Raw genomic sequence first — 143,084 nt, 5'->3', positions numbered from 1 at the left:
CCACATCAGCACACCTGAATTCAATGAGCACCAGATCCCCAGCACTATGAAAGGAGTGAAGGACAAACATCTAGCGGTGGATTCTTGATCAGCTCCTTATTGCATTTTCTGGCAGTCTCATAGCAACTCTCCTTCCATGTTTACTCACCTGCGTCCAAATTCCTATTCACAGTGTGATTGTGTTCCAAACCTGTCTTCATCAGTTCTCTGTGCTCTTGTCCCTGTCCAGTGTCTCAGCTATTGTCTAAGTCACATTTCTGTGATCTAGTTTAGTCTCCCTTACTAGAACACTTTGCATCTCTTTGCTCCATGCTCCTTGTATAACAGTGCACTTCATTTCTCACTTTGCATGGTACACTTATATGTATACTTTCCCTCTGCACATGAGAAAATCACCCCTTTTGTCTGCATTTGGATGGACAGTAACATGTGTCTGTTTCTGTGTTACCACTGGATGTGACAGAAGATTCCGGCTAGAAATGATGAGCACGGCAGAGTTAAAAGAACTCCAGCAGGTGGTGGCTTGCAACGGAGAGGGCCTAGGCACTATCATGAATAATTTGAATATCTCACCGAATATATGCCAATTATCAGCTGACTTCTTTGAGGTGAAACTCCATCCGTTACCCTCAGTCCACCTGGACACGAATTGGCGTCAGATGCAACCACCTGGGATGGAAGTGGGGAAGCTGAAAGCAACCCGGTACCCCGTATTTCATGATATGAAAGTGAGACAGTGTGGAATAATGAAGGACAGCTGACCCCGAGGGAGAGACAATGCTGCTTCCAGGAGGGATTGGGTTTTACTGTGGCTTTCTCCAACACTTATTCACTTATTCACCAACTGTGCCTCCCAATTCGTTTTGCCCATAAACCTCTCATGGTTAGGACATTCAAAGGAAATCAAAGCCTTAGTGGACCCTGGAGCTGCAGGAAATTTCATAAATATTGCCACTGGCAGGGCCTAGAGGGTTCCCTTTATAACCATGGAACAAAGTTTATGCATTAGTTAGCTGGATGGCACACCTATTGGTTCTGGTCCATCTTTCTCTTCAGGTAGAAGCATTCCATGCAGAAAGCATCAGATTCTATCTGATTTGGTCAATTTACAACATCATAATTTTAGGCAACCCCTGGTTGCCCATGATCCTGTGCTGTCCTGGAGCCCAGGTGAGTTGATCTCTTGTGGAAGACAGTGCTCTCTGAGATGCCAAATTCTTCCTTGCACAGCCAGTGCAGGAAAGTCTGAAGCTGAAGAACTGGGGATAATTTTGCTATCCACTTCCCATGCATCTGCTGGGGGTCTAAGGCCTTTAATTGATTATTAGGACTTAAATACAATTACCATTAAGTAGCCACATTCCCTTCCGCTGATTGCTGGGGCCATTGAACAGGTAATGGAGCAAAGATATTTACAAACCTAGACCTTAGGAGTGCCTCTAACCTGATCTGAATTACCGAGGGGGATGAGTGCAAGATCGCTTTTATCATCACTCTGGGGCATTATGAATATCTTGTTACACCTTTTGGTCTATTTAATGCACCCTCTGTAGTTCAGGCTTTTGTGAACAAGTTACTTAGGGATATAGGCGCATATTAGTATACCTAGATGACTTTCTTGTATTCTCTAGTTCCTTATGGAAAATGTTGCTCATCTAAGAGAAAAAATAAAAATAGTTAAAATAGTTAATAGACAATTTGTTGGTATTCAAAGATGAGAAGTGTCAATTTCATCAGGACAGAATGGACTTCCTAGATTTTCTGCTGAGCCCCAAGGGGGCTGAGATGGACCCAAAAAAGATGTCGGCTGTGGTTTTTAGCCTCAGTCAAAACCAGTACAAGAAATTCAGAGGTTTTTGGGTTTTGACAAGTTATATACATGTTTCATCAGAGGTTTTAGCAGCTTTGCAGCACAATTATCCACATTGATTCATGGTCCCCAAACGTCTTACGTGGAACCCGAAAGCTTTGCAAGCCTTTCAGGACCTGAACAAGTGCTTCCACACAGCCAAATATCTAGTTGCTGGTTATATCTAGTTGTTTTGTCTAAGGAAAAAGTAGAACAGAAGGATGTTAAGAGCTCCTTGTAAACTGCTAAGTCTGTGAGACTTTTTGATTTCAGCCATTATCATTCAGCTGCACAGAGTGTGGTCCTGTTGGCACAAAGTATATCTGATAACTATGGGCTGAAATGGGCCATGGTGGTCTAGATGTTAGAGTACAGAGATAGTCTCAAGATGAAGACAGGCTTCAGAGGAAGACACTGGTGTTTTCTGTGGACAGCGCTGAGAACTATGCAGGGGAGGATAAAAGAGGTCAGTCTGACAGAGGAGAGGAAAGAGCAGACTTTCAGTGAGGGTGCAGAGGCAGTTTGTAGTACTAATGCAAGGCTTCAAGGAGATAAAGAAAGAGTCAGAAACATGAAGCAGAGCGACAGAGAGGACAGGATAGTTACAGTTTTGTCAAGAAGGCGAGGTCAAGGTGATTACCAACCTTGACAGTTGCCGAGGATTGCAATATAGGGAGGTCAAAGAATGGATGACAGAAGGATGCTTGCACAAATTCCCTTGACATGTAGGGTGAAATTACCCAGGAGAATCAATGGAGTATTCTTCTTTGGCAGGGAACTCAACAAGATATAAATGATCCAGAAATGTTCCAGGAAGGCCAGGAGGGTGATGGGTGGAGAATCATCACTAAGAAAGTGGTCAGGGCAGTGAAAGAGACACCACTGAATTCAATGGAGGACAGATCAGGAAGGTGGAGAGGAAGACCTGAATATTGCTTCTGGGGAAAGATTAGCAGACCTGTGCTTCCACCTCTGCCAATGGGGTGAGGGCAGTGAGAGAAGAAGTAGATGATGGAGAGAGCTGCAGGGGATGCTGTATTTTCTGGGACGATCATAGCTGCTTTCAAGGTCAGGAGATCAAGTGAGAGGTGAGCAGTATATTCCAGGATGAAGCCAGCCTTCTGCATAGCAGATTGGCATTTCCAGAGGCCCGTGGAGAAATTGGAACAGAATTGAGGAGTCCTAGTGGAAGCATTTTTGTCTATGATGACGGTTATAGGCCAGAGTTTGGTTACTGCAGACAACTTCAATGTCAAATTTTAATCCCAAAATGTCATTTTTGGTGCATGACATGTTGCAGAACCCCATATGGACAACAGAACTCATGTAGTAACAGTGGCCTCCCTTGGGGAACTCCAGCAGGCAGACTCTCTTGTCTTTGCAGTCTACAGCCAGAACAATATCAGATTCCAGAGTAAAATGGCAATTAAGGGTAAGTATCTTGGTCAAGAGTACTACAGCAGGAGGTGGGATCCAAAACCTGGTGTCTCCAACTGCACTTTATGATCTGCAATACATCAACTGCAGGTAGAATATTTTTATCCTTCTTGTAAGGGATGAATTTTAGGAAGGACAGAGATGACCCTCCCTGGATCTTAATCATCCCATGATCCAGATGTCTATGATTGTGAATATGTAAAAAGAAATTACTCTGGGTGGGTCTGGGGTTCAAGTCCTGCATGGGGTGCCTTGCGACAGATTGCCGCCCTGTCTGGGGTGTGTCCCCTCTCCCTCCAGCCTTGTGCCCTGTGTTGCCGGGTTACGCTCCGGTTCACCGCGACCCCGCTCGGGATAAGCGGTTTGGGACAATGTGCGTATGTGTGACATTTCTCTGAGTAGGCCCAGAGAAATTGACTGAGTCACTCTGTTTGGGAAAGATTTTCATAAGAAGATTCATTATGGTAATATGATTTTTGCCCCTATTTATGTTTGGAGGGAGTTAATGGAGGAATCAGCCTGAAGTGGAAAAACCTCACATAACAGAAGCCCCTGTGAGCAGGATTAGGGCTGTGCATTGGATTGACCCATTTTTTAGTTCTTTCAAAATTTACCAATCACTCCCTGCTGTGGATATTTTACCTTGTTTAGGCCTCACCTGAGCAAACCCTTGCATCACGATGGCATCACAGTATATTTATTTCGGCTGTGCCCTTACTGAAATATATTCAAGTTTAATATTAGATTTATTGCTTAATTTTACATGTAACAACAATCATCACACAACAGCATGTAGAGAGTATGGAAACTCTGCACAGACTGTGTTGCAATCAAAGCTGCTTTCTGTCATAACGTTCAGGTGCTGTGAGACAGTACTGCTGTCTGCTGTGCTAACATTTTCATCTGGTTATTTTTTGTTAATGTTTTTTTACTATTGTTTTATTATCTTAATATGGTTGCAAACTTGTTCTTAGAGCTGGAAATGGTTTCTTTGTATGGTTACAAACTCGTATTTTTGGGCTTGGGAACCAATTGATAGTATTTAATGCATTAATTGTCTCACAATATGCTATTTCAAAATGCACCGGTGGCTGAATTGAATCATTATGGTAATGTGAAGGTTCCCTGTACCTGAATTTTAATCTGCAAACATCATCACATATTCAGCTTATAGGCAAAAGCATGTGGTTTGATTGCCAAGCATAGGCAGGGTACCTTGACGTTGTGCAATTGAATTTTTTCCAGTTGTTTAGGATAACTGCATTGCAATATTCTGACAGTGTTCTTTGAATGCAGCCTTCCTCAGTTCAGCCTGCTTTAAACTCGGAAAGCTATTAAATGTGCAGCACAACCCTAGGGATAAAAAGCACAGTAAAAGTTCAGGCTGTTTACTGGCAGGGCAGGGTGGGAGAAGTGCGGAGGAGGGTCAGACACAGAGAATACAGGCAAACTCACGCATTGCCAGTGCCCTTCAGCCGAGCCACAGGTGGCTTGAAAAAAAGACTAATCTCTCTGTCATGGGTGGCTGCTGGTTTTGGCTATTGAAAAAAATAGCAACAGCATGCTGATTATTCTTTTATATATTGAATTAACATCTCCCTTTTTCAGACTCAAGAGGTGGACTCTTGGGCATGGTGTCATTTTTTTGACTACGGTATTTGATTATTACTGCTTGTGCTTTTGCCTGTCAATAGACTGAAGGGGCAGATTCCAGAATGTGTCTCATAGCTTTTTGACATTAATGCATGGCTCTTCCAGAGCAATACATAAATATCACAGCCACTTCCAGCTGAGAATCATTTTTAGTGAAGTAAAAGCAAAGAGTGGGAGGCTTGTGCTTCCGCATACTTGCGGATGATGGTTTTGTTGCATGTGCTTTGCTGTGCTTTTACCCACAATTACAGGGAGAGCCCAGCTGTGTCTCTAAGCGAGGTTGGCATCTGTCTTTAAGGTTCAACACGTCAAACAGGTGTGACCTCAAAAAGCAGTGGCCTCTCATGCAAGCAGATGAGGCAGAGTAGTCAGTCTTGGTCCACTAAGAAGTGCAAAAAGTAGAACATGCCCCCCAATCTGAAAACAAGAGCAGACATTATCCGCAGTTGCCAAGGAGTCTCTCAGACATTCTATACACAGGACTGTCAGCGTTGCCAACCTACTGCTACTCAATCTGGAGATCAGGAAAGTGGTGTCTGGGAATGTAACGGACATCCTGATATGCTAGAGCAATGCTGGCTCCAAAATATAGCTACCTTCAGTATCATGGACAAGTCATCTGCTGTGGGAAAGCTTGTATACGTTGCAATTTAGACCGGAGTGAATTGAATAATAGAAACCTCCATTTCTCTGGAACACTTTCTCTCTGGCACAAGCTGATTACCGTGAGCACAAAATCTTAATTGGCCTCTAGTCTTAAGCAAGGGCTTAACTCCTGCAGCCATTTCTCACCAGCATGTATGTCTTGAGGGCAGCGGGAAACAATGAAAAAGAGCAAACACTGATTCTGCCAGAGTCTGGAATATATCCCTGCTTATGACATTAAACAGCTAAGTAATATACTTACAAGATTTTTTTTTTTTTTTTTTTTTTTTCCTGAAACAAATATCACCCTAAATATTTAAAGCATTTATGATTCACTTTCAGCCAAGAAACTAGTTGGCAGTTGAGGCAGGTCACTTAACTGTTTATATTACTGTTTTTGTTTTATTATGTAGTTATGTATAATTTACAATGAAAGTTACCAGTGTTACAAACTAGGTACAAAAATCAGGTTTTTTGCATTCAACACTGTCTGAATGAAACACCGCTTTCAGCACTTACCTACAAACTAACACAACTGCAACTTTAATATTCTGTCTTCCTGCTACTCCCATCTATATGCTTGTCTTCTTTATATACTGTATGCTCATAGACATAGGGCCAAGTATTCATACTGTACTGATTGTTCTGACTATACTATTGATGCATGGCATCTTCTTCAGAATGTAAGGTACAGTACTTTGTCGGTATTAATGCTCTTACGCATGTTTTGATGTTGTTCTGTATGTCAAAAGTGTTTGAAGAAGCATCCGCCTCATCAGATTCCTTGTATACACAAAACACACTTGGCCAATAAAGTTAGTTTGTGTTAATAGTGCATTTTCATACTAGACTTACTGTTACATGAAGCAATCAGAGCCAATATTTAATTTTATATGCAGATCCTAAACAAACCACTGTAACTCTCTATAGAGGAAAATTACATGCTGCCCCAAGGCACGATACATGCATAACCATTTACAGTCCTCTGCCTCCAGCTCTCTCTCTCATAAGGGAAAAGAGGTTCAGGCCAACACCGGAAAAGTTCTGGAGTGCCTCCGGATATCAAATATTCCTGAGAAACGAACCCCCTGGTACCTCTAATAATAGCCGTGCTGGATGGACTGCCATTGCCAAGCTAAGGCAAATAACTGCGGCGGTGAGCCATGAGCAAGGGGCAGAAGAAGTGTACAGTAACAGTGAGGCATGTGGGGAATGTGGAAAAACACAGTGATCAGTAGCCAGCCCTGTGACTGACAGTCTGAGGCACTTTGTAGTGAGAGAGGGATGGATCACAAATGCTCAGCAGTTTTTTCACAGTTGTCCACTATCCACCAAAAAAAGACATAGTGAAAATTCCCGAGAGTGCCATGTCAGGAGGCAGGGGATTGGATAAACTATGGGATATGAGGTGCGGCAAGGTCAGGGCAGAGGAGTGGGGAGCACAGTAGTGCAGCATCCAGGCAGATGTTTGGGTGGCGAAGGAAACGTACAGCAAGAGACAGAATCCACCCTTCATTGTCCTTTCCACTCCTCTGCCTCTGCCTCCACCCTTCAAGATCACCATGGAGCACACTGTGTTTGGGAAAATGTGGTGCTCGGGAAAAGTGTGCGGTGAGAGGGCAGGGATCATTTCTGTGGGCGGCACGGTGGCACAGCGAGTAGCGCCGCTGTCTCACAGTGCCCGGGTGGTGCGAGAGAACGTGGGTTTGATCCTTGCTCAGCCTGTGTGGAGTTTGCATGGTCTCTCGGTGTCTGCGTGGGTTTCCTCTGGGTGCTCTGGTTTCCTCCCACAGTCCAAAGACATGCTGTTCAGGTTCCCCCATAGTGTGTGAGTGTGTTTCACTGATGCATGGATGAGTAACCCCTTGTAAGTAGTGTATCTAGCAATGTAGTCACCTTGGTGAATAGGTGTGAGGGGTAGTAACACTACATAGTATCTGTTGTAAGCTGCTTTGGACAAAAGCGTCTGCTAAGTGAATAAATGTAAATGTGCACACCATAAATATAGGCCTCTTTGTGTTGTGAGGATGTGTGTGGTGGTAAAGGGTATGGGGAACGGTGTAACGGGAAGATTCTGTCCTCTGAACTGTTCTGCAAAGCATACACTAACTCTTTAAAATGTCCATGAACTTAGCCACTGTGAGACTTACAGGAATGAACTGCCATGGAGAGACTGTCACTGCTCTAGTGTAAAGCACCGCAGTATTCCTCACACATACCACCATGACTGCTGCTTAAAATAGCTTTCAGAACAGAAAGTACACTCCAGATCACCCCACACACAAAACGTACCAGTGCCGGTTGATTTGGATTAATATTAATAAAGAGGAAATGGGGATGGTCCTCGACATCAATAGAGCTTTAGCTTGACCTGGAGATGACAAACTGCAACAAAACTGACTGCATTTGGCCAAAAAAGAATCCTTAAATCATATATGTGACACTTTCATCTGCAGCCAGTAATAATGTCATTAATTTATTTGGCAGAATACTTTTACCGGAGACATGCAGTTAAAGTAGTTTTTCAAGAGTACAACAGAAGAGGCTCTCTTGGGACTTAAACTGGGTCCACGTCACAAACCATTTCACTAACACTGGGAATGAAGCCCATCCGAGGAAGAATCCAAATGGACTCGGGGAAGTTTGCTTGCTTGTGAAGAGCAGGGAGCAATTCTGAACTAGCACCAACAGCAAGGCGGAGCAGGAAAGTGGACCTCCAACCTTTTCCCTGACGATGTTTGTGTAGAGCTTCAAGGGACAGGTGCAGCTATTGCGGTGACATTAAGAAGCTCTGTGACTGCTACAAAAACGTAGAAAGCCACCTGCAGTTTTAATATGCACCTGTGTTAATGCTAATCTGTCCTAATCGAATAACATCCTATGAGTATTTTGGATTAGGGGCAGGCTTCTCCTGCTGTGTGTCGCAGGCTGGAGCGATGACTCATATCCAACCTCACCTACCACAGTTCACATGCGATATTGAAAACATTGTGATTGTGACATGTGGTCATCACTCAATATTGTTACAGTGCAAAAAGGGGGTGTTGTCTTGTGTGGAAGGGCCTAAGTGATGATACTGAGTGCATATGAGCAGAAGAGAAAGGAGAAGAGAGATGGTAGAAGGTAGCAGATATGACCAACGTCTCTCAATGTGCCTGGACTCTGATAATAAAGTGCTGGCTCACACAAGTTCAACAGTCTCACTCGTAGTCTCTTTTCTACCATATGCAAGCATACAACAAGGAGGTGAGCCCGAGCCCTGACCACCATGCAACCCATGAGTATGCTGTGACATGTGATTTTTCCAGAAAGTAGTGTAGACATCCTTGTGGTCCCTCCAAAATTAGCCACACGTTCTCAGGACTTTTAAAGACAAGGAAAAAAGAGGACGCTCGCTTGTCATGGTCTAAGTACATCAAGAAACATCACGAAGCATGAAACCACGATGACTCATCCAGGCAAATCCCAAGGAACACAGTTCTGTCTAATTCCATTGCGGCTAATCTGGTTGATCCAAGATGAATGGAGGACACATATCACCTGAGAGAATCCTTCCCGCAAATATATCTATTGATGACTAACTTGGTCTAGTTGACGAAAGGCATATTGTTTGAAGCAAGGCACTTGGTTCTGGGCAGTTTCACAACGAAGATCTATAAATAAAAGCAGACATAGTGGGCACAATTTTTAAAAGTGTGACTTCCTTTGAACGAGCTGGCTCTCAGCCTCATATGGGAAGTCACATATAGTGCTGTTAATGTGGGACAAACAAGAGCTGTGGGAACAATCAATAGAGTCATCAGCACTTAATAATTCAGCCCATAAAATTTCTATGCATGCTTCCTGCCAGAGAAATAAAAAGCATACCTGATAAAGCATTAATATACTGCAATCAAAGGTAGTTTGTTATTTTGTATATGCTCTTATCCTAAGTGACTCTGAGTTTTGCTCATTACTCATCATTATAGTTATATGTTTCGTCTACATGAAGGCATCACTGAGGAGCTTGTTTTGGGATTTAAACCTGTGACTCTTATAATATGCTCATATCCTGCAACACTGAACAGCCAGTGTACCACTGGACTACTAGGAATTATAGAGGAAAAATAAATGTGGCATTCTGCCTAATTTACTCCACTGTGAGAAGGGTCCGTGTACGTTGCGTTCATTCATTTTTTTATTTGAAATTGAAAAACAAAAAGCGAATTACGATGCCTTCATTCGTTTTTTGTTTTGAAAATGAAAAACAAATTATGAATTAACTATATTTAAAAACCATTTTTTGCTCAAAATGTAAAATATTTCAAATATGCTTCATTTAAAGTTTCTTGCTGTCTTTTTTTTTTTTTTCGTTTGAGTTATTTCGTTTTGTGGTATTCTTGAAGAAGCCGGATGTAAACTAATTGAAACCGCGCATAATCCATCAGTGGCTTCATCGAACATGCTGGCTTTGCTCCGAGTTATTCATAAGTTAATATGGATCACTAGCTGTGCAATAGCAAACTACTGCTTGTTAGACTGGAAATATTGTGCACTTTAGGGCATTCATCGTATTTGGTGTTGTGAGATTTTGATTTCTACACTGTGTGACTAAACGAAAAGGGTAAATTAATAAACAAGTCTTCTTCAAATGTTCACAGTTCCCTCATGTCAGTTCACCCCACCCAAACAGTTGTGTGTCTTTTTCTTAGAGTTTCAGGGATCCTCTAAATATTCAGTGTTTCACGTAATCTTACGCTGAATATATTCATGGGACCATGACTTACAGCAGAAGGTCGGAAGATAAGAGTGCTTCTTGTATGGTCTCTTCAAATTCCAAGAGTTTGGTGAAGGATGCATTTTAACTGATAATCGAAAGTTAAACAAAAAAAAAATGTTTTCATATTTCTTATTTTAAAAATATTGCCTCATTATTAGAAATGTTTTTTGGAGAAAACATTACACTTATATACAAAGTAGCAAATGAGATTCCAACTCTCCACAGTACTTTGCAGGACAAACATGGAGCAAAATAAAGTGTTAAAATATCAAAATAACATACTGCAGGATGTCCATTTTTGGGAAATTATATTAAATATATGAATGAATTTAATGGCTGTACCTTGCTAAAAGGCAGCCTTAAATTAACTGGAACTCTGCTATAGGAATTTCAGTTGAGTAACTGGTGAATGTGGGATTGTGGCCCTTGCTGTGCCATACAGTTTGGCAACGTTGAGTCTGTACTATTTTGGCAAGTAAAAAAATGATAATATTTAAAGTTTGCTGTTGGTCAAAGAACACTTTGTTATACTTAAATGTTCTTTGAATTCCTAAAAATACAAAGCATATAAAAATATTATGAAATTTCCCCTCTTCCATCTATCACTTAAATACAAGAGATTCAGTCAGTAGTTTAATGACTGAACATGTCAGTATATATTCTGTTGTATACATGTTAAAAGTTTAGGTTTTGTTTTTTATTTGAGAACTATATATTATCTTTTTCCATGAGTGACTGGAAAACAAACTGCTATTTTTTTACATTTAATCATTTTGATTATATTTTGACCCATATTATAAAGCACTTTGAGCTGTGAAAGGTGCAATATAAAAGTTACACATTATATAAAGTAATATAAATATAAAGTTATACATTAAATTTGAAATTGAACCCATTGCTTTAAAAATTTTCTTAAAATTTAATTATATTTAACTAAAGAAATTATTTATAACATTAAATCAGTCTTTCAATTGCAAAAAAAAACTAGTCTAAATAGCCTTAGTATCTGACCCTTAAAGGAATTTTACTGAGCCATATTAATTCTCATAAATAGCCTGAGATGCATGATACTTCCAGTACTTCCAGTGCGCTATAAATCCCTAGAAATTAGTTCTGAAGACCAAGCAATCCGTTCAAAATCTGTGGGAACTTGTCGCAAGCGGTAATCGTACCACTAGGCAAGCCTCCAGTGAGTCCTGTCTCCTGCATTAGAGTGCATTTTAGGGCAGGATTTTCAATCACCACCTTCATGTGACAATGAAGCAATCAGAAGATTTGTGAGCCTTTCACACCAGAGAATGTAATTACCAACAATTACCAAAAATTGTGCGGTTCTAATTCAGAACATCAGGATGTTTTAAAAGACAATGCAGCAAAACAGCTTACGTGTCTCTGTGCTCATGGATGCCAACTGGATCAGCAAAAGTCCCAGACACACCAGTCATAGGCAAGCAGTCAGGTGATTCACAGCTTTCTCACCCCTCTGATTTTTTCAGGATAATTATGAATGGGCAGGAAGCCATTCATTACCCAAGTAAATCCATTTATTATCAGCAACCGCTTATCCAGTACAGGGTCCCAGTAGTCTGGATCCTATTCCAGAAGTACAGGGAATGAGGCGGAGCACATCCTGGACAGGAAACCAGTACATTGCAGGACAATCACACACATTCATTCACCTACACCTATACACACGACAGGTAATTGTCACGCCCACACCGCCGAGTCAACGCGGAACACCTGGGGCACGGCACAGACGGCTGCGTAAAAGGCAGCGTCGGACAAGGAGATGACCCAGAACCTTGTTCAGCCTTGTGACTGCCATCTCCTTGCGACCATTCATCCCTTTCCTGTTCCCTTAGACCTCTCCCTGTCCCGTTACCCTCCTCCTTGAACCTCTGTCTCCTTATGATCATCGAGCTCTCGCCTGAATACCGACCTTGCTTTTGGATTGCCCCTTTAAAGACGTCTGCGCCTCGAAGACCTTTCCGCCTGTCCTGCGACGACTTCTCTTGGATCTCCCATAATAAAGGCCTCGTTCCACTCTGCACCTGGGTCCGCCACTTCCTTCCGGGACCGAACCATGACAGTAATACAATTCAGAGTTACCAGTTCACTTGAAATCTGTGTCTTCGGTCTGTGGGAGAAAAAGAGAGCACCTGGAGGAAACCCTCACAAACACAGGGACTGCATGAAAACTCCGCAAAGAGTGAATCAGATCTGGACCCACATCCAAACCCACAGGCCATGAGCTTTGAGCCACCAGTGCTGCCTGCTAAGTTATGATGTTGCTCTGAAGCAAAACCATTTTTTACCCCGTTCTCGCCACTTCAATATAAAGGCTGACTTAATTTGGAGATAGCTAGCAAAAAATCTTATTTTAGAGTCTTTCCGTTATGAAACATGGCCAGAAGCATCATCGCACGCTCTTAGGGACATGTCAACGTAGCGGCGAGAGAAGGGCTTGTTCACCAAGGTGCTTCCACAACATTTGATGCTGGAAAAGTATAGGTCAAAATAACAGCTGGGTGGATACAGCTCTGCCTGAATTACTAGCATTAGGAAGGAGCACTGGCATCACACTAGTTACTGTTGCTGTCTCGGACCAGCATGATTCATGAAGACAGGCTGAAGTCACACGGGCTGCTGAAGGGAAGGAAGTTAATTTGTTGGTTTGCCAAGCAAGAGTAGTTTTGGAAGAGATGTCTTTTTGGCAACGTAAAGTGGAGCAACTGTTGTCACATTTACACCCGCCTCATTCTTTCTGGATGTCCTTTTTGGCTTTGGTCATGTCTGATCTTAGGCACAGGAAGGAAGGGTATGTCAGATGATGGAAGAGGGGGAGACATGGGGCATTCTCTACATGCCACCCCACATGACTCACCATCGGCCACATTGCTCTCCCAGAGAAGCAAACAAGAGCCTCTGGGAACATGGGGCATATGGGCATCCACAGACTCCCTAGCAGCCAACGAGGGCCAGAGAGGGACCAGGAGACTACTCTCATGATCCATAGGCAACAGGAATGTGTATATCCCCTGCCAAGAATAGAATTATATTACTTTCTAACAGGTGGGCCCCCTGATAGAGGCTGCCGTTTGACCTTTAGGCATTTGGTTTCTGTGGGCATCACCGGTGGCTCCTAAGCTTCCCTTCGCATTTAACAGGAACTGGTTTCATTTCTCTGCATTTTCCCTACTCGTTAATCCACCATATAACCCCGGTCCAATGGCACCTCAGCTGACTTAAAGATTTTAACATTTCGGTTCCTGTACAAGGTTTAACTGCTCTGAAAACCAGTATCATGTTACAGGATATGTGTGCAGCAAATATACTAAACAACACTTGTGCTAAGTAAGGTCCTAAAACACCACCATGACATGGTTAAGAGTGTTATGAAAAAATGCAATCAGGGCATAATGCGTGCGGGGAAAAAATATTTTTTCGTACAGTTCCCAGTATAGCGCACGTTCAGCGCAGGAATTCTGACTGACTAATTCTAATGATCATATGTCCAGACTTGGAAGCAGAGGTGCAGTACAGCTCCTAGCAAATGTAAAAATACCACATCCCTATGCAGGAGAATAATTAATTGCGCAACACTGAGTACCTTGACAGATTCTGAGAATATGCTGGGAAGCTGTCTGAACGAGAGCGTACATAGTGTACCGAAAGAAATTTCGCTGTGACACTGAAGGTAAACTGTAGCTTCACCAGCCTCAATTTTTTTATGATTGTTTAGCTGACACACCTTTATTATGAAACAGAAAAGACATCAAGAGAGAAAAAAATCTTGATTTAGTTTTTTACAGCCCATGTAAGATGGGAAAACCTGTGGTTTATTTTCTTTCACTGCTCCTTTCAACAGGGGTTTAATCTTGGTAAATTCCAGTCAGCTGATGCTTGGCGGTTTATCTAGCAGGTAGATAACTTAGGATACGTAAATATTTAGCACGAGGTCACGAGGTGCATGAAATAGGATAGATGTCAGTCGAGGCACTTACTCGCACGTATCACCACATCAGCATCACTCATGGCTGCAGTTATCTACAGCTGACAGTTATTTCTCCGAATGACAGTTATGCCATGAGAACAACGCCTTTAGCAGTCCTTCAGAAAAAATGTGGTGCTCAGACAGCACAATCCCGAATCCCCCCCCCCCCCCCCCACGCTCCCTCCATGGCTAAATACAATCCGACACACATCCGTCAGGACACAATGCACCCCCTCGCAGGTTGTCAGCTTAGCAAGAGCAAAACGCTGAACTCTGATGCCCGTGGGTTTATTTTACAACGCTTCCACACATTTCCATCTAATTGAGGCCTTTGCAGATGGATCTTTGGATTCCCCTTGCTGCCGGTTTCTCTCCACATTTGGCCCTCGAGCCAAGGAAGCCCAATAGCAAGGTCCACAGTGGGTCCTCGCGAGCGTCCACCTTCGCTGAAATCGAACGGAATTAGCCGTGCTTTTGTGTCGTACAGATGTATTAAGGGGTTTGAAAAGCCATTTCTTAGAGTTGTCAGGCTGAGCGGAGCGGAGGAGGAAAGACCAGGGAGAAAGCATCGCGCTCAGCTTGCCTTTGCTGTGTCCTCGATACCTGTAATAGGGACTATTTATAGCCACCATGTCAACTTACTGTCAGGTTATTTTTAACCGTGCTTAAAGAATAGGGCACCCTTTAAACACATCGGGGAGGGGGGCATCTGTGCACCGCTCATACACACTTTTCACAGTTGTCAGCAGCGCTGTGATTCTCTGCTTCGGACCTCAGAAATGCAGCGTGTGTCCGAGAGGCAGGAAGCGGTGATACCGAAGTGTCCTCTCGACAGCTGCCTCTCAGATAAATCTGTGTCACGGTCTGGCTGGCAGCTGCATCTAAATACCTAAATGAAAAAACAGTCGCCATCGAAATACGCGAGACAACGAAAGTGAGCCTCAAATTGTTTGTTCGCGTTGCTTGGCGTTCTGCACAAAGGAAAGCGACACCGGAAAAAGAGTCTGGGTGCATCCCGTTAAAGGCACTGAATAAGTGATAAACTCCGAGTGCTCCTGTGTCAGAGCTCGCATGCAAATGGCAGGGTGCCCGACTGAATGACAATGAGGGGATTAGTGCGGTGCGAAGGGAGGGTGTGCTTCCGTTTCGGCGCCAGCTCCTCTGTCAGTGACGAGCGCCCAGGAGCACAGCATCTGTCCTGGCCGCTGCGCAATCCGTATGTATTGAACCGTACCCCCCAGGAGGGTGGCGGAGGGCACGTCCACCGGCACCTGCGCATCCATCAGCCTGCCCCAGCGGTGCTGCTGCTTCAGTAAGGAAACCCTTGGCAATGGGCCTTCGTATAAAAGCGGGCGCAGGCCTCCCCAGGGTTTCTATCTTTAGAGACATGCGTCACCACGGCCCACCGCAGCTCTTTAAACCCGCCATCCACACCTCCGGGCTATCCGATATCCTGCCGTCCGCACCACAGGAAGGGATCCCAGTCATTTCCTCCAGTGACACAACTGCTGGCACCTTTCTAGGCCAGGCGGTGCAAGCGGGAGCATGTGACATCGATCACACATGCAGCAGCCTGCAAGTCGGCAGACAAGGTGCGAGCATCAGTGCCCGCGCTGGGAGGAGGCGGCGAAGAAGACACCATTTCTGACCTGCTCTCCTAAAGTCAACGGCAGACAGAAGTCGTGGCACTGAAAAATGAAAAGAGATTTATTTCTTATTTCATTGCTTTAAGTGTGTTAGATTCAGAGCGCAGTTTTGTGCGATATCATAAAGGATTTGGGGCGGAAGACATCATTGTTTTTTACTGGCCTTATGAGATTATGTGGAATTAAAGGAGCAAAAGCGGTTAAAAGCCAAAATCTCAGTTGCACACTTGTCCCATGTAACACTCGTATAACTGGAAAGCAAGCTTTTACAGGTTCAAACTGAAACAAAATGAATGCGATTGACTTTTTTGTCTCGGTGTAATTAAAAGCAAATATAATCCAATCCAAGACTGTGTGTTTCCGTTGCATTGAGTGTTTATTGTGTGTTTGGGAGAGTGGTGCATGACAATACTCTCACAGCGCTTCAAGCCCCAGCGATAAACGTTGAGATGTCCACCATGAGGCTGAGCGAAGGGGACGATCCTGGGGCTCTGTGTGAATGGACATGTGATGTGTGCACCTTGATCGTACGTACGACTGCAGACACACACATACATGTCCTCACACACTCTTAGCAGCAAGGGGCTTCGGAACTGACGTGCAGGACAGCAGTTACAAGGGATAGTGATCGATGTGTTCAGCACCACCGCTGACCCAGCAAGAGGAACAACTAGGCGATCACCCCGCCACTGTCACCTTCTTATGGGAGCACTGCATGCTGGGAGTGTCTGTGCCACAGGGGAAGTGAGTTTGACGAGGGGCCTATAAATAGGCAACAGTGCGGTTGGGATGTGAGGTCACTAAAGCCCATGTGGACACGTGCCCTCCTGCTCGTCTGCAGGGCAACGCTCAGCGCTGGCACGCTTGGTCAAGCGCTTGGCAAAGAATGGCCTAAATACACCAGACGGCGGACATACAAGCATGGATTTGCATATCACAATGTACCTCATAGCTCGATGCTGCATTTATTTATTAGATTTTATTGAAAATCTTTGTACACATGTAAGTGGATTACCAAAATGTATAAGCTGTACTTTTTTTGTGATTAAAGGGATGACAAAATGAGTCAATTCTACTCAGATGTACAATCTTGCCTTTGTTGTTTCGAAGGGCTCATGTTTCTGAAGAAAGTTATCTTAGACCGAATGTAGCATCTGGCCCTGGACTATTTAACTATACTGTCAGAATAATCATTTACTCGCGTTTTTACCCGTTTATTTTATACATTCATTGTAATACATTTTTTGAATGAGAGCCACACGCATTGGGCAGCGACTCTGGTCTACAGCGACCCCTTGTGGCGATTTACGAAATAGCGCACTTGTGTAGTCTAACTTCATCACAGTCATTCATTTAGCTGATGCTTCTCTGCAAAGCAACTGACATTTATTTACCCATTTATACAGCTGGGTAATTTTTACTAGAGCAATTCAGGATAAACACATTACTCTATTTTCACACAGGACAGCCAGTACAGTTGAGATTGCCCCCACTTAACAACGCACCACTAGATGCCGTTTCACTGTAGGACACTCTTTTTTTTGCAAACCTTTCTCTAGGGAGATCTGCGGAGGCACAGACCTGTATCGTCAGGATAGACAGTCGCCTACAATCTCAGCCGCTACTGTATGGGATGCAGCCAAGGCCACACTGCGGGGTCTAATCATTTCCTGTCAGAAAAAAAAAAACTGCAAGAGACGTAACATTAACAAATAGAATTAGAAGTGAAGCACCCAAAGCAAGAACACAAAAAAAATCACCAGTCCAGGAGAACTGGAATTGAATAACTAAGGCAAAGGCTAAATACCACCTGGTTTACACAAATCATATTTAAAAACTTGTGCTCTTTATGAAACAGTGTTACTATGAACTTAGGAATAAACATAATCATCTTTTTGGCCTATCAGCTAAAATCACAACAGAATGAGAGAAGAGAATTTCTCCCCGATGACAAATTGGCATTTGATTTGCATGGCAATTTTATTGAATTCTGCAATATGCAATATTCATGCAATAACCTTCCCGTCATAAAGTGCTACATGATCATAATTGTGATATATTGTTAGCTTTTGATCCTGAGCCCTCGCTTTATGTTCGTGGACATATTTGAATTTTCTTGGTGCACTGTCTTTCTGTACATTGTTATGACCCTGTGCTGTTAAACGAATAAAAAACACACTTTTTGCCCTAATAATAATAATAATAATAATAATAATAATAATAATAATAAATCATGAGAACATACACCATACTTACAACATATTCAGCAGGTGTGCATGACAGAGAGCACTATTATTATAATTTTAAAAGAGAGAGAATTGTTGCTTCTGTCTGCCATGCACCAGAGGTACCCTGCCTGATGACACAAGAAACATAATGGAATAGAGCTTCAGAAGGAACCATTACGCACATGAACATGCACTGTTGCTTTCATGTCACTCAGCCTGATGAAATCTTTGTATAAATTTAATGTTGGTTATTTAGTTATTGCAGTTGGTTATTTTCATGCTTTTCGAACACTGTGTATATGTTTTTACATTTATTCCTTTAGCAGACACTTCTCCAAAGTGACTTCCAGTGAACTCTATGTAGTGTCATCAGCCCACACACCTTATTCACCGTGGTGACTTACACTGCTAAATACACAATTTACACTGGGTCACTCATCCATACATCAGTGGAACACACACACTCTCTCTGTGACACTCACACACTATGGGGGAACCTGAGCAGCATGTCTTTGGACTGTGGGAGAAAACCCACGTAGATACGGGGAGAACATTCGATTTCCACACAGACCGAGTGGGGATCGAACCCATGTCCTCTCGCACCACCCAGTGTGGATTGTACTGAATATTATAAAATAAAAACTGAATGTATTATATTTATTTGTACGAAACGCTATAGCGCTCTCTTACTACTACGCATTGTTACGCTGCATCTATGTTTGAGCATTATATGAGCCTGTGTTGATGTTACCATTTAACATGTCGACATGCCAGTTCCGTACACAAAGCAAACGAACTGCGGCAACGAGCGCCGAGTGTGGAGCAGCGCTACTCCCTTTGCGTCTTCTGCTGCTAAGCAACGAATCCGAACCGTGAAGCCGTCGAAAGCGACTTTGATAGAAAGAGGCCGCTGATTGGGCGGCGTCGTTGCGAAACCCAATCGCTGAAAAGGGTATTGAAACCGGAAACTTGTGTTTTTTTTTTTTTTGTATCATTTGAAAAGATGTCGACTAACAGGGGACTGGGCAGTGCAGAGGTAAATCGTTTTAGCTCACTGTTTCTGTGCAAGTTACATATGCCTAGCTGTGTATACGCAAGTTCTTGGAATATTTCGAGTTATTTGTTGATTTGTTTGACGGAAGTGCCTTGCTTCCGCTGGATATATCTGAAGTAAACTGTTCTGTTACTAGACCAGCTGCTGGTGGTGGAACTAATTTTAATACGATTTAGCCGCTACCTGTCTTAAGAAACATGGAAATATAACGCTTTTTTCGAAATGACGAGGGATATTAGCTGTGAGTGACATAAACTCAGTAAATAACGGAAGAACATGCAGATAAGCATACATTTCCATGATAAAACGTGGAGAAAACGGCTGACTACTAGAGTTGTGCATAATTGCCAATTCATAATTCAATTGAAATAATTTGAATTTGGGTGTGTCAGAAATACAGTATGTGTTCACCAAGGCCAAGGGCTGTGCTAATTTAACAGAGCATAAACTCGGAGGGAAATAAATTAAAATTGTGCCTTTGAATTCCATTACAGTATTTGAAAAAGAGAATTCCCCAGAATCCCAAGTATCAGCATGTAAAGTCAAGGCTGGACACAGGTAATACCCACACAAGCCAATCACTAGTTCTTTACATGGTTAAGGAACCTTTACCCTACTACACTACCCTTGTGGCTTTTACAGTGTTATAAGGCCACACAATAACTGCCTTTGTGTCCGGAGATAAGGAGCTTGTTTAAAGGCTTTCAACAAGTACTCACTTGTTGTATATTCTCACAGAGTGACACTTGAGTGTTCAGGTCTCTTTGATGATACTCTGTTACAAGGAAGGAAACAATTTAACACATTTGCTTTTAAATGACTTGTTTTAAATAGGTTGCAGCAGGACAAAGTACTTGGAACGACTGGAGGAAATAAAGAGGAGTAAGTCTTATTTTCCTTGGGGGGGTGATGTGGGAAGCCTTAATGTGATCACACCGCTGCTTTGAATGCAACCGTTCATGATACGCTGCAAGTCGTCACCTTTTTATTTTAGTGTTCCAGGGCTGATGAATTGCATGCAAGTTTCAGGTTGGAAGCGCTGTGAGGGTCTTTGTTTCTCTAAATGCACTTCTGGAGCAAATCGGAGACGCTCGCAGCTACTGATATTTTAGCCCAGGTAGCTGGCTGTCGGAGAAGAAAGTGCAGACTTTGTCTGTGCGAGAACTTATGTTACAAGTCGCGCCGATCTCTCAGGGATAAGAGGCGCAGAGAAGAGGGATCGCTTTGTTGCTCACATTAATTTTTCTGTCAGCGTTGAAACAGGAGGTATTAAACTAGTGCCAGTGGGAGTTATTGAGACTTGGCAATATAGCAGGAAGGGGGGACCTGACAGTACTTTAGTGTGGATGTTACAAGAGTGCAAGCAGTTGCTTCAGAGAGCAGTCTCGCACTGGTACATACTCCACCACGTGCAATATGGACAGTGACACTGAAATGAGCCTTAGAAATATGTGCGATGAGATGGAAGATGCTGAGAACATTGTATCCCACAGCCCAGGTGAGCCTAAGGGGTTGTTCTTGTTATCTTGTCAGTTGGAGCAGAATATAATTCAAATTAAAGTAAGACACAGTGTTTTGCTTTTCAGATTATAGATATAAGAAAGGTGAACTCTTCCGAAGGCTTAAAGTATCAACATTTGCCCAGTTGGTAAGTATGGACAACATATAAATAAAATTTCTCAAAACATATCAGGGAGCCTTTGATCTGCTTGATCAGTTTTTAAGATGCTGTACCAAGTTTGGACATGTTGTTTTTTTTTTTTTTTTTTTTTTTTTTCTTCTTCAGGTAATCCAGGTTGCTTCAGTTTCAGATCTTAACGGTAGCTTGAGTAATGGAGAAACACAGACTATAAATGGTAATAATTCATGAAGGCAATTCAGATCTTTTTAGATTTTAGATCTGTTTTCTGAGCCTTGTTTTAGTTCATCATACAGTACTGGTCAGAGGTGTGAGGGCACTTTCTGAAAACTAGGTGTTTTCACAAGATTTTCAGTTTGATGCATCTTTCCAGTTCTTCTCCAGTATCTCCTAGGGATGTAGGACACCTGTGTGTGGCTGTACTTTCACTCCTGTGTTGAGTTTGTCCAATACAGCTATGGCCCAGGGTACCAAGTGTACTCACACTTTTGACTGGTACTGTAACTATATGGAATGCACAAAGTTTTTATATATTATACAGATAAATATTGTCTACCTTCACACTGAACAGCACATATTTTGTAAGTAGATTGGTGTTAAAGAATATCATGTGATAGAATGTTCAATTGAATAATATTTTCCTGTAGACGATGCTGCATTGTCACCTGAGCTGGCCAGTGACACTGTGAAAGAGGGAAGTGATGGCTCCTCCCAAATGCCAGTGCAGCTCGTCAGTAACAACAATTCTGGGGCCATCAACTCTACTCCAAGGTCCACCCTTCAAAGGTACCATTCACAGACAGACCCTGACCGCTCCTTCCATGAAATGAGATGTGATCTTTCTGTGTCATTGTCGCCACTCTACCATCTGCATGTCTGGCCAAGGTTTTTCTCAGGACTCCATCTTTTGTGGTAGCACAATGACTTTGCATTTGATAAAATGTATCTCATGGCATTGAGCTCTTGTTGCCTTTTTTCAACAAAGGCAGAAATTCTACACCTCTCAGCAGGTCAGAATGATTATGCAGCATTATTCTGGTAATCACCTATGACAGGGAGAAAATGAGGATGGCGGCTTATAAACCCTGGTGAAAGAGATGTTGTTTTTGGTTAAACAGTGTTATTAGCGGTGTTGGGGAGCTGGACCTGGATAAGAACGAAGAGAACAGCACAAGTGTGACGCCATTGCCCAGTCCCAGGAGCGGTGACCAACCATACTCGGACTGTCCCTATCTGCTACTGGATGTGCGAGACAGGGACAAATATGACCAGTGCCATATTATCAGTGGTGAGGGGCAGCCATGGCCAAATTTCTGACTGTTTAACACAGCCTGTGGTGGGAAGTTATACTTAACACTTTGTTTTTACAGCATACAGTTACCCGATTGCAACTCTTTCTCGAACAATGAACCCATACACCAAGGAAGTGTTGGACTATGTATCCTTGGACATCTTTTTTCTTGGCAGGTTAACTCTAAGAAAGTGTAGGTTTTATTACATGTTACACGCACATCTTTTTGTAGTTTTGCTTTGATAAAGATGGGTAGTGTAAATGAAATCCCCCTCAAATCTGAATATTATTGTTTAGTTTTTTTGTATTAATTGGTGTGTAAATTTTTTTTTTTTTTTTTTTTTGCACACTTGTTATAGTTTGTTACATATACAGACACCCCTCTGCTTACGTAAATTTGACTTACTTAAATTCAGATTTACGTAAAAATTTCCCAACATACACATTATTTACGAATAGCGCTTACGCAAAACATCTGAAATACGTTAAGCGCAAATCGGAGAAGGCAGACAAGGCAGGAGGCTGCATCTTCCCAGTTCCGGTGTGTTTTGAGCCGTAACGCATCTCCTGTTGTTAGTGTAGTGCTTTTTTTTTGCATATTTTTTACCCATTTCATTATTCACAATGCCTGGTTTTAAACGTGCACTTGAAGGAAAACAAGAACCGTTTCGCAAGTATACAGCAACCGATTTTAAAATTGAAAATAAGGAAGGTGGACAAAGATTTTCGCCTATAGCACAGGAACTACGTTTAGCTGTATCGACTGTGATTACGATAGTGAAGGATGCTGCACATATAAAGGAGCACATGAAAGGAACAGCTAGCATGAAAATAGCAATATAACAAACGTCAAGGTGCAATAACTGAGATGGAAAATTATTAATGTTATTATGTTGAATGGTGGGGGAGGAGGGGGAATTTGACACGTGTAACTTTTGGCTTACGTCAGGTGTTGAATAACGGTATATTTGCGTAAGTCGAGGGGCATCTGTATACAAATATACTGTACTTTCACGCTGTTACGTTATTTTATAGACATTTACCTATTCACTTCTGTAGAATTACGTTATAGTTAAAAATGTCATCCTTGACTTAACAATACAGAAAAATGCTCCAGGCAAGATTATTATTGTGTATGATGAAGATGAGAGAATCGCCAGCCAGGCAGCGACAACTATGTGTGAAAGAGGATTTGAGAACCTGTTCATGCTATCAGGAGGTGGGCTCTATTTGAAGGAAGAATGACATCACCCTAGCATGAAACGTGCATGTGTTTGCAACAGTTAGCAGATTACTGATGAACAGTTGTGAACGTTAATTCCATTTTTATTTATTATTGAATGTGTGGATGTAAAGTATGCCAGTGTTTATCTAACTCGCAGGATTGAAGGTTGTTGCTCAAAAGTTTCCGGAAGGCATGACAACAGGCTCCATCCCAGCACAATGCCTTCCTTCACCACCAGGCAGTGGGGGGCGCAAGCGCCCCACTGTTCCTCGGGTGTCCCACCCTGCAGAAAAAAAGTGGCGCTTCACTTCTGAGGACTTGGGCAAGATCCAGTTCCACCTAGAGGAGATGGTCATGTCCACAACTTCCAGTAGTGAGCATGCTTTATTTTTGGGTTCTTCAAATGTGCAAAGCCATACTGTGCAAACCAACATTATTTAAGTTTCTGGATAACTTTTGCAAACAATTCAGGATTCTCAAGTAAGAAAAGTATTATTATTATTGTTACTCCTTGTCAGTCCTGTCTCTAACGGAACTAAATTTATCAGATTTGAGTGATATCACTTGTGAAATACCACCCAGAAAATTAACAAAAAAAGAAGGTGTTCTTGATGCTATCATGTTCCCATGATACACGTGTTGAGCGCTATCAGCTACTCGCAACAAAAAAAGAATCACAGGCCCCATCACCCGTTTATTAGCCAAATTTACTACCTGTCGTCCTATGAGTTCATGGCACAGTCTACGAGTGTCCTGAGTTTAATCCTCAGTTAAGGTGCAAAAGTACATATGGGGCGAAAGTTTGAGTTGCAAATATACAAACATTTTCCGGTTTATTCGTTTATTTTTAGTTGTATTTTCTAAAAATTCTGTCTGGTGCAGAGTGACAACTGACCTGTATTTCCATGGCCAGCCAATAGTTACCAGTAAATCAATCAGATGTAATCAGAGTGCAAGACAGTCAAAGTCACGTCTCTCCCACAATGTTTACAGCTTCTATCTGGTGTTCATACGGGCTGGCGAGCAGTAACAAGTTTACAAATGCTGCACGTGTTCATCGGATGAATTGGTCAGCAGTTGGCATTAAATAGCTTTTCTTGAGAAGGGATTTTAAACTAGTTTTAATGAAACTAATGAAATGATTAAATCAGCATTACAAATTATTAAATATTGCTGTGTCCCAGATGTTTACATAAAAATTTTCTTAAATCAATCAAGGCACATCTGTATTAAATTTTTATTGATTGTGTAGACAAAGTTGAAAGTAGTCAGAAGCTGACACACTGGACATGCATGCATGCATGCATCACTCAGCAGTTGGGACTGAGCTTTCATAAAAGAATTAGATGTATGATTAAGCAAATAATTGTTTTTCTCTAAATTGGGGGGAAAAAAATCCCAGTTCCACATAAAAGCAACAGCAGTGCAGTTTTGCTTCTATAACTGTAATATTTGCCAAACTAATAAAAATGCTTAAAGCCCTGGTACAATTTGGAGATCACTCAGCTACAAGAATTGCAATTAATGATTCACTCTTGTTATGAACGGATGCATAATATCACAATCTTTCAGTATTTTGAAATTCATTCACTCTGATGTTGTATCAAAATACTATGCTCTTTGTAAATGTGAAAAAGAAATGGACATTTACCTGATGATGTCTGTGGTTGTGTGTTCTAGGCCAGGGAAGCAGAACTCAGTCCATTGCATCAAGTGCAAGGAGCTGGCAGACCCCGTCAGTGGCAGGGTCAGACAGTACCATGTCACAGAGCAGCAGACCATGGAAATAGCTATTCCACAAGGCCCTCCTATCCTAGCGTCTCAGTTGTTCTGTGCAGGTTTAGCTGATGGGATACATTCTCACCATCATGTTTTACAGTAGCAGTTCTGATTTGTGCTTTGTAGTGATTTAACTTTTTTTTTTTTCTTTTTTTTTTTTAAATAAACTATCAGTGGTTTGGAAATGTACACCCGTAGTTGCACCTGTATTGTATGAATGAAGTGTTTCAGTTTTATGAACCTAATTTTCGTTTGCACAAAGTGTCTGAGACTGTCAGCAAATGAAGTTGAAAGTGTGGATAGTTAAGCTGACAGCTTTATCTCTTCAAATTTACATTTACGTTTATTCATTTAGCAAACGCTTTTCTCCAAAGCAACGTACATCTCATAGAGAAGAAATTGTCTGAGGAACTGCGTAAGTCCTTGATTTTAATAATTACTTTGGATATCCCATTATTAGAGGTTGTGAAGCTTATTAAAACAGGAGTTATGTGTTAAATGGGTGTTGATAGTTTGTAATGGTGATTCATTACAGAATAATCTGCATCCAAAGACAGTCAGCACCAGTTGACGGTTACAGATGTTAAAGCATTTCCTGCATTTTACTAGCATTTATTCAAGATTTTAAAAAACTAGTAATGATGCAATCCCACTATTTGCAGGTGGAATAATTTTCAAAGTAGACCATAAACACATTGCTGTGTGGACAAACCTTTGGTTTATTCTTTTCATTATAGCCTCTAGCCAAAGACATAAAAACAGCTTTTCAAAAGATGTACCTGAAATATTTATGTGAAAATTCTAATACCATGTGCCGATTTGTAAGCCTTGAATAGCACTTTTTTTATTGAAAAGCTTGGTTCTCTTGTAATGTTTAAAAATATCAGTGGATCTTTGCATTTAGATTTATAATATGTTACAGTTTAAAAGTTTTAACATTGCGTTTTAGGAAATTTCTCTCTGCCTTAAACCCTAGGAAACATTTGGTTTATATACAGCACCCCACACAAAAAACCTTTTTACATGAACTATCCTTACATGAACAAAGTGATAATTTTGTGAAGTATTTATTTGCCTGAATATGAGTAATAAATCACTTGCAACTAAGTGAAATGCTGTAACTATTGACAGATATCTGTGGTACATGAGAAGATCTCTTCCCAGTTGTTAAAGCTATTGGTTGCTTTTCACAGGTCCTTTGGTCAAGGCTTGGGTAAAGGTGATGAAGTCCATTTATTGCTGACACTGTGTATTGCTCAGATATTATTGGTCTTAAGTGGTTCACTTCTGTTTCATGTCTCATCGCTGAGCACAATTGTACAGGCTAACTTTAGTTTTCATGTTTCATAATTTGCCTTTCATTGCTGCATATTTTTGTATATTTCACACTTAATAAAGCAAGGATTTTAAATTTGCTAGAAATTGGTCTTTTGAAAATGTTTGTATCTTTAAAAGATTTTGAATTTTCTGACATGTGGAATACAACCAGATTGTATGTAGGTACCTTTAAGCTGTGATACCTTGATATCAAAGCTGATAAATTCAGTCTGATAAACAATTGGAATCTGTGAGATTAAAGTTTTTATTAGTGGTTATTAATAGGTGGATTTCTTAACTGGAAAATGTTTGAGGTACTGATGCACACTGTAGCGTATTTACAACTGCTGAAACCACTATAGTGCATTTTAGTAGAGGTTGTCCTTAGTGTGCTGCATGATAGTCATGAGGCCCAGCCAGGTCTCTTGAGCTGTGGGGATGATCTGATTGGCTGGTAGCAAGAAGCCATAGCGTCCGGTGTCTCTTAACTCGAAGGTGTAGGAGTATTTGATGCCCTGATCGTAGGTCCAGTCTATAGTGCCACCACTAGCTTGGTCTGGGGAAACATTGTGGAAAGATGCATTAAAGAAGTGGCCCCCACCAGTATAGCCTGAACACTTAGCTAAGAATGGATGAGTTACTTACAGATGGTGGTGATAATGCTGCCATATGTGTATTTGGTTCCATATAGAGAAGCTAGGTTGGCAATGGCCCTCCTAGCAAGATCATGCTGAGGGAAAATGACAATTTTTTGTGTAAATTCATTGATTACTACAAATTAATTATTGCAAAATAAAAAAGTAAAAAATTCATTGATTACTACAAATTAATTATTGTAAAATAAAAAAAGTAACAACAGCTATACTCAGTACACACCTAATATTCTTCATTCTGCATTTTGCATTAACCATTAAAAACAGTCAATTTCTTTGCTGGAACCCATTATAGGACATAGTTTACTGACCAGCTCTGGCTGATTGGGAACCGGAGTCTTAGTATATCCGTAGGGATACATCAGCATTTGCGAGTAACTGTGGATGGATATGAAGCCCTTTATGTTTCCATGGGACTTCACGTAATCTACGATGGACTTCACCTCAGATTCTGAGTGAGCGCTCGGCCCACGGTATGTCTCCATGCAAGGGTTGGAGCTAGCTCCAGGACCTGCAGGTTGAAACATGAGGAACATCTCCATAGATAGCCTCCAGAGAGTTTGGCTTCTTCAAAATGAGTGGTTTTACTCAAACCCCATCCCATTCATAAATTAGTCTCAAATTCATGGAGGACTGTATATAACCTGCAACACAAAAGTAACTTAAATGCAGGTGAAAATCAACCCCCCCTAGGACAATATCAGCTCTTCCCCCTGCCTCAGAAGACCTGCAGGAGAATAGGGGAATCTGTCAAGTTTTTTATACATCTGTTTTTTCAACTCACCCGATACTGATGTTGAAACAGATTGTGTTTTCTTTACATCCAGTAAACAGCAATGAACATAGCACCAACAACAGTGCATTTCCAGTTCACTTGCACAATGCATAGCTTTTAAACATTTTTGGACAGGTTTTGGATAAATTTCTTTACACTAATTTTTCGTTCTATAAATCTAAAATTCAGTATCAAAAGCCAAGCATCATCATAACAAAATGTTGGATAAAGAGAGAGAGAGATGCTTGTATTTTGTATGTGATTCTTTTAAATGGACAAAATATCACCATACCTCCAAAGCCAGCATCCCAGTTTCTGTTTGGGTCAACTCCAACACAGGAACTTCCAGGGTTGGGTTTCCTAGTTTTGCGCCACATGCGGTTCTGTGAGGGATACACAAATGTGCCCTGTGAATCACTGAAAAACAGGGCAGTGGCAGACATGGCCAGGTGTGCCTTTGTTTAAGACCTACTGTAGTGTGGGTGTAGTGGTATCCATCAGGGTTGGTTACAATCTCAAGGAGAATGTCCATCTTGTTGAGGATTGCAGTGAAAGCCTGGTTACGTCCATAGTCAATTACAATCTGTTCATTGAAAGGCAGAATTTAGTACAAGAAACCTATCGGCTGTGGTAGGTCTGTAATTCATATTTTGTTGCTTAGTATTGCTTTCTAAAACGGAATTTTCCCAGATTCCACTGACAATATGTATTCTAAGAGCAGTATTTTGCAGAATTTGCTTCCTGGTTAAGGAATTTATCATTCCCATTAATTTTAATAGTTGTATAATGTAAAGTTATTTTTGTGCACTTTTTAAAAAAATTTAAACAGTTTTGGGTCTGATGGGCTTGAGGGAGAGCTTTACTGAACCGTTGAAAGAAGCCAACTGCACCTTCTTGGCAAACCAGATGCCAGCGGCTTGTGTGACCCATTCTCTGGAGTGGATACCAGTGTCAATCCAGAAACCAGGGCGGTTTGGACCAGAACTGAACTGTGGATGAGAGAAAACTGATGTCAATGTGGATAGAAAGAGGGGGACTTAGGCCTGAAGCTGTTGCTTGAGCAGATGGGATTCCAGGAAAGTACATGGTTTTTTTGATAAGCTTTTAAAAACAAATATAACATTAAGATTTTTTTTCCCCAGTTTTGTCTCAGGCTTGGAATGTTTTCAAGCATTGCTGTGCACTGACTTATGTTATGAATGTTGGACAACACTGGATATTACAGTTTTGGACACCAAAAACATCTTTCACATTATTTTAAATGTGAAAATAATAGTGCAATTCTAGCCCATCCAAAAACTCCAAACCAATTTTCCCAAAATATCACTAGAGCACTGTAAAAACACCTGTATATCTATCAGCCCATGACTTCAGCACTCTGCAGCATGAGCAATAAACTAAGAAGGGGTGCACTGAGCACATCATGTTTATTGTCAACAACTTTGTTAAACTGGGAACTGCTGTTAAAATGTCTATATAGAACTAAAAAAAAGGTGCAAAAGTTTTCTTGCAAATTGCTCTGCTAATTTCTTTGCTGTCTCCCAAATCGTTCAATTGATTAACACACCCAATAAGGCCGACGTACAATTCTGTGGAATTTCATTTAGTGCCCCATTCTCTTAAAGCAACACCTTCACATTCCTAATACACCAAGAGACAGAGGGAGATCTGGATGCAGATATTCCAGCTACAGTAAATTATTGTACTTCCATTCACTTTAGCCAACTTTCAAAAAAAATGTTGGGTATGCTTCAGATAAATTTCGTTATACTGATTTTATTTTCTGTGAATTGAAAATTGGGTTTACAAAACACACTTTTGGCCCCAGTTATATTTATAAGTTCAGGAGCCGTTGTGTTTATATACTTCAGCATTCCCAGCCAGTCTCATACCTTCAGTACATACAGAGGTCGCTGCTCATAGCTGCTGCCGATCCGGAGCTTCGTAACGAGGTTGGGGTTTTCAGCTACCAGCATGTCCATAAAAGCATTAATCTGAAACAGGGGCACAAACATTTGGTTGAACTCAATCTCTATCTTTCTCTGTAGAGCTATACCATGGTTACACACCTCTGTTTTGATTCTGGGTATACTGACCTCGTCCAGGGTATGGTACTGGGCATAGTCAAAGTTATCTGTGTTCCTGGGTTCGATGAAACGGGTACTTTGCATCTCATGCCGTTCCTCATCGATAAGAGCCTTGACAGCACAAGGAAGGGATAAATAAAATAATTAGCCAGTTACCCTTACATACATTATCAAGTAGTACACATTTGTCTGTGTATTTTTCTTGTCTTCAAGCACTGTCTTTACAGTCTGGTTCTCTGTTGTCTTTACAAACTGGTTTTACTGGTTTAATAGCACATCAACCATTTCCTACCTGTAGGTCATTAATCATGATGTAGTGCTCAATCTCGTTGGCTTCCAGGAAGGCCTTGACTGACTGAAGGCTTTCAAAGGGAACATGGATATCCACAGGGAGGGTGGGGTGGGTAGGTTCCTTCCAGATGTCCAGCTAAAATGAAACTCTCCTTATTCATAATCTTTCTTTCTCCTAATGTAATCCACAAATTGTATTTTCTATGAGACATAAATTGCTTTAGAGAAAAGCATCTGCTAAAGGAATAAATGTAAATGTAATTCATGTTCATGAACATAGTTATGAATCATATCCTCGTTATTTAATGTTCTTTACCATTTAAAATTCTGTAGTCATTAAATTGTTGATGAGGCAAATCTGAAATAAATCTGCGACTATCATTTATTGAGATTTACATTTTTAAATGATAATAATTTTTCCTGAAGTGGATCCACACCTGCAGCTGGTCCATCTCAGTCAGGTCCTGAAGCAGAGAGATCTGGTCCTCATTTTTGGCTAAAATCCTCAGCACCTTATCACTGTGGAAATGTCACCTCAGTATACAAAAGTCCAACATCATCTCCACTAGTTTGTGAGACAGAGGATTCAAAAAGCCAAAAATGGTCTGACTACTTACCCTTCAAAAGCCTTCAGGCCGAAGACAGCCACAAACACTGTGGACAGCACCAGGAGTCCCCTCATCGTGTCACATAGAGTTTGAGAATTTGCCAAACCTCCCGGCCTTTATAGGGGCTGTGCTCATGCAATCATGACCCGACCTTGTCTTCGCAATCTCAAGCTCAAAACAGCTCTTTTCCTTCTGTTCAAGTTCCCACACTCAGGCCTTGCTTCAAGGTAATGAGTTAGATATTTTTAGAAAATGTGCTATTTCAGGCTCATTTTATAGCCAACCTGAACAAATCATATATTTTTTTCTAACTTTCATAACTAAAATACTACGACGGAAAGATTAAAAATCTAAAATTCCATAAAGATTAAGTTTATGCAGTCTCAATCATATTTTCTCCCCACATAACTTTAACCTTGAAATACATCTCAAATGAAAAAAAATTTTATCCTTGTACTAACAAGTATGGGTGGTGCCATCAAGCCTATTACCACATAAAAACCTTGAAAATATTACTATTCCTCCTCCCTGCACCTTTTTCTACTTTCAGATGCACTGTATATTCAGTTTTGTGCATTGCAAGTGTCTCCAATTTATTACATTTTTAAAAAAATAATAGCTTGCCTTTTTATGAAATGTAATAAAATCCATCAACATGTAACTCATGACCTAAGATTACGTTAAGCATAGGCAATAAGCTACTGTGAAGTAGGCGAGGCTGAATGTTGTAGGAGTAATTTTGTGTGTGACGATCAGTGAGACACAGGCAAGCAAGGAGGAGAAAACAAAAAAGAAAGGAGGGAGAACAAACTAAACTATCCGTGCTGTGAATTATCCATACGGTCTTTGTGGATGAACTCCTTACAGCATTTTAATAGTACAGCTGAGGAAATCGTTTCACTGTGGATAGGAAAAGCCACACTTCTGACCATGGAAACCTTTCAAAAGCCATGACATCACCTAGGAGCAATGTTAGGTATGGATCAATCACACTATTAGGTCATACTTTTTTTTAAGGCCCCATGATAATGACCTCATTCCGTTGGATTTGAAGGAAAATGACCCAAAGCACAGAAAAGGCATGAGGCACCAGAGTAACATTTTTAATTTAAGTCAGGCAAGGAAGTCAATGTTTGTTTCCCTTTCATCTAAACATATGTGTTTTGTTTAAGACTTATACACACATACACCACTTATTCCAAGTGGGGTTGCAGCAAGCTGGAGCCTAACCTGGCAACACAGGGTGCAAGGGTGGAGGGGAAGGGGACACACCCAGGACAGGACACCAGTTCACCACAAGGCACTCTAAGCAGGACTTGAACCCCAGACCCACCAGAGAGCAAGCACAGGCCAAACCCACTGTGCCACCACACCACCATGCTCCCACAAAAGAATTCTAATTTAATATAATTATAATTTGTTGAACTGAATGAAAAGGTTGTGATTTTGAATAGGTCATACATTTTTGAGAAAAGTATTAAGAGATGGATTATTTGTGTTGCGTTTTGAAAAGCACGCTAGTTTCCCTAACTAAGCCAAAGAAACTGAACAATAACAAAAAAAAAAATTATTCTCACACATTTACTAAGGAATGTGCTGCATAATTCAGAGACTGAAAATTGCCTTTGAAAGAAAGTGTTCTTTATGCTCTTCGTCAGCTGGAAAATGTTCTGGTCCCTGAAGGTACTCGGTTAATTAAAGGTCTATCTGCTGAACTTCAAAACCTACTCAAATTTTTCAATACATTTTCAAATATAAACTTAATTTAATGTTTATCTACCTTGTGCTTTGTCATAAGACCTGCACAGCAGAAAAGTGGCCTTCAAGGTCAAGGTCTCTACAAGTCACCAGCCAAGCAAAGGAGGGACCTTGAAAGAGCAAAGCCATAGCAAAGGAGACCACAGCAACAGAAAGGACTGAAATGTACACATACTTTACAAGACATTATCAAGAATAAACCAGTCATAGAGGAAGTTATGAACAGGCTGAAATAACTGTCTATGCAGTCTCAACTTTGCTGAAGCACATGAAAACAGCTAAAGAGGGAACTAAAGACCTGCTGCAGTCCAGCGATGGGGTCAGCTATGTTGATGAGACAGATTGAAGGGGAAGTGTGCTGTTATTAAACCGTTATTAAATAAGGAAGTAAAGTTCCACTGCTGTCTAGCGATGTAGTCAACCGTGATACTGAGGCCGACTGGAGGAGAATTGCGCAGTTATTCAGTTAGGAACTGAATACCATTGCTGTCCCCATAAACCTGATGTACATGTGCTTACAAGGCAGAGTGGATATGATATATCAGTAGCTCATAATGTTAAGTGTGAGTTATAAGGGAATGATGAGCTCTACTGCTGTAAGTTTTGAATATACACACCTTATCTGAAACTGCTTGTCCCATACAGGATTGCAGGGAGCTGGAGCCTAGCCTGGCAGCACAAGGCAAGGGAGACATACCCAGGACAGGATGCCAGCCCACCACATGGCACCCCAAGCAGGACTTGAACCCCATACCCACTGCAGAGCAGGACCTGGTCCAACCCATTGCACCACTGCACCCCCCCAGGTTTTGAATAAATTACATTCAACATTTGCCTGGTCTATATTGTCTGTCTAAAACACCTTGAAGAACTAGCTTTTTTGGGAAAACCCTAAGATAGAGGAATCTGATCTGTAACAGGGACTGAACTAAAGATATAGCAGGGAGTACCCTAGTAAGGTTCATTAAGCTATAATTTGAACAGTGCCAAAACTAGCTATTGTGTGAGATGCAGGGCTTGCCTCTCTGATGTTTCCCTGTTAGGTATTTTCCAGAACTAAAAGTTAGCCAGAGAAACAACATTTTGCTCCACTATATACAAGCTATATAGAGGAATGACAATAAAAACAACTTGAACTTGAACAAAGGGCTCACGAGGGCTTCGAACTGAGTCTACAACAGGATAAGTGAGTGGACTGGAGACAGTTTGCGTAACATTGTGATTGGATAATCATTGCATCGCCTTCTGCAACTGGTCTTGTTGTGGTTTCATGGATAATTGCACCAGTCTTGTCAACCGTAGAGGATACTGGGAGACAGCCTGGTGCAGCCTTGGTTATTAAGTACTAATCAGATAGAAACATCTGTTCCTTGAGCATGATTTGTTTCAGCATGTAGTATGAAATGTGTTTGTAAATCTATTTTCTGTATCTCCAGTCTGAAAACTGCTCTCTACATGAGACACTCAAACAGTGGAGATAAGCCAGGGCCTTATGAGAGTGATGAGCTGTGTGTAGTATGTAGTTTTTGTACATTGCGGTATTCACCATAACATTTTGAATTTAATTCTGGCCTTTATTTCTGAAATCAGAAATACATATAGGGTTAAGGTTCACACAGGTTGTTAGTATGGGTTGTCTCGCACATGCTCCATGATAGTCAGTAGAGCGTGCCAGGTCTCCTGGGCCGTGGGAAGGATTTGCTCTGCTGGCAGCAGGAAGCCATGGAGGCCAGTGTCCCGCAGCTCAAAGGTGTAAGAGTACTTCAGTCCACTGGCATAGCCCCAATCTGCTGTGGTTCCACTGGCTGGGTCTGGAATAACACCTGGCTTTAGTCTCATTAATTTAAAAATGTTCATCAGTTCATCAGCATCATATTGGTATTAATATAGGTCATATTGCTCTGATGGTTCAATGAATGAGAAGCTGGACTAATGACAAAAAAAGTGTCCTTTCTTTTCCAAGTAAGGAAGATACTTGGGCTGATTTACAAAAGCAAATATCTGGTTGTCCAATGTAAATGCAGAAGTAAGACATTACATTTATTAATTTAACAGATGCTTTTCCTCCAAAATGACGAACAATATTCAGCTACCTACAATTATTTACCCATTTGTCCAGCAGGGTATTTTGGGACTGCAGCAATTCAGGGTAAGTATCTTGCTCAAGGGTACTACAGCAAGAAGTGGGATTCAAGCCTGTGATCTCCAAGTCTAAACCAACAGCTCTGACTACTATGCTATGTTTTGCCCCCATACTGATAGGTGTACAGGTGGCATGTGTTAAAAGTGTCTAAATATCAAATCATGAATGTGATGTTCTATTTACTTTTAAACTAAAACTGTGGTTGAAAAAACATCTTCATCAGTGCCACTGCTATAATAATCTCCATGATCATGGTACTTAACATGAATGGATACAGTAAGAATACTCTGCTGTATAATTATGTTCAGTACTCAATAATTTTAGGTAAACAAATTTGCAAAGCAGCAAAACAATGACAAATTAAACTGAATTTCAAGAAAAAAAAAATCTTAATTTCAGATGAAAAAAGACAGTCTGTCTGTGTGTAGAAGTACCGATGGGAACATACAAATAGTGGAGATCATGCTTCCGTATGTGTACTTGGTCCCGTGAAGGCTCTCGAGGGCATCCACCGCACGCTTGGCTACATCATGCTGCAATGGAAAAAAAAAAAAAAAAAAAAACAGTTATACTAATAGCAATATTAGCTACTGGTTGAAGAGGAATAATGGTCGAGTTGTTGCTGAGAGATTGAAATAATATATAATAGTAACTTTGAAATACCAGCATCCCTCAATCTACAAAATTAATCCTACCCTGAAAACAGTGCAGAAGATATTGACATTTTGGTTATCAAAAGCCAATTTTCTGACTTAAATGGGAGAAATAATATTTTTTTTCCCAGTCTGTTCAAAAACCTCAAACAAATTTTCCCAATTCTCAGTAGAATACTGTAAAACATCTGTATAACAATCAACGTATGATTTCAGCACAGCAAAAATGGACACACCTACTGCACGGCGTAATTCCTACTTTTTAACTGATTGATGAGTTCTCCGCAGGATGAGCAATAAACCAAGCAGGAATCCACTGGGCACGACATGTTTACTGTGGAAAAAGTTCCAAAAACTCTGCACTACTGCTGAGATGGACATATATATATATCTGAGAAACCCCAAGCTTAACTTTTCCTACTAATTGCAGTGCTGCCTCCACAATCATTAAATTAAATAACACATCCAATATGGCTGAGGGACACTCCCGTGGAATTTCATACAATTCCCATAATCCTTCACTGTCTTAAAGCAACACTCTCACATTCCTAATACACCAGCAGAGGTAGACATCTGAATGCAAACACACCAACTTCAGTACATTACTGCACTTCCACTTCACTTGTGCAATTTCAGTTTTGGGGGGACACACTCCATACAAATTTCATTATACTGTTTTTTTTTTTTTTGTTCAGTAATTAAAAATTAGGTATTAAAAGCCAAAAGCCATAATTACAAAATTTTGGATGAAGAGAGTTTGCAAATTGAGGGATGTTTGTATGTCTGTTTTTCATTATCTATATAACAGTGCTTCAGATGTTCCTCTCACCAGTTCATTAGCATTAGGAGGAAGTGTGTCGGTATACCCATAGGGATACATCAGCATTTGTGAGTAGCTGTGAATGGTGATTAAGGCTTTGAAGTTGCCGTGGTCAAGGATAAAATCCACAATGGCTTTGACCTCCGACTCAGAGTGCACGAAGGGCCCTCTGTACGTTGTAGAGCAGGGGTCACTGCTGGAGCCGGGACCTGGATCCCAATGAAGTGAGCAAGCCAAGATGAAAAACACAAAACATCTGTTTTCATCTGACTGAATTATGATATACAGAGGGATAAACTAACTGAACAAAATCATTCTGAGCCTGAGCCATACCTCCAAAATGTGCACCAAAGTTTCTGTTTGCGTCAACTCCGATACAGTCTGAACCTATGTTGATCGACCTGGTTTTGCGCCACATACGGTCCTGAACTTACAATGCAGAGATTTAGTGCAAGAATCATGATGCACATCATGGAAGTTTAGACATTATCATTTACCTGTGCTATAAAGCTGTGACAACTTCATTCAATTAGAGAAGACAGGAGAAGACAAAACCCTATGTGTAACAAGTCTGCATTTCGCGGTGGTCCTATTTTCTCTTTCACAATTCCGTTGTACACAGAAATAGATATGCGGTGCAATGAGACTTGGTGCTTACTGAGGTGTGGGTGAAGACATAACCATCAGGGTTCACAACAATCTCAAAAAAGATGTCCATCTTATCTAACAGTGCAGTCACTGAGGGGTCCTGACCGTAATCTTCCACAATCTGAGGAAGTGGATGATAGAATGCATTAATGATTTTTCAAATATGAATTCCCCATGTACAGCATGACGGTGCCTGTACATTGTTTTGACCCATCTAGGTGAGAGCTGCATGCCTTCTTTGCAGTCCAGATCCCAGTGTTTCATATGACTGTCCAATGGTGATTTTGGAGACCAGCTTTGGGTTCTCAGCCACCAAGTTGTCCATCCAGGCATTAATCTGTCAGGTGGTTCAAAAAAACAATTTTATATTTTAATTCCTGGCACTGATGGCAAGTGGTACTATTTCAGTTTATTCCAAATCTTTTAAATACTAGATTAATCCAACAAAACTGTCACACTTGCACTGTGCTGCGTGAAGTTTGCAGAAGCCGTTGTGGTCTTTCTAATAATAAAAAAATCTGTAGGTTCACCTCCTCCAGTGTATGATAGGAACCATAGTCAAAGCTGCCCATTTCCCTTTCCCTTCGACGAGAGCGAGCCATTGCCTCCTTCTCTTTATCCACGAGAGCCTTTCAGGGAAGAGTTTCCACATAAATTACGGGTTTCTACTCAATAAAAGAAATAGATGAGATGAGATCAATACAATTCATTGACAACTGGTACAGCTAACAAAGAACATACATATGAAAAAATAGTAAAAAAGGTCAAACTAATAATTTTATTCAAATGTTACAAAATATACAAAATTCTAGATTAATTAAATTTTCTAATGAATACTTTTTAGTGATAGAAAAGAGAACGAAGAAAAAGTTAAGTAAGTTGCATGCCTTTCATTCAAGAACCATCGTGTTTTGACATGTTTGGGCTCTTTGTACCTGCACGTTGTCGATCATGACCTCATACCGGAGTGAGTGGGCCTGGAGGAAGGCTTTCACACGCCGAAGGCTCTCAAAGGGAACACGGACATCCATCACAGGGGACCCTCTGACTGGCTCACGCCACAGGTCCAGCTGCACCAATGACCAGAACCCAGGAAAAACTCAAAGGGCCTGAATGTCAACACCAACCCAGCTGTAGTATGCTTATTCATACCGATTAGGATACCCTCAAAAGCATTTTTTCTTTTCTTCAAGGTGTCTTATAAGAGAACAACTTTGGAGTTATAGTTATTGAATTTACAATGCTGCTCTGTACAGAAAACAGAAACTTTTCACTGTCATACCAGCATAACTATGACTAAGGTGATGTCATATAGGTCTGATTTAATGAGAAGTGTATTTGGCATGTGTGTACCTGCAAGTCTCCTTTCACCAGATTGTACTGTTCCTCCAAAAAACCAAGCTGTTCCTCACTGTCAGCAGTGATACGCAACACCTGGTCACTAAACACAAACAACACCCCAGAACCATCACATGTGATTCATGAAAGAGAGCAATGGAACAACAATAAAAATTTCATCAACCAATAAATAAGCCCTAGACACTGAATTAAATAAAGGTTGTAATGTAGGGTAAATTGAGTACACGTCTGGTTCAATATGTAGAATTCTTGAAATCATGGAAAAATGTTTTGGCTATTGCTTTTTTAAATTTTTTATTTAAAGGTAGCAAAGTCATGCTTTGGCCAATATAGAAATCTTTAACTTTATATTGGCATTTTAATACCGTTTGACTGAAATCCACAGCATGTAACTTACCCATTGAAAAGCTTCTGGCTGAGTACAGAGCTCAGAAGACAGCAAAAAACCACAAAAGCCCTCATCCTTTTTATGATGTTTACACCACTGTGTCTGGCCACACTATTATAACATGCTTTATCTCTTGCTCAAGGTTGTCAGACTGTTTATTAAGCTGACAATTCCCACATTTGACTAATTATTGACCAGTGGCCGAGAACACATTACAACTATGTGACAACTCAACCTTCTGCAACTTGGGTTACAGCAGAAACTTCCAAAAGCAAGTACAGTTATTAAAATTTTATTCTGAAATATATTAGGAAATGTACTATAGTAATATTAAAATATCATCATTATCAGCTGAACTTCTGCTCTGTTCATTCTATAATGCGTATATACACACACACACACATTTTCAGAACCGCTTGTCCCTTACGGGGTCACGGGGAACCGGAGCCTACCCGGCAACACAGGGCGTAAGGCCGGAGGGGGAGGGGACACACCCAGGACGGGACGCCAGTCCGCCGCAAGGCACCCCAAGCGGGACTCCAACCCCAGACCCACTGGAGAGTAGGACCTGGCCCAACCCACTGCGCCACCGCGCCCCCTCTAATGCGTATATATTCAAACTTTATTATAACAATACTCATTTTACTTAAAACAATGTAAAAAACAAACTGTTTTACAAAAGACATTTAGATTAAGCACCTTGCTCAAGGATACTATGGCAATGCTTTTTCCTTGGAATCAAATTAGCAGTGTTCAGGTTAGAAGCCAGTTTCCACAGAGCACAAACTGCCTATCACTGCCTTGCTTGCTTTATGTCCTTTTTCACAGTCAGGCATGTGTCTCTTGTGAAAATTAAATTAATTAATAGTATTTATTTCATATTAAAATACTACTGGATACCAATAATGCATTCTCTACAAGGATAATACCTCATAGTTAACAAGAGGGAGACACTTTGGAACACAGCTTTAAAAACTGCTCATGATCAGTGGAGTATATTGTATTTTTGCTGTATTTTGACTGTTTATTATAAGTAACAATTTATTTAGCTCACGTCTGTCGAAGATGACAATTTAATATTTTTTTATATTACACATTCTGTGATGCACCATGACACATCATCAGTGACATAAGCTGGTGGGGTCACTGTTTATTTCAGCTTCACACCCCCTCACCCAGGCAACCTGACCAGGGTTGATCAAGCCCCAGCCTGTGTTCAGGTAATGCTACCTTGAACCCATGGCTCATGTCTCCTCATCCACACCCATTTTGGTCACCTTTCCACAACCCAGGTAACAACTCTCACAGCCTTTCTTCTCTGCCCACCTGTGATACTCAACATACTACAGGTAATGTATAAAGCGCACCCAGCACACCCCCTACAGCTTATTTCAGACACACACCCTGCCCTCCAACCTTTTAAGTGGCACTGCTCCACCAGTTCCTCGTACCACACCATCTTTCCTCCCTTAGCCTTTTTCATCTGTTCTTCCCAAGGAGCTGTAAGCACCAACAAGATGACCTGCCTTGATTTAATATAATCTACTTTACAGTGAGTGTGCAATGGTGGTGTTTGGTACCATTTGGTACATTTGAATCTGTCTGTATAGAGTTGACATATTCTTTCCGTGTCTGCATAGTTTCCTCCATGTGCTCTGGTTTCCACCCACAGTCCAAAGACATGCAGTTCAGGTGGATTGGTGATGTTAAAGTTGTCCATGGTGTATGTGTGTGGGGGGGCTGGAGTGTTGTCCAGGGTGATTACAGGATAAGCCCCATACCACCTCGACCCTGATAAGGACAAGACATTGGTGAAAATGAATTAATACTTAAGTTATAGTGATTTAACAATTTATAGAACAGGCTATTATTGCTGCATAGATTCGAGGTAAGTATCTCATTCAAAGTAGTGGAATTTGCATACAGGACATTTGTTGTTGTTGTTGTTGTTGTATTCTGTGCTTAGTGCTCCGCTGTTGGTGTTGAGAGCAGAGCAGAGCAGAGCGGAAGTTCCCCTTCAGAACAATAGAAGAAAATTACTAGGAGTTGGAGCCGGGGTTGCCAGATGTGGCTGCTTCATTTTCACATTCACTTGTGTCTGCATGAGACAAAAAAATATATATATATTTCAGGTGAATTTTTCATTGTATATATTTTAACACAATTTTTTTTTACCTTATTTTCCTGTAGTCTATTAATATTATGGGAAAGATATAAAATTAACAAAAAAAAAAAATCATACCCCCCCCCCCCCCCCCCAAAATTAGTTTGGCAAAACTAGTCAGCTTTTCCTTTTTTTAAAAAAAAAAAATCTACATGATCATGGGAAAAGACTTTGAGACTTTGAAGAAAAAAAAAAACAAATTTCTTTATCTGAGTCCCGCACATACAGTGAGTATACAGTGAGTATGTGCGCCGTGGCTTGACGCAGTCTGGCAACCCCGCGGTGAACGCAGCTGGGTCCGCGTGGAGTTAGTTCGCTCGTTCGCTCGATCGCGCTGCGGAGAGTTCGCTCTCGGGCTGCTTTCTCCTAACGATCTGAGTTCGGCAAGTGGACATCCGCGCCGCTTCAGTCCACCACGGTGAAAGTGTCGCCGCAGCAGGGAGCCAAGGATGGAGTTGGAGAAGGAAATGAAGAAGGTAGGCGTCGATGCGATGATGGCCCAGGCTGAGGCTGCTGTGCGTCGCGTTCGGCGACAACGCCCGGGGGGCCGAAGAAGTGAAGCCGGTGCGCGTTCACTCACTGCCGGGACGCCCAAGTATTACTTGAACTTGAAGTAAAAGGAGTGGAGGTGTAGTACTGACTCGAGTAGTATGGATAAATAAATATATAATCATGTCGGCCAGCCTTGAAGAAACTTGGACGCGACGCTTTTAACACTCGACTTTTAGCTGTCTTTCGCGTTGTCTCACAACCGTGTTGAATAAATATAATATATTGCGATGCCGCGGACTGTCTGATCTGTGTAATCCTGGTTTTTGGTAACAAGTTTCTGTAACTTCAGTGGGAAGCGGCTGAGGCTGTGTGTCAGGGCTCGGAACGGGCAGCGCTGAACACTTCTTCGCTCCCTTCCCACTTTACAGTTACAATCAATCACAGTTACTTACAGTGAAAATCACAGTGAGAGTCACAGTACAGCCAGAGTCACAGCTACACGGTCACACAGTGAGTGAGTCACAGTAAGAGTTAGTCACAATTACAATGTCAGTCACACAGTGTTACAGTTACAGTCACAGTGAGTGAGTTATATCACAGATATAATGAGAGTCACAGTGAGGGTCACAGTTACAGTCAGTCACAGTCAGTGTTAGAGTTACAATCAGTCAGTTACAATCACACATAACGAGAGTCACAGTTACAGTCATGTTTGAACCTGCTGGGAACGTGTAGGCTGCTGAGTTCTGCTGAGCTGTGGAAACAACATAATCTGCTTTCTTGTGTTTCTTATACCACTGTAGCCCATTACCCATATTTTTAACTAGCAATTCACCCTACTTCTCTTATTGTTCGCATTATTCTTATCGTTATTATAACTTGCAGCCTGTTGCCATGAGGTCAAGTGACGGGAACAGTTCTGCAATGGAGGTTTTGCCCACAGAGGTCAAGCGGATTACTTAGTCCAGCAAATATTCCCAGTGATCCGCATCTCCAGGGGTGATGCACTGTTGTGTGTAAACACCATCAGTTCCAGGCGTCCCGAGCTTCATCTCATCACTTCTACCAGGACTTCTCAGCAGTGCTGACTCCATATGTCAGTGTGAATCTGTGTCACCCTTGTGAGTCAGCTGCAGAAAAAAATTAAAATATTGTGGATCAGTACAACTTTTTAGTAAAGCCTGTTTAACGGTTATTATACCGAATGGAGATGAGGCAAGATCCTTTGGGCTATTAATGTCCCTCTGAAGCAGCTGGAACTTACATGCACATTTTGTGGAAGTGTCCTGTTATAAACTCATTGTGGTCTTTTGCGCTGCCTCATTTCATAGAAAGAAATATTCATGTAGAACTTCTTGTTTTCCTGCTATCTGCTCATAGGAGGCGAGCAGTGTTTGAAGCACTTAGAGCAGCAAGAGGTTTTTCCTTTGGTTTTTGGTTTTCGTTCTGCGGTTACGGATGGCCGCTTCTTTATCTTCCAGTTCAGTTCAGCCGACTAAAGTTCTTCTGGAATTTTCAACAAGGACTGCCAAGGCCGAAGTAGGGATCATTAAATCCTGGACATTATTTTCCAAAACCTTGGTGTCGTTCATGAGATCATTAACCTGATCAATTTGATCAAGTTAAGATCTTAACTAAGGATCAGTTTAACTATGGGTCAGTTTGCCATAACGCATCCGAATAGCCTTGTGAATGACATGGAAAGAATTAATTTGTAAGAGAACAATCCCAGTCTTTCATGATGGGTTCCTGGGACAGTGAGGAATTTAAATAAATGATCTTTTTATACTAATGAAGCTTAAGGTTCTTCTCTAAAGGAGGTTTGTTTTTTTTTTTTTTTTTTCTTTAAAAGGTTGTTGAGTCTTGTGCTCTTCCTCAGTGAGTGGTTCTCAGTCCTCTCTCGTCTCATAGCCTGGCCAAGTGCTCTCTCGATGGTGCTGCTGAGTGCCTCGTGTCTCTGGCCCTGTCAAACACTCACCCATATATGGCAGCCAGCGGAGTTCGCAGTGGGCGAGCCAAGCAGAAGAGACCAGGACGGCCGCTCAGCATCCCAGCTGTGTCCTTGGAGTATCGAATGGCTCTCCTCTTGGTTAAAACATGCTGTGGTCACAGGAAACATGCATGATCATAAAAAACTCATGATACTGAATGAAGATTTTGTTCTGGTTTCTTTGCTGGAAAAATGAATACAAACTGTAAACTGTTATATTTCAACTGTGTGTCCATGTCAGTGTGTTTATATACTTTTTGATTACATACTCTAAACATTTACGTGATGAATTTGCATTGCTGTGTAAATGTTTTTTGTGTGTGTGTTGACAGATGACCCTGGGCCATGAGATTGGTGCTGGAGCGATGTGTTTGAAGTGCAAAGACAAATGCGAAGGGTTTGAGCTGCACTTCTGGAGGTGCGTATTCCTCCAAACACACTTGCCTACGACTCGTCGAGTTCCTCCGGTCTCATTCTCCCTGCAGCAAGAAAAGAAGCAGAGCCGCATTTAGTTTGGGGTTTAACACTCGCCCACCCATCAATAGCCTAACCAGCTGGAAAATACACCTTTTTCTTCTTTTATGAGTGAAATCCTTGCCTGACCACATTCCTTTCATCACAAGTCCAAGATCTGCAAGCTCTATTTAGTGCTGTCTAACTAGGAGAGGAAGCTGAGATTTTACAAAGCAAAAAACAAACCAGACCTTGTCTGATGCTATTAAGAGCACATCAATGGTGACCCTGTCCATCCTCCATCCACCCCTCACCTCCCCACAGGAAGATCTGCCGAAACTGCAAATGCGGCCTTGAGGACCACGATGTGCAGACGGACTTGGTGGAGGACAAGAAAGTGGGAAAGCTGTTTGAGGACACCAAGTACACCGGCGTGATCCACAAGCTGAAGGCTGAGGGGGTGCCCACCCCCAGGGGAGATGTGGCCACGACCACAGCAACGGCCGCTCCCGTTGCTCCTGCCAAAAAGAGTACGGCTGTCACCTACGAGTGGACTCCACCTGTCGTCAATCCAATCCTGGTGAGGTTCATTGTACTTTCCAGATGAAGGCGACGGTTAGAGTACATTTTCCTGAACATGTATTAATTTAGTAGATGCATTTCTCCAAGGTCACTTGCAATGCTGGATACACTGCACTGGACTCCCTGCAATTATTCACTTATTTGTACAGCAGAGGAATGCAATGCAATCACTGCCCTACTCACACCCACACTATGGGCAGTTTAGAATTACTATTTCGCTCGAAACGCATGTCTTTGGAATGTGGGAGGAAACCAGAGCACCTGGAGGAAACCCACGCAAACAACTCTGCACAGACCGAACGGGGAAGTGCGTTATTGTGCTGCCTAGTAAAGACATTTCAACCGAGAAGACCCCAGATTTCAGTAGTAGTGATCGTCTCTTTTCATATTTTTATGCAAGTGTAAAAAGCAGTTTAGGCTGCTCTCAAAGGGCTGGGAGAAGGTGGAGATCCTTTAGGATCCTAATATTTAGGTTCAGTCAAACACGAAGTTCCCTCGAGGGGGCAGCATTGTGCTGTATTTTCTAGATGTTTTGCACTCATACTACTTATGGTCTTTATCCCTTCATGTAGTCTTAACTCTGAACCACTGGGGGACGGAGCCCTAAGTAGGAAAATTTGGCCTTTCTAAGTGTGCCTGCTCTAGCAATGGCAGCAGTAAGAGGGGGAATGTTTTTAAGGAGCTGTCTGTACTCACAGTGTTATGCGTTTTGAGTGCTTGAGTCGTTTGCACCACGCTTACTATTGTCCGGTGTAAGGAAAAGGCTTTTTGTGGGACCGAGTTGAGTCGCAAGCTTGGAGTCCCATTGCAAGGCCACCTGACAAGCGCTTATTCCCCTCTCGCAGGCAGTGCGCTACATTGAATTGCTGCCCCAGGAGAAGCGCCCTGTTGCGGGCACTGAGGGTGCTGCCTACCGCAAGAAGCAGCTGGCCAAGCAGCTGCCCGAGCATGACCAAGACCCCACAAAATGCCACGAGCTGTCACCTGGGGAGGTCAAACAGATGCAGCAGTATGTTAAGAAGTACAAGGAGGAGGCCCTCGGTGTGGGTGATCTCGCGCTGCCCGAGGAGATGAAGGCACCGCCGTCAAATTCCACCCAGCCTCCAGCAGCAGGTGCCGGAGGTGCCGGTGATGGAGGCAGGGGAACTGCCGCCGCTGTGGGTGCGCTGGGAGCTCCGCTTGTGCCGAGTCCTCAGGCTGGTCTGGCGAAAGGGCAAGCTTATGTAAGTGTTCACTCGCCCAGTAAACACGTGAAGTACGTCTCCTGTGACGCACATGTCATGAGCCTGAAAGCGCTTAGATGACAGAGGAAGAGCTGAGGAATAAGGAGTTCTGTGACGATCTGGAATGTGCCTGCGTCCGAAAACGTCCTCCTGTCACTCTTAGTAGCGTTCGTATTCGTATACCTTCGCGGTGTGATGAAGAAAATAAGTATAATTAAAGATTAAATCCTGAGTAACCAGACTTAGTGACGCTGTAGTACGAATGCACATTTAAAGTGTGGCGTATCGTGAGGTTTAGGCAGGTGTGCATGTCAGCATTCTGGAGTCGGTCACATTGCAGTGCGTGAAAGCAGGCTGCAAGATGCAAATCCAGCTGTTTACGAGCGTACGAGGACCTCCTCGCTTTCTGCTTTCCGATTTGTTTATGAAAAGTGAGGCGCGTTTAAAAATATCCATAAGTGCGGTGATGCAGCAAGACATTTGTAGCGGTGGAAATTTATTTCTGTATGTATGTGTTTCTGTATATGTCAACCCAAAGATGAAACCAGACTTCCACGGTCAATTAATCTTAGGAAAAAGCAGAAAAATTTGCTGGAAGGGGTCAATTCAGCGACATTTTGGCATTTCGGAAGTCAAGGTCTCCTTTTCCAGAGACGAGATTTTTGCAGCATAAGCTGCCGCTGACCACCTCGCCACATTAGAAATTATCCAGCGATTGATAAACATGTAGAAACTTCATTGATCCTGAAGGAAAGCCTCAGCTGTAACTATAACTGCATGCATACAACGAACTAGTGAGAGAAAAGCCTGTAATAGCTCGTGAAGAAATGTCACATTCAGAATAAACATCTCATTAAATGGTCCCACCCGAGTGTTTCTCCCTCTCCCTCAGTCCTGCCACCGCTGTCAGCTGGCCATGAAGCCGGGTGATCCGGCTGTGTATGCAGAGCGTGCCGGATATGACAAACTGTGGCACCCGGCCTGCTTCGTGTGCTGCACCTGTACCGAGCTGCTCGTCGACATGATCTACTTCTGGAAGAAGGGCCAGCTGTACTGCGGCCGACACTATGGCGACAGCGAGAAGCCCCGCTGCGGAGGCTGCGATGAGGTAAGGCGCTCCCCCACGTACCGGCAATTTACTGTCCGGCGAGTGGCTAAACAGACCGTCGGAGGATTTATGAGAGTGCCTCTCGATTCAGTCAGAGGTTTAAAGAACACTTGGATGGCATTGATAAACATGGCATCACCCTTGCGGCGTGCTGCCAGAAGTCCTCCGCTGCGATGCGAGACCCTGGTGAGCAGCTACATGTAGCATTTGGTTGGAGTCATAACAGCTGAAGGTGGTAAAACCAATTATTGACTGTGAAGGGCAACTACTTTTTCATGCCTATGACTACACACATGCAAAGTGACAAAAACAGAAGTGGTTTCACTCTCCTTTGGGATCTGGTCAAATGTGACAAAAGCTGCGAAAGGAAAAAAAATTCCAAGGGGGCAAATAATTGTTCCACAGCACTGTACTAGTATTTCACGCTAATTGTAATAAATGGGGGGTGCGGTGGCGCAGTGGGTTGGACCACAGTCCTGCTCTCCGGTGGGTCTGGGGTTCGAGTCCCGCTTGGGGTGCCTTGCGACCCTGGGTGTGTCCCCTCCCCCTCCGGCCTTACGCCCTGTGTTACCGGGTAGGCTCCGGTTCCCCGTGACCCCGTATGGGACAAGCGGTTATGAAAATGTGTGTGTGTGTGTGTGTGTGTGTGTGTGTGTGTGTGTGTGTGTGTGTGTGTGTGTGTGTGTGTGTGTGTAATAAATGGGTTCGAGTCCCACTTGGGGTGCCTTGCGACGGACCGGCGTCCCGTCCTGGGTGTGTCCCCTCCCCCTCCAGCCTTGTGCCGTGTTGCTGGGTTAGGGTCCCGCTCGCCGCGACCCCGCTTGGGACAAGTGGTTTCAGCCAATGTGTGTGTGTGTAATAAATGGATTTGGAGAAGCACTGTTTGCAGAGTGCATCACCTCACACATCTGCACACAAAATCAGACACAAGATCACAAGGCAGCCATAATTTTCATACACTGACTGTATCAACGGGGCACTAATAAGTCACCCTTTGCCTCACTGATCCACACAGGAATGGAACGGAGGTCCGCTATTGACTTACATGTGTGTCCATCACAGCAGAGCGGAATGAAGGTCTTCCCTCCAGTATCATAGCTCGCATTTCTGTCGCGCTGTTGATTGTTAGGTGATCGGCCTGGTTGCAGTGCTCTGACAGAGGTGCTAATCTCCGTGCCTGGGAAACGCTGCTCACGTTGCTCCTTCCCCCTGCCACCCACAGCTCATCTTCAGCAATGAATACACGCAGGCAGAGGGCCAGAACTGGCACCTGAAGCACTTCTGCTGCTTTGACTGTGATTGCGTGCTTGCTGGGGAGACCTACGTCATGGAGAAGGACAAGCCTGTCTGCAAGCCCTGCTACATGAAGAGCCATGCTGTGGTAATGACCCCTTCCGGTCCTGTTCTTATGTCCTTCCAACCCCACGCGGTAATGGGCAGCAGGAAGCAAAGACGTTGAAAAGCTATAGTCCAAGGCTGGTGTACTTGGTCCTCAACTTATGAACACAGTCTGCTCATAGCTTCATTTGTCTGCAACTCCAAAGTCTTTTTGTGTCGCCAAATTGCAAGAAGTAATACATACCTCCAAAAACTGCTTGGCCAGTTTAGGGTTGCTGTGGTCTGTAGATGTCCGCTGTATCCCAGAAACAGGGTGTGAGGCAGGATAACATCCCCTGATGTGATGCCACCACATCAAAGCGTAAACTTTTTTTTATTATTTACACAATAAATAGAAAATCAATAAAACAGATACCTTAATTTATTTACAGGTAGCGTTAAGCAAAAATCTTGCATTTGGCTAACAAAAAAAAACTATTCTTCGCTTAACAGGTTTAAAAATCACATATTATTAGGGAGTCCCTTTATTTCTAATGAGACAAAATAAAGTCAACTGCAACATGGAAAAATGTCACCTAAAACTAAAAGTTTACCAAATTACATGATATTCACTGACTCTTTTTCATGAACATCTTGTCCAGGTCTGAGTCACAGCTCTCTAAAGGCTGTCTTGGAAGCACAGGTCACATGGCCAATCAGGATACACCCAAGGTGGTGTGGTGCTATTGCAATTGAATTCAATCATTTCTTGTCCAAATTATAGGGGACATGGTAGCACAGTGGATAAAGCCAGTGCCTTACTGCTCCTGTGCTTCTCAGCGAGTATGGGGTTTGACATCAACATAGGGTGTGTAGACTGTATGTTTCTCCCTATGTTTGCACCCCCAGACTTGCACAGGAGAAGGTACTAGCAAACCATTTGTACAACTCCGCTGCCACAGAAACCACTCGTGAGGTCGCTGTGAGTCGGTCTCAGCTTTATAGCACTTCCATCCTTCGAATTACTAAAACCGTTACTATGAATTATGCAACAGAGTGAATAATTTGAACGGTCAGCATCACCTTCGGACTCCAACTCATAAACCTTAAGAGAAACACAATTTTATTTTAGTGTAACATTACACTCATGTTCCTTCATGTTACAAAAGCTGTTTATATGACTTATATAATTGAGTTATATCTGCATGTTTGGTACGGATTATTTCTAGGCGTATCTTCTAATTTAGCCATGAGTTAGATTGACTATAGCAAGTAGGGAGCAGGAAGTACATACACTAGTTAGTTTTGTACTGGCAGAAGCATAGCATCCATGTGTTTTTCACACTGGACAGTAGAATATCCTACGTGGATGTAAAATTAGCACATTACCAAAGAAAAAAAACTTTTGTAGTGAATAATAATCATCAGAGATGAGCTGTAAACACTGGGATGACCCTTTGTGTTTCTACTCTGTGTGTTTTGCTGCCATGCAGGAATCCAGTTCATTTTCATTCAGCGAGATCAGTCAATTTGAATACAGAAAATGGGGCAAGCAAGATTTAAATAATGTGGAAAATGTTTGTTTGCATCGTTCAAAAATGGTAGCTGAGATGTTAATACGAGGAACCGGTATACCGTTCATGAGAGTACCTGAACCCAAATTGCCCTCATGAATTGTTCAACTGTATGACTGCAAAATAACTTGCTTTGAACAAAATTCTCAACCAATGGAAAGTCATAAGTGTGATTCCGATGATACTCCTGTCACCAGAGTGTTTATGAAATCATTCTCTGGCAAAGACACGATATGGAACAAATGTGGAATGTTGCCTTTGGCATCTCTGCTCTTTGGACACTCCCACAGCCGCTGTGTGTGCACCGCTACCTAGGTGTGTGTGAATTTTGAAGTCCCTCAGCTAGGAAGCGCCCCAGTCCAGCAGTATTTTATTGTTGGAATCTTTGTCTCGGATCACTGCTGATATATTTTTGATGCCTTGGATTCCTCAGAGAAAAACCTCCAATTAGGGATGACCGATACAGCAAATGGGGACACGGTTTCCAGAACTGTTTACTGGTTTTGTACGAAGCACGTGGTTTAAACCCAAGATCAGTTATTGAGAAATGGTGGCCTGCGGGTAAAGAAGCGAGCGAGTGAGTGCGAACGAGTTGTACAGAGCCTCGGCATTTCACAATATGGCTTGTGCTGTTTCGGGTGTATTATTTTTTAACCCCACGACGGCTGTGTCATGCTGTAACCGCCGTGCCTGTTGCAGCATTGCAGTACCTGCGGCGCTGCGGTGGAGCCTGAGGCCCAGCGTGTCACCTACGGGGAGTACAGCTGGCACGCCGAGCCAACCTGCTTCCTGTGCTCTGGCTGTTCCAAGTGCTTGATCGGCCAGCGTTTCATGGCTGTGCGGGCAAAGCTCTTCTGCTCCGTGGAGTGTCGGAAGAAGACTAGCGCCTAGGGCGCGGCAGACCCCGGAGCCCACCGGTGATGTTTTAGATGAGCTTTTGATCAACGACCATTGTTCCCAGCCTTGACTGCATCCCTCACATAGACTTTCAGTGCTAGAAACAACTGCTGTGGCTACAAGTGAGTTATTATTGCCTTACTAAGAGCTGCTGTGATAAGGGACTTCATTACATCCAGTGCGGGTTAGAACGCATGTCCACTTTGTCATACTGTGGATTTGTGAATGGTGCTCAGTTTGGTCAGTCGCTCTTGCTTAAAGAATTTTGACTAGATACATACTCTGCTGCATTTCTAGTTACTCCCCAGACATGACCAATTTTCTTTTGTATGGGTTCCGTTTTATACTGCTGCACTAAGTGAAACTGGGCCTTGAATGTCTTTGTCTCCCTTAAGAGCTACACAGTTCTGTGAGTTACACATCCAGATCAACGTAAGACCTGAACAAAGTGTCAAGCCACTGTTTTTCTCCCCCCACCACCACCACATGCAGAATCTTCTCTTCTGTGTTGAAAAAGTCATATTACATGGGCTATATCAGTTTCTTTCCCACAAGTGTCACAGAAGGACCAGGCAGATGTAATGTTGTATGGGTGTGCTATGCAATGTGTTTATCATTTGATTATCATGTGCCTTTCCTGTTCTTCGATGTTTTGCACTTTATTTCATAATCCGTATGCTAAATTCACTCAATAAAGTTTTGCGATAAATGAAACATTAGCATGTGGAGGCATTTTTTTTTTAAGCGGTAGTTTGAGTGCTTTTCTAACAGATCTGTTTGTGGAGTTAGTTCACCTTCACTTTGGTTACTAAGAACGAAATGTATCAAATACTTCAGCCTGATAAGAACTAGTTTCACCCACCAAAGAATGCGCACCAAGAGCTGGGTTTCACTCCGCTACACAATTCCAGGAAAAGTCCACTTTACCAAATTCTATTGTCTTAACAGCCTTTTCCAACAATGCCAACGGTACTTAAATTACTTTTGCATATAATATCTTAAGAGAAATGCTTCTACAGACAAGTACGTCAGTGCAATATGCAAGGAGCATGGTGAAAATTGGGGCGTAGCATTTGGGTTGTGACTAAAGAGGTCATGGCTGTGGACTTGGGTCTCGAAAGCAGTTGGTTCAAGCCCACTGTGCATCTCCCCTGTAGTAATTTCAACAAGGAATTTACCCTAAATTGCCCCAGTAAAGATGTCCTGCTGTATGAATGACTACAACTTCACAGCAGCTTTGGATGAAGGTGACAGCTAAACCGAATAAAAATAAGCGAGGAACAGACCAGAAGAATAGGCTACGCTGAGGGACACCAAGTCCCAGACTGCTGGGCCACGGATGAGGGTGCGAGGTTAATTACGCTATTTTGCATGGTATTTCTCAACTAATGTTTTCCTTTAAACTGTCACCAGGGAAACCAAATAAGAATGCCATAGAAAAGCCACTGTGACAGTGTAATCTGAGCCATGAGCTATCTGCTGTCTTGTGATGGGCCACCCTGCATCCAAAGGGAACTTGTTTAAAGCTGCCAACCCTTTCATGTGAGCATTAGAGGGATTCAGGTCTTAGGGGCAGAACAGGAACCAAGTGCCTGTGGTCTCTAATGAACACACAGTGACTCCATACACTCCTGTCTCCATCTAGCTTGTTAAAGGACAAGGCCTCCCGGCAATGCACCCGTTTTGCATTTTAAATTCTTGTGTTTTTAATCAGCATTTGGATGGCACGATGTGGTGTTTTCAAAATATCGGCTCGCATAGGCAGTGAGCAAAAAAATCACGAGGTTTAAGTAGCAGGGAGAACGAAATATGTCCTCGATTGTGCTCAAGGCATTCATTAGTATAATCTGATCTATGGCTGGCAGAGAGGTGGGACAAGGACAAACTGCAAGGTTGTTACAAGCAAATAACACATAGCTACATTTACATTTGCACACACATTTATTGATTTAGCAGACACTTTTCTCCAAAGTGATGTACATTTCTGATAAAACTGTACATTACACTAACAGTCAGAGATTTGGATGGAGACACATGATTCTTGAATAAAGTCAATTTGTCTCATACCACTGTAGAAACCAGTATACATTACATGAGTAGCTACATATAGTGTTTTTTTTTTTTTTTTAGATAAAGATTACATAACACATGTTTACTGAGCACATATGGGGTCAGGGGAGAAGTCAGTCTAAAAGAGATTTGTTTTCAGGCTCTTCTTGACTGCCGAGAGGGATTCAGCAGTTCTGAGTGAGGGAAGGAGGTGGTTTCCGCCCATTGGAGCCAGAACCAAAAACCTTTGACCTTTAGATTTTGGACCTGTTGCGTGTGGACAGCAGTAGTGAAATCCAGTATAGCCTGGTGGAAGCGCTCGCCTTGCTCCTCCAAATACGTTCTCCTTGAAGTTATCAAGATGAGCATCGAGGATATGGACTTTGAGGGACATCTTGCAGCCCATTTCGCCATAGTTCTTCACCGGAATCTCAACCAGCTCCACATAGTTTTCAGCCTTGTGACTGTCCAAGAAGCCCGGAACCACTGCAAAGAAGCTGTCCCAAGCTGCTTTCTCCTTGTTAGTTCTTGGGGAATTCCTTGCACTCCAGGATCTTCTTTATCTGTGGTCCAACAAAGACACCAGCTTTGACCTTTGCCTCAGACATCTTAGGGAAGAGGTTTTGAAGCTACTTGAAGGCTGCAGACTCCTTATCTAGAGCTGTGACAAATTGTTTCATAAGGCCCAGTTTTATGTGCAGTGGTGGCATCAACACCTTCCGAGGGTCCACCAGTTGCTCCCACTTGACATTGTTCCTGCCTACAGAGAACTCTGTCTGCTATTTATTTTGTTCTTTGCAGGATGGTACAGAGGGGAAAAGAGAGCCATGAAGTTCCCTATCCCAAGAATTTCGCTGATTTTTGAAAGTGATTTACAGTATAATCGAAAAACTACTAACGCCGCTACCAAGGAGCATATAATGAGAACATGATGGGAGACTATATTTGGGAACTGATTTGTGAAAGTGATTTACAGTATAATTGTAAATCTCGAAAAACTACTTACTTATAAATCTTTTTTGTTTTTTTTTGTGTAACTTTAGTATAAATACATGTTAATTTTGATTCCTTTCTTATTTTTTCTGACTTCATGTGAATGAAAATGTGCAAATTTGCCCGTTTTCCCATTGGAAATAGGTATATTTCAAAATATCAATTCCTGGTCACAAAAGCAAAGTTTGAAGGAAATAATAGCCAATTTCTATACTTTTTAAGCATAAACAATTAGGAAATAACACTTACTACCCAGGAACAAAATTTGTGTTACACAGTGTGATTATCAAGGCGATCATTCTGGGAAAAGAATACAGAAAGCTGTTTAAAGGTTGCCCGTTCCAGCATTTTTGATAGGAAAGGGAGAAGAGCGAGTGGCATGTAGTTCTGGACTGAGTCTGGATCCAGAGTGGGTTTCTTCAACAGCGGTGAGATGGGAAGCAACCAAGGGAGAGTGAGGAGTCAATAGTCATGGAGATAAAAGAAATACACTGAGGTAAATGGTCCATAAAAGAGGTGAAGAGAGAGGATCGAGGGAGCAGGTGGTAGCAGGAAGTCAGAGATTTCACCTTCTTACAGGGGTTGACCTGGCTGGCATTACCAGAATGGGTGGATTCCAATAACTTGTTCATGATGGAGTTGGCTTTGTCTCTGAAGAACAAAGCTAAATCACCAACAGTGAGATAGGAGTAAGCAGAAGTAGGGCAGAGTAGGGAAGAAAGGTGGTGACGAGTGTGTGGATTGTTGACTGCAAATTATAGCATGTGAAAGAAGATGGTTTTAGCCCAGGAAACAGCAGAGTGGGAGGATGCTGGGAGCTCCTGTCTCTGAGAGTCCTTGATTCAAGTAGTATGATTTCAAACGGTTCCTGTTGTAATGCTGCAGACTAAGGTTTTGCCTGTGTTGTACTGAGCTCACGGGGGATGGGGTGGTGCAGCAGGATTGGCCGGGTCCTACTCTGTGGCTGGTCTGGGGTTCGAGTCCCAGTTGGGGTGCCTTGCGATGGACTGGTGTCCCATCCTGGTTGTGTCCCCTCCCCCTTCAGCCTTACACCCTGTGTTGCCAGGTTAGGCTCCGGCTCACTGTGAACCTCACTGCCCGGGATGATCAGTTTCAGCCTGTGTGTGTGTGTACTCTCTACCAATTAGACATACAGTGAGTGAAAGATTCCCTGTGAACTTTGATAGAGTAACAGTAGTTCATAAGTTATACCTGATCTATGTACAGGTTTTTTATTAAGGTGAAGTATAATGTCTTTTATGTATTACTCGAATGGTCATAAACTATGAGAAGTGGAAAAGGCGCTTTTGTTTTCTTTGTTTTGTGTGTCCTTGGTGCCTTCAGTGAGGGTACCGTTCCCAATTGTCATTGAGCTGGTTCACATATCACATATGTTGTTGCACACATTGTAGCTAATATTTTATGAGAAGTAGCAGTATTTTGCTGTAACAGTCACAAAAAAAGATCATTTCACAAGTAAAAATATGGCATAAGTCCCTTTTACTTGTTAAAAGAGATATGTGAGCTTTTCTGTAATACTGACACAAGAGGTGCATTGAGTAATAATCTTTGGCTGATGGGAGGAAGCATTCTATCTACACATCTCATGAATCTGTCAGATGCACATAGCTGAGGGTTTTGAGAAATTCTTCAGCCCAATTATAGAACATTGCAGAGAGGAGGGAGAAGTGTGAGTTGAACTTTAATATGTCTTGCACACTACAAAATGTGTTATCTTCTAGGTTTTGTGCCTAAGTCTCCAGCTTTAACTATTATTTCAGCTTTTTTGACAATATCACGTCAAAGTTAGAGACAAACTCAAGTTTTGTATTCTGTGCTGAGCTCACGTATGAAAGTAAGACTTTCTTTTTTTTTTTTTTTTTTTACTTTTGGCAGTGCACTGTGTTTAAAAGAAATATTTGGTTAAACCATACTCTACTCCCTTGGAAAGACTTGGAAACCTCAGCCCACCCATGTCTGTCATCATCGTAAGCTGTTCCAAAAGGTATAACCGAGGTAAAACCCCAGGCGATACTAAATTTCACCTGTTACATTTTACAGGACAAGGAGCTGCTGAAAGGTTAGTGCCTCTCATTCCATGGATGTTTATGAAAGTGCCAGAGCCTGGAGACTTCCTTGACTGCTGTAGTGTTCATCTATTGTATCATACAGTTCCAGTCTCATCTCACAGGATTTATTGTATAAGATAAGGCTTCACGGAGCGAGTCTCCTTAACCATAACAATGTGAGGGCTTTTTTCTGCCCTTGAGCCCTCAGCCTGTGCCAGTTAATATTTGCTGCAAGGAAAATGACAATGACTCATGGAGTGATCGATGATCAAGTTACATATGGAAAAGCTTCATGCTGAAACCTGGCTCTACAACACAAATAGCCTTAAAAGGGAGCCAGATCTCTACCTCTGACATTGAATCAGTTCAGCTCCATACCCACTGCATTCCTTATTGATTAGTCAGTGTTTTTTGTATGAAAATCTGATTACCCATTCAAATTATAATATTGACTGATCATCTAGGACAAAATTTCCTTCAGCTAAAACAGCCATTCATAACCATCGTGAAAGGGAATGCATGCAATTAAAGTATTAGATTTTCTTTTTCGCATGAAATCCTGTATGATTTTTGTACATTGGAACCTTAAACAAACCACCCATCAGTAACTTCCCTTTAACCACAAAGTAAAGCAGTTACATGAGACAGTTAGTATTGCAAACCTCGTAAAAATATTTACAGTTTTAGAGAACAGCTGCTGAAAGTCAGAAACTGAGCCTTGATCGTACTCTTGTCCATGTGGGAGAGACATGCAGTCGTAAAGCTGTGATCGCAAGTGCTTCTGCTTGCAGAGGACTGAGAAGGGCCAAAGTAATATTCGGAAGCTGAAGCCGGAAAGTGGAAATTGTTTTGTCTTCCTGACATTGTGTACATCGGCCTTATCTGCAGAACAATTCTTCTGCTGCCCTTACAGTCAGTTTCAGGATTTTTGCTCTAATGTGAATACAACACTTCTGCCGTGCACTTTTAACATTTACAGCTGATTTAAAATATCACAAGCTAGGCTACTCTATGGTCAGTTTAATGAGGAATTCCAAGAAAGTTCCAATAACCATTTTGTACGTAAATGTTTGTGTACCTTTATTACAAAAAAAAAAAAAAAAATTGTAGGAAGGTGATCAGGAATCATCAACTGAGTTGTATGCATCTACTTGTGTGATGAACATCGGTGCATATGGTGGAAAGAAACATCCTGTCCAATGTTGTTGTTGTTGACTAGGCAGGTCTTTCTGTCCCCAAGTGTTGAATGGACAGTTTTCTCTCCCCAGCTGTCTGAATGGACACCAAGAAGCATGTCCAAAACAGCACTGGTTAACACCAAAAAGTGTACCTACTCTATCCCTCCCTTTACACTGAATGGTATTGGCATAAATTACTGTTGCATATAAACAAAATGATTCTCATTAATGCCTGGCTTATTTTTTCGACAGTTCAGTCTGCCTGGCGCAACAGAGTAATTGTGATTATTTGAGACAGATGTTAAAATAACAGGGGTTGAAATGAACCCACTATAAAGGCATGTGGCAGAAAGCATCAGGGGGGCAGGTGCTCCTTAGGCATAGCATGTATTTCAGTTTAGAGCGATCCCCTGCTATCAGAGCACAGGCCTGCTTGCTGAGATCCTGCAGGATTTAAAAGTGGCTTTCTTCCATGACAATCCTCATGTTCTTATGAGAACGTATGGATTGTCTGTGGTTTGTTCACTGCGTGCCATTTTGTTCAGTTTTTTTTTTTTTTCTTTTTCTTTTTGTTCTTAGCGTGCGATGCTTTGGACCTGTTCTCATATACCCTGTGCTGGACTACACGGCAAGAATTCCACAAGCTCCAGAGCTTGGCAGAGCAGTGGAAAAACTCAAGATCCAATAAATGTCTTACACAGGAATGTGGGGCTTCCTTGTATGGTCATAAATGGAGCGATGATTCTTTTCTCAGAACCAAGGGTTCAGTTTGTCTGTCCAAGAGGGCAGAGTTGCAGGCAGGATTGCTGTGCCCCGGCATCTTCACCAATTAATCGTACACATCTGTAAGGTGCGCTTATGAATTCACTGTATGCTACTTGCAAAAATATCAAGATAGAGAGTGAAATGTTTACAGAAGGGGTGTGGTTTGGATCTCTGACAGCCTTCTCTTTTGGCAGAGAGGTGCCATTAAGATGGAGCCATACAGTGTACACATCACCTGGGCTGGAAAACTATTTGTAACCTGACCCTCCTGTATGGTCCTCCCTTGACCCTGATTAACTTCTCATTGAGTAGATGGAAGAGGTGATGAATTATCTATGAAAATCTTCTGAAGCAGGGAAATGGCTGCTTTGACACCTGGCTTGCATGTTTTCTGTTCAGCAGGACCCCGAGTGATGCTTTTGCTTGCTTTTGTCTCAGGTTTCCAGCTAGAGAAAATGAGTTATATGATTCATATTGCTTTGTTAAATTCTAGGCAAAAATCTGAATTTTCAAGCCCTACCATACTAATCTTTAATTCTATTGGCAAACTTTCACATAGCCACGAGTGCATCATGTGTCTGAGCTGGAGAGGCAAGGATTCATTTTTAAGTTCAGGTACAACATAGACCCTCTTGGTCTTTATATGAATACTAGAAAGTGCCTTGCTTGATTTGAGGAAAAGTCATGTTGCCAAGGAAGAGTTACTTTCGTATGTTAACTTAATGGCATGTTAACTTAATAGGTTTGTACAAAATCCTTTAAAAGCTTGGAATGATATGCTCTTTTCACTCTGCTGTGCTTCTTATAAATTTGCTTTGAACCCATCCGTTATTGTGGTTAACACTAATTGTTTTGCACTAAACAGACTTTACAGGTGTTGTATTTTAATTTGTGATTATATCATGGATTTGGACATCTTGCCCTTCTAGCTAGTAAATAAACATTATGTGCTGTAACTTGACCAGCAACTGATGACCACCTTACTGGATGCCATATCTCAGGGGTGTCCAGCCTTTTTGGCCATGAGTCATAATTATTACATTGACATTAACATTTATTAATTTATCAGACACTTTTGTCCAAAGAGATGTACATCTCAGCAAAAGTACAATTTATGCATTACATTAAGAGAAAGAGGCATGGCTGCAGACATGAAAGTCTCAGGCAAACCTAGTTTGTTCCCTACCACTTGCTGCACCGAGGTTTATCGTTCGAGTAGGTGCATAAGACACAGGATAGACAAATCCTGATACCCTCCTACCAATTTTTCTTTTAAATATTATAAGATACACAAGCAAGCGAATACAATGCCGGAGCAGTGTCTGATAAAAGACTCAATCTGGTGATGCTCATGAAGTTACAGTGCATCAACATTTACACCATACATGAGCTGGAGAAATCTTGGGCAAAATGGGTCCAGAAAAGGTGAGTTTTCAGACCCTTCTTGAATGTAGACAGAGCTTCTGCAGTTCTGAGTGAGAGGGGAAGGTCATTCCGCCACAACGGAGCCAGAACCGAAAACCTCCGTGCATTACCTTTCGTGCACGGGACCACCAATCGAACAGTAGTAGACAAGCAAAGGGGCCTGGCTGGAGTGTAGAAGTTGATCAAGTCTTGTAAATAGCTGGGAGCAATTCTATTGACACATCTGTAGGCAATAACCAGGGTCTTGAATTTGATTTGGGCAGCTATAGGAAGCCAGTGCAGAGAAGTGAGTAGAGGAGATACATGGGAGCGTTTTGGCAAATCAAGCACAATTCGTGCAGTAGCATTCTGTAGAAGCTGCAGAGGTTTGATGGCAGTAGCAGGAAGGCCACACAGGAGAGAGTTACAGTAGTCTGGACGGGAAGTCACCATGGCCTGGACAAGTAGTTGGGCAGAGTCAGTTGTGAGGTAAGGATGGATCCTACGAATTTTATGCAGGATGCCTCTGCAGGACCGGGTTGTGGCTTCGATGTGCCGAGAGAAAGACAGACTCGTGTCAATAGTTACTTCCAGACTCTTAGCCAAGGAGGTAGACGAAATGAGTGAGTTGTCCAGTTTGAGCAATAGATTGTGACAAGAGGACAGGCCAGCTGGGAGGTGAAGAATCTCTGTTATAGAGAGGTTAAGTTGGAGGTGGTGATGCGTGCGGAGATATCATTATTCTGAATTGGTTGGAGGGTCACACTTGCAGAAATCATAGTAAGTGACAAACTGAATGTTTAATTTCTAAATTGAAAAATTATCCATTTTTTGAAGTATTTTATTTAGATGAATTGTGAGTTTGAGTGCACTTGTCTAAGTTTAACTGTATTATCATGTGATTTCACACACACACTGGCTGAAACTGCTTGTCCCAGGCAGGGATGTGGCAAGCTGGAGCCTAACCCAGCGACATAGGCTGCAAGGCTGGAGGGGGAGGGGACACACCCAGGACGGGACGCCAGTCTATCACAAGGCACCCCAAGCGGGACTCGAACCCTAGACCCACCAGAGAGTGGGACCCAGCCAAACCCGCTGTCCCCTATCATATGAGTTCATAAAATTTATTGTATTTATGGTAGATTTAGTACATATTAATAATTATACAAATGTTATTGTGAGCTTTGTGCCACACATTGGACACCCCAGCTCATCATCTCATCACAAATGTTTATGTATTTGTATGTATATGCTGATGTGTTTATGTATGATATATCACTATATTTTGTACAAGCATCCTGAAAAACAAACGCATGGTCGCTCCTCCACAATGGATAAAAAATCAAGCTTTTTAATTTTACTTCTCAGTACAAAGCCTTCTCCAAAAAAGCAGGCAGTTTGGAAATACGCTGTAGCTTGCAGGTATCTACAGGGCAGTTGGAAAATTCCTCCCATCATTTAAAGATTTTTTTTTAAAGGTATTCCCTCAAAAATTTCCACCGCCCCACCCGCTTCCTTGCTCTTTCTACCTCTTCTCATCTGGAGAGGGCCTGGTGGAGTGGGTAGGGCCAGTGAGGAATGCAACCTGCCCCTTTTAGCACCAGTGTGTACTAGATTCCTGAGGCCTGACTCGGTGATATCCCTGGCGGTGTGACTCACAGAGTGTTTGGGGAGGTGGTGCGTTGGGATCACACTCATTGCAGGGAGTAGGGGAGGTAGGGAAAGGTCCTGGGATTCAAACACCTCTCTTTCTGACTGAGATGAAGTTCAGTGTCTCAAACACTCTGCTTAATCTCTCAGTGTAGTGATCACTGGACACATGGACCTGTTGATCCAGCATCGATATCTTCTTCAAGACTAAATTAAATACACTAAAGACCATGTCATGGATTTCTTCTCCAAAATTCTCTCGAAATCAGTGATCATGTACAAGAATAAACAAACTGAGCACAGAATAAAAGGGAACCCCAGATACAGAACATTTCTCTCAGGTCAGCTGCAGAGTTCTGCTGCTTTGGCAAGTTCCCGAAATGAACAAACAGTTGTGTATGTAAGCGTTTACTCCTGTCTCTGGGTGGTTGCATTCTTCCACGCCCAGTGTGAGCACACTAGCGGACCTTGCACCAAGCACACATGAAGAAACTAGGCTTGGACTGGGCAGGAAAACAAGGCCTGGTTGATTTCTTGTGCATGTAAGAGGGCCAGATCATGGATGAGATGTTCTAAATTATTCTGTATTGCAAAAAAAATTTATTTCTCCAGCCACTGGAATGGAATAGTGGGCTAGACTGGGCCTGGGCCTGCAACCAACATGCATCTTGCTCCAGTCAGGGGAATTTATGTTGTTCCCCTGAACAGAGCATACAGCCTCAAAATGTTTATCTAAACAGATCTCTGAATATCATACTAAATTCCAGTGTAGCATCTGACATAATTTTGTCTTTTAATTACTGGGGGAAGCAGGGGGTGAAAGAGAAGTGGTCTTCAGATGATTTCCGGCACTATAAATCTCCAAGAACTATGTACGTTGACAGCAATCACATCTAAATTACTCATGTTAGTAGCTCTACTGTGACTCCCTAAAATAAAATGTGAGAATTAAATTACTGGATGCTTTCTGACATTAGGCACAAGTTGTGAACATTGCAGAAGTGAGTTTGACTGAGTTTTACTGACATCTATCAGTTCAACAGGTAAACACAGGTTGAGTTCATGGTAAACAGAAATTTTAGAAAATAAAAATGTAAAGATTGAAAAAACATTAAATGATTGATTCTGTTCTATAGGCAGTAACTCTTGTAAGGTGTTCTGGGAAAAACAGTCATTTGAAGCAAACTGAGCTCCAACAATCGCATGTCTGAATCTAAAGTCCTTCGCCTGTCTTGAAATGCACTTTATTTACTCCGAGTTGTGCATCACCTTGAAGAAAAACATCTGCTAAATGAATAAATGCAAATTTAAACTGAGTGGCTCACCCATTTTATTTCACCAGGTCATAAACCAAAATGGTGTGAAGCCAATAACTGGATGCTCCGATGCTGTATCAGATAGAAGTATGCGAAATATGTGGGCTGCAACAGATGCTAATTTCCAGTGTGATTTCCAGCAACCTGTTTTAGGAATCTGAAAATATTGCACATTCATTTAGCTGAACATGACATGTGTTACAATGTTAAGCAACCTACAGTTACTATTTACACAGCTAAGAAATTCTATTTTACTGTAGCAACATACAGTAAGTACTTTTCTTAAGGGTACTACTTCAGTAGGCAAGATTTGAAAACATTACACTACAATACAGTAGTAGGCGGGGGTGTGGTGGCGTGGTCCTACTGTCTGGTGGGTCTGGGGTTCGAGTCCCGCTTCGGGTGTCTTGTGACAGACTGGCATCCCATCCTGGGTGTGTCCCCTCCCCCTCCAGCCTTATGCCCTGTGTTGCCAGGTTAGGCTCCGGTTTGCCACGACCCCACTCGGGACAAGCGGCTTCAGCCAGTGTGTGTGTGTGCGTGTGTGTATGTGTACAGCAGTAGGCAGAACCTGCAACCTTCAGATCACAAACAGCAACACTATCCATTACACGGTTAGCTCCCCCATTTTCCTGACAGCATGTAACAGACCCTATTTGAGCCTCAGCAAACATGGCATGTCTAACAAAACCAGACTGATGAGTTTCGAATGTTAAATGTTTAAATCAAATAGTCTGGAATTTTAGAGCCGACACAAAAGGTTCCCAGCATTTTAAGGAGAGAAGAGCCTGTGGCCCGAGTGGATGTGTGGGTAGGCCACAGATTTTATATCAGATGTCCCAGAACACTTGGCACCAGCTGCCTGGGACAAGCTTAAGCATAGGGTAAGATCTTGTACCATGTCTTGGAAAGCTTTCCTAATTCTCCTTATTCTCCACATGGAAAAAAACACATGTATTGACCCTTTGGTCTGTCTCATAACCAATCACAGGAGAGGCTTCAAAATCATCACTCATAACACAAGGAATGTCACTTGGTTTTGTGTTTTCCTGTTTTATGGTGTTCAGTGAAATTAATCCTCGCTGTGTGCTATTGTCAGGGGCACTGGGAGTGTCTTGTTCAGAGCGATCTCAGCTGTTACTATGCACGCGATCTCTTTAGCCTGCACTTTTTGAATCCTTGCCCTGTCATCACCAACTATTTCAATACATCACCGGTTGCTCCTCTCATTTCGGGTCTTCCCTGCACTCTTTGCCACCAGTTGGCTTATTTCACAATCAGTCTTCGACGTGCCTCATTTCTGCCAAGCCCTCTGTCCGTCTTGTAGCTTTTATCCACATATCATTTTTCCCTCTCTGGAACTCCTGCCAAATAAGCAACACACCCACCGAAACCCCAGTCATGTCCGCAGTAAAAACAGCACAGTCCCTTGAGTCCCATTTTCACATGCATTGTAGAAAAAGGAGTCATTTCCTCCAGCTACCAAGAACACAATACCTTCCTGCAAGGGAAAAGGACTCGAGCCAGGCGACAAGGCGTGCACCTCCCTTACTCGGAGGAGACATTTATACCGCTACTGTGTGTTTCAACTTTTGACAAGGAACTGAGGAAGTCCCAGAACAGAGTTATAGTCGAAAAGAACCCGAGATACCACCCCCCAGCTGGCTCTCGTAGCCCTGGGGATGTCCTTGTGTAATTTTAGGCTCTGACGTCATTTTCGATCCCAACTCCTTCTATGTTCTTTTTTAGTATTTAATTAAACCCTGTTGTCTCATGCGGTCCTTTAGGAAACTTGCAGACCAGATGTTTGGGCGGGAAGCTGCACACAGACAGATTTAGCCTCCACTTTTGAGGTTCCTCAGCATTTGGTGTTCAGCTCAACTCAGTGCAACGTGCTCTCGCTCACATTTTTAGTGGCAATGTGTTTTTTTTTTTTGGACCTTACATGGTTCTGTCGTAAGGGGATGTAGTTTTGGTGCCATGGTTCTGAAGCAGCATGATCTGAAAGTGAATAAGAAAATTTAAAAGATAAAGTGGCGATAGTTACAGTTACTGGGTATGTCTCTTTACAACCTTAAAAGAAAACCAGTTGAACAGGCAAATACATACGGTATATAATATATTTTTACCTGGCTCATAAGAGAGCCAAGGGAAATCTTCAAAAATACAGGTTATTCAGCTAATACTGATACATATGTAGTAAGTACTATGTTCAGAGAACAGATTAATAGATAACATATAGTTATGTTACAGGAACGGCTGACAAAGGGTCGGCGCGCTCCTTTCATCACTACAGCGAGGGAATTTGAGCTGAACCGATGGGTTATTATGATGGTACATGGTAAAACAACTGTTTGCTTTGACCTGCCCTCGATACACACATCCACCACGTTTTGATATGGTATCCTTGGTGCAATGTGTTTTAAAGGCCACTTTGTCTACAGCAGGCTCTGTGGTCCAGACTTTGCAGTATTCCCAGGGACAAGCAAACAGCAGTCTCTCATGTCAGACAAATCGCGAGTCTTTATTACACCGCGCAAAATGTAACGCATTACGTAATGCGTTTCTAAGTGTTGTTGGTCCATTAAAAATGCACTTTAGAATGAATAATAATGTTGGTTGGCAAAGAGCTTTTTACAGCCTCATAGATAAATCCATAAATGGGATAATTAAGGATATGCTCTGTGGAACGGTTTTTATTATGTGAACGCTTACTTCCATTTCAGATGGAATGCAGTGAATGAGTCATGTCACTTCCATTAACTGGAGTTCTCTGTAGTAATTCAGTGGGCATGTCCTTGATTGTATGGCTAAACGGGCAGCCAGTTCGCTTCATCCAGGTCCTTGCAGCACTGCATCATGGTGGCCACACAAGTTTCTGAAGGTGTGGGAATGAGGCAGGGTCTTTTCTATTGACAGCAGTTTATCCTCTCGGGTTTTTCCACCAAGGTGACCAACCAGGGAGTGCCAGTTAAGGGACTCGAGCCCAGCACCATGCAAAGCTAGAGACTGGTTAGTCAAACCACAACAGCTAAGCTGGATGTCTAGAAAACGTATTCACAACAGGCTTTGCTGTCTTTAGCACAGTCTTAGTCGATGCCAGCCTTGAAGAAATTGCATGTATTCTCACTGTTGCTGTAAATTTAACAAAATGAGACAGTAAGCTGCATTTCCTTGCACATATATGCACAAAACTACTCTTGGGGCAGAACTGACTGGAATTCCTTTGCTGGAACCAGTGCTGAGACCACCTAACCAAGTACATGGAAGGGACTGTTTTTCAAGGCAAGAGTGACTCATTCTCACAAAAAAAAAACCCTAGCTTCCCCTTGATGTGTATGAATGTGAGCTTGGAGAGTAAGAGCAAGGAAGGTTTTGACCTCCACCACTGCCCTCACTGCTGCAGGAGACAGATTGCAGCTCCCCATTTGTAACAGCTAGCTGTAGGCATGAGGGTTTGATAAGGAAAGCCTCCGCTGCAATAAAGGAAGGTTCTGTTGCCTCCTCCCCCTCATCTGAATCATAGAGCCCTGTATTTGTGTGTGTTTTATTGTATCCAGGCAAAGCACTCTAAGTTTCCATCCTCCTGCTTGGAGCAGCACTTTCCTGAACAGCAGCCAGGAAAAACTGTGCTGGTTTGGCGGGGCGCTGAGGGTGTGTTTTGGGGGGAATGGCTGTGGGAAGCCCATAGCGGGAGCTGCCTGAGCTCTGAGGAAGACAGCTTTATATAGAGACGTCTCCCTGAAGCACCTTCCCTTCTTTGAGCCACTCACAGGGATCAAGGACTGGAACCAAGCCTCCACTGGACCGTGATTAGCAGAGAGAGGTTCCTGGCAGGAAGTGACTTCATTCCCTTTGCACATGAAAAGACAATTAGCCCCATCAGCTTCTTGTTTGGGAGTGGGACGTCAGCACTGTGATTAAGTGTGTAATTTGGTTCCTTCCATCAACGTGGGCTCCCGGCACAGGCCACGCCTAGTGGGTCAAGATAAGACTCCTATTACATGTCCAGTAAAGAAACATAAAACAGCGGACATCCTGGCCTTGGTTAATTAGCAGCCTGTGCCAGCTGGCAGCTGGCTGATGGAGGAGGAGACAGACCTCCAGATGTCCATGTTCTCCAAATGCTACCTCCTGACCAACACCCAACAGCCACATATTATTAAGGGGGAACATTCAAAATAAGTGAAAAAAGAAAATCATTCAAATGTAGAATTGTTTGTGCCAGAGTTCATCAGACTGCTCTTTCAAGTGTTACAGTTAAGACCTTTCGACCTCAGAAAGACCTTTTTTGGTATCACCGCCATCAAATCTCTAGATCATTGCTTCAAACAGGACTTCTCTACACCAAAATTTTTAGACGTAAAAATTCTTTCGCGAACATGCGTACCAGCCCTCTCTATTTTGTGTTTTCTGTTTGTTGGATGGATGCCTCATGACTGACGCTTACAAGGAACAAGGAAAACACAAAGTAGCACATTACTGCAACACACAACGTTTGATTAGAATCAACATTTAAATGTGTTCCGATTCAGCTCATAATATTAGGCATTTCATCTTTCTCTGTCTTTGCACGAAATTTGCTTTAACTGAAAGTATCTACTTATAGTGGTCATTAGGGGGTTCTTAGTGTATCTTAACTTTACTGTGATATCCTTCCTGAGATAAGAAAAAATCAAATTCCACACAATGTAATGTTGGACGTGAGGGATTAGATGTTCCCTCAGATGGTTACATTCCTGTGCTGTATCCAAACTCAAGAGATGTATCAAAGTTAAACACACTGGAACTTGAGTGACCCCCTTGTCAAAGAGCTGCTATGGGCTTGTTTGACAATCCTGCCTTTCTGCCAAATTACGAGGCCTTGATGCTCTAAAGAGCTCCAAATTTGGGTGTCATTTAGTAAAGAGAAGATAATGCAGTTTTCAGTTTCTGGTGTGCTAAGAGTGCTGAGATAAGTCTTTGTTCAAGCATGTCCAGCTCAAGGTGAGTTCAGAAAGAACATGCAGAATTGTGTCAATACCAAAAATGTCCTGTTGAGAAGTGGAAATTAGTAATGTAGTAAAGACAAAGTATGGCACAATACCACTAGTTTTCTACCACTGTTTACTAGATATTCTTTCTCAGGGCACTGAAGTAGTCAAGGGCAGGACAGCACACCATTCACTTCTAATGATGCAATTTATTTGTCACTGCTGTAGTTTCATAATATTTGTATCACTGGTAATATTTAAGGGCAGACTAGCAATTTTTGCATAGTCTCTCAGAACTGGCATCTCAGTTGCATTATGTTTTCACTGAAATCTTTATGTAACTCTCAGGTAAATGTAGCCTGAAGCCACTTGAAAGGTTTAGAAAACTACTGTATGAATGTGCTGAATACAGGATGGAATTCCAGGTGGACTACCCACTCTTTGTCCTTTCATGTTTAATGAAAACAATAATTTCCTGAGTGGCTCAAGCTTTTCTAACATTCCTGTAGTCCCAGAACAGAAAACATTTGTCTTGAGCGTTGTGATTGAATACGTATTATATCGTGTCACCTCTCATGTGCTCCATTATGTTATGCACCCTGTCTGCAGGGTGTGTGGTCTGCTTTAAGCTGTCTGGATCTTCTACAGTAATTCCTCAAGCAGCCTTTCTCCTCATGCTTCTATCTGCTTGGCTCCCGATTCCAACACTGACACAGTGAAAAGGATGGATTTGAGCAATACTCTTGGTGGTATATTTATAGATGGAGGGAGCATCTGCCTTCTGAACTTGTGAACCAATTCTCCACTGAGTGTACCGCCCCATCTGAACTCATCAGTCTCAGAATTCCCCAGGAAATCAACTTCCCAGATGTATCTCTGTCTCAGATCATCCCACTGTGGTAAACTGTTGTACGGGATGCCCCTCATCTCCTCTGGCAGGTTTATCTCCACACTGATGGTGCTACGGATGAAGTCTGGTCCCCACACAGTCTGTGTGGAGTTTGCATGTTCTCCCTGTGTCCGCGTGGGTTTCTGCCAGGTGCTCCAGTTTCCTCTCACAGTCCAAGACACGCTGTTCAGGTGGACTGGTGACTCTAAGTCATCCATAGTGTGTGAGTGATAGAGAGAGTGTGTTTCGCTGATGTATGGATGAGTGACTCATTCTAAGTAGTGCATCTCGCAGTGTAAGTCACCTTGGGTGAATAAGGTGTGGGCTGATAACACTACATAGTGTTCATTGGAAGTAAATTTGGAGGAAAGAATCTGCTAAATGAAGTAAAGTAAACATAGGTGCATTTACATCCCAAAATTGGCCTTTAAAACTATCTGCTTATATGCTGCTGTTGGAAAAAACACAAACTGGCTTTTAATAAGTGTCAAAGGGTTAGCTGAGTATTTATGGAAGAGCGAAAGCAAGAGGGCTGACCCTTACCTCCCTGTCCTGGGCTGCAGAGTTGAACCAACCCAGGGGCATCAAAGAACAGACCTCTGTGTCTAAGCATGGGCCTGAAGGGCTCACACACAGCACAGCCTCGTTCTGTACACCGCTGGCTCCGGGAGAGGGAAACTGCTCTGCTTTGTGATTAAAGACTGACATTGAGACTCTTAGACTCAGAGAGGGAATTCCACATGGAGGATTCCACTGACTCACAGAGGAGATATTTTCTCACTGCCGAAGTTTGTAAGTAACATGACTCCTCAACTGCAGCCATAGATCTTCAGAGAGAACAGAGAAGCATGTAATTTTCTCAGATGACACATTTTCCCCTTATCCTGAGAATGACCCAGTTGTGCTAGACATTTTTTTCCTTAGGAAATCCCACAGCCTTAAACAGATGTTCCTGGTCTCTTTTTTGTTCATGAAACTGCAGGCTTCACGGAGTACTCAGTACACGATGGAGAGCACGATTCAAATTCTACATTTACCTCTGAAGGCAGACAATTATGTGCAATACCATGAGCAACGAGGATGACTGAACCCAGCAATCTCACCCAACCCAAAGGGACACCACCTGTATTGTTTTCCACAAGGTTCACCGATGCTAACTTGTGAAAGGTTGTTAATTTCACAAATTTCCTTTTGGAAATAAACTTATAGAAGATTGGATCATGGCAGACAAATATTAAGGCATCTGAACATTGTAAAAACCTGTCAAACTACCCCCTTTTCACCCTTTTACTAACTTAATAGGTAGCATGGTAATTGGGAGGGACATGGAATCTGAAGGTTAGAAAGTTCAAGTCCAAGAAGTAATACCTGGCCTAATTCTTTAAATAAAGATTCAATTCTGCATTCATCAATTATCAGATTTCTAAGTTTTTCAAATAAATGTAATGTGACAAAATGTTACAGCAGCTGAATGCTGAAGAGGCCACTCTTTTTCTCTTTAGTAAAAAAAAAAAAAAAAAAAAAAAAAATCTATGTTTCTCGTGCAGAAAGAAAAACAAAGATGAAGATGTCTATAACTGGACCTGTGAAAAATTACTTGTTGAAAAATTAAAACAAAATTACTGAATGAGTTAATGTGTGGTGCAGTGGCGCAGTGGGTTGGACTGGGTCCTGCTCTCCACGGGGTCAGGGGTTTGAGTCCCGCTTGGGGTGCCTTGCAATGGACTGGCATCCTGTCCTGGGTGTGTCCCCTCCCCCTCTGGCCTTATGCCCTGTGTTGCTTTGTAGGCTCTGGTTCCCTGTGACCCCATATGGTACAAGTGGTTCTGAAAATGTGCATGTGGCAAATTCAACAGCTGCTTTTGTCAAAAGCGATATAAAGATTAACAGCTATACTAAGTCATTAGGGACCTCATGGCACGGAGGTTGAGGCTCATGCCTCTAACAGTTATTCATGTTTTTTTCCAAAGTGACTTAGAGCTTTAAGTTACTTTCCCATTTATACAGCTACATGATTTCAGTGGAGAAATTTGAGGTAAGTACCTTGTTTAATGGTACTATAGCAGGAGGTGAGACTCAAACTAGCTTTGGGTCTAAAGGCAACAGCCCTAACCACTACACTACACTACACAACGCTCCTGCTCCTCTTGAACTGCTCTGTGGGTATGGGTTCAAGTCCAGCTTGACTTGTGGAAAGTTTGCAAGTTATCCCACGTTTGCACCTCACAGACATTCATGGAAGGAATCAATAGTACGCCATTTGTGCTCCCTGCCTTGTCTATACAACTGTCTGTGTGGTCACTATAGGTGGGATTCCTGTCAATGGCACTTCTATGAATCCATAATAAGACATCAACAAACAATAATCACCAGTACAATCAAAACATTTGTATGGAGCAGTACACCATCCATTTGTATGCAAAATGTGCCACTGACAAAAAAATTATATGCAAGCAATATTAAAGTGCCTGGGCTGATACGAACTACAGGTATACAGCGTACAAAGTGAACAGAAGATGAGATAAGAGGCAAGTTAAAAAATTTTGCTGTGATATGTAACCTGAAGAGAAAAGCTATAATTTGTCTATAAATAGTGGAGGAAAATAAACACTGTTGCCTGGCAACTTTGCCAAGATTGCCACATAACACAGAGCATTGTGTTACTCATTGTGTGTGTGTGGGGGGGGCAGGGGTGGGGTTAGTGCCCTAACTGAGATGCTGTGTGAATATTCCTTGTTTATTTCTTCCCTGAGACAGACCACTCACATCACAGTTGTGTTGCCAGGCAGCAGAATCAGTATGGAAGATAATGAGCCATTTGTGCCACACTGGAGTGTGCCTTAGTGACCCAGAACCCACCATGAGCCCATAGCTACTCAAGAACCAGAACATTCTGTGTGAGGATTTGTGGAACAGCCACTGTTGTTCACCTCGTCATCTCTTTGGTCCTCTGCATCAGGGGATTGACTTTTAAAGTAGTCCAAGTTCCTCTTACTCCCAGCAGACATTTCATTGGTGATCAATAATTCAATATTTTCATAATGTCATCACTAATGATGTATGAGCAGAGCTGCACTGGTTGTTATTACTTTCACTGAAATATCTTTTTTGTTATAATTGTGATGTTTGGAGACCGGACCTGGACACTCGCTTTGCATCCCTAAAAATCAGCTTCATGGATAACTTTGACACCTCACGTCTGATAGATCAACCACTCTCCATAATAGATAAAGATTGTTTAATTGCGGTGTATTTGTAGTGTATGCACATCATGTCATCTTTGATTAATGTTTCAGCCTCCTTTTTTGAACAAAGTATGCAAGGGAAGCTTGGAGGGGCGTACAGCAACTCCCCTGACTTCTGAGCAATATGTGCATTTCTAGTGGAAAGATGTGTTCTTCAGTTATGTGCCACACCTTGTGCTAAAGACTTTGCTCCTTTTTTGTCTTTTTTGGGAAGACTGTCTGATGGAAGTATTTCCAGATGTGCAGTCTAGCAAAATGGACTGATTACTTTTATGAATTGTGTGGAACACATGAATATCTTCATATTCTTACACGAAAGAGAATCCTAATTCATGCATCATTTAGAAATAGTCACAGCAATACAAACCCCCATAAATCTGAAGAAAATGAATTATGCATGAGTATGCTGGTATTTTTCAATAGATTCTGAAGAATACTTTACATATTTAATACGAGCCACAATAAAGTACACTTCAGCAAATAAGTAAGTGTGTTTTGTTAGTCTGTGTTTCCCTCCTCACTCAGTGCAAGAAAAGTCATCTTTCCAGCACCTGGGCTCAGATGTGTTTGAGTTTCTTAACACATGGCAAACCAACATGCAAATGGTCCTGCTTTGGAGGCAATGCTTGTTTTCTTATTGGCCTTGCTGTGGTCAAAAACCTTTCACATTCAAACCCCACCCCCACTCAAGTGGTTATAGGCATTTGAAAGAAAATTGAGCCTGAGCTGTGTTGGTGTGCTTATTCCACATTCCCAACTTATGACAGCAAAGGATTCCATATTTGTACAAATCCACTCAGAAACAAACTGTTCTTACATTTCCTGGATAAGCATTTTATAATAGTGTAAGACCTTTAATCCTACTCAACCACCGAAGGCCACACCCTGTCCACCTAAAGAACTTTTGCAGAAACTGTTGGAGACCTGGGCAGGTTTGAATCGGGTTGAACCGCAGGCAGAAATAAAGGAGTAGGAATCGACTCCCCCCTCTCCAGAGAGAGTGGGAGAGAGGAAGGTCTTTTGAGGTAGCCCATAGTGGGAGATGTTCAGCCTGAGGAGCCCACTGAAAGCACGGCCATGTGGATGCAGCCAAGGAAGTTGGGTACTCAACAGGAAGCGAGGCAAGTAATCGGTGGCCTTACTGATGGTGTTTATTTCCTCATTAGGGCGCAAGGAAGCTTCCAGTGTTCCTCTCTAGAGAATACCACCTAAACTGGAATGCGGGTACCTGCACATTATTTGGAAAGAGCACACAACACATGCTTACCTGACTAGGACCAACTGTGCACATTTTCCCCCAGAGGATGGCTTCACTGTGTTTTTAGATCCTGGTAGACTAAAATACTGTAGCTTCAATCAAAAGTAGAGCTACAAACAGAGTGAAAAACACAAACAGCTTCGGATGAGTCCAGTTCCTTCCCACCTAATGACACAGCAAGAACATACTCAAAGTTTATGTTGGCAGCATGGTAGGTAGAGCTGCCGCTTTGCACCTGTAGGGCCTAAGTTTGAATCCCACCTCCTGCTGTAGTACCCTTGAGCAAGGTACTTACCCTGAACTGATGCAGTGAAAATTACCCAGCCGTGAAAATCAGTAAATAATTATAAGTTGCTTAGCCCTGTAAGATGCTTTTGAGAGAAGTGATAGAGAAGAAGTGCTTAATAAATGCAAAGTTGTCTATCGGTCATGGTCATACAGTATGTATCTTGGACACGTCTGAAGGTGTTTCAGTGCGAGGAGTTTAGTGAGTCCTCTCTAACTCGTGTTCCAGAGAGACTTGAATGGCCGTATCCAGGCGGTTCAGACAGAGCGTGGGGGGGAATAAGCACTTTGAAGAATGGCAGTCGAGGTGTGGCCCGTAATAAGAGCTGTGGGAGAACCGGCCAGCTGAAGCACGCAGCCCGACAAGTTCGCCAGTGCAAAAACAAATACTCTCAATGGCACACGTTTCTCCTTCAGGGGAAAAAAATCCAACTTTCGTCTTGCTACTCAGTCGTGTTTATTCACCTGACGTTACCTGTGGCCCTGTTCACTGCATTGTGCAGAACTGATCCCATTAACAGTCATGTGATATTGAACTACTAATCTGAAGTGATGTTAAACTTTGTCTGCGATACCCTGCCATTCTTCTGTTTTCATCACTGCAATATTCTTTCTCCATCAGATCTGCCCTTTCACATCCCTCATCTATGGTACTTTTGTTCATTTCATGCTCTTTGACCTCGTGACTGAAGACCCAGACAGGCAACAAACCAGCGAGTGTTTGAAGAGCAACATGTTGCCAGGCACATTGCGCTCCAGCGGGGGCCTCTGCCAAGTAGGCCCCGGGGCCCCAGAACCGCCCTGTGCTCTAATCCGCAGGGATTCTGGGCCCCATTGTGAATTCCATGGCGGTTTTGCTTCGCTGTCATCAACCGTCACGTTGTTGTAGTGTTTTAACAATGAATGTGTTGTTGATGTAACTTCTGCTTTGCAAATGAGCCCGAAAAGCATCAGTTGTTGCTACCGTATGACAGACTTATTTTCACCTCAGTCAAAATTATTCTTTCACTTTTGGGAGTTGGATCCTTTCATTTAAACTCGCAGTTTTTTTTTTTTTTTAATTTATTTTTCTTTTTGTTTTCCCACCTTTTTATTAATGTTGCCATAGCTACCAATGAGTGGTCAGTGTGGCCAATGTCTATATCCAGGTTGCACTTTTGCCTTCAGGTGGACTGTTTTTGTTCCAGTGTGTTTATGTGTATGTAGACTAAGATTAGAAAAGATCACATTACTTGAGGCCAAAAAAATGTTACTCAGCAGTAAAACACTGGATGTTGTTGTTGAGCTGAAACAAACATACCTACACTTCCATGTTTACTATAATTTCCAGATGTTATGTCCCAAGTCCTACTTTGGACTACTGTAAAAGAACAAGTGCCCCTAAGTGGCAAAATTTATCCTGGTGGTCTGTGAGGGCAGGAATCCACAGCACACACAGCAAGGCCCCTGGTTCAGCATCAGTGGGAAACCCTCCTTGGGTGATGTAAGGAGAATGCCATCACACCGGCACACTGACAGCCTGTCACAGGCCTCCACCCCCTTTCCAGATGTAGCCGTAAACACAGCCCAGCTCCCACGGCTTCTGAGACAGACCTGTGTGGGTGTAATTGTGGTGTAAAAATAAAACTGTAGTTGACCGTGTCCTCTACAACACGGCCCTGCAAAGATGCTCTTGTAACCTGTTGCAGGACCACGCTACATTTTAAAGGGTGCAAAGATCCTCAGGCACCTTGGGCAAAAATATTTCATATCGATGTGTGGGCCAACAATTCACACACACATAATCCTCACACTGGCACCCATTCACTGTGTGTACTACTGGAGGAACACAGAGGTCCTGCCCTTTCCTGGAAGCACAGAACACTGGACTAGGGTGCACCCTGGACAGGACCACAGCCTATTGCAGTATTCTGTGTTGCTAAAGAACTGATTTAAAGAAAAAGCATAATATGGCCCACTGTGCAAGTATTCCTGTCCAGTTATGAACGCTGGCAGTTTTATCTGTTTTATGTTTTTATTATCGATTAAGTGTTATTAGTAGCCTTTATTTAGGTTTGATTTTTGTCCAGATCGACTTGCAACGTTAGCTCACTTTTACTATGAAGGGTACTACGGATAGCCTGCACTATAGAGCTGGGGTACTCTCACTGGAGTAATTCAGGGTGCTGCCAGGGGAAGCAGAAGTGGGATCAGACTGAAAAGGAATGATTAAAAAAATGAGAAAGACCATTCTCTACATACAGCTCGTCCATACCCTGCGTTCACTCACATGGGCCGATGGTTGCGTGAACATCCCAGCTCGGGACTTTGGGCTCGGCGGGGGGGGGTTGTTTTGCGAGAGAGCGAGCGAGCGTGAGCGTGAGCGTGCGCGCGCGTCGGAACGCGCCACCCCGAGCGAACGCGCTCAGCGCTCACACACCCCGCCAGCGGTTTGCGCGAAAGATGGGGCTGGAGAACGAGAAATCCGAGACGAGCGTCATCATGTCCGAAGATGAGTTCACCAGGTCGTTCGAACCCTTTCTGAACACGAAGAGCAGTCGAGCGCTACCGGACCGAGATCCGCGCGACATTAACGCGCATTTGAAGGTAAAGCGCTAGTAGGAGGGCGGAGGGGGGACTTGTCTTGCGTGGATCATTTAATTACTAAGTCTAAAGCTCAGTCTGTATAGATTGAATCCCTTCTTTTTTATAATATAATATCCTTACACAGCACTGAAATGGTGTCAAAGTGGCCAAATGTGTCACATGTTAAAGCTGCAAACGCACCTTGTTTCGTCGCACCTCACCTGGTTTCACTTGTGTAAAGACTAAGAGTCAAGTGGGTTCAAGTGTCATTCCGAGCTCATGAGCACCAAGACTAGAAAGAGAGTGCAGGTCTTCCTGTCTCCTCCTCACTTTTTGGACACGATCATGATGTAGGGACAGCAGGTAGAATCGCGTAGAGAGGACTGTTGTCCCATAAGTTATTGGTTTGAATCCCATTCCTCTTTGATTACGGTAAAGTAAGAAAGAATCCCCAGCTGTTTGAGGTTGATTTTTTTTTTTTTTTATCACTGTAAAGTCTCCTTTGGATTTAAGTCTCAGATAATCATGGATGATCATCACAATAATAACAGGTTTATTTCACAGATCATGTGCCTATTTTGTGTTGCTCCCAGATCAGCTTCGAGGACGTGATCGCGGAGCCGAATGCCATCCACAGTTTTGATAAAGTGTGGGTCGGAAGCAGCGCGGGCTTCGAGCTCATTAAGTACCTGTCGTACCGCGCGCTCACGACGCTGCTCGCCGTCCCGCTGTCTTTCGTGGCCGGGCTTCTCTTCGCGCTGCTCAGCTGTGTACACATCTGGTACGACCGCACACACGTTCGTATTGCACTGCATCCCTTCAAAGTGGCTGGCACAAAAAGGTCAGAACAAAGGATATCCGATTGGCATTAGTTGTTTTTTTTTTATGAATAATTGATTTTAAAAAAAAAGTAGACACTTAAGGGAACATACGTACTGGACTCGTGAGATTCATTTCAACAGTCCAGTATTGACATGCCTTTATGTGACATTTGACATTTATATGACCTTGTTGGGCAAGCTGCCAGTTACGCTGTTGCATGTAATCTGAAGGTACTTGGTTCAAATCCCTCTCCTGCTGCAGTAGGAGTAGCCGGCGGAACGGCAGTACAGCAAGTAGCGCTGCTGTCTTACAGCACCTGGGTGGTGTGAGAGGATGTGGGTTTGATCCCTGCTCAGTCTGTGTGGGTTTCCTCTGGGTGCTCTGGTTTCCTCCCACAGTCCAAAGACATGCTGTTCAGGTTCCCCATAGTGTGTGAGTGACAGAGAAAGTGTGTTCCACTGATGTATGGGTGAGAAATGTATCTAGCAGTGTAAATCATGGTGGTGAATAAGGTGTGTGGGCTGATAACACTACATAGTGTTCATTGGAAGTGGCTTTGGAGAAAAGCATTTGCTATATAAGTAAATGTAATGTAAATGTACCATGAATTGCTCCAAAGAGTGTGCCATACTTTTTAAGTGGGTAGATCATGGCAGTTTGCCTACTCTAACAGTATACTTTTTCCCGAGCAAATGAGCTAAATGAAGATTAATGATATTAATTTTTAATAATAGAATGATGACATAAAGTTTAGAGTCAAAGGTATGGTGAAAGCAAAAGTGCAAACATACCAATATCTGCAGTCTTAGAAGGAAAAAAAACAGAAATAAAAAAAAATGAATGTGCAGAATTTTTAATTTTTAATATTTGTTGATTTGATGCATTTTCATGCCTTTGAAGTTTGTTTTGTAGAACAGCATGCTTTTAAATGAAAAAAGAATAGCAGGAGGGCAGCGCCTGTGGTAGAAAATGGAAGAGTGCGGTGTTTCTCCGACAGCAAGCAGAAGACCTCTGAGAACAGTTTTTATTAGCTTGATCACACCTTGTCCGCCTTCCAGCAAACAAACCCACAGAAAGGTAATATAATTAAGTTTGGTGAAATGGTAACCCAACAGCATCACGTCCCCCATTCAAGGTAAACAATATGTCATGCTCCAGTGCCAAAGTGACTGAGAGATAACTGTCATGTTGTTTTCACTGAAATGTGGTTCCCGCTGACAAAATTATTTACTCGTTTAGCTGACACTTTCTTGCAAAGCAACTTACAATGTTAGGTTTGTATACTAAGCTACTTAGAATTAATGGCCCATTTATACAGCTGAGTAACTTCTACATGAGCAATCCAGGGTAAGTACCTCGCTCGAGTGAACTGCAGCAGGAGGGCGGTAGAACCTGGGTGCTTTGAGTGTAAAGACAACAGCTGTAAGCACTGTTACCCTGTCCCTGTCTCCTATACCCTGTAGAAGCTATTCTGTGTGTGCCGTACTGACGTTTTGCACATCGGCCCCATAGATCATTTCCAGCTTATGCCATTCCAGGGTGCTGATGCCAGGCCTGAAGAGCTGTCTCCTGGTGTTGCCCAGCCTCCAGAAGGTCTGGGACAGTTTGCTGGACACTTTCGTGGCTCCGCTCTCCCAAAGCGCAGGAAAGTGTCTGTCTACGATTGACATGAAGGGCATCCCCAACTGAGAAGGCACATGACAATGGCAATGGAACAAAAAAGGGAAAAGGACAGTTTTTTTTTTTTTTTTTTTTTTTTTTTTTCTTTGGGACCAAATATTTATTAGTGACCAAAACCATTTAACCTCAGTCCATTATTCTCAGATAGAAAAAAAAAACTGGCTGATCAGTGTGATAATATTCATTTACTGTAAAAATCAATTTGGAGCAATTGGATTCAAAATTCTGTGCAATTTCCTTACTGTACAGCCTTTTTGGTGTGTATATATTGAAGAGATGAGTTATAAATTATGTGTAAATATTAAAGCAAACCAAACTGTTTATACTTACAAGTGCAATGACTGCCCTTATTTTGTTACTGTACTCTGTTACCGTGATTCAACTGGTACAGCATATGTGTGTGTTGATTAAGGCTTAAAATACCTTAAATGGTATATATACAGTACCTTAAAACTGCTGTGCCTCTCTTGAGCGTTGATCAACTAAAGTTAACTTTAACATTAGAGGTATTTCCTACATTGAAGACAGGATTTAGGTGCAGTTTGCATTCCCTGAACTGAAATTTAAATGTATCCTTGGTATTTTTTGTCTTGTCAAACTACCTACCTGAAGCCTTGCCATGTTATATAAGTCAGTTTTTAAAGTATATTATAATGAGTACATGTTAAGAGTTTGTATGCTTTTATTTAAAAATGACAGAGTTTTGTGTGGTATGAAATTTTGCAAGAATATTATTTGTGTAATTACATTCAGGATACTCTCTTAGAGGCCAAGATTTATTGCAGGCACTGTAGCACTATAAAGGTTTATAAAGAACTATAAGAAGTTTAAATATTCATAATAAATAAACATTGCAATTTTGACAATAAAGGATGCTTTACAAATCCATGCTGTGGCTGTGTAATTTATTCCAATGTTCTAGAGGCACCCAACCAGTGTGTCAGGATGGATTATTTTGTTTCTCGCACAGAACACATTTGTAACATATTATGTTGGTACAGCTTTAATAAACAAATCCATATAACAGTAATTCCATAACTGCCATAACTGACACCTTTAAAGTGAAAGGTGTCTGCTATAAAATGCTGAAAGTAAGTTTTAATTACCATTTTTTACTTGATTTAGTCTTTGCCATACAACTGTTGCGCTGTAAACTAAAGAAGTTATTCAAAATGCTGCAAACACATTTCCCTGGATATGTGAACCTCGATACTTCAAAGAGGATATCCTTGTGAGTGCATTATTGTAGCTGGACTTATACGTTTAATGTAATGTAATCCTCTGTAATGTGCCTTACTATGTTGTGCTGAAGGAGTATTCTACCAAAACATGCTTTGTCTTTGGAAAAGCGGAAAGAAACAGATTTAGTTCTTTGCAGAATTTTTGCATTTTTTTCCCCCACAATTCATGGCTTTGTATGATTTTGAACCTGCCTCCTGGCTGCTATTTACTTTAATTTGCACAAGTTCCTCCTGTTGAATGTGCTGCCTGAGTACCCGAAAACAAACTCAGCAATTTTAAAATTATCATATTCTTTATGAAGCTTTACTTTTTATTTTCACGCCTGTGTCTGTACTGTGAAATTGCAATATTCATATGCAGGCATGTCATTTGGAATTGCTTTTCAAACCCTACCATGCCTTATACCGTATTTACTGTATTTACTATATTTATAATACCACAGAAATTCATATCAGACATAGGCATGACAAGGGAGACATTCCTAATGTGTCCCCTAATATTTGTCAATAACTCCACTGAATACTCTTGACAGTATTTTGGTTCCAGGATACCTAAAAAGTTCAGTTTCTCATATCAACAGCAATCAACATTTCAGAAGAACAGCTTTCCATGGAGAAAGTCACCACAGCAGCGTAAACTGCGATCCCTTGTGAAGTGACCCATTCCTCCTTAAAACATGTGTTCCAGTGCGCTGGGCCTGACCAGCACCTCCGCGCAGGGTGGCTCCAGTCAATCTTTAACCCACTTTATGGCCCAGAGGTGAACATCATCCGTTGTCAGAGCTGCGAGGTCGTCCCTCCAGCTGGAGCAGATCCAGCACCTCCCAGCCACAAGCTCCGGCTTCCTCAGCGCCTCCGAGTCGCTCCGAGCGCAGAGACGAGACGAACCGGTTCCACCTCAGCATGACCGGAGCAGCCGGGGACAGCCACACGTTCGAGGTGGGAAACCCGACGCCTTCCACGTAAATATTAACTTTCTTCAGTTAACCACTGTCACTCAGCTCATGAAGCAGCTGGGCCATGTTAACTGGAGCAATTCTGGCTGAGTGTGCAGTGGTGGAAGGATCCAAACTCAGGACCTTCCGAGCACAGGGCTCAAAGCTCTAGACCCCACTAAATTCAGTCAGTGTGGTACAAGAAGCCTTGCCGTCTGCCTCACTTGGTTATAACGCTCACTGACTGGACTCATGGCTTCATGTTAAACATTCCCGTCTGATGCGGATACATGTAACCATGATGATGTACAAGGCGATACGCACGAGGAACGCGCTGCATGCTGCAGGTGCAGAGCTTAAATTTTAAAAGGCACGAAGTGCGTTTCTTATTTCTGCAATGAGTTATTTAACGGCACATGATCATGGAAACTGAATGACATCGTCGGATTGTCTCATCTGGTCTAACGCGGCGGGTTCATGCGATTTGTCGCATAAGCTTCTCCGCAACTTCGTCCAGAGTATTTCGAGGCGGCGCGCGCGTAAGGATCGTTGCGAACGACCGCGTCCAGCGGGCGACTTCCAGGTTACAGCTGCTTGTTTCTTGGTTCGAATCCCGCTGCTGTTGCACCCATATCGATGCAGTAATTTAAAATGCCCTCAGTCTGAATGGCTAAATAAAATTCTGATGAAGTTGATTGTCTCGCTGAAAATCACTCACATCATGGGGAATCGCCACGTAATATTTAACTGCACAAAAATGTATAAGTGGCGTCTTAGTTGTGGAAAAAAAAGAAAACAGTCGGTTAAGTTCACGCGGTAGGGAGGAGAGGACTGTGTGTGTGTGTGTGTGTGTGTGTGTGTGTGCGCTCGCTCTCTTTCGGAGGGGTGTGGTGCTCAGCTCTTTACCCATTTAAGACCATCCCGCAGCGGGACCGCGCGCAAACTTGCTGCTCTGCTCCTGCAGCCTCTGTCTGTTATTTCTTTTTTTCATTCTCCTCCTCATTCTCGGCGTGTGGCGCCGCCAGGAGTTTCCGCGTTCGCCCTTTATTCGGGAACAAGGGAATATATACAAGCCGAACAACAGAGACATGATGGACACGGACAGCCTGAACGAGAAGACCCTGAAGGACATCCACACGAAGGAGATCGACCTGGTGAACCGCGACCCCAAGCACCTCAACGACGACGTTGTGAAGGTACGTGCGCGCGCATGATTCGGGGCCACCGCCGGTCACCTTACTTAGGCTAAGCGCGGTGAAAGGAAGCGCGATCGACATGTGAGCGTTTAACTACCAGCGCGCGGCGTGCGGAGTCAGTCAGTGCGGACTGTGTTTAACTTCATAACTGTCACCTTCTCTCCAGTGCAAGGGGTTGAATTAATTGCGCTGTTTTTACACATTAGCGCAGTGGTTAGGACTGTCGCTTTGCATTCAGAAGGTTCTGGGTTTAAATCCCCGCTTTTTTGCCACAATATTTATTTACCGGAGAAAAACTATATATGTATGTATGTAAGTATACAGTATAGCCAGCTACATAAAGAGATCAATCACTGTAACAATTTACCATGCGCCACATAACAGTAATAACAACAATATTAATTGTGTGCAGCTGATGGTGAGTCACAGATGCTAGTTTTACTGAATTTGAAGTGACTGAAGTTGTCGGTTGGGATCTCCCAGAAGGACAGAGCCATCACACAACTGTGAAACAAAGATGGAATGTGCCAGTTCCTGTTACAGAAATGCTGCTCTACACTCAGAGCCAAACACACACATGCACAATGTCTACAACTGCTTGTCCCAGCAAACCAGAGCCTAACCCAGCAACATAGGGCACAAGGCTGGAGGGGGAGGGGACAAACTCTGCATGGGAGACCAATCCGTCGCAAGCCACCCCAAGGGGGACTTGAACCCCATACCCACCAGAGACCAGGCACAGGCTAAACCCGCCACACCACCGCGCCCCCCACAGCCAAGCGACCTTATATTAATAATCAGTCAGCGCTATAATGACAGTACATTCATCTCTTCATACACTTGATCTGGCCAGGGTCCTCGTCCCCACAATCCATTGGGCATTATCATCCGGGACTGTTTTACAGCAGGAGAATCCCTGTTTGGAAGCAGCTCAAGGGCAGCCTTTGTGTTTGGCGTCTGGCTTTAACCACCATAAATGTCCAGCGTCCGAGCGCCTCTACAGCGCTGCAGCATATGATGAGTGTTATCCTGCATTCCTCTCAACAAGGAGGAGGTCATTACATTGTATCCCAATATTTCCTGAGCCACTGAGGCACAATTGTTATACTAGGATAATTTTGTGAAAGTGAATTTAAATTCAAAACCTCTGAACGGCAGATTTTCAGGTAAATTTTCATCTCCTTCGCCACACATTTGACTGTGAAATTCTGCACACTGTGCACAGGGTGACGAGTGTGGACTTTGGTGAAGCAGGGAAACGCCCTTCAGTCCTGTGGACTCTGTGTAGCCCCTGAATTCGCTTGCACGTTTTGCACATGCTCATAATGAAGGCCAGGTTTTATTTTTTATTCCTTGACTTTAAGCTGGGAAATTTTTTATTCCGTTCCTCATGAATAATGAATATTGCATGAATAATGTATTAGTCAGGGGGTGCGGTGGTGCAGCAGGCTTGACCGGGTCCCACTCTCTTGTGGGTCTGGGGTTCGATCCCTGCTTAGGGTGCCCTGCAACAGACTGACGTCCTGTCCTGGGTGTGGCCCCTCCCCCTCCAGCCTTGCACCCTGCGTTGCCGGGATAGGCTCCAGCTTGCCGCGACCCCACTTGGGACAAGTGGTTTCAGATAGTGTGTGTGTGTGTGTGTGTGTGTGTGTGTAATGTATTAGTCTAGTATATAGTCAACTGTCTTGTGTTTTTTCTTTGTTTTATGCTTTTGTTCAGCGCTCTGTGTAACTGTGAGAAGAGGGCTCTGTAAAATTAAATTAAATTAAATTACATTACATTTATTGGATTGAATCTTTATGCATGAGTAAAAATGAGATTTTGTGCAATTTTCATACACACAGAAACTGCATTGTTCATCCCGTCCACTGGAACAGGAAAGGCTAGTGAGAGGATGACGCATTTCTGCCGCTAGGCTGAGAAAAAAAGTGTGTAGTGCTGCAAGGATGTTGGTTAAACATATCATCATTTACTTATGTCACAGATGCAAGAGCATTAACACATGGGGGAGCCCAGAAGCAAGGCCTCCATGTGGTGGCAGACTGCAGCTTTCAGACTGCTACTTCCATTCCCATCCACTCCCATCCTCTCCCATCCCTTCCCATCCCCTCCCACCCCCTCCCATTCCCTCCTTGCTAGCCACATGCAGCCACTTCAAAGACCATAAGTCACTGCCTATGTGCCTAATAGTGCCTATGCCACTATTCCAAAAATTTTATTTATTTTTTCCCCTTGTGAATAATATCCGTTTAGTGACATGTTGTGCAGAATAGGGGTGCAATGTGGGTAATACTGGTGCCCCACAGCTGAGCTGAGTTGGTTGTAGGGATCAAATCCAGCTCTAGGTGTGTGAAATTGCACATTTGCACCCTGTAGACATGCACAGAAGAAGGCAATGGAAAACCTCTTCCGGTCCCTCCCTTGCCTTGGAAACCATGCGAGTGGTCGCTGTGAGACAGCCTTGAATTGGCCAAACATCCATCCACCATCCAAAGGTGGTGCTCATGCAGCAAGGAAACCTAGAGTACAAAGTAAAGGGTTTTTTCAGACATTTAACGCACTAAGCTTATGATGGAGCGCCCCTCAACCTTCCAAGTGTGGTCAGCTCCTGGCGTTTGCTTCATTACAGTATGTGAAAATGCACAGAGAATCTGATTTGTCCTGCAAATGATTTGTTTTCCCTCCTTGGCCAGAAATCTTTTGCTGTTGGCTAAGTGATTAAAAATAGCATGCCCTCTTAGGCTCTAGATGAGTTGGATCGAGAGAGAGAAAGCAGAAATTCATGGGTACCACCTGCGCAAAGGGAGCTCTCTTGGCCCTAACGGATCATTTGGCTCTCTTGAGGAAGCAATGCATGTTGGATACGTCCAATAAAACAGCAAGTGGCTAATTTCAAAAAAGTTGACGAAAAGTCAATTGCACCCCAAGGCCGTGTGATGTCAGCACTGTGACACTTGAAACATATGCCTGCTGAAATGGAGTCCATCTGCCATCAGAGCAGTGAGCGCATATTTGACATGGTGTTTTCACAACAGAATTATTCAGTAAACTTTGTTCTCAACAGTGTGTACATGTAAATATCGAACTGCTTTTTTGAGTATAATGAATCAGTGTTTTTTAAAAATGTAGTGACTCCAGATTGTTTCCCCAAGTTAAAAACGAATAGTTACAGTGCATTCAGAAAGTATTCATACCCCTTCACTTTTTTCACATTTTTTATTTTGCAGCCTTATGCTAAAATCGTTTAAATCAATTTTTTCCCTCATCAGTGTACATTCAGTACCCCTTAATGTCAAAGCAAAAACTGAATTTTAGACATTTTTCCAAATTTATAAAAACTTAAAAACTGAACTATCACATTGACATAAGTATTCAGACCCTTTGCTATGGCACTTGAAATTTAGCTAAATTGCATCCCATTTCTGTTAATCATCTTTGACATGATTTGGAAAGGCACACACCTGTTTATATAAGGTCCTACAGCTGACAATGTGTATCAGAGCAAACACCAAGCAATGAGGTCAATGGAATTGCAAGCAGAGCCTGAAGACAGGATTATGTTGAGGCACAGATCTGGGGAAGGCTACAAAAATGTCTGCAGCATTGTAGGTTTTTAAAAGCACTATAGTCTCAATAGTTCTTAAATGGAAGAAGTTTGGATCAACCACGACTCTTCCTAGAGCTGGCTACCCATGTATGGAGATGGGAGAAACTTCCAGAAGGACATACTTCACTGCAACACTCCATCGATCTGGGCATAATAGCAGAGTGGCCAGATGGAAGCTTCTCCTCAGTAAGACACATGAAAGCCTGCTTGGATTTTGCAAAAAAAGTCACCCAAAGGACTCTCAGACTGAGAAACAAGATTCTTTGGTCTGACTGAACTGTTTGGCTTCAGTTCTAAGCATCATGTCTAGAGGAAGCCAGGTACTGCTCATCACGTGCACAATACCATCCCAGTAGTGAAGCATGGTAGTGGCAGCATCATGCTGTGAGGTTGTTTTTCGATGGAAGGGCCAGAGAGAGTACTCAGTGTCAAGGGAAAAGCTGCAAGGAGAAAAATAGAGATATCCTTAATGAAAACTTCCTCCAGAGCATTGTGGACCCCAGATTGGGCCGAAAGTTCAAAATCCAACAGGACCATGACCCTAAGCATAAAGCAAAGACAACACAGGAGTGGTTTTGGGACAACTCTACGAATGTCCGTAACATTGTAAGTCACTTTGAGAAAAGCGTCAGATAAATTTAATGTATAATGTATAAGTAGCCTGACCTTGAACACAATCAAACATCTCTGGAAAGACCTGAAAATAGCTGTCCACCAATGGTTCCCATCCAATGGCAGAAAATCACCAAATCCACGTGTGCAAAGCTTGTCGCGTCATACCCATGAAGACTGAAGGCTGTAATTGTTGCCAAAGGCACTGCAAATAAGTACTGCATAAATGGTCTGAATAATTATGTCAATATGATATTTTAGTTTTTTTACTTTGAATAAATTTGATTTCTAAAATTATGTTTTCACTCAGACCTTATGGGATATTGAGTGTGTGAGTGTCACAGAGAGAGTGTATGGATGAGTGACCCATTGTAAGTAATGTCTCTAGCAGTGTAAGTCACCTTGGTGAATAAGGTGTGTGGGCTAGTAAACACTTTGTAGTATTCATTGTAAGTCGCTTTGGAGAAAAGTGTCTGCTATGTGAATAAATGTAAATGTAAATGTAGACTGATGAGGGGAAAAATCAAATGATTTCAGCATCAGGCTGCAACTTTAAAAAATGTAAAAAAAAAAAAAGTAAAAGGGTCTGAATACTTTCAGAATGCACTGTATTATGCCAATAAATAACTGATCTAAAATCAATGACTAAGCAAAATTAACTGGTTATGCGTTTGTAAAATGTCTGCTTTCAGCAATGTGTCATACACTGCCATACTGAGTGTATTTAGAGTTTCTGTAGTAGCAATAACATCATAGGTTTCTGAAGCTGATGTGAAAATACTGAAGGTTGGTGAAGTCTGATGGCCTGACCAAAAATCTCTTGCCACTGAGCATTTTGTAGGAAAGTGATATCATAGGCATGTGTGATAATGTTTACTAACAGTGCATGAATATCACAGTCCTGTTTAGGTCAGGTACTGACATTATTTTAGTATTGTAGTATGGTGTTGTACTTTGAAGATATACACTTTTTTTCTGTTACGTTGCAGAGTGCTTCAAAACTAAGCAGTTCTTCCACAACGACAAAGGAAATATTCAGTACTCATCCGTATTATTCTCTGTTTGATTAAATGTTTTTATAAACTTTACATGGTCATTTACAGTTATATAAATATCAAAATGATTTAAATGAAATGAATGAGAACTTTATCCTAAAGGAAAAAGCATGGATTATATGTATAATCACACATTATATATGCATATCATAATTTGTCATGAATATTGTAGTTTTTGTCAGAATTTTACAATTTAGACCTACATGCTGTAAATAATTTTTTCCATACAAAGATCAAAACATCAAAGCAATACAAATAATAGAACAACAAAGGTGTCTTTCTACATTAGTCAATGTGCAAATTTTATTTACAAATTCAGCTTTTGTAGTTGATGTTTCAAAGATTATGAATAAAGGTTGATGAATGTGGTTAGATGGTTTGGAGGAAAGAGGGACTGGATTGGAATATGATGAGCTTTCTATTTCTTATCGCAGGTGGACTTTGAGGATGTAATTGCTGAACCTGCCGGCACCTATAGCTTTGACGGGGTGTGGAAGGCCAGCTTCACCACCTTCACTGTGACCAAGTACTGGTGCTATCGGCTGCTTACGGCCCTGGTGGGCATCCCGCTTGCACTGGTGTGGGGCATCTTCTTTGCCATTCTCTCCTTCTTGCACATCTGGGCCGTGGTGCCATGTGTCAAGAGCTACCTGATTGAGATCCACTGTATCAGCCGCGTCTACTCCATCTGCATCCACACCTTCTGCGACCCCTTCTACGAGGCCATGGGGAAGTGCTTCAGCAACATCCATGTGCGCATGACCAAAGAGGTATAAAATAAAAAAAGAGGTAGAAAGGAGCCGGGAGCAATGCTCAAAAAAGAGAGAAGGAGACGCTGCCAAAGGGGGGTATGGAGTATGCTTTGGAAGTGGGGCTTAGTATCTGCCTGTCCATCTCTGTCTCCAGAATTACAGATACTGTCTTCAGCAATAATTTCATGGACACAGACATCGGAGTGGGGAATAATAAAAAGCCACCACATCCTTACATTATTTCACCCTTCTGTTTGCCTGGACTGTGCCATCTCTCTTGTTCCTGGCCTAACTTCCAGAATGATGCAAGAGTTTCCATTTAGATTTTTTTTTTCTGCTCATATACCCTGCTATTTTATGCCTAGTTCTCACTTTTAGTCACTGATGGTTGTCCAAAAGAGATCTCTTTGGTGGGGTGGGGGGTGGACTATGGATTAAGCCCCAATGGCAGAGTGCTATGTAAGATCGGCAGCTCCAGGAAGAGCATTCAGTGGCTTCCCTTGTCACACGCTGACTCTGATCTCCACCGTCACATGAGCAGACACACAGCAAACGAGGGTTTCGGTCAGAGCTCCAGGAGTGTATTCAGTGTCAACTGGTTCAGCTTCAGTCCTGTATAACTCATGAAATAAATCACACAGGTTACAGGTCATGGGCACTTCTCACCAGTAAAGAGTGACACTCCATCCTTCCTCACTGATTCACGCAAAGCTGATGATGCATTTTACATGTACTTTGAATTTGAAGAATGTTTATTTTGTTTTGTTTACTGAGCCTTAGCTGGCAGTTGTATGTACAAGTCTACGTGCAGAAATATTCCACGTCCTTTGTCGTGTTTGATACCTATAGCGATCAGTGACACTTCTGTGTTTCCCAACCTCTTAACAAGCAGACACACACTGGCAGCAGCAGAAAAGCAGTACCAGTGAAGATGCCTCCTTTAGATGGACAGGTGCTGGGAATGTTTTGTACTGACATGATAACACTTTTGTCTACCTGCTGTTCTTGAACTTTGCAATGCTGCAGCCATAGCTTGAATTCATTTTTGATCAAGGGTCATATTTTTGATATGTAATAAAAATTTCCACACCCAGCTTTTACTGTATATCACAACACGCTGAACACATTAAAAGATAACATTAATATCATATGTTCTACTGTCTTTGTTGTCCATAGACTGCTTCTTTTATTTTGCTCTGCCATCTAAAGTAATGTATATTTTGACCTTTTTTGTACAACTGGATGTTTTAATGGAAGTGCCCTGCTCAATAATCCTACGACAAGGTCCCCTTCGGGAAATCAACCAATGACCCTCAGGTTGCAAATCGGTGTCTTTAAACCCCTGTTTTCCTAAGCTTTGTTTACAATGAAAAGTTAGAAAACACTGCAATGTTCTCGTTAATCTATTCCTACTTTCCATGTAAGCTTGTCAGATACAGCGTTTGCTTGTTTGGTTAGTAAGTTCCTAACATTTTTTTTTTTTGACAAGACTAATCGCGAGATGCATCCGTTTAGGATGGTAGGATCTGGCCATGGTTTCTGTGGTCGTTCCACATGGTAATGGCAAGCAGGCTGTGAAAGTTCAGCTCAGCTTTCCCGCTGTGGCCTTGAGTCCTGCGGAGAGCCGAGGGTTTGTTCTTTGTGTGCTGCACTGATGCCGTTGTTATGATTGGTTATTAGTCCCTTATTTAGAAGTAGGAGCTGTTCACACAATTAAAGAGGGCAGAGAATCCATGGAATAAATATGTTCCTTCAGTGATTGATACTGTATAATTCCCCTACAATAAACTTTTTGTGCAGCAGATCTTTCTTTCACTAACATTCATTAATGTCTTTGTAACTGCAGGTGCTTTTCAGTTTCAGTACAAGCACAATTTCCAAGTGAGATATAGATCTGGACACAAAAACTGCTGTAAGATCAGATAAAGCAAGTTTTGGTTCTTTCTCCCAACTGAAATTAAATTATTTTATGAATTAACTTTTTTTATAAAGCACTAGTTAAGTGATCAAAAGCCAAAAACTGTACTAATTTCATATCAAATCATTAAATATGTCCTCTCAGCTTTAGATCACTATGCAGTAAGAATGTCATTGGTATCAGTACTGGTTCATGCTGGTTCATCTGAAGTACTATGATGAAAAGTGATAATGTTAGTTCATCTTGGATCAAATTTATTGGACTGTGAAGCAGTTGATCCTCTTGGAACATTTCCCTTTTGCAGGGCTTAGAACATACTGGACCATATTGTGATCAAATCCATTACGAAGTTCATAATAAATCTAAAATTTTTTATTTCTTGTTGTATTTATTGGAGGCTGTTGATTCAATATAGGGTATTTATTCATGTACGGACTGGGGTATTTGTTCACACCATGCGCAGAGCTGTGAATCGGGCATGCCATCGTGGTCCGTCATGGTAAGGTAAGCCAACAGCCAAGTTTCCACACTAACTGGTGAAATCGAAGAAAACAAAAAAGAGAAAACCCCGATTGACGTTACAAGACTAAGACTCTAGAACAACACCTCGGTTTCAGTCACTATTAACAATAATGATTTTAAGGATTAACAAACAGGATGCTGCTGATATTGAGTCACCTGAGCCAGCTGGTGCATGATCTCACTGGTAGTCTGCGTTGCCACCTACATACACACATTTCGGTCACCGAGGAGCAGGGAGAGAAAACACACAGGATGGAATTATGACAGAACCTGAGTTATGTGCTCACTCCCCACTATTTGCCTTTCCATTGCTTTGTAAACTGTAATAAATACAGTAAAGGTTACTTTTAAATGGGTACATAACCTGCAAAAGAAACATTTGAAAAGCCCTTTCTATGTCTACACAGCAAGGCCATGTCACGCAGATGGGTTCGACACAGCAGAAGAGCCAGAGTTCTCACATTGCATTCATGAGGACCGTGTCTCTTGGCTTCATGCTTCTCGTATCAGCAGAACAGTGCTGTGACTGACAGAAATACAGTTCACAGCTGTTAAAACAAGTTGCCGGAGACAAAGGACGTGAATCTTTGTTAAACAAGGATCAGTCCTAAGTCTTGATAAAACAGATAGTCGACTAACTAGCTTTTTTCATTCTCATCAGTCCAACTACAGTGCACAGATTAACTACTAACATATCCCTTCGGTTGTTGCCTGTCTGATGGAACAGGCATGTGCCCTGGTGACAAGTATTAATTACGCAATGAGAGTATTGCCATAGCTATGAAGCTTATTATTGCTACTGTTGTGTGAATCAAAGCAAATCAGAGATTCACCACAAATCAGAGATACATTACATTACAATACAGTATATTACGAGTCCACGGGGAAAACGATCATGGTCACAATTTTGAAAAAGTGTCGTTATCCCCCTAACCCTATTAGATCATTGGTTCTAATTTCTTCCTAAAATGCTTTCCTAATGAAAAACGGTCATAGTCCGGCATGGTGAAGCAAAAAGGGAAAGCCTCGTTCGAAAGAACAATCACTGTCCAATTCGCCGCAGTGAAAAACGATCAAGGTCTGAGTTGTGTCAGCTGATCGATGTCACCTGTTATCAACTGACCAGTTGTTTATTTCTGTTGAGTTTTCACTTGTTCAAAATGACGGAAGCCGAGAGCTTGCCGACAAGCCGAAGAAGCGAAAATTTAAAGGAAGACAACGTGAATTAGACAAAATTCATAAGATTCAGAATATTTTATAGTCGACGATTGCAAATGCACAACACCAGGATCGTAAGGTGCTACAGCGAGTGGTGAAAGCTGCTCAAACCATCTCTGGAACGTCTTTACCATCACTGGAGAGCCTATACCAGGCCAGAACCATCAGGAGAGCCATTAACATCATCAAGGACAGTAGTCATCCCCAGCACAGCCTTTTCACACCCTTACCATCAGGCAGACGCTACAGGAGTGTTAAAGCCAGAACTTCAAGGCTGAAAAACAGTTTCTACCCACAGGCCATCAGACTTGTGAACAACACCCATCCACTGCCTCTCCATCCATCACGGCAGACACAGTTCACCCTCTGAGCCTGAGAGGTGTCAATTACCCTCCAACCCTCTTACACACACATACACATCCACAACGCCAATAACATCAGAGACCACAGACTACCTCCGCATACCTTGCGCACGCAAACACACACCCCCTTTCAACTGCAAATAGACCAATCTACCTCTGCAGGACTTTGCACATGTGCGACTTCCACGTTTACATTGTGCACTGCACACTTTATATATGTATATAACTTCGTTCCTTGGATTTTTGCACTAATCGTAATTTTTGTAAATTTGTGATTTACGCCTTGTGTTTTTTTTTCCTTCTGGTTTTCTTTCCTTACGTCCTTACAATTTATGTCAAGGCTGCTGAGAGGATTCACAGAGTAAGAATTTCACTGTATGGTGTAACGAACTGTTTGCTGTACACATGACAATAAACTCTTGAATCTCAGTGTTTTTCTATATCCTTAGAAGAAGAAGGAGCAGCATTAATGAGGCACCTGAACGAGATGAGAGGAGAAGGTGAACAAGACTCACACTTTATTTGATGTTTCTCTGTTTCAAGAACACAAGACAAGTAGACGTCGTCCGTGGCCGTGGGTGGCCGGTGCCACCCCTGACTGAAGCTCGGCCACCCCTCTGGCCACCCCCGTTGTGCAAAGCACTCTGACCACACTGACAGGTGACTTTTTTCATCGCTCAAACTTGTATGACGCACATAGTGTTCCGTGCGGCGCTATTAGGCTGAAGAGCTGCGAATCGCCCGCGCGGCCCAAACCTCTGTGTGTAGGAGGGAGGAGTAGGAGCGGGAAAATTAAATTTCGGTACCGTTACTGCAGCCAAGTCCAGCGCAAGTGAGCGACACAGGGGGGGATACAGTGATCAGGAGAGTAAAATCAGTGTTGTTTACTTACATCACTAACATTTCATGAAAGTTTGTTAAGTTGAGGTACTGCGATGTTCCATCATGAGAAACAAACGTTAGCTTAATATCGCGTACCTTAGCTATGTTAGCTGAAGTTACTGCAACTGCCAGCTAATTTTTAAAAATAGTGTTACCATGAACGTTTCAACATCATACGCTTACATGAGTCTGTCACTGTTTTTGTAAGTAGCTGTTCAGTTTAATAATAAAACGTGTTTCTTGATAGGTGTGTTTGTCTAAACTGTAGAGCATGAAAAGGAAAGCAGGGGAAGATAGGAAGATACCTTCCTTTTTTAGTAACTGAGGACTAGTAGCAGCAAAGCTGAAAGTGACAAAGAAAGAAGCGGGGAAATGAATGGTACAGAGAGAGGAGAAGGAGGGGAAATGTGTGCTGCTAAGAGAGACAAGGAGGATGCAGAGATACAGTCGGAGTGGAGTGAACGCAAGACAACAAACCAGTAAGTAGCATGTCTTCTAGTGGTAAATATTTCAGTATTCAGTGAAAGAATCTCCCTCAGTTTCATGGTGCCCATTTATATAGAGAATCATTTGATTGCCAAAGGCTTGATTTTGTTTTAAATTAAAACAAAAACAGAATAGCTTGTTAGCTAGTACCTTTCTACATATATCAGCAGTGGAGGACCACACGTTTTTGACATAAGCCAAAGTTAACCTTTTAATACCGCGGAACTGATATCAGTAGCACACTATGCAGACATCTAACAGCAATGGATGTGTGACGGTAGGAGTTCACAATACTGCTGTGCACAATTTTGCTATTGCAACAAATTGCACTTCACAAAGTTTAAATTATTCCGTTCCAAAGCAGAGTATTGAAGTTTTATGAATTTTTACTCTTTATGTTGACTAAACTTAAAATTAAAATATGAGAAAAATTTTTCGCATGGAGGGGGCGCAATGGCACAGCGAGTTTGGCCAGGGTCTGTTCTCCGGTGGGTCTGGGGATTGAGCCCTGGTTGGGGTGCCTTGCGATGGACTGGCGTCCTGTCCTGGCTGTGTCCCCTCCCCCTCTAGCCTTACGCCCTGTGTTGTCGGGTTCGGCTCCAGCTCGCCACGACCCCGCTTGGGACGAGAAGTTTCAGACAACGTGTGTGTTTCAAACAATTTTTGCATGAAAGAGATTGTCTCAGTTCAGTTATTATCTTTTGTTTGAAAGATAATTTTGTAGCTGATTTTCCAGGAAGTTAGTTGAAGGATTGGAGAAGTTTCAGCTTTTCACCTACGGCACCCTGGTCATCTCACCTCTCTGTTCTGATTGCAAGTTACATTCTTTGCTTTTTTTCCATATTATTTGTAGCAGGTCTGCAGATCCATTGTCAAGATCTTTCTTCAGTGTCTGTTAACCAAGGCCTCTACTGGTCAGTTCCACTAGAGTGGTTTTGCCATCTGCTGGTCGGTTTTAGGAACAACATGCCCACACTCCCTTGAATTGCATGAACTTGTTGAAGGGCTGCCTGCTGTTCCTGAATCAGTGTCAGAACATTATTCTTGCATTAATTACAATGTCATGCATGGCACATGACTGATGTCACCCCAGCTGCTTTTACTAGTGTTACTGAAGTTTATTTCTTCATTTTGTGTTGAAAAGAACAACATCAGAACGGAAGCTCAGTCAGCTAATCATACATCATTAAAAACTCAAATATCTAAATAGACTCTACCCCAATAAAGAAGTGTACACACACTGGCTGAAACCACTTGTCCCGAGGGGGGTCACGATAAAGCGGAGCCTAACCCGGCAACACAGGGGGCAGGGCTGGAGGGGAGGGGAGGGGAGGGGACACACCCAAGACGGGACGCCAGTCGATCACAAGGCACCCCAAGCAGGACTCGAACCCCAGACCTGCCAGAAAGCAGGACCCGGCCAAACCTGCTGCACCACCGTGCCCCCCATCTAGTAAAGAAGCGGAAAAGACAAAGAACAGGATGGGCACTAGGTTCTGTCAGGTTCTACAAGGTTCCTCTCCAGTAACCGCTTTTACAAGACTTGTGTTCAACTAAAGATTGACAGAAACACAACAAACCTTGCTGTTACTTCTATTACGTGTTTTAACGAAAAGTGGACTGTATGAACTGAGGTGTGTCACAGGAGTGATTCAGATTAAGTGCTACTTATAGGATTTTGGAGCAATTCCCTCAAGAGACTCGAACTCGTGGCTGTCTGGTTACAAAGCTGGTCTTTTCAAGCCTCTCTGTGACCTGCTGCCCTGCGGACACATCACTTGTCCTCCTGTTTGAGTCTCAGAGTCCAAACCCAGGTGGAGGGTAATAACAGGTGTGTGTTGTGAGGCTGCTGTCCTACAGATGGAGAGACAGCACATGGTAGCGTCACACTCTGGCCGCCTTCAGCTCCTGAAGGCAACACCTGGAGTTTGCTCACCTTCCTCACGTCAGACCACTTTAGCGTCACACCCATTTTTACCGCAGTTTCCTTTCGGTCCTTCCTCAAGGCTTCTCCACACAGACGTGGGCAGGAAGAAACTCTCAGAACTGACTGGTCCCTTAGCACATGTCCCATCAGGGGCTCAGGAGGAGTTCAGCTTGCAAAGTTTCTTGTGCCTAGAACTACACCTGTGGCATCCATAACTTGCAAAGAGTAGCGCTGCACATAGGAAAAGTAACTGCTCCAAAATTTGGCTAAAGTCAGTTATTAAGCTTGAGTGTATTAGTTGACCTGTGAGATTTTTTCTCCCAGCAATTTTCCCATGTTCAGCGTGTGACAGGTCAAAGGCAAAAAAAAAAAAGAGCTCTACTTGAGAGAGATGGTGTTGTAAAAGCATACAGCGAGCAGGCATCTCATACTTTTTTACAGGTGAATGAAAACTGTACATGGGGGTCGGGAAAGGCTACTGTGCTACACTGTGTCACCTGTGCTGGCAAACTTGGCTTCAGCTTTGGTTTCTGTTTGGTTTGATTTGTGAAGCTGTTTTGGCTGAGCTAAAAAAGTGCATTCGAAGGCATCCGTCAACCTTAAAACTAATAGCGATATCTCTTAATTCAAATATTTACAGTTTGCTGGTTCAGATATGGCACATGCACTGTTACAGAAAAAGAAGTTAAGCATTTTGTTATATTTCTTTGGAAACCTTTGAATATTTTGCACGTCTTACCACATAGTACCGGGTCAGACAGTGCACTGATTTCCATCAAGGAACCGAATGTGTGCTGTGGCTTGGATTCACTCTGGATGTCCTCTGAGGAAATATGAGTCAGAACAATGAAATCTTTATAATAAACAGTTCTCTGCAGCCTCGGGGAGGTGTGAATCGATAAAATCAACTGCACAGACTTTCATAGATGTTCTCATGTTGGAACAAATATTGTTATAATAATATGAAGACAACAATCGCATGCAACATCAAATCCTGTTTGATCATTTTACTCAATATGAGACCTATAGTCCTTTCTATATCTTTTTGTCTAATACCAGCTCAATGCCCCTTACAACTAGTCTGGAAACTGCTGACATTCACTGGCACATTTTGTCCTTCTGATGTCTTCAGTTTAACAGGGAAATGACTGCTCTGCAGACGAATGACTGAACTGGGTCCATGACAAATTGGACTGGAAGGCTCTGTCAGCCGAGGCTTTGATCAGCCTTTATAGTCGTGGGTAACTTGTGGTCAGCAGTTACCTTCCAGCGGTATTGACATGAAAGCAGTAAGTGACATAGCCTGGATTAGTTTCTGGTCACATGGTATAAATTTCAGGTTTGTACAGATTGGATTAGTGCTGCTGGTCAACCAAGCCTTTATTATGGAAGAGACAAAAAAAAGTCAGTGGGTTTCATTACATCATAACAGCAGATGGCAGCAAAGGCAGCAAATGATATAACACAGTCTAATAATATTATAGCCATTTATACATTTCACATTCAGTGTTACAAAGCAATTTAATTTTGCAAATGTACACAGCAGTAAGGGTTCTACATGGTTTATTCATGACATATGGAACCCAGTGCCTAAAAATAGCACTACAAATTGCAGGTGTAAGATCCACAATCAGATGCAAACAGTAAACATGCCCATGTAAATCATTCTTGACATTGCTAATGAGTGGGTGCCTTTTATTTCTGCAGAGAGGGAAACGGACTCCCACATTCCACGGTCACTCAATCTGACCAAAGAGAAGCCCGGTAATTATATGTCTGGTTTGTGGGCTTCACCAACTTACCGTTCCACACCACATGTTTAAGGATAGCGGTATGTGGTGGTGCCCTGCGTCCCCATACAAAATTCTGTCCACAAGCACAAATACGGGTCACAAACAGATTTTCCCTGAAAAAAAAAAAAAAAAGACAATTTTATTGTGTAGCGCTTATCTTCCGTGGTGGGATTTTGCCAACATTGCGTGGACTCAAAGTAATATAGCGTCAAACAAACTTTGTTAGATGTTCCCCTTCGAGAGGTGAGATTTGTTCCAGTGCACAAACATCTGAATTCGTTCATTCAGCTGTGGAAGTTCTCAAGGAAGGCCAAAAACACAAAGTCAGACCCAAGCTAAGAGTAAAACTCATGTTGTTTTCCGTCTTCATTCTGTGATGTTAGAAAAAGTCGTATGAGCTGTACTCAGTGAAAATCCCGGCAGAGATATGGACAGTAACCATGGCAACAAATTGAATGAAGGAATGAGGGTACTCATTAAGCACATTTACCATTAATCAAGTGTTTTGTTGCAATGACAACACTACAGTGCTTACACTGCAGAAAAGGTGTTCTTGAACAGATATAACACAGTCAAAATTATCGCTTTGATAAGAAACCCCATATAGTCATTTTATATATGGTGTTTTTAAGAGCCTGCTGAAGAACGGTTAGGCCAGTTACAGCATTTGTTTTAACAATGTCATTATCCCAAAGGTGGTCAGAACACATATGCTTGATTTTCTCTTAACTACTACTATATGGTGTGCTTACAGAAGCAGAAATGCCTTTTTAAAGTGATTCACACAATAAAATAACTTTTGTTATTAACATGGCACCCTACGGTGTCAGTTTTATATGCTAAGTTACAATTCTGATCAATTTATACAAACGGGCTGTTCTTACTGGTGCGGTTCTGAGTGACTTGATCAAGAGAACTACAAAAGAGAGGGATCTGAACTAGGAAACTTCGGATTCGAAGAAAACAGTCCTAATTAAAGCCCCAAACGTACATCCCCACCACCTCTACTTCCTCTCATCAATGTCCATTGAACACAGTGGACCCTCGAACCCTCAGTCTACCACCATCTATTTTGTCTTCTCACTGATGAACTGCAGCTGATTCCTTTTACACCAGTCAACAGATTCCTTTGTCAAGCCTCTGTACTCATCCCCCTGCCCGTCCCTGAAGCACCCAACTATTGCTGAATCATCTGAGATCTTCTGCAAACGACAGTTCTGTAGCCCATAATACAAGATACGACACATGTATCGGTTTACGTTGCCTGATGCTTCTCTCCTAACAGCCCAGGCTGCATGGTGTTGAACATACTGGAGAAGACACAAAACATGATCCTCACACTGCACCCTGCAGCTTCCAGGTGGGAGTAGGCTCTGTCCAGAAGCTCAGTGATACAGCAGTTAATTACGGTTTCATAAATTCTAAATTAACTTAAAAGTCTTTTTTTGGGTGGTGGGCAGCCACTAGAGCTTGGACCCCCAGAGTTTTTTGTCCCTCCCTTGCCTTTTTTTGTTCCTTTCCTCCATGACCAGTTTTCTTACTTACTGCTTTAATAATTGCATAGTTATTGTTGTAATTTAATATATAGCCAACCTTTTATTTGTATAATGCTTCTGATCCTTTGTTCAGTGCTCTGCGTCACTGTGTGAGAGGAGCGTTCCACAAAAATAAATTGAAGTGAATTTAATTGAACTGACAGCACTGTCAACTCCAATACAGCCCTAGCAGGCAAACTGGAGAAGGTCCGGCATAGTACTTAGCAATGTGGATGATTACAATGATTTTCCCATGTACACAGCAGGGTATTCTCACAGTACCATTTAAAGGTAGGTACCCTGATCAAGGAAATGACAGCAGGATGTGGGATCTAAATACAGGACCTTCAGGTTGCAAGGTGACAGTTCTAACCACTATGTGACTTGATGTTCCCATATACACTCCATGCTGTCCTTGTGGTTATGTAGGGGTAAATCAGCTCTAGGAGGTGTTATTGTGAGCACACATGTAGCAAACAAATACCTTGCGCTGATTTAATCATAGCACTGCCAGTTTTACTATGCACGTATTAAGAAAGATTACGTTACCCTACTACTCGTGACAGTGCTCAGTCCTTCGGTGTGTTTTAAGGTGACTCCTTGTCTCCACTATGCCCATTTCACAATGTGTTTCTGACTTTCATACCTAGAGCCTTAACGGGTTATTTATTATCTACTTATTTGCCCTGTGGAGGGACTCGACTGATTATCAGGCATCACAAAGGCACTGCAATCTTTCCTCTTTATTTGTGGAAATGGTCTGATCCGTACACGTTCAAAGAGCTGAGCACACATTTATGTCGGTTGCCTTCTCTCGTTGATGTCTGATGCTTGATCTTAGCCTGTTGCAGAACGGTGCAGTACTGTAATGGTATTAAAACAGCTGCATTTTAAGAACTATGACAAATGCTTTACGAAGCATACACATATTCTATACATACTGGAGGGGCTAAGCTCACTGGCTATGCAATAAGAACACAGGCTAAATGCTGTTTTTATCTTGCAACAGTCGCTAAATTACTGTGTGTCCATCCATCCATCCATCAGAGAAAAGTGTGTGGAAATCTGAAGCTGGACTCTCTTTGGTTAAAGGCTTTCATTTTATGAAGCAAGAACATTTCTTGAACATTTCAAGAACCTCTCTTTACTCTTTCCCCCTGGTTTGTCCTTGTATTTCTATTTTATTTGGTCCAACACTTTGCTGGAGCATAACAACTTCTCAGCCAGGTACTGGGAATGAAAAACACAAGCAAGAAGAGTATTCAGAGTGACGAGTTAACATTATCATAGTGGGGAGATAAGGCCGGTATCAGTGACTGGGATGCGGGGGGAGCACTTCCAAATTCCAAAGCATCTCGCGGTTTGGCCGGTCCCGTCCTTTTCTCTGCGGCTGTCATTCTCTCTGTTGGCGCGCGAGGCTGCGTGTCAGCCGTGACGCGGTCTTTGCGAAGAGACCGTCGAAACTCACCTGAACCGGTGGCCAGTGAGTGCGCGCGCGTGCGTCCGCGCGGTATCTCGTGCTCGGGAGCGGCGCGCGCGCAGTGGCGCTGGCACGCGGCGGGGAGGAGAGCGCTCTCGATGAGAGGAGGCGAGGGTGACCCGCGCGGTGCGTCGCGCGCCCCACCAGTTCCGTCTGCGTGCTGTGCGGACCGTGTGTGTCCAGGGAAGAAGAAGGGGTCGCTTGTGGGGACGGGCTCCTCGGAGCGGCGACATTCTACATTAAACTATAACTATATTGTCCTTCGGGGTTTCTGCGTGTGGGTGCGCGCGCGCGAGTCTCCTCTGCTCTGGACCTGGAACTTCAACATGATTTGATACTTAGAAAACTCACATTTCTGCCACTGTGTTACAAAACCAATACTGGTAAGTAGTCTAAGTTTACGTGCTGACTCTACTAATTGTTTTCACTTGGATTTGTTTTCTTATTTTTAAGTGCTGAAGAAACTAACAGTACGCTTTTTTGTATTCTCATCATCTCGTATAAAACTTAAAAAAGTTTCTATTCTATTTTTCCGGGAAAACAAAATAATTTTGGCTGTCGTAGTCACTTTTCATTGCGGTACACAGACTACAGTCTCCGGACCGAGTGGCAAATAATCATATGCCATGACCACTTAATTAAACTGATGAGCCGCGGCTGTTGTTGCTCGGAACATCTGTACTGCATTTATTCATTGTGCTCTTCTTCGTTACGTACTGAGAAAAAGCAAACTAATACACCCCGAGCTGACTACTTTATTCTTCTATTTTTTTTCCCCTTCTTTTTTTTCCCTATGGCTATGCCAGTGCCCCCATTCATCGTGAGTCACCTTCCTCGTTTTCTGCCCTTTTTTCTAATGTAAAGCACTGACATTGATTGTGGGAGTTCCTGTTTTGGATTCGTTCGGGAGAGAATTGTCTTGGAAACAGGTGTTTTTCGGCCACTTGTTTTGTAACGGTAGGGAAATATTTTTGCAAGGAGCTACTCATGTGTCCGAAATGAAAACAACATTCTCCACGCGTTATTCAGCCGCGCGCCACGGGGCACGAGCCCGCGTCTCCGTTCCACCGGCGTCTCCACGCACGGCGAATTGCGCGTTAACTCACTTTTACCGTTTTTTTTTTTTTTTTTTTTTCTTTTTTCTTCAAACAAACGTGAGGATGCTGTGATAGTTCCGCTTAAACTCGAGCCGGTTGGTCTCGCTCAGCCTCAGGTGAAAAAGTAAATCATTCAAGTCGAAAGAACAGCCGCGTTACACTAACTTTTTTAGTCCTCCTTGTGATGTCTCGTCCGCGATGATGATTTTCCATCATATTTTGTGTATGTTTCAGGGTCAGATGTGAACTCGGGAGTGTCTTTGTGGATTACAATGATGGAAGTCAAGACGCACAAAAAATCATGTAGGAGCTATGGGGACGTGTCCTAGTGTCCAAGCGTGTGTTAATTTGCTCCAGAGAGAGTGTATGTAGTACAACTTCACTGACAGCATTACTGTACAATATTTGACCCCGAACTGCGTATAGGCTACTTTGCTGTCGCTACATCCTCGCATACTTGTTGAGGTAAAAATGAAGTAAAATGCCAATTGTTGCTGTAGCATGAAAAGCACTGCAATTCTGAACGTGCCTCTTATTTTGACAGTGTCTTTGACTTTATCTTATAAAAGACCCTGGCCTGTCTGGGGTAAAACAAGAAATGGAAGTCCATAAAATTGTCTCCTTGAAGATTTTCTCCTTCCTCCGCTGAATCTTTTTTGGATCTGCAGAAAAAAAAAAAAAAAAACGTTGCTTTAAGCCAATAACACCTCATCATTCCCAGTGTCCACAGTCCTTTCTACTTAAGCGTTATTCTCTTTTCTCCCGGGCTGTGGTTTCTAAACTCTAAAGAGGTCCGAGACCCTGGTGAGTCACGCATGGAGCAGACGAGACCGCAAGCGGGTGTCACTGGACCCGTGTCCCATCCAGAGAGCGAATCCACAGCTCCCGGGAGCCAGACATAACCGACAGCGCCTAACAAAGATGTCCCGAGGCTCCCCCTTTTCGCGAGGTGCCATAATGCCCCATCTGAAAATTAAAGGCCGTTCCCTGGGGAGCCCTCTAGTGACCTGGGTCACGTGTCACCCGGCAGCTTCAGTGGCTCAGTGCTGAAGGGACCCTTGTCCTCTTGTCCCCTTCACCCAGAAGAATTAGTCATGGTCGTACCGCTTAAAAAGCCATCCTGATGCTCACTCTGCAGAAAAGGCCTGCTTCTAAACGTTTAGGAATAGTTTATTGCATTTATTGTCAGTGTGTTTGTGTATCTTATAATATTAAAAAAATAAAATTGGTAGGAGGGTATCAGGATTCGTCTATCCTGTCTTTTATGCACCTACTTGAACGATGAACATCGGTGCAGTAAGCGGAAGGTAAGAGACTAGGTTTACTTGAGTCACATGTCTGCAGCCATGTCTCCTTCTCTTAATGTAATCCACAAATTGTACTTTTGCTGAGATGCACGTCACTTTGGACAAAAGCATCTGCTAAATGAATAAATGTAAATTTATTCATTCAGCTGACGCTTTTCTCGAAAGCAGCTTACAATTATTCACCCATCTCTGTAGCAGGTTAAGGACCTCAACATTTATTTTTTGTGTTTGGTTATCCACAGCACATGCACAATTTACATTTGGCCTCTTGCAATCAAAACGACGCCTGTCCAATTTTGCTACATATTAGAAAGATAAAAATAAGTCAGTGTCTAGGTTTAAAATATCCTTGTAAATTGTAATACAAGAGAAACAATCCAGGTATCACGTGAAAGGAAGCATACCTACAAAGAAGGCTCAGGCGTAAAGCTACTGGCTAAAATAAAGATATCAGGGCTATTTTGCTTTAATTTTGACAAATTTGGGAAATCTGTTGTGGAAAAAATGGTTTTCAAAATGAAAATGAATACGCTGTAATAGAGGACGTCACAATTAAGATAGCAGTCATCATTTTCGCATCAGTTTTCTTCATGGTATACCATAATTTATGGTCCACCTGTCCATCAGAAATGTGTCAAAATGATTCTAGAAAATTTAAGTAAATTACTGGTCCCAAAAAGCCTGACTACCATTAATGCCGAGACCTGGGGAAATTTTTTTTTATTGAGCAGTTAAAGGAAGGGGGGTGCGGTGGTGCAGCGGGTTTGACTGGGGCCTGCTCTCTGGTGGGTCTGGGGTTCAAGTCCTGCTTGGGGTATCTTGTAACAGAATGGCATCCCGTCCTCAGTGTGTCCCCCTCAGACTTGCACCCTGTGTTGCCGGATTAGGCTCTGGCTCGCCACGACCCTGCTTGGGACGAGTGATTTCAGACAGTGTGTGTCTGTGTGAGTTAGGGTAAGTACCTTGCCCAATGGTACCACGGCAGGAGGTGGAGTGTAAACCCAAAGACAGTGTCACTAACCACTATGCTGTATCCTGCCATCACTCTTCGCTTGACATGTTCCTTGTATGAATTTAGGTAGTGCACTGTCTGTATAAAAAAGCAGCAGCTTGTGAACAACCAGTTGGTGTGTTTATACTCCTTATTTTTCTCTCTTGCTTCTCAGGAACAAGATGAGAATTTGCTTGCTTGGTGGTGTCCATATATTTATCATCCTGTGGGCACTCTGGCAGGGGGTGAAGAGTCAGTGTGAAGATCTGCCAACAAGTTTAAAGTTCAACTCTTCGGTCAGGTACAACCTCCCTAGCTTTGAGGCCAGCAATGCCATTCAGAACCTCGTTACCCACAATGGCCGCGTGTACGTGGGGGCTGTGAACACCATCTATGGACTGGACGAGAACCTCCAGAAGATCTGGGAGAGCAAGACTGGGCCTGTCTGGGAGAACCCAAACTGTCCACCATGCCAGGATTGTGGTGGCAGGGTCAACTCATCCTCTGCCATTCTGAGGGATGATGTTAACATGGTATTGCTGGTGGAGAGCTTTTACGACGAGGAGTTGTTCCGCTGTGGCTCAGCCCACAGCGGCATCTGTCATCGCCTCCACCTAAATGCCAGCCTGGAGGAAGTCGACTGGAAGTGCATGTACTCTGGTCAAACCAAAAGCAGGCGGCACAGTTGCCCCGACTGCATCGCCAGCCCCACAGGGACTAAGGTTTTGAATGTGGAGACATTGGGAGTGGTCCGATTCTTTGTGGCAAACACAGTCAGCTCGTCCTCGCCCCAGACACTCCCTTTCCACACCTTCTCCGTGCGGCAAATGAAGGAAAGCCAGGCTGGCTTCCACCTTGACTCAGACCAGTCCTATCTGGATGTGCCTGCTGCACTGCAGCAGGACTACCCCATCCACTACATTTATGCATTCCAGAGTGGCCCGCATGCCTACTTCCTGACAGTGCAGCGGGAGGATGCTGATTCGTATGCCTACCACACCCGAATTGTGCGCACCTGTGCAGCGGATTCCACCCTTCGGCGTTATGTTGAGCTGCCCCTGGAGTGCATCGTGACAGAGAAGCGCCGTCGTCGGGCTGCCAGCACTGAGCTGTTCAATGTCTTGCAAGCAGCATACGTTGCCCGGCCAGGTAGGGCTCTCCGTGAAGAGCTCGGTATTAAGGAGGGGGAGGACGTGCTCTTTGCTGTCTTCGCACGGAGCCGGCCCAATTCCCTGGACCCTATGAACAGCTCGGCCATCTGTGTGATCCCTCTGAGAGACATCAACGCCTTCATTGAGAAATACATCCGGAGTAAAGACACCAGGCAGCTCTTCAACTTTAAAGGGTCCGATGAGACGATCCTCTTTAACTCGGTAAGGGCATGGCTAAGGATGGCCAAATGAAAGTTCGTAAATCACAGGTTAAAAATCACAGAATCTCAGTAGGTGCATGTTTCTCATGCCTGTGTGTAGGTCTGCTCTTTCATGAAAATTGTGTTTATCAGAACTCTACATCTGAAGGTTGGATCATCAGTGTACATGTGCTGTATAGAACCAGTCTGAATGCTGTCAGAGCCCTCTACGTCATTCCTACTCACAATCATGAATCACCACGCTGGTTGTCTTAATTGGCTGCTCTGCCTCTTTTCCTGTTTTGCCCATCTGACAGTATTGATCGGACAAATTTATCAATCACCAGATCAATAGCAACATGAATTTACCTGTTGACGACCCCCGTGGGTCTGTCAATATCTGAAAAGGTATTAGTTTATTTGATTATCTTCCCTTTAGTAAGTCAGTCTTAGATTGGTGCTGTAGTAATTTTAATAGACAGTTGAAGGTTTTATACAGAGCTATGAGACAGCATCTCAGCGTCTGTGAATTTGTAGCACTAGCTCCGCCTCCTTAAAATTGTTCTGCATAAAACTTCTGAAAACATGACATCATTTGGTTGTAGAATTGAACAGAGGTAATGGAGGAATAGCTGTGTCAAATTTTAAATTGTATACGTTTTAGTGGTGCTGTCATCTTTCAAAGAACGTATTTTTACCCCAGGAACCTGTAAATCTTCAGTCTAGATTTTATCACTTTTGTGACTGTGAACATACCATTTTGGTGTATAATTCAGCATTATAGCAACACAAAACCCTGCAGTATGAAGTATACAAATATCACCTCATACGCTCAAACTGGTGCATTAAAATATTTGTATACTAAGCTACTTGCAATTAGTGAAGGGGGTTCTGAATTTACGCAGGGGCTACATTGTGGAAACACATATCTATAAATGCTAAAGTTGAGTTTCCTGTGTGTGTTTTTCACCTTAATTATACCCTATAGATGCAGATGAAGAGACCTTCCATACACTAAATACCTTCAATACATCATCTATTACATGGCTGTGTACATATGAGGATTTTGTAGCATTTAATGGTACACCGTTTAGCAGTACTTTTTATAGTCTCATGACTATCATGAATTGTATGCAATGTGCTCTCACCCCAATTCAAAGCTCTCTTTATGCATACTACCCTAACACAGCATTCTCACATCTAAGGTCATTTCTAGGGAAATTGACTTTCTTGCACACAGAATCATTACCACCATTTTCACTCTTAGCAGGATGCTTGGTATCTGTGCTCGCACTGAAATTGCACAAAAAATTGTCTTTATGGTGTAAAATAACGCTGTTGAAACTGTACAAATAACAGCACTGCATGGGAGACAATTTCACTGTAGTACACCACGCCAGACTGAGGCTGAGACAACAGCATCACAGTGTACCAGGGTACCACCATGCACCAACGCAACACTCGTACCTGTAGCTTCTCTCAGCCAGCTGTGTAACTATACGATTCATATTCTTTTGACTTGCTGTACTTACTTGAAACGGAACGATACTTGAGGGTATATGGCATTATTTTAAAATCTTATAGTTTCAGCTTACGTAAAATACAAGCCTTCTATTGGTGCAGTTTTATTGATGGGTATTTTTTTACTGTATAGTTCCAGGCAACATATTTTTCTCAATAAGTGAGAGCAGGGATTCAAACGTAGAATCTTCCAGCTGCAAGGCAACAGTGCCAAACACAGCACTCCATTCTGTTTTTGCAGAAATTCTCAAAAAATGTTCACCTGTGACAACACCCTGGGATTTGATCTTTTTCATTGCACATTCACTTTACTCATCACAGCTTACTAACAGAGGAAGAATTTGTTTGAGTTAAACGGACAACCAGAAATTGAGAGCAGTATATTTTCTTGGTTTGCTGTGATTCATGCCAGGTTGCCTTTTTAAGCAGAGATCAAATAATGTTATAAAACAGTGGATTAAAGGAGTATCCTTTGCTTTTATTTCACTTATTTGGACTTGTTCATTAGCAGCATGTAGAAGTCACTGGAAATGCTAATGAAGACCAAATGAATTGTCCCTGTAATAGACTTAGCCACTCAGTGTTGAGGGACTGGAGGTTCTGAAGAGGCTAGTAAAAGTGCTATTGATCAGCCACCCTGCTGTTTTGTGAGGGTATCAGTTTATAAAACAAACAGACTCTGCTTGGCTGCATAATTAGTAGAGCATCGCTGATAGTGAGATGCTGCTGTCCTTCATGCTTTTCCCAAGAAGACTCCAGAAGAACAAACGGCCACATTTGAGGTCAAAATTATCATTGCATTACTATTGATTTGTAAAAATGGGAGAGGCCAGATTGGTTTTAAATTCAATCTAAAGCTTGATTGATTGCAGCAAGCAATACAATTGCCACAGAATGCTCTCCGATTGACACACATTTTAATTAAACCAGCAGTACTATTTACGTGAATATTCTTTGTATAGTTAAAAATTGAAATAGACCAGTATTTATTAATATTGATCTTTATTTCACTGTTTCCACTTCCTTCAGTTCTCATGTGAAGGGGAGAGTTTGTATGTATGTAGCAGTTCCCAGGTGTCATGTATGTGACCCTCCATTGCACTGGTTGTTGGAATATCATTATGTACATGTATTTGTTTAGCAAATGGTTTTTTCTAAGTGACTTACATTGTCAAACTATTTACAATGATTTGCCCATTTATAGAGCTGGGTAGGTTTTACTGTATCAATTCAGGGTATTACAGCAGGAGGTGGGATTGAAACTTTGATCCTTTGAGTGCGGTGCAGTGGTTTAAAGACGGGCAAAGTGATCTAGAAAGAATTTCTTTGAGAGATATTATTTTGTCTTAATTCACTCTGCTGTGTTACAGTTTTATTTTGATTGCTCAGGTTTAAATGCTTCCAGGGGGTTTATTGCTGAGATGCCTTTGTATGGTCTCTGTGGGTGTTTCCTGGTATGCCTCTGTGGTCATGTCAAAGTTGTGCAGGTGAGTCATCTGGAAGCTTGCCGACATGTGTTCTTAGACCCCAGGGGGCAAGCTGGAGCCTGACAGGTAGATGGATGGTCAAATTCCGCCTGCTCTGAGTCAGTATTGTCAGGTCGCCGTGCCCTGACAAGCACCACGCGACACCAGGACCCTCTTTAATCCTGAAGATCATGGGTAGCTGAGGCCCAGGTCTAGGATAAGGGTGTTTTCTTTGCCTTTCCTTGCTGTGCCCTGAGAGTAGAGATCGTCTCTGCCGAGCACTCCCAAACCCAATCTGTCTGTAACATCTCAGGGCACTGGCTAGGAGATGGGGCAACATGTTCCTCTGATGTCAGTTCCTTTTATTGGTCCTTGACATCCAAGAGAGCAAATAATGTCATGTTGCGAAATAATGTAAACCTAATGCTCCTCTCTTTTAACCGTACTTGCATCAGCATGTGCAGTTTGGAAAACTTTTTTTTTTCCTCAGTTTTTGACTTGAGCACTGAATAGGCTGCTGTTCAAATAAACTCTGCATGCGTCTGCCGTGCCCAGCCCTCCTCCACGGGCTGCCTACTCTCAGTGTGAGTCACTGCACAGGGAGTGTATGCGAGACTGGATTGTTTGGTGTTTGTACTTTTAATTGGTGCACCTGATAAAAGTCTGTATGAATGGCATGGTTTCTCCGGACTTGTCATTATATGCATTGCTCTATGTCTTGCCTGGAGCAGCATCGGATAACAGCATTTAAGCTGTTCAAGCGGGAGGAAGGAACAGTGTAATGGGGTGCACGGCTGTGCTCACAGCTGATGTGTCGGGGTGACAAATCCACGTGTCTTAATTGGCCTGATCGCTGAAGCGAGCATACAGTTCTCATTGGACTTCCTAAACCCTGCTACATGAAATTTTGGCACGGGCCTACAAACCACATACATTCTGAAGGTGAAGCGCTTTGTTTTTTCACCATCTTTGTTTGCCTTAATCGGTTTACAACATGCATGATGTCCAAACTTTTAACATTTGATACTCGATTCTTCTCACTCATTAACAGGGGGGTGGTCGCCATGGTGATTTCTCCTTCCATCCCCTCAAACTGTAGTGTTTTTGTCATTGAACAGAGGGTCGTTTCTGGCCCACTCAGCTCCGTTTCCTTAACGCTTGAGAGATCAAGAGGCTTGATGAACATGCTGTCATGACAGATGCTCCACCTGAAAGCAACTCCCACAGTGCGCGTACCTTTCACGCAGACCTATGAATTGGAACTTTGTACACATACCTTGATTTCTATTAAGCAATATTTTACAGTGAAAGGGTGCTGTAAAAAAATTTTTACAGTTAAATGTTTGACAGCAGACTTGTCAATCACTTAACCCTAGTATTACAGTAATGTGTACACAAGTAATCTGTTTGACTACTATTCTTTCCAGCAAAACAACAATATAAATTATCGTGGTTGGCATTATAATAATAATTTAGCAAACTTTATTATTATCAACAGGGGGGTGCAGTGGCGCAGTGGGTTGGACCGGGTCCTGCTCTCCAGTGGGTCTGGGGTTCAAGTCCCACTTGGGGTGCCTTGTGACAGACTGGTGTCTTGTCCTGGCTGTGTCCCCTCCCCCTCCAGCCTTACGCCCTGTGTTGCCGGGTTAGGCTCTAGCTCCCCGCAGCCCCGAATGGGACAAGCAGCTTCAGATTATTATCAACAATGATTTTGTTGTCTGACACCTTGTTTTGAAGAAATTTGCTTTTAAAGCTCTCCATGCTTAATGCACCGGAGTCTGTAATATTTTTACTTTGTTTCTTTGGAACAAATTTACCACAGATGTTACAGAAAACATCTAGACTATGAATGCAGACTCTTTTTGACATACTGAAAAATCTCTGTAATTACAAATTTAACACATCATTACTTCTGCTGTGGCTTTAACCTAGTGCTCAAGCTTCTGTTTATATTAAAATCCAGTTTTCGACAATGTTCTAGATCCGTAAAGAAAGAGTGGTACCTTGACCATGCATAGTTGCCAGTCACTCAATTACTGCCCAGAGGGGAAAAAAGTGACATAAGAAGGGGAGTGACCGGTCTGCCATGACTCCATCCACTGCGGATTTATCAGAGCCCTGCCCACTCATGTACACTCCAGTACATTCCTGTTTGATCAGGAACAATAGAGAATATAGTTTCAAATTTTATTTAAAATTGAACTTTAGTAAATTGCTACTATCTTTGAAACATACTGGGATGTTTTGTGAAATACATCTGGGATCACTTTGAAGAAAACACACACACACACACACACTCTGAAGCCAATCGTCCCAAGCAGGGTTGCAGCAAACCGGAGCCTAGCCTGGTTACGCAGGATGCGGGGCTTGGGGCTTGGGGCTTGGGGCTTGGGGGAGGGGACACACCCAGGATGGGACGCCACTTTGAAGAAAACCGTTTGCTAAATGGGTAAATGTAAATTTCTGTGTAAGAGGGAAAGCCCAATACACACACACACACTGAAGCTGCTTGTCCCGAGTGGGTCGCAGCAAACTGGAGCCTAACCCGGCAAAACAGGGCATAGGGCCAGAGGGGAAAGGGACACACCCAGGACAGGACGCCAGTCCGTCACAAGACACCCCAAGCAGGACTCGAACCCCAGACCCACCAGAGAGCAGGACCCAGCCAAGCCCGCTGCATCACCACCCCCCCCAAAAGCCCAATACTGTTTCTGGATTTAAGATGTTTAAAATGTTATGGAAATTTAAAACTCCCATGAAGGTAGATTCATCGCAGAAAAGGATGTCAAGCAACGGCAAATCCAAGTAGAAATTCTCAGCCTGAATCATGCATGCAAAGCTAAACTCAGTGGAGCCTGAACAGCACGAGTAGAGACCTGTTTGCTCTGCACCCATTCATCGTTCTAATGGCTGGTTTTTCCACTAATCCTGTTTCGGAGGAAAACTGCTTTGGAACTTTGTGAGCTCTAATGCTGTACTGTAGCTGGCCTCCTTATTTAGACATTTAAATCCTGGAATGGGTCTGGGGGGTTAGCAAATAGAGACAGGTCAAACTGTCTCTACACCCAATTACCAGTTTGCTTTGCTAATATTTAATTGAATAACCTATTTTAGTTAACAATTTAGGATTTTAAGATAACAATGACTAACTTCAATTTGATCTGGCTTTAATCACTTTCCTAATCACAATCCATTCACTACACTATGTAACACAATTTTTGTTCCTGGGTAGTAAGTGTTATTTCTTATTTCTTACGCCTAAAAAGTATGGAAAGTGCCTATCATTGCCTATAAACTTTCCTTCTGTGACCAGGAACTGATATTTTGAAATGTACAAATAATAGGCATTTTCTGTACTTTTTAGGCATAAGCAATCAGGTAATAACACTTACTACCCAAGAACAAAAAAAATGTAAAAATTTGTCACATGGTGTTATCAGTAGCTGCTTGTCCAGAACAGGGTCGCCGTGGTCAGGACTACCCTGCCCCTGATGCATAGGGTGTGAGGCAAGATGCAGCCGGTCTGTAGCAAGGCAATCGCAGACAATCACATGGATGGGTTCACTCACACACTCAGGGCAATTTAGAGTCACCAATTCACCTGAAACCCATCTTTCTACGGTGGGAGGAAACCCATATGAGCACTGAAAGAAAAACATACTGACTGAGCTGGATTTGAAGCCTTGTGTTATAGCCTATGTAACAATATTCCAATAATGTCCTTGCAATCTGGAACATGGTAGAGAAGCAAGACATTAGACAAACATTAAAAGGTTTTAATTCGGTATTTCAGACTTAAGCACAACAGAACTGTTGATGAATTGGCAATCTATGAAGTCATTCCCAGACATTTTTGGTGTGATCACATTGGACAATGTGTGAAAACAGCTACAGCGGTAAATTGTTTGACAGCAACCTCGTACCTTCTGGACTGCAGCCTTATTGGAGTGGATGTTTTGGTATGTGCTTTTGTTCACCCCAGTGTGTGGTTTGCAAACTAAGAGTCTGCCATAAAAAGCAAGACCTGTACATTCTTGCAGTGCAATATGATTACTACATTACTCCATGATTTTTATTCATCTGTTTGTTCAGCACTTTGGGGTTTCTGGAAGAAAGCCTTTGTATTTATAGTGACGGTGACCTTTTCGTTGTGTGCCCTTGTGTCACCCGAAGCCCTCCTAGTACTGTCTCATATGTGCATCCTCCCAGCCCCTTCATTTACATTTACATTTATTTAGTTAGTAAATGAAGGGTCAAGTGGTGCAGCGGGTTTGGCCTGTGCCTGCTCTCTGGTAGATCTGGGGTTTGAGTCCTGCTTGGGGTGCCTTGTGATGGACTGGCGTCCCATCCTGGGTGTGTCCCCTCCCCCTCCAGCCCTGCCCCCTGTGCTGCGGGGTTAGGCTCCAGCTTGCTGCAACCCCCGCTCGGGACAAGCGGTTTTAATCAGTGTGTGTGTGTGTGTGTGTGTGTGTGTGTGTGTGTGTGTGTGTGTGTGTGTGTGTGTGTGTTTAGCAGATGCTTTTCTCCCAAACACCATATATCTCCAAGAACAATACAAGAAATGGATGACATCAACAGTGAGAGACATTTGGATGCAGACACATGATTCTTGTGTGGTTTTTCCACATACCACCGTATAAATCGGTATACATTACATGGTTAACTGCATATAGGTTTTTTTATTGATTTTATGCACAGCACAGGGTCAAAAGATCATACAGATAGACAAAAGACTGAGAAAAAGCAAAAATGTCGACATACGTAGACTGGTTGAAAGGATACAGTTTACCACAGGTATGATCATGCAGCACTTTCTGATAACTTCCAGAACGGTGTCCACATTTTCTAGAATTCATTGGAGTTGTCATGCACATAAAATGTAAATTTTTCGAGTAGGAGAGATTTAAATACTAATCTGTGTTCCACGTGTTTACAGAGTGAACTTCGGGTGTAAACCACAACATTAAAATACATCCCTTTGCCAAATACAGTGGTGCTTGAAAGTTTGCGAACCCTTTTGAATTTTCTTTATTTTTTGCATATATATTACCTAAAACATGATGATTTTCACACAAGTCCTAAAACTAGATAAAGAGAACCCAGTTAAACAAATGAGACAAAACCATTATACTTGTTCATTTATTTATTCAGGAGATGGTCATTCATGGTTGCTAAATAACACGTAGAGGCCTGTTTCCAAGTCTCCCTCAGTGCATCAAAAGAGCCAGTCCCAGCACTTGATACAATGACATTTGGTAGGAGGGTATCAGAATTTGTCTGTCCTGTATTTTATGCACCTACTTGAACGATGAACCTCGGTGCAGCAAGTGGTAGGTAACAAACTAGGTTTGCTTGAGACTTTCATGTCAGCAGCCATGCCTCTTTCTCTTAATGTAATGCATAAATTGTACTTTTGCTGAGATGTACATCTCTTTGGACAAAAGTGTCTGCTAAATGAATAAATGTAAATGACATTTTTCATTTTCAGAACCGCTTGTCCCATAGGGGGTCGCGGGGAGCCGGAGCCTACCCGGCAACACAGGGCGTAAGGCCAGAGGGGGAGGGGACACACCCAGGACGGGACGCCAGTCCGCCGCAAGGCACCCCAAGCGGGACTTGAACATATAATGCAGAAATCATGCTCTTGGAGTTGTTTGGTATAATGATCTGTTTCTCAAAATTTTGTTAATTTTGCCCATAATCTGTTCTTTTCTTGGACAGTAATGAAGTGATGGAGTTGTAGATATTTATAGAGGTCTGTATTTGGCAGGGGAGGTGCGGTGGCACAGCGGGCTTAGCCTGTGCCTGCTCTCTGGTGGGTCTGGGGTTGGAGTCCTGCTTGGGGTGCCTTGTGACGGACTGGCATCCCGTCCTGGGTGTGTCCCCTCCCCCTCCAGCCCTGCGCCCTGTGTTGCTGGATTAGGCTCTGGCTCGCCGCGATCCCGCTTGGGATAAGTGGTTTTCAGTCAGTGTGTATATTTGGTAGGTTGAAAATATTTCTTGAAACGTTGACGCTCACCAGTATTTGCTTTGCAAATGAAAATGAAATATCCAACACCCCTTTAGACAGCCATTTCCCAATTTGGCGAATAGTCGGAAGGAGATCTGAGCTGAGAGTAATAGGAGACCACAACGATAAACTGTTCAGAATCCTCAGGTGTCTCTTATCAGCTTTCCAAATGAAAATAGTGTTGAATATTTTAAAATATTAACATTTTTGGAAAAAGATGACATCTTATGAATTTTCTGAATGAAAGGTAAAGCATATAATGCATGAAGCAGACTCCATACTCATCCACAGCGACTCTGGTCTAGCCTGGAACAAATTGGTCATTTATTTCATCTGCGCAGCGCAGTATAAAATCTCATATTTGGTACAGAAGCCCACTGTTGTGATTTGGTTGATAAAGTTTGGATAGCCTAATTCTGAGCCTTGTATTGTTCCAGATAAACCAAGAGATCAAGGTGTCTGATTTTTTTACAGATTCATTTGGCAAGTAGCAGAATAGTTGTTGGAATAGGTATAACAATCAAGGTAAAACATTCATTCAGACAGTGTTAATTCTAGCAAACATTGAAATAGCTAAAGCAGTCCAAGAGGCTAGGGTCCTCATTTATCTAAATTAGAAGCAAGTAGTTGGTGTCTAGAACACTGAGATTGGGAGTAACAAATATACCGAGGTATCTAAAACCAGAGTTTGCCAGTTTAAAGGGAAAACACCTGGCAGAATTAAAATGGAAATAATAGCTTCATCATTCATAAATGTGAATAGTTAGGGAGAGAGGGGGTAGCCTTTTCATACCCCCTTCCTACATGAGTCCAAAAGAGATGGGTTTTGAGACCCTTCTTTGATATTGACAGGGATTCAGCAATGAACAGTGATTTCTTCATCCTCTTCCTCCCCCACCAGCAGCCCCTGCCCTTGATATTATAGGATATTGTTCAAACCGGACCATGCTTTCTGTTGTTTCGTTACCACAATAACCTGACATCTCTTCCCATCTAACACAGATTCAATTTTTTTCTCTGTGCATATATGTGCATGTACTGTATGTGCAGCAATGTACAGCTCTGTATCTGTGTGTAGATCTCTGTTCTTGTGTGTGTGAGCGTGTATGTGCGTCTGTGTACATGTATCTGTTGGTAGTGCATGTGCGTACGTGAATTGCCATGTGTTTCCTTTTGCTTCCGTGTGCCAGTTCTGTTATGAGTTTGTTTTTCCTTTTATCTGTGCCCTCTAGCACACTCCGTTTAATTTCTTTATTTCTTGTGAGTCTGGCTGCGATAGACATGTTGGTATGAGTAACAACACACTGCTGTGCTGCAATGGATTGCGTCGCCAAGCTGCTTGGAGCATTGTTCCACACAGCTCAGCCTAGCAGTAGGAAGAGTGGCCAAAGTCTGTTCACTTTCAGTGATAAACAGCCCCTGAGACTAAGGTTTGCTTGGCATCTGCCAAAACCCTATGTCAAATAATAGGTCACCCAGTGTTTGCTGATGGCTGTTTAGCATGGAGTGTACAGAGTACAAAAACAAGAAGAGAACATCATAGAGGAGGCTTTTAATCTACTTTTCAAAAGTCGCAGTTGTTTCTGGCTCCTGCACATAGTATTGCAACTTTTTGAGAGCGTTTACCTTCTTAACAAAAGGATTTGTTGCCAGATTATCATTGTTTATAGGCAATAGAAAGGAAGTAAATCAAATAAACTTGGGGTTATACTGGATTAGATGAAACTCTTAAGCATTTTTTTTAAGTTATAGGCAACACTTAAATTCCGTTTGGAGACGATCCAACCAAGTTGGTACATCATACTGGCTTTCCACTGGTCTTGATACAAAAGCCTCTTGATAGCAGTGATTTTTAACAGTAATGGATATATATTTAGGTGTACTTTTGTTTAGACTAACATACTTTTAACCTATTCTGTTCTAGAATATTGGAAGATATATAATTACAAAAAGCTTTGGGATTTTGGGAGCACTGCAAAATGAGGAGGGTGCTTCTGACCTGATCAATCCCACCTGTTGTATGAGAGCCAGCTGCTCTGTGAGACTTGGCACTCTGGCAGTGGCCCTGGAAAAATAAGAGCTTCACATATTTAAAACCTTTTATGGTCTTTGGAATCATAGGTTTTTCCAAGACCTACCGCATCATGACAGCTCCTCAGCAAACCAGTTGAGTTTTATGTTTTAGTGAAGAAGGGATCAAGGCAGGATGACAAGGCATCCTCGTGTTCTGTTTGGATTGACAAGCTTTACTTTGAACATACTTAGAGGAAGACAGATGTAGTCATACTGATGGGTATGCGAGTAGTTGGGGTTGTCAGAGTGGTCCAGACAGCTTGTGATGCACAGTCACCATTTGTGTTTACCCAACAGCTCACCTAATTTAATTAGCACGCCAGGCCCTTTTGAGGACAACACTGGCATGTCAGTAGATACTAAGCGCTGACTTGTCCTTCTCTTTCCCTGAGCGCTGACTTGTTTCCGTCTTTTCTTCAGCGGAGAAGGGTTGTAAATAAAAGATGTCTCGCCAACACCCCCTGTCAGCACAATGCCTGTTGCCAAACTGGTCATGCTTCTAATTAAGCAGTATGTTCATTAGTCGGATGGCTGTAATCTGCTGAGAAAAGTGGAGGATCCCATGTTAATGTGCTTAATTTCATTTATGGGATGTGTACTGTTAAGTTGGTTTCTTCTTTTGTTTTTTCCAACTTATATAGAGCTGTCTTATGGGTTGTCCTGTGTATCTTTTTGAGATCAAGCTCAGACTAATACCTCCATAAGACCAAGATCTTTGCTTAAAAAAAAAAATCCCTAAAGTAAGGTGGTTGGGGGGGCGGGGGCATACACATTATGTAAGGCGACGTCTTGGTTTACAAAAACATTCTGGCATTATTCACTCAACAGGGTTTTATAAGGAAACGTAAACAATCTAAAGAACATCTGTAGTGGTGCTAATAAAGACAAACACAAAGTGTGGGCTGGGGGGGTTGAGAGGTTCAGTGTGTGTGGGGTCCCTCAGCAAAAGATACTGTATGTCAAGCTCTTACATACCCTTTTCCTATTGCATTTCCCTTGAACCAGTGTAGAAACAAGGGAGCTATTGAAAGGAGTGGGAAAACGAATATTGTTCTCCCATTTCCATTTCTTCCTGTGTGTGAAGCCTTTTCTTATTTCTCATGCAGCGTCCGGCTGCACGTTTCCCCAGCACCCCCCCTAGTTGTTGTGGGCTTCTCTGATTTCTCTAGCAGCCCTTCAAGGCTGGGGTTACACTACAACGTGTCATTCACACCAAGGGCAACACACCTCCACCCACCAGAGGGTAAGCTGTGAGTTTGCATAGGGGTCATAGGGCTTGGGGGTTACAGACTCAAGCACGTGTTTACCTCCCTTCACTTGTAATTGCAAGTAATATCGATGGGGCCAGCCAGACATGTGGCATTTGGTGAATGTGAGCAATGGTTTACGGCCTAGGTATTGGAATGAGCGCTCAAAATATACAGATTTAGGATTTTCTGACAGTTAGTGGAAAGATCTAAAAAGAATGTGTTAAATAATCTGTCATGGGTCCTTGTTGTGATTACAGGCCTAATACCTTGAGGAAGATATGCAGGTACATATAACCAGGTTTTAAGCTCTACATTAATGTTTTGTTGGTAGTCCTGTGAATAAGTCAATTCTATATTTTACTGAAGTATTTTAGGTACAACATCAGGGCTGCTCCTGGGACTTGAACTAGTAACTTTGTCTAACCACTGCACAATCTACTACTCTTGATCATGTGAAATCCCATGTAATGGGATCTCTGTGACCTCTCTCTATCAAAAAGTCAGTTAAAACCATGTGGAGAGGAAAGCAATGTTCTCCTGAAATGTCTTACAAGAACCACAAGTCTTATAAGAAGACAGTGATAACTATGATAGCAACCCTGGGTTGCCATGGCAATGTGGCAGCTTCAAAATTGAGAAAGAGTTGCAGGTGTGAGAATGAACAGACCTTATCAAAGCAGAGCTAGAGCACTGAGCCTCTCACCTTTATCATTGTAGGTTTGTCTGGAATATTGAGAAACACTGAAGAATTTCTGTTTCAGCAATTTGCATATGTAAACAGAAAGGTTGTTGATTCTGCATTAACAAACATCAATGTTTATATCTATAGGAATGTGTAGATATAGATGGACTTAAAATATCTGATATACACTGTTTGTATACAAGTTTCCCTTGCATAACAAGCAAAATTTGTTCCTGGAAATCTGTTCACAAAGTGACTTCTCATAAAAGGTAGTCTTAATTACCATTTAAAGTATGATTTTGTTATCATAAACAATTCACCCATGTTTTTTCACCAAAAATGCAAAACACAAAGTAACAAAATGTTCTTTTTTTTTTTTTTTTTTTTTTTTTTTTTTTTGCATTCCACATTCTTGAAATTAGCAAATACTGGAGAATTTTGGCACTGGCTTCCAAGCACAGAATATTCCAGTACCTTTTAGGATCTGTTGCTTTCTAGAATGTTCTGGTGCCTTATAGAATCTTCGAATGGCTGTAAAATACTAAACTAAAACTGACACTCTGGAATAACTAGTGGTATTTTTGTAATCAGTAAACTTTAACTAATCATATCAATGCAAAAATGACGTAAGTAATAACTTTAAAAAATTTTGTTGCATTGTTAAATTCATTCCTTATATTTTAAAAACTGAGAAAACCTTATTCAGAACCATGTTCAGAATATTATAATGCCCCCGGGTAATTTTAAATATAGGTTTAAGACCCATGCACATCTTCAATATCACCTATACGTAACACATTTGCATACACTGGACAAGCAGTTACTGATAAGGAATGGATTTTGTTTTTTTTTTGTTTGGATCTTTAAAATGTAATTTGGGTTGTTATAATAATAATAATAATAATAATAATAATAATATGTGTGAGTGCCCTATGATGGGCTAGTGTCCCATCCAGGGTTTACACAAGTTTGCACCCTGTGCTTCTGAGATAGGCACCGGACCACCAAAACCCTGTATAGGACAGGTGGTTGGTGGAAAAAGTTTTTTAATATTATAATTACCTGTAAAATATTAAAACTTATTCTTGATGAAATTTATCAAAGCACTTTGTGAAGGATGTGTGATTTACATCAGTGTCATCTTCTCAGCTGTGGTTGCAATTAGTTAGCCTGGGAGCATGTTCAAGATGTTATAGAAGCCTTTCTTCAGTGTTGCTGATGGTCTCACCATTACTGGTACTACCCTGGTTTTGATTTTCCATAGCCTCTTTCAGTATGACGTTTGCATAATCTGGGATACTTTCACTAGTATTATTATTATTGCTATTATTATTGCTGTTATTTATCATTTGTAATTTCCACTTCAAATTTTAAATTAAGCAGCAAGGCTTTCCTTGGTTTTTGATGTGCAGGGGAACCATGTGTGGAGAGTGGGGTTTGCTCACTTTGTGTGCTGTTTGGCATCACAGATTCATCGACCTCACATTTTCATCTGAAATCTGTGATATTCTAAGGAGTTTCTTCTATGTGTTAAACAATCTATCATGAGTCATTGTTGCTGCGATTACAGGCCTAATACCTTGAGGAAGATATTGCAGGTACATATCTTCTTGTTGGAAACCAAGTTTTAAGATCTACATTAATTTTTTTGTTGGTAGTACTTCGAATAACTCAATTAAATATTTTACTGAAGTATTTTTGGTGCAGGGCTGCTCCTGGGGCTTGAACGAGCAACCACAACTTCTAGAAGCAACTGGTAGTGTAGTGATTAGCACTTTCTTTTGGCCCTGAAATTTGCAGGTTCAGATCCCACCTCCAGCTGTAGTACCCTTAAGCAAGGAACTTACGTTAAGTTGCTCCAGTTAAATTACCCAGCTGTTTAAATGGGTAAATGTTGTAAGCTGCTTTTGAGAAAGTATCAGCAAAATGAGTAAATGTGTGACTTGGTATTTCGTTACGCAAATTATGGGGTACAAATTACACTTTCTCATAAATTCAAATTCTCGTAACAGGAGGGTTCATTCTACAAAAGGAGTGTGTGCATATAACTGTTTTGTTTGCTTCGCTAGAACAGGGCATCTGCGGAGTCATTCTGTGTTAAGCCTGGCTACATGTGTTCAATGTACGTAATGTTATGTCACATATGTCTTCTCACCTGGGGGGTGCGGTGGCGCAGTGGGTTGGACCGCAGTCCTGCTCTCCGGTGGGTCTGGGGTTCGAGTCCCGCTTGGGGTGTCTTGCGACGGACTGGCGTCCCGTCCTGGGTGTGTCCCCTGCCCCTCTGGCCTTACGCCCTGTGTTACCGGGTAGGCTCCGGTTCCCCCGTGACCCCGTATGGGATGAGCGGTTCTGGAAATGTGTGTGTGTGTGTGTGTGTGTGTGTGTGTGTGTCTTCTCACCTGTAGGAAAGGTTGTCACTGTGTTCTCTTGGTATCCTACATACGTTCACTTTATTCTGCCTTCCAGTCTTTCTATAACGTGCTGTAGGCACAGCTGCAGAGCTCAATATTTTAAGTCTCGCACTGTGACTTGCCGTTAGCAATCCTTTTGAATGTGCCACAGAATGGTGCCGTGGAGTCGGCTTTTTCACCCATAGCAATGCAATGTGTCACAGACCACAGGAATGCACTTGTCATCCACCTCTCCTGCACTGCACTCCTCAAATGAAGGGGGTCACATGGGTAAGGAGAGATCCATTTCACCGGTGGAGCATGAGGCTGAATTATGAGCAGAAGAATTCTGCTGGATAGCACAACACTACCTGTAGATTTCTCCTACCACTTTCAGTGATTAACTGCTTGTGTTCTGTGCAGAGGTATAGGGGCATTTTGTCACCACTTTAGTGTCGGGGTTTCATTTCATTAATTATTGATCGAGTTATTGGCGAGTTAATTATTGACGTGTTAGTTGCATTGCACCTGGTAATGTTTGCCCTCTTAACCCTAACCTTATGTTCATCCTTTTAACCTTATAACCACTGGTTTCTTCGTCCAAGCAGCAGGTGACCTCCTCCGTTCCAAAGCAGTAGAAACCTAAAACATAGCCAAAAAAAGCAGAAAGCTGATCCATAAATATTTTCTTGGGTACAGTTTATCCCGTAGGTTTCTTGTGAAATGCATTTTTAAGGGGTGCTTGGAAAGCTTGCGGCTGTAGGTTTTGGTCTTGATCTTTTTAATTTTTTCATTAAAGGAGAGAAAAGGTCGTCAGACCTTGTTATGCAAGGTTTGGCAGCTGTGCTCATAGTCACTGTTCTTCCAAAGATTGTCAGTGAGAAGTCCCCTCAATTTTCTGCAGACTGAAAAGGAATGCATTTTAAGACATTTAACCAACATCATCAAGTATGTGCATAGAAATAAGAACATCCAGCTCTAACAGGCTCTTGCTTGGCATGCTGTCCTTGCAGACCTCCACGGACAACTCCTTCAGCTGTGACGTGCACAGTGGGAGCTACCAGTTGCAGGTGACCACCAGAAGGCAGCGCCTTGACTACTTTAACGGCCAGTTCAGCAACATTCTGCTCACCTCCATTGCAGTCTACCCCATGGGGGACCAGACCGTAGCAACCCTGGGCACGTCTACTGGCCGAGCCATCCAGGTAGGAATCACACTTGGAGCTTCTTGCAGGATCAGCTTCTCAGAAAATTTCCAACTCTTATTAGGATTGCCAAGCACACTGTCAGCACACACAGAAATCAAAATCTGAGACTAAATGCTGAACAACAATTTATGTTTCAGAGACAATCAAGCCAAGAAAGTGACATGTTTTTGTCCCATATGAGGCACTGTGGCATTTCTGGAACTTTCTGTTGCTGAACAAGCATTTGCTCAACAAGATTGGTCTAACTTTTCCCATACTTTCTGCACATATTGTGTTTCTCTGCCAAAGAGGCCCATCTGTTATGGCACGCCTATTGTTGCCTGCTGTGAGAGCACAGAGGCAGGATGTTGGTACGTGACCAGGGAACCATCACGGAAAGACACACGGGGTTACCAGGTGCTGGGGCAGGTTAGGAAGTATGTGCCCCTGCCCCGAGCCCCAACCCTCAGATGCCAAAGCTCGTCCCATAACAAGCAGCAGTCTTTGCTGAAAGCCGCAGTTTACTTGGCAGAACTGAGAGTGTCGTTTCCACGTGGATGATTTTTTTTTTTTTTGAGAATTTAAACTCCATCAGGTGTCAGGAGCTTCTCTTTACCTGCTGCTTACAAGGATTTTTCCTTGGACATTGTGGAAAGCAGCCAACAAATTAAAAGTTTTTCTCAAGTATGGTTTGGACTGAACATTTATGTTTTGTAAATATCATTAGAAGAGGGTAAAGGGAAAAATCAGTTATGATCGACAGCTGCACAGCAGTGCCTCTAAGGCCAAATTGCGTGTGGATGTTGAGCGTAGGGCTTCGGGGGCCAGTCATCACGATACGCGTTGGAGTGGCCGCAGCTGTCGCCACTCATTCCCCTATTGTCACATAGAGGCCCTAAGAAGGGGCAAAGCCAACACAGCTGTCAGCAGCAGCAGTGCAACAGCCTACACCATGTTGGGATGTGGTGGTTTGACAGCACCGACTGTGGCCTTGACGGCCTGGATGTGGATGTATTGCAGGGGATTCTTTCCACCTTTGTTCTCAGAGAAGGAAAGCGGGTAGTGCTAGTGAGTGATTGTGAAGCCATCTCCCGCAGGCCCAGCCCGGCTCGAGGAAGTGCTTCCCATTTCCAGACTCGCACAGGGAATAAGAACAGCAGCTCCCTTTGTGAAGCAACCCTCTCATTCTCATAGGTATTGCCCTAAATTTGAAACATGTTGGTACCAATATGAACTTGCTAATGGTCAAAGTGATATTCTGCCTGGAAACAGGCCAGTACTTAGGCTCTTGAAGGCTACTACATGCTCTTCCTGTGTAATGCTTCAGAGGGTTAGTATGATAGCTGTCATGCTTGATATGAGTTACCATGCAGGATTCGAAGTCTAGTGTGGCTTAGGCTGAAGAGGTTTGGCACAGGGACTACTGAAAGACAGATGTCCTGGTGATGTTTCGTAACATTTCTCAAAAAGTTTCCACAGAGTTCCGGAGGAGTTGCAGGAATCCTGCCTGTTGTATGCACCACCGTGCACTGCAGAGTTCAGTTTTTCTCTGTGGAGGGTCCTCATGCTGGCATGGCCACACTATGACTAGCCGTGTAGAAATGTTGGATTTGGATGCGTATCTTTCTGTAGCTCTTCCTTCCCAGGGTCAACTAACTTTTGGAATTTGCAGTTGCTTCTGTCTTGCAGTCAGGTTCTTTGTGAGCGGGTGGCCCTCAGGCGATGCTGTGCCTCCCAGGCATCGTTAGCTTTTTTGTTCTGGCTCATGTAAGTCTCAATATGCATAGCATCCATAAAATGTGCCTTTGGTGGCTTCTCCTGGGCTCTTCAGGATCTGCTCAGAATTAGGGTGTCTTTATTACCTCAGACATTAGGAAAGCTGCAAACTATGAACAAACTTGGCAGTTCAGAAATTTGGAGAGACCTGCTATGGGATAATCTGCATTGGATAAAAGTGCTTTGTGACTGCTTCCACAATTAATGAGCCTTCTCTTAGTAAAAAAAAAAAAAAAAGTTTTACGTCAGACTTGAGAAGAGACACCACCCATCACCTCACATGACCTGCCTTTGGCACTGTTTTCCATCCCCAGTAACAGTAGCCATGGGCTTTCACTATATAATCCTATGTAATTATAGTATCTGTTACAAAGCAGGCTATGGTTATACAACGAACACTAAAAATCCCCAGTCTTTGAGTTGATACGGTGGTGCTGCAAATGTAGCTTGTAAAATGTGTCACATTTGATAAGTTAGAAATTGTCATGGCTTACATTGTATTTAATAGTTAATACATACGTGTATGCCATTTCTGCTGGATGTGCTTTGTACATGGCTGAATCCCCCCTATTCTGGCTTGGGTTCTCTAGGTGGTGGTTTCCCGCTCCAGACAGAGAAACACCCCCCATGTGGACTTCATGCTGGACACACAGCCCATTTCCCCTGAGGTGGCCCTGCTGTTGAACAAGCCCTCAACTGGCTCCTTATTGTTGGTGACGGGAAACAAGGTGAATGACTTGGACCACTTTTACATGTTCCTTGCACATCTCATTCAGCCCTTACTGGCACTCAGGCCCACAGTAATCACCTAGACCATCACTTCCTGTTGGAAATGGGTCAGCGATGTTCCCTCACATCCTGGGGATGTATTGAGAATGCCACTGTGCCTATTTATATGGGAATTTTGGAATTATTCTTTAAATAACTTGAGTAAATAACCTTGACATATTATTTTTACTTGCTTTCCTACAATGTTATTCACAGCAACTTGACATTTTACCCATTTGTAGAGCAGTGAATTTTTACTAGAGAAATTCACATTAAGAACCTTGCTCAAGGGTGCTACAGCTCAGTCTCTCCTTGTACTTGATCCAGGGACCCCTCAGGCTACTCAGCCATGTCCTTAACCATTTTTCTGCCTTCTGGCTTTTTATCCTGTTTTAGAGGTCAACAGAACATATGTATTACTTGTATTCTGTCTGTTCTGTTGTGTTTATTGACTCACAGCACTTAAAGACTGTAAGGTGTCTTGATCTGAATTTTTGGATTTCTCCTCCATGCAGCTGACAAAGCCTCGAGTAATAGCTTAAGTGTCAACTCAGCTGGACTTCTTTACTAGTCATTTGGCGTTTATAGGAAAGGGGGGTGTCATCTGGCTGTTAAAGCTGCACTGTGAGACCTCTTTTTTGCCAGCACATTAGTAAAACAGTGGTCAGCAGGAAATAGAAGAGCAAAATCCACACTTCTCCCCCTCTCCTTCTTCCTCTACTTTGTGCTCTATGTCTTTGTCTTTCTTTTGGTTTGTGACTCATTAGTGGGTGAGTGCTATTCAGGTCTCCTTCATTTATCAACAAAATGAGGATGAAACATTGAACTTTAATTAATTGTTAAGTTAGCCAGAGAATAGTTTATTGCATATGAGTCATACGTGTTCTTCAGAATATGGAAATGTTGTTCATCATGTTATATTACATACATACCATGACATGACATGAACATATATTCTTCTCATCTGTTTGTATTGTGACTTCTTAAAATCGGAATTTATTTTTCCTTGTAAGACCAACTGACACTTGACCTGTAATAGTTCATAGACAGCACAGCAGAGCATGCATGGGCAACATGAAATGTTTACTAATATGAACATTAACCAGTACAAAGTTCTTGGCTTTAGTATTGACTGGCCTACTTACTATGACTACATTCTGGCCAGGTCACCAAGGTGCCAATGGCAGGTCCAGGGTGTAAGCACTTGTGGACATGCAGCTCCTGCCTGCTGGCACCAGCTTTCATGGAGTGTGGCTGGTGTCGGAACCGCTGTTCCCGGTCCCAGGAGTGCATCACATCACACTGGACTCGTAACTCCTGCCCTCCCACCATCTCTACGGTAACTGTTTCTGTATCATTCACACTTTCCAAGTCACACTAATTTTCCAAATTTCTGATTAATTATTATAAGCAGCACAATTTAAATGTGAAATCCGTTTCTACAGGATATTTCCCCCCCAGATTGTACTGATTGCATGTATTCTTACAATCAGCTCTTTGATTTGTAGTATACAGCTTTTATTGTGACACGCCAGACTGGACACAGAGCAGACTGGAGCACTGGTACTTTCCAAGGAAGGCTCATGTTAGTGTTAATGTAAAAGAATTGCATGTTGGGAACAAAGCCTGGTTCTGAGAGGGCCTTCTAGAGACCCCGTTCTGTTTGCCCATGTTCCACTCTATTCATGCATCGCGTGTCTCCTTTTCCTTTTTGTAGATTTCACCTGTGTTGGCCCCTGTGGAGGGGAAAACAAAGCTCACCATCTGCGGGAGAGATTTTGGCTTCAACAAGAGTGAGAGGTTTGATGCAAGTGTCGTCGCAATCAGCGTAGGCAAAGCAGAGTGCGTTCTGGATGCGAAAGAAAGCAGCAGTAATCGGTGAGAGCTTCTGCAGTGCTACTAGCTAGCGTGAATACAAGTGAGCCATCTAGCCATGTCCATATGAAGGGCAGCAGATGGCCGGGCCAATTCCCCACATTACATTTGGAACATGATTCTAAATGTCTAGTTGAAGGAAAAATTGCCCCGCTTTAAACTTTTGGTCATCTAATCCAAATCATGTTACCCTGAATCACTTTTGCTCAAAACCCTATCGTGTTTTATAAAATGCCTGTCCACAGTATCATCATTGTTAGAAAGGTGAAAGCATTTCCCCACCAGGAAATAGCTTTTTTTATCCTTTATCAGGTCTGTGGGAATTATTCAATTAGCCTTGGCTAATGGAATTTCCCTGACCCAAAGAATGGTCTGTTCGTATAATAATGGTCTTCCTCCTTGCTCTGCAGACTGGTTTGCATGGTGAACCGTGTGAAAGCACCACAGGCCGAGGCAGCTGTCAAAATCTACAGCGGGAAGGAATCCACACAGAAAAAAGGGTTCTCCTTTGTGGTACGGGCTACAACATGATTGAAGTTTCTATAATTATGTCAGCACTAATGTTTCAATTCACGGTGGACTCTTCTCTTTGTTTCTCTCCTCCTAGAACCCTGTTGTGCATAAAATCTCACCAACTTTTGGGCCAAAATCTGGAGGTACAGTCCTAACCATCAGTGGAAATTTTTTGGACAGCGGGAACACAAGACAGGTCACCATTGGGAACAGCGTGTGTGAGATGATAAAGTGAGACATTTCTTCAGACTCTTCAGACACTTTTTTAAATGTGCTGTAGTCCTCAGTACTGAACACTCTCTAAGGCTCCGCTTCTCCATACAGAATCTCTGCCAACATGTTAATATGCAGAAGCCCTGCTCAGAAGTTCTCATCCAACCAAACCGTCAAACTGACCGTCGACTCTGTCATCAGAGAGGCACCCTCTCCCTTCATGTACAATGAGGATCCCTTCATCGACAGCATTCAACCCACCCGCTCTTTCATCAGGTGGGAGTTCCTTTCTTGTTCAAGTCCCTCTTCTGCGCATGCAAGAGTTTGAGTGCCCACATCACCCACCCTGTTCACCATAAAATATATTTTAAAAAGAAAAGTAAGTTTGTAATAATGTACAAAGTGAAACTGAGAGTCTTTTTTTAAGTGTACTTTTTGAAGAGATAACAGTGGATTTTATTTTTATGTTATATTTAAACTTGTTTTTCTTCTGCTCTATAAATAAATTCAGAAATGCAAGATTTGTAATTTCACAGGTGAAGTTTTGTTTTCTACTGTGTGTACACACATGTTGTGTTTACGAAGGCAGGGGCCAAGCAGAAACTTAAAAGTGAGAGGGACTGTAACTCACTACTAGAACGATCAACGGCGATGTCTTCCGGAGAGAGTGTGCAGGCGGAATCGGGGGTTGGAAGGGAAGGAATTGTTTGTGGTGGCTTGTGTGTTTTTCCAGTTGACTCGTCACAAAGGCAGGAACCCAGCCTGAAGAGAGGGCCTATAACATCAGTTTTGTCCATTTGTCCGCACAGTGGAGGAAGCACGCTATCTGCACACGGGGCCTACCTGCAGTCGGTCCTTCAGCCGCAGATGATCATCAGGCCAGTCCGAGAGGGGAAGGAGTTTAAAGTGGTGAGTGGAGTGCTCGGCAATTGGCCTGAGATTCTCGTCACGGTTCTGTTATTGCCATTAATGCCCAGCGGAAAAGACCACAAGCACATTGAGAAAAGCAGGGAGAGGAAATGTAAAATCCACACATCAGCGCTTCGTTTAGCGTCAGCTCTCGCTCCCAAAATGGCAAGACAGTGTTCGTTTTCTTGCCTTGCTTATGTTAGCACTGGGAATGCATGTGAGCGCACTTTTACCGCTGAAGGAAGCGGTGACATTGATTTGCAGGGTACTTGCTGCCTGCTCCCGCTTCTTTACAGGTTTTCAAATCTGCTGTTAAATGTTGATACTCTGTATTGAGTTTTTAATTCAGCTGCTTTGAAACGCAATACTTGCTGGTGCTTTTGCTTGTCTGCCATCAATTAAGAATCGAAATGGATGCTTCAGATTCGGGTGGCACTTTGAGTTAAATTCGGGGTCTGTTTCCTAAGTGATACTTGGTGTTGTTATCTGAAACACAGAGCACTTTCCAGTGAACCTCCTCAGGGTAGGTTTCTTACATCAGTGTTCACACCCCTTCCACACTTCCACACCCTGAATGAGAGCCTGATGTCTATGTGTCCTGGCAGAGAGCCAGGTGCCCTAATGGCACTGTGACCTGCAGATGATGATGTCATCTGACTGATGAAACAGAGCAGCAGGTGTTCAAACATAGAAACAAAGTCGTCAAACTAATAAGCTAATTGTAACCATCTCACTGAGTCATTTCAAATGTAGACAGTAACTGCACAGTTGGACGTAGTGTTGTTTGCCTCAACAAAGGAGGCAAAGAATTAATAGGTGTAGGAATGAATGATTTTGAGTATGATACCAGACCACCAATAATGGGATGGACAGTAATGCCTGCGGGTGGCAGCTGTTGCAGCTCAAATTCAATAAATAATACGAAGGAGCTTTCATGGGCAGCAAGTGTGTTTTATAGTTCTTCCTTCTACTTTGGAAGGTACAAGGAAGTTCTCAACCCTGACACCTCCAGACCTCATGGGGCTCATGAAATTTGAACGGAGCCCTCTTCTGCTGGGCGCAAATCCCATTATCAATGCCATGGTCTGTTCCCTAGCACAGAGGAATCTCCGGCACCGGAGAGGAGCGCTGCTGCTATGCATTTCTGTGTTCTGCTGACAGTTGCGGGCATGGGGTAATACATCTGTCTCGGCAAATCACGAATCGCATTTGCATATAATACTCCTGAAGGCCTCTTCCAAGGAAAACCACTCTTTCTTGGGTGGTACTGAGCAGTATTCTCTAGTACTGGGCCACTCCCCCCTGTGCAAAGTGATGAATCAGGAGTGCAAGGATGCAGGTGGGTTGAATGCTGTCTCAATGGTTAAAATGTTTTTAAAGTGTTAAATCTAGGAAAAAAAATCAGAATAAATCTTGACTTAATCTGCTCTTTATTGTTTTTATTTACATTTATTCATTTAGCAGATAGAGGGGGTGTGGCAGCGCAGTGGGTTGAACCGGGTCCTGCTCTCCAGTGGGTCTGGGGTTCAAGTCTTGCTTGGGGTGCCTTGTGGCGGACTGGTGTCCTGTCCTGGGTGTGTCCCCTCCCCCTCCAGCTGTACATCCTATGTTGCCAGGTTAGGCTCTGGCTCCCCATGACCTGTATGGGACTAGTGGTCAGACAGACATTCAGCAGATGCTTTTCTCAAAAGCAACATACATGTCTCAGAAAAAAATAAAGGGTGAATTAAATCAGCAGAACAACAGATTTTATTTGAATGTAGACATGTGATTCCAGAGTACAGTCAATCTGACACATTCCACCATATGAACCCGTCTACATGTGTATCATACAAGTAGCTGCATAAAGGTTTATCCATTATTCAACAAATGGTTATTTTAAAAAAATATTAAACATAAACACACATTTATCATGCCCTTATGATACCAGGCGAGAAGTGAGTCTGAAAGAGGTGAGTTTTGAGACCATTCTTAAATGTAGAGCAAGATTCAGCAGTTCTGGATGAGAGGGGGAGGTCATTCTACCACAGTGGAGCCACAACAAAAACCTTCCTGCTTTTGATTTTGGAACTTTCGTGCATGGGACCACCGTGCAAAGGTGAAGGAGCGTAGTAGTCTGGTTGGGGTTTAGCAAGTGATTAGGTTCTGTAGATATCAGGGAGCAGATCTGTCGATGGTTTTCGAGACTGCGTAACCAGAGTCTAGAATTTGATGTGGGCAGCTATAGGAAGCCAATGCAGAGATGAGGACGGGTGATACATAGGAACGCTTCGGTAAGTCAAACGCAGCTTGTGCAGCTGTGTTCTGTATCAGCTGGAGAGGTTTGATGATAGAGGCCGGAAGGCTAGACTGGAGAGAGTTGCAACAGTCCATGCGGGATATCACCATGGCCTGGACCAGGAGTTGCATAGAGTCTGTGAGATAACACCGGATCCTATGAATATTAAGCAGGATGTATCTACAGGTCTAGGCTGTGGCTTTGATATGTTGAGAAAAAGATAGGCTTTAGTCAGTCCTTACTACCAGGCTCTTAACTGATGAGGTAGGTGAAATGACTGAGTTGTCTAGTTTGATAGAGAGTTCTCGACAGGAAGACAGACCAGCTGGCAGGTGAAGGACCTCTGTTCTGGTAAAGTCAAGTTTTAGGTAATGATCAACCATCAGGCAAAGATGTCTGAGAGGCAGGCTGCGATGTGCAAGGAAATGTTTGTAGCACAAGGTAGAATGGAGATGAAGAGCTGGGTTGCAGTGGTAACTTTCCAGTGGTAATTCATGCAGATTTTCAGTGCTTCAGATGCTTGACTGGGAGTGACCTATTCAATCAAAAACCACTGATGTCAATTCAAAGGTGACTTCGTAGCTACTGGAAAGCTTAGAACTTCAAAAACTGCATGTAAGCAGACAACCAATGGTATTTGCACTTTTTTAACGCTACTTTAGTTTAGCTGGAGATAAAGCAGGAGAAAGCCTGGAAACAATGAATTTGATTTTATTCAGACATTGCTTTGGCAGGTCAAGTTACATTTAGTTGCTGCGGCAAAATTTTACCCTGGAGGGAACTTGGGTACAGTGGGACGCCTGGGGACTTGGCAAGCCGACAAGGACAGCCAAAGACACTGGAACAGCAAACTGTGTGTGTGTATGTGTGTGTGTGTATGTGTGTGTGTTTGCTTTTAGAGCTGAACGATGGAGGAGGTACAATAGATGCTTTTGCAATACCAGATCAGCTGTGTTATTAGAGCATTTTATGGTGGTTTTGAACTGTCCCTCAAGGCTCAGAAAGTACTTTTTGCTAAATTCAGGGGTTTTCTGTTTAGAAACACGCTGCATAATTTTTAAGTCATTTGGTGGTTAATAATGAGTATAACCTGTCATCTCAAATTAATTCTTTTGGCCTGGTGCTGATTTTCAGACCTCACTGTGACACATGAGGTGAAGTGGTAGTATTGGCAACTTATAAATTAATAAATATTTGGCTTAAATGGCCAAAATACTCACAAAATGTGATGCCTTGCAGAGCTGAATTAAACTGGGTATTTATGTTGGGGGCTGTAAGAATGCACTTCCACAGCACCCTTAGCGGCTCCACATGAACCAAATCCATCAAGCAGAAAGCCAGATTGTCCTCCAGATATCATTCTCATCAGAACAGATCCCAGCTCTGCCGTAAACATTCACACTTCTTCTGCGAGAACAAAAGCTCTTGAAGGTGTTTGAAATGACAAAAGCATAGTTCATTTGCAGGCTGTGACAGCTGTTAAACAATTGGGCAAATTTGCATGGATATGTATCAGTCTGTTTTAGTCTAATGGGATGTTAAGGCACAATCAGTTTGCATATACTGAGAATGAGAGTAGGTAGAAGGGCATAAATAGTAATTTACCTGTCTGACCAATGAACATATTTATTTGAATGTACCCACACGGTACAGAATTTTCTTCATACATCATCTAGCTATGTGAACAAGCCAGTTGTCTACTGGACTTATTGTAGCATTTCTTTTGGGGTTAAAGAGGTTCCGTACAATATGTTAAAGGAATGTTAGGTTCTGTTCTGTGCTGTCTGCTGTTACATTTGCATACAGGAGGTATGTGTATTCAGTGTGCATGTGCTGCATGTGTCCAGGCCTGCACAGTGGGTGAAGACAAGAGAGTTATCCTCTGCATCACCCCCTCCCTGAAAGACCTGAACCTCCAGCTTCCAGCAGTCACCGATGTCTCCTTCGATCTGGATGGCTTCTCCACCAAGCCCAAGCGCTTCACCCTGACCTATGTGGAAGACCCCAGATTCGAGGAGTTTGAGAAGCCAACGGTTACCTCCAAAGGCAACAAGAACATTCTAGAGATTAAGGTATCCAATGTAGGTTTTTGTTAGCTTAGTAGGAGCTGAAGGAAAAAGGTATATAATCAAAACAGGAAATCTGTTTTCTGGCACTTCAATACACAAGCCCTGGTCAGCCTTCTTCTGACCTTGTCTTGTTCACAAATGTGACCTTAAAAAGGTAATAAGAGTGGGTGACACTGAGCTCTAACGTTTGGTGATAACGAAAAAGGATTCTGAAACAATGTGGTTTCCAGCCATCTGGCAGACAGACACTGTGGTGTTTCAATCACACAGTCCTTGTATTTCCCAGGCATCCGTGTGGCCTGCTGGTAACATTCCAGCACCCTTCAACCCCTGAGTGGGGCTCTGTAGCCAGAGGGGATGGCTTATTTACTGTAATGACTGGGTGCAGTTAAGGATATTTAATAATAGCTCAGGAGTATGGCTCCAATAGCAGTTAAACACGGAGATTGCTGTTTATCTTGGCCTGTGATCTCTCTGCATTAAGTGATGAGAACCAATGCATACAGATCAAAAAGTACTTAACATGTTTAAGTTGTTTTAAAATCTTGACTTTGAATGCAAAATTCAATGTCTCTGTGCAGCTCAGCTCCCAAACAAGTTAAACTCAATATACCCGCAAAGTGGAAGACGTGTAGGCTCTATGAGATGCACTACCCTCCTGAAGGGGTGCAATTGGTCTGAGGTGCCATGAGAACAGGTGCACATCAGCACTGTGTGCCCACCATGGAGGGGATGTTCTCCCTGGTGTTCTCTCCATCAAGAACATAATTCACCAGTGGCTCCTTTTTTGCTTTGTTTTTCTCTTCTTTCTCTCCCATCTCTGACAGGGTTAGTAAATAGAGTCTCCATTTGTATTCTGCCATACATTTCCATGTCACATTCCTGTCCACTTAAGCACAAAAGGCTTAGTTTGTATGCAGCCAGGAAAGTGTCCAAGTCACGTTATCTGGGCTCGTGGTCAGAGCGCCAATGTCCACTTCAAGTGGGGCTAGCTCATTTGTGCCAACTGGACACGGTACTGTGGCTCCCCCTGAAGTTTAGGTATGGTTTTCTACTCCCTCCCGGGACTCTGCTTGCAGGTGCCAGACGTGGACCTGGAGGCAGTTAAGGGCAAGGTGTTGCGGGTGAGCAACCGGAGCTGTGAGAGAGTGCTGCTGGAGGGGAACACACTAGAGTGCACAGTCCCCACAGAGCTGCAGAATGTCGCCAAGGAGCTGGAGGTGGAGGTGAGGACACACACACAGACAGACACACAAACACATATAGACACCACTCAAGAGCTCCACTCTGGAGCCCCGTTTCCATCAAAGGGCTTCTTGTTCTCCCCCATTCCACCAGCACTGGCTCTGCTCATGAGAGTCACACACACTTGTTTCTGAAGCTGACAGACCTGCATGATGATGTAAGTGTTATGATTTATAAAATGATAGTGTATGATTAATAAATCCATATGCGTTACATTTATTTACTTAGCAGATGTTTTTCTATAAAGTGACTGGAAGAGTCAGGCACAATTATTTAGCCATTTATGCAGCTAGGTAATTTTAATGGAGCTTTTCATGCTAAGCACAGTCTTCCCCACCTTACAAGGTTAATGTTTTTGCTAAAACCCTTTGTAATGTGAATTCTCATAAGTCAAAGTCATGAGTACCATTTGTTTCACTGGTCAAAATTCTTATGCATTCCTGAGCCTTTAAACTGACAACCATTTTATGGCAAAATATTACCAAATCCTATTAAACACTCACTTCAGTACTAACATTAGTTATCATAACACAATATAATATGGCAGCTCCACTTAATTATTACTTATAATGCTGTATAGCTCTCTGCCTGTGCTTAAGCACAAAAGGCTTAGTTTGTATGCAGCTTAAGGGCAAGGTGTTGCGGGTGAGCAACCGGAGTTTGTAGCTACTGCATGGTCGTGTACGTAAATGCTCACAAACAAAAAGTATATACATGTATTACCAGCCTTTAATGCAAAAAATAAACAAAAGAAAATAGTAGGGACTGAAAAATCATTGCAAAAAACACAAAAAGTTGACGTGGTCTCTCACAGCACCTGGGCTGTGCAACTGGACATGGGTTCGATCCCTGTTTGGTTTGTGTTCTTTTTGCATGTTCTCCCAGTTTGTGTGATTTTCTGCCCACAGTCCAAAGTTGTGTTTCACCTGAATTGGTGACTGAATTGCCCATAATGTGTGAATATATGTGTTTTACCTTAGTGTATGATTGTAGGTAATTCAGTGTCGTGTATCTAGCATTGTAAGTCACCTTGGATAAAGGTTTCAGGTAAATACTGCATAATAATCATTGTAAGTTGCTTTGGATAAAAGTGAATACATGTAAAGCTGTCGGGGGACCCGCAAAATCCAAATTCGGTCCTAGTAAACGTGAAGAAATGTCTTGTTAGCTGAAGTTGAGGTATTAGAGAATGAAAGTCCACAAATTCTCGAGGGGCAACTGAACTTCGTTCAAATGTGGAATTGTGACCTCTGTCCTGGTTCAAACCAACAGCTCTAAACACTGTGTTACTAGCTGCCCATATACAGTATGGATTTGCACCCTCTTCTATCACTTACCTTGAGATGAGTGCGCTATTGGCATTCCAACGGCCAGTTTCAGCCTCTGTGTTATCACAGCAAAGGCTAGAGAAGATGTCAAAAGAGAGAAGATGCACGATAGAGTGCTCCTATGAAGAAAAATGTTGGGGTGTGATGCAAACTGCATCTTCCTGAAAGTGGGGTGTGAAAATTCTCCTGCACCAACCACACTCACTGTCCATGGCTACATATTGCAAAGGACCATAGGGGAAAAGGCCTTTCATCCTGAGTTCCTGCACTGACGTAAAAGGCGCCCAAAGTATTAAACGAAAGTTTTGCTCCAGTGTAATTGAAGTGCCCTTAACTTTAACTTGCTTACCTGCTCCTGGGGTCAGTCCCCTATGCAGGTAATATGTCGAGCGCTGGGTCCAGCCTCCACTTTGGTAGGACCCCCTGACATCGTGGCCCCTGCTAATCTGCTCCCGTCTCCCCGACACCATAGCAATACAAAGCAGGAAACCTAATTTCCCCACAGCGAAACCCAATAAGGTTCCCTTCCACATGAGATAAAGTACAGCAATATCTTTGATCAAATTCCCCCTCCTCCAACAGAAATAGGCACTCTTGCCTTTCTTGGTTGGCTGGCTGCTGTGTGCTACCGCCACCAACCCGATAACGCCTGATGTCATTTTAGAGCAGATTTCATTTTTCTCCTCTCGCTTGGCTCACAGTCTTCTGCTTTTAAGGTTCAGGTCAAGACTAAGGGTTCAGAAACAATATGATGGTGCCTTGTGATTGCGTGATTCCGTGCATGTTTGTGCCTGCGAGAGACAGGTTTTTGATTATTCCTGTTGAGCATACGTTACGGGAATCGGTTTGAAATGCTCTACTGCTCCCCTGCCCCAGTGGAAACAAGAATCATCCTCAGTGATGCTGGGCAAGGTGCTGCTGGCCCAGGAACAGGACTACAGAGGCCTCGTGGGGGGCGTGTTCTCCATCAGTGCCCTCCTCCTGTTGCTCGTGGCCCTCGTTGCCTGGCGAAGGAAGAAGAAGCACATTGAGGGTATGTACTGAAGCACGCTGCAACCAGTGGTGTGTGCATTTGTCTGAGAGGTCCTGCAGAGAGGACTTTGTCTTATGTTTGTCTGAATTTAACCACTGCATACCTCTACAATCACTATATTTAAGATGACTGTTTATTGTATGTTTTTCAAAAATGCTTTTCTACATTCATTTCTAGTGTATGTTGTACATGCCATTAAGTATGTTTAAACACAAATATGTGAGCCATAACAATGTAGATGTTGCAGTGGTTTGACCATGTGCCGTAGTTTTGATAGTCTTTATTACTGGCTATGATGGGACTGGTCCGGTGTGCTTCATATAAATGGTGTTCAGCTTTACATCGTCAGCCAGACGTATCATTAGGCCTTTTCTGCTTTAAAGCTTCTGCCTCCTTTCTGTTTGATTGTAGATTTAGCTGAGGGTATGGTTTGGTATGACGGAAGAGCGCATATACCACATTTGGACATGTTGGCAAACGCAAGGAGTGTCAGTCCCACTAACGAAATGGTTTCCCATGAATCTTTGGATTATAGAACTACCTTGCTTGAGGGTACGTTTTTGCTTTACTCCTACACTGTGGTGATGTTTCCGCACATGCTGTCGTTCGCATTGGTTTTTTTTTTTTTTTTTTCCTAACCCCCGTTTGCTGTATCGCATGTCATCTATCTTTTTTACCCATCTCCCTTCTCTTTTTGAAATCTGCATGGAAAAAATCAACAACCCAGCTTTCAAATCTGATAGCAGGGCTCATCGAGTTTCAGCCACTGCCTTTGTAGCTCAGGATTTTCAAGCCTTCCCCAACAGCTTACTTATGAATTCTTTGCTGGCAGACCAAAACGGGCCCGTGTCCCAAGCAGAGTCCTGCAGACCACCGCCCTACGCCCCCTCGGACCCAGCAGCCATGTTGGCAGTCAGGGACTCGGACCTTGGTGCGCCCCTGCTGCGGCCCAGCGTGCACATCGACATGGCCAGCCTGGAGCCTGAGCTGCTCACTGAGGTCCAGGGTTTGGTCATCGCACGTGAGGACCTGATGCTGCACCTCAACGAGATTATTGGAAGAGGCAAGTACTCACGCACACAGACTCTTACACCTTCACACATACCTACACCCAAGCAAACAGTAACATCCACATAGATATCCTCTGTCACATCCACTACACATGTATATTTACATTTATTTACATTTACAATTATTCATTTAGCACACGCTTTTCTCCTAAGCAACGTACATCTCATATACAGCAATAAAGGCAGAAAGGAGCTTTAGGGTGCTGGAGAAGACAGATTACACACCATGGACTAAAACCAAAAATTTAATTGATATTATTATCTGGAGGCTTAAATAAAAAAAAAAAGGTGAAATCATCAGTTCCTTAAACATACCTGTGTGCTAATTTCCCACAGTCATGTGGATGATTCCTTCACAATGCGCAAAAAGCAGCGAGGGATTTTAGGTCACTGTGGCCAGAGCCCATTAATACCCAACAAAGCATCCCCTCTGCAGTGATCTAAAAGAACAACGTACAGGGATGGATCTTGCAGAGCTCCTGCATTTCTTCATCACGAGACGGTTTTGCTCCCGTCTAGAATTGCAGACCCATTGTCAGGCCACAGAGGGTAATCTGACTCAACAGACATCTGGGCAACATGATACGAGTGGGCCTGGGAGATTACTCCTGGTTTTATTATTTTTACATGCCAGGCAGGAGACCCCATACAATCCCATTGAGTTGAAAAATAGTTCATTGTCAAGAGCCTCACATTAGTTTCTCTTCTCATCTGTTTAAAAAATGTCAGTGTATTTTTGTACTACTGCACCATTTTTGGACAATTAATTGCAAAAGTAATTATCTTTTAGTGAGACGCTGTATTTCACAAAATGTGAGTTCAAAGGCCGTGCGAGATGCGTTTTATAATTTTTTTTATTCCGTTTGAAAACTACAAAAGACAGAAACTACAGTGAAATAATATGCTGTTTTTTTCACGTTGTTAGTTTAGTGTGAAATTCTCTTCATTAAAACCCTTTCAAGTGGTAACAGAAGCAGTGTTATCAGTTCACTTGACAGTAATTAGCTGTTGGGGCTGTTTCCAGCATATCGCAACTTGTCAAGCTAATGGCGCAAAGCGTGGTTTCATCCCACCAAGCTCTCCTCCAGATGGTCATAGGGAACGGGCTCCTGTTCTCACCCCATTTGTTTTTGGTAGCTCTCTTGGCTTGTGTAGAGACCACATGGTTTCAGATAGCTCCTGGCCTGACCATAGCACATTATACACACCTCACGTGCACAATCCCGTAGGAGACATACTTTGATCACATCTATCTCCCTTGAGACATGTTGACCCTCTTCTTTTGTGCACCAGGTCACTTTGGCTGCGTGTTCCATGGGACCCTGCTGAACAAAGATGGCCTAAAGGTCCACTGTGCTGTCAAATCTCTCAATCGTGAGTGCCAGAGCCAAGATGTTTACAGCACATTACATGACTTCCTTAAGTGATTAGCATGTCCCAGACATAATTAACATCGCTTATAGTGGGATGTGTATGCAGTATTTTATATTCAGGTTAAGTATATTAAGTGTAGGGGGTGTGGTGGCACAGTGGGTTTGGCCAGGGCCTGCTCTTCGGTGGGTCTGGGGTTCGAGTCCTGCTTGGGGTGCCTTGCGTCCTGTCCTGGGTGTATCCCCTCCCTCTCCATCCTTGCACCCCGTGTTGCTGGGTTAGGCTCCAGTTTGCCGTGACCCCGCTTGGGACAAGCGATTTCAGAAAATGTGTATATATTAAGTGTTTTCCTGCAGCACCTCTCCTGGCACTTGAACTAGCAACATTTTGGTCACATGTTTAGGTTCTGAACCACAAACACACACACTTATGCACACTGCCCAGATTCCTCCGCACCACTCAGTCTGAGCTCACTACTACTAGCTTGTCCTGTGTTATTTCGATCACCATGGTGTAAAAACATCTCAGCTACATGACAAATTGAGTCGCTTTCAAGGGTATTGCATTATGATTTGTTGTAATTCTGTAATGTCATTTTGCACTGAAAGATTTATGCTTCCATTTTCCTTGGATGCTGACTCCTACAGTAAACATTTTTTTATGTATCTGGACGATACATTTGCAACCTTCTCTTCTTTGTGGGTTTGATCTGAGTTAGAATATCACTAGCGGAACTTTCACAATTTTGTATACCCTATTATGTGTAGTATGTTTTAAGATTTGGTTACACTACCAAATGGGTAAATCCATTCAACTTAAGCCTGGGTTCAAAAGAAAGTTTTAAAACTAGATACCACATGGTTTGTGTACCTTGACCTTACTTGACATTGTGCTTATTCATCATACTTAAAATGAAAAGTTAACTAGAAGGTGCTGGCATTATTATCGTAAAATATTTATTTTAATCTTTATTTTCTGAAGTGAAGGCATCTTAAAGCTAGAAAATATTTCTCCACTTAGAACAGTCTCTTTCAAGCAGCTTCAGTCCAAATATTTATTCACTAAGGGTAATGCAGTATTAATCATTCCTAGCTAATATAGTTTGGGGCTGTTGCAAATCAGCTTGTTTGCTTCCTCTATGAAAAGTCAAATCTTGCAATGAGCCTTTTTTCTTGACACCTGTAAGGAATCACTGATATCGAGGAGGTGTCTCAGTTCCTGAGGGAGGGCATCATCATGAAAGACTTCAGCCACCCCAATGTGCTGTCCCTCCTGGGCATCTGTCTGCCCCCTGAAGGATCTCCCTTGGTGGTCCTGCCCTACATGAAGCATGGTGACCTCCGCAACTTTATCCGGGATGAGACACATGTGTGTGCCACTCCCAAAAACCCAAAGCTCACTTTGATGTAGTTGTTACTACTGTTAAGTTACTCTTGATAGCAGCTTACATTAATTTATTTAAATCACAATTCTCTCCAAAGTAACTTACCATAGTTTAACCATTTATGCAGATGGGCAATTTTTACTGAAGCAATATCAGGTCAAGTGCCATGACCAAGGGTACTACATCAGGAGATAGGATTAGAACCTGGATCTTCCCAATGCAAAGCTGCAGCCCTGACTACATTAATAACTGCTGTTTCTGTACATAGCAGTTTTATTTAGTCTCCTATTATTTTGCCCATTTCTAAGCAGAATATTTTTATTGGAGCCATAGAGACTAAATAAGTGACTTTGCTTAAGGGAAAAATGTTAGTGGACTTTAATAAGCAACATTGTGGTTACAGTCTATGTTCTTAACTCCTCTTAACTACCTGCAGCTCCTGTTCCCACAGCTGTACTGTTTTAACTCTTGTTTCACATCTTCTTTTCAGAGCCCAACAGTCAAGGACCTGATGGGATTCGGGCTCCAGGTGGCCAGTGGCATGGAATATCTTGCCAGCAAGAAGTTTGTACACAGGGACCTGGCAGCCAGAAATTGCATGTGAGTGCAGTGATTCAACACACACAGCTCTGAGTTTGTCTGCTGGAGCCTGACTTAGTGCCTGGTTTTCTTACTGAATTCTGCTTAACTGTGATGGTAAAAAATACTGATGTTATGCATCATTAAAATTACTGTTAGTGATGTACTGCTATGTTTGTCTTTATTCATTCGCTGTATATGAATTTACAAAAATCTGAAAAAGTAAACCCAGACAACACAGCATAAAATACATGAAATATTCACTGTTTTTTAGTTACAGTATGCTTTGCAATAGAAGGATTCCTGCTGCTTGACATGTCTTGGTCACACAACCATCTCAGGCTGGATGAGAACTACACAGTGAAGGTTGCTGACTTTGGCCTGGCACGGGATGTGTATGAGAAGGAGTACTATAGCGTGCACAACAAGAGCGGTGTCAAGCTCCCAGTCAAGTGGATGGCCCTGGAAAGCCTGCAGACACACAAGTTCACCTCCAAGTCGGACGTGGTGAGGAAGTCGCTCTTGTTTGCATTCACACCACATCCATAAGGCACTGCTATGGTAGTTTTTTTTTTTTTTTTTTTTTTTTTTTACAAAAAGGTAAATGGCAGTAGGGGGGGTGTGGTGCCGTGGTGGGTTGGACCGGGTCCTGCTCTCCAGTGGGTCTGAGGTTCGAGTCTCGCTTGGAGTGCCTTGCGACGGACTGGCGTCCCATCCTGGGTGTGTCCCTTCCCCCTCCAGCCTTGTGCCCTGTGTTGCTGGGTTAGGCTCCAGCTCCCTGCGACCCATATGGGACAAGCGATTTTAGCGTGTGTGTGTGTGTGTCAATGGCAGTCTGTGTGGAGATTGTGCGTTCTCCCTGTGTTTGGGTGGGTTTCCTCCAACCATTCAAAATTGTGTTTCAGGTCAATGGGTGACTCTAAATTAGCCCCTCTTGTGAGAGTGTCTGTGTTACATTGCTGTGTTGTGTGGATGGATAGAGGACCAAGTAGCTTAGTGTAGTGTATCTATCATTTTAAGTCACATTAGTCAAAATCATCAGCTAAAGGGTAGGGACAGCTGCTAGTGTATCGGTTACAGCTACTGCCTTTGGACCCAAAGATCCCTACTTCCAGCTAAAGCACCCTTGAGTGTTGGATTGACAGTTGCCACTTGTCCATGCAGTGGTCGTTTGGTGTGTTGCTGTGGGAACTGATGACACGCGGCGCCCCACCCTACTCCGACGTCAACTCCTTCGACATCACCGTCTTCCTGCTGCAGGGCCGAAGACTGCTGCAACCAGAGTTCTGCCCCGATGCTCTGTAAGTATGTGCGCATGCGCACACACAGATACACGCACAGAGACTTCCATACAGGAATACATCCATTTGCTGGATGGGCAGAGAGGAGCAGTTGAGATGGTCACTGTACCAGAAATCAGTGGCCTCATGCAGACAACACAGCTTCTGTATGATTGTTCATATGAAGCAAGCAGTGAACTCCCACAGAAAGACTCCATGTAACTCACTAAATGTACATCTGGAAAGTATTGGCCTGATCTTTGATCTTTAAAAGCTTTAAGGTACAAAAATACAGTCCGTCTGAAAGATGCATGTTAGTTTTCCCCTTTGATGTTTGAAAGGCTCTCTTTACATACCACCGCATTTGTTCATAACTACATGGTACCACACCTCGCTTTCACAGAGCAAGTATGTACATTTTCGACTATCTGCTTATTACTGATGTTACTGTACATCTTCGCTGTTCCAACAAAGCTACAACGTCATGATTGAATGCTGGCACCCCAAACCCGAAAGACGTCCAACATTCTCCGAGTTGGTGTCCCGCATCTCCACCATCTTCTCCAGTTTCAGTGGCGAGCACTACATCACGCTGAACACGACGTACGTCAATATCGAGAAGATGACGCCGTATCCCTCCCTCATTTCATCCCAGAACCACCTGGACAGGGATTGCTGTACCTGAGGAAGATTCGAGGCTGAGATGGGTGGGCGGCTGGGAGACTCACATAGGCAATCTGTGCCTTGACAGGGACACTGATGCGGTGCTGCAAAAGGCTGTACTGGATTACTGTTCAGTGTTGGAGCTGTATTTAACAAAAGCTGGGATTCCTTCAGTGATGGCCTGCATGTCACTGCAAATGTTTCAGCGACTGAGGAACTTACTAGTACACGGTGCCTCTGCTCAACTCCCCTGCAACGAATGCAGACTGCTGAACCTTGACCTACATCTAGTTAGGACCAAATGAGAAAGGCCTGATTGCTCTCCTGGCTTCTTCAGCTCCAGTCACTGATGTTGGAACTTGAGTCTGCTTCAGGAACTCAAGGCTGCTGCAAAGAGCCATAAGTAGTGAGCCACTGTCACTGAAGCACATGGGGCTAGATTGCCTTGGGCTGTGATGTGGCCTGAGGAGGAGCAGGAGAAGGAGGTTTGGCATGTAAAGTATTTGTACTGGCATAGGTATTGTTTACTGTTTCTTCAGTCGTGTGAGCACTATAGCCTTTAGGAAAGTAATGCTTTGCATGTATTTAGTCCACTCTATAATGCAGTCTTTGAGTAAGTGTGATGAATGTATAGGTTAAAATACACACACACACACACATTTTCAGAACCGCTTGTCCCATACGGGGTCACGGGGAACCGGAGCCTACCCGGCAACACAGGGCGTAAGGCCGGAGGGGGAAGGGGACACACCCAGGACGGGACGCCAGTCCGTCGCAAGGCACCCCAAGCGGGACTCGAACCCCAGACCCACCGGACAGCAGGACTGCGGTCCAACCCACTGCGCCACCGCACCCCCTATTTTAGGTTAAAATATTATTAAGCTAATGTTAGTGGTAAAGTTTTTTGGGCTATCGTACATTTTTGCCTGCAATACACTGGAGAGTTTATCTTTAATTATTTCATAAGTTCCTTATGGCCTCCTTTCAGTGTTTTATAAATACAACGTGAGTCACCATATGGGAATTTAAAGATGTTTTAGTGAGAAATTTCCATATTCTCTCATTTGTTCCTGTTATCTTTTGGACGCGCTGCTGTCATTAGGTGAACTAGTCTTGAATGTTTATGAAAAAATGGAAAGTATTCTAATATTTTTCATAAATTTAAAGTATATATTTAAATAACAAGGGACCTATCCAATAGAATACATTGCAGGCAGGAAAAAAAAAACATTGCCTAAATTCATTGCTCATGCATAGACTGGTTTGCATTTTGTGCTTTGTATATATTGTTAAGTGTTATGAATGTATATATGAGAGTTATGGTACTGTACAACTTTTGATTCGTAGATCTGGAAAAGGCCACTATGTGCTCTTCTGCCTTATTACTTTTGTAAATCAAACACTGTAGTCATGATTTTCACAGCCTTTGTTTGCATTTAGAAAAAATGCTTGGGTTTTGAAGCTTATGAAATATGGTACATGATCTTCATTCAGTGGTCAGTATGACTTATAATAAAGCTACTTTTCAATTATGTCCATTTTTACACAATTACTGAAATATTACAGCTGTATTCAGTGATATTACTTGCAGAAGCTATTTGTAATTCGTATCCTAATGGAGGTTTGAACCCAGAACCTTGTGAGCAGAAAGGTACTCTGTACTGCAGCCAGTGAAATGAGTACTGCCTCATCATTCCTATGCAATAGTGTGAACTGAAGAGTGAAGGTGGGAATAGTCAAACAGGGATAGCCGGAATATTTGCCTAATATTTTTTCCACAGTGCTTTTGAGGCAGTATGTTATCCCTTGCTGTCTGCTGTCCCTTCTCTGACCCGTAAAGCACTTTGACCTATCCCACTCTGCTTTTTTCACTCTTTTACATGTTGACCTCTGGCAGATACAATGTCTAGACTTCAAGGTCAGTTCCCATTGTAGCACAAAGCACTCATGGCATTCCAGTATTTCAGTTTTAATTTGTTTGGTACCCTTCATACGTTACAGTTAATCTTGTTCTTTCTTTTCACAACTTCATAAAATCTCTCCCACTGAATAGTGTCACTTCTTTTGTTGTAAAATATCTTTCTCCCAAAACTGATTAGTGCTGTTACAGCATGTGCAGAAAGATAACTGCTGTTTTCTGTGATGGCACCACAAGAATGTTTTATTTTTCCACCGGCACCATTATGGGTATCGTCCTCCTTCATATGAGACGTCCCTGTACTGTTCAACACAGTTTAATAAAAG

The 143,084-nt window shown here is 42.7% G+C and overlaps 7 protein-coding genes across 11 annotated transcripts; 5 read left to right on the top strand and 2 right to left on the bottom strand.

Annotated features, from left to right (window-relative positions):
* The first annotated feature begins 19,210 nt into the window (after nt 1-19,210).
* Nucleotides 19,211-25,352, top strand: cep41 (centrosomal protein 41). 2 transcript variants are annotated; one of them, XM_018726207.2, is made up of 11 exons: nt 19,211-19,247; nt 19,760-19,823; nt 20,100-20,147; nt 20,852-20,913; nt 21,052-21,121; nt 21,552-21,690; nt 22,023-22,189; nt 22,275-22,342; nt 23,300-23,414; nt 23,578-23,793; nt 25,101-25,352. In XM_018726207.2, the coding sequence occupies exons 1-11, from the start codon at nt 19,215-19,217 to the stop codon at nt 25,208-25,210; spliced, it is 1,092 nt and encodes a 363-aa protein (XP_018581723.1). In that variant the 5' UTR covers nt 19,211-19,214; the 3' UTR covers nt 25,211-25,352. The 2 variants fall into 2 exon arrangements, with proteins under 2 accessions (XP_018581723.1, XP_018581722.1); XM_018726206.2 differs by having other exon boundaries at nt 22,023-22,192.
* Nucleotides 25,353-26,796: 1,444 nt separating this feature from the next.
* On the bottom strand, nt 26,797-31,004 carry LOC108918705 (carboxypeptidase A1-like). The gene is made up of 11 exons (XM_018726186.1): nt 30,940-31,004; nt 30,760-30,841; nt 30,324-30,458; nt 30,041-30,142; nt 29,837-29,938; nt 28,835-28,933; nt 28,417-28,527; nt 28,237-28,327; nt 27,481-27,680; nt 27,162-27,246; nt 26,797-27,072 (listed from the first exon to the last, which is right to left on the bottom strand). The coding sequence occupies exons 1-11, from the start codon at nt 31,002-31,004 to the stop codon at nt 26,885-26,887; spliced, it is 1,260 nt and encodes a 419-aa protein (XP_018581702.1). The 3' UTR covers nt 26,797-26,884.
* A 3,256-nt stretch (nt 31,005-34,260) lies between these two features.
* LOC108918689 (carboxypeptidase A1-like) lies at nt 34,261-38,773 on the bottom strand. The gene is given in 10 exon segments (XM_029247493.1): nt 34,261-34,499; nt 35,280-35,364; nt 36,314-36,513; nt 36,638-36,728; nt 36,963-37,073; nt 37,152-37,289; nt 37,483-37,581; nt 37,888-38,022; nt 38,306-38,393; nt 38,709-38,773. Coding segments are annotated over 10 exon segments (1,200 nt in total). The 3' UTR covers nt 34,261-34,311.
* Nucleotides 38,774-41,116: 2,343 nt separating this feature from the next.
* Nucleotides 41,117-51,213, top strand: LOC108918617 (testin-like). Its single transcript, XM_018726060.2, has 7 exons — nt 41,117-41,339; nt 43,678-43,763; nt 44,123-44,378; nt 45,226-45,603; nt 46,496-46,711; nt 47,934-48,092; nt 50,302-51,213. The coding sequence occupies exons 1-7, from the start codon at nt 41,313-41,315 to the stop codon at nt 50,491-50,493; spliced, it is 1,314 nt and encodes a 437-aa protein (XP_018581576.1). The 5' UTR covers nt 41,117-41,312; the 3' UTR covers nt 50,494-51,213.
* A 23,707-nt stretch (nt 51,214-74,920) lies between these two features.
* cav2 (caveolin 2) lies at nt 74,921-78,431 on the top strand. The gene is made up of 3 exons (XM_018726213.2): nt 74,921-75,159; nt 75,732-75,919; nt 77,499-78,431. Exons 1-3 carry the CDS (start codon nt 75,016-75,018, stop codon nt 77,647-77,649), a joined length of 483 nt encoding a protein of 160 aa, XP_018581729.1. The 5' UTR covers nt 74,921-75,015; the 3' UTR covers nt 77,650-78,431.
* A 1,228-nt stretch (nt 78,432-79,659) lies between these two features.
* Nucleotides 79,660-87,580, top strand: LOC108918622 (caveolin-1). Of its 2 annotated transcripts, none has more exons than XM_018726068.2 (3): nt 79,660-79,843; nt 80,842-81,012; nt 86,721-87,580. In XM_018726068.2, exons 2-3 carry the CDS (start codon nt 80,905-80,907, stop codon nt 87,060-87,062), a joined length of 450 nt encoding a protein of 149 aa, XP_018581584.1. In that variant the 5' UTR covers nt 79,660-79,843; nt 80,842-80,904; the 3' UTR covers nt 87,063-87,580. The 2 variants fall into 2 exon arrangements, with proteins under 2 accessions (XP_018581584.1, XP_018581583.2); XM_018726067.2 differs by having other exon boundaries at nt 79,713-79,820.
* Nucleotides 87,581-99,096: 11,516 nt separating this feature from the next.
* LOC108918795 (hepatocyte growth factor receptor-like) lies at nt 99,097-142,197 on the top strand. Of its 3 annotated transcripts, XM_029247369.1 has the most exons (22): nt 99,097-99,544; nt 102,732-103,929; nt 120,313-120,504; nt 122,853-122,990; nt 124,196-124,369; nt 124,748-124,908; nt 125,316-125,418; nt 125,513-125,649; nt 125,743-125,907; nt 126,441-126,540; nt 130,666-130,890; nt 131,967-132,113; nt 134,337-134,493; nt 134,905-135,045; nt 135,326-135,556; nt 136,857-136,937; nt 138,121-138,302; nt 138,809-138,918; nt 139,239-139,404; nt 140,062-140,198; nt 140,652-141,474; nt 141,706-142,197. In XM_029247369.1, the coding sequence occupies exons 2-21, from the start codon at nt 102,739-102,741 to the stop codon at nt 140,860-140,862; spliced, it is 4,149 nt and encodes a 1,382-aa protein (XP_029103202.1). In that variant the 5' UTR covers nt 99,097-99,544; nt 102,732-102,738; the 3' UTR covers nt 140,863-141,474; nt 141,706-142,197. The 3 variants fall into 3 exon arrangements, with proteins under 3 accessions (XP_029103202.1, XP_029103203.1, XP_018581862.2); XM_029247370.1 differs by lacking the exon at nt 134,905-135,045; XM_018726346.2 differs by lacking the exons at nt 140,062-140,198; nt 140,652-141,474; nt 141,706-142,197 and having other exon boundaries at nt 139,172-139,299.
* The last annotated feature ends 887 nt before the right edge of the window (nt 142,198-143,084 follow it).

The sequence above is a fragment of the Scleropages formosus genome, chromosome 21 (assembly GCF_900964775.1).
Source record: "Scleropages formosus chromosome 21, fSclFor1.1, whole genome shotgun sequence".
Lineage (NCBI taxonomy): Eukaryota > Metazoa > Chordata > Actinopteri > Osteoglossiformes > Osteoglossidae > Scleropages > Scleropages formosus.
The sequence above is the reverse complement of the archived record's forward strand: the minus strand, read 5'-3'. Positions and strand labels throughout refer to the sequence as shown.

Excerpts from the sequence above, each read along its gene's own strand:
- cep41 (XM_018726206.2), top strand. The coding sequence starts at position 19,215 with ATGTCGACTAACAGGGGACTGGGCAGTGCAGAG. Across the intron at positions 19,824-20,099 it reads AAAGTCAAGGCTGGACACAG|GTTGCAGCAGGACAAAGTAC; the intron begins GTAATACCCACA and ends TGTTTTAAATAG. Across the intron at positions 22,193-22,274 it reads CCAGTGCCATATTATCAGTG|CATACAGTTACCCGATTGCA; the intron begins GTGAGGGGCAGC and ends TTGTTTTTACAG.
- LOC108918705 (XM_018726186.1), bottom strand. The coding sequence starts at position 31,004 with ATGAGGGGACTCCTGGTGCTGTCCACAGTGTTTGTGGCTGTCTTCGGC. Across the intron at positions 30,143-30,323 it reads TCATGATTAATGACCTACAG|GCTCTTATCGATGAGGAACG; the intron begins GTAGGAAATGGT and ends TGTGCTGTCAAG. Across the intron at positions 28,328-28,416 it reads ACCACTACACCCACACTACA|AACCGCATGTGGCGCAAAAC; the intron begins GTAGGTCTTAAA and ends TATCCCTCACAG.
- LOC108918617 (XM_018726060.2), top strand. The coding sequence starts at position 41,313 with ATGGAGTTGGAGAAGGAAATGAAGAAG. Across the intron at positions 45,604-46,495 it reads TGGCGAAAGGGCAAGCTTAT|TCCTGCCACCGCTGTCAGCT; the intron begins GTAAGTGTTCAC and ends CCTCTCCCTCAG. Across the intron at positions 48,093-50,301 it reads ACATGAAGAGCCATGCTGTG|CATTGCAGTACCTGCGGCGC; the intron begins GTAATGACCCCT and ends TGCCTGTTGCAG.
- cav2 (XM_018726213.2), top strand. The coding sequence starts at position 75,016 with ATGGGGCTGGAGAACGAGAAATCCGAGACGAGCGTCATCATGTCCGAA. Across the intron at positions 75,160-75,731 it reads ACATTAACGCGCATTTGAAG|ATCAGCTTCGAGGACGTGAT; the intron begins GTAAAGCGCTAG and ends TGTTGCTCCCAG. Across the intron at positions 75,920-77,498 it reads CTCAGCTGTGTACACATCTG|GGTGCTGATGCCAGGCCTGA; the intron begins GTACGACCGCAC and ends ATGCCATTCCAG.
- LOC108918622 (XM_018726067.2), top strand. The coding sequence starts at position 79,785 with ATGACCGGAGCAGCCGGGGACAGCCACACGTTCGAG. Across the intron at positions 79,821-80,841 it reads GGGACAGCCACACGTTCGAG|GAGTTTCCGCGTTCGCCCTT; the intron begins GTGGGAAACCCG and ends TGGCGCCGCCAG. Across the intron at positions 81,013-86,720 it reads TCAACGACGACGTTGTGAAG|GTGGACTTTGAGGATGTAAT; the intron begins GTACGTGCGCGC and ends TTCTTATCGCAG.
- LOC108918795 (XM_029247369.1), top strand. The coding sequence starts at position 102,739 with ATGAGAATTTGCTTGCTTGGTGGTGTCCATATATTTATCATCCTGTGG. Across the intron at positions 130,891-131,966 it reads AGAACATTCTAGAGATTAAG|GTGCCAGACGTGGACCTGGA; the intron begins GTATCCAATGTA and ends CTCTGCTTGCAG. Across the intron at positions 140,199-140,651 it reads GAGTTCTGCCCCGATGCTCT|CTACAACGTCATGATTGAAT; the intron begins GTAAGTATGTGC and ends GTTCCAACAAAG.